We start from the raw sequence: 144,179 nt of genomic DNA on the forward strand, positions 1-144,179 counted from the left end.
CCTCCCAGCACCACCCCCCTTACCGGCCCCTCCCCCACTACACCACCTTGCATATTATTATTATTATCATCATCAGTAGCGGTAGGTAGGCCTATCATCATTACTAGGCTATTGTTATAACTGGAAGTAGCATCAGACTTCTAATGTGAGCTTACAGGCATTATTATTATTACTATTATTATTATGAGTAGTGGTAGGCCTATTATCATTACTAGGCTATAGCTATATAATTATGATTTATAAATATATAATTATAAATTATAAATATATATATATAAATTATATATAAATTATAAATATATAATTATTATTATTATCATCAGTAGCGGTAGGTAGGCCTATCATCATTACTAGGCTATTGTTATAACTGGAAGTAGCATCAGACTTCTAATGTGAGCTTACAGGCATTATTATTATTACTATTATTATTATGAGTAGTGGTAGGCCTATTATAATTACTAGGCTATTGCTATAACTGGGAATTGGCACTAGACCTCTGATATGAATTTATGCTTTATTATTGTTATTATTACTAGCCCTAATAATAGGCATATCATCTGCATGTTTTACAGAAGCTTGCAGGTAGGCGATGTTAATGGGAGACCTGAGCCTGCTTTGCCTTGCAAAGATCCTCAATTCTTGGTGCAATGTCTGATAAACATAGCCTCAAATCATCCTCGATTTGTGCACGATTGCGGTATTTCGTTTTGAGTGCAGTCATTTTTGAGAATCCTGCCTCACACAAATATGTGGACGCGAAAGGGAGGAGAATCTTCAAGACGACGTCACAGAGTTGAGGGTATTCCTGCATCAATGCTGCCCAGAATGATGAAAGAGGGCAGGAGGTAAAAAGTTCCTTCAGCCTACTGTCGCTCTTCAGCTCAATAAGCTGTTCCTGCATATCAATTGACAGCTCGTTTGCTGTATACACAAATGGATCTCGAACCCACGCAAAAGAGCGATAATCCTCTTTAAAGTACGTCGCAAATTCTTTTCCCATTGCAGACAGGTGCTCAGACGCTGATTGAAATAGAGAGGAGAAATCGTGTGATGTGCCTGCATCAGTGATAAAGTCTGCAAGGCTGGGGAACATGTCGCAGTTCCCTCGACTGATGCGGCCATGCCAGAGGTCAATTTTTTGTGTGAAGGCGTCCACTCTGTCTTCGAGGAGCAAAATATGAGTTTCGCGGCCTTGCAGAGACAGGTTGAGGCCATTGAAACGGTCAAATATATCGACCAAATAGGACAGATCTGATTTGATTTCTGTCAAAAAACACTTCACCTCCTCTCGCAGCTCATACAACCGCTGCAACACCTGCACCCTGGAGAGCCAGCGAACTTCAGTGTGCAGAAGCAGCTGTTCATGCCCTGACCCCATCTCCTGGCAGAGGACCCCAAACAAGCGAGAGTTTAGGGTTATTTGATTAGATTTGTCATTTTCATGGATTGGTTCAGCACGGAGTCAAAAAAACCCGGCATTTTTTTAGCAGCTAATGCTTCGCGATGGACCATACAATGTGTCCATTTCACAAGTGGAGCTACTTGCTGAACACAAGCAACTAGGCCACACTCGCGGCCCATCATTGCCCATGCACCATCCGTGCTTAGGCCAACGCATCGGTCCCAAGCCAAACCATTTTCACGGATAAAAATATCAAGGACATTGAAGATGGCTTCTCCTGTAGTGTGCGACTGAAGAGGCCGGCAAAACAGGACATCCTCCTCAATCGCCTTGTCATGCAGATACCTGACATAGGTGAGGAGCTGTGCCTGCCCAGCAATATCAGTGGATTTGTCCAGCTGCAGCACATAGTAAGGACTCTGTTTTATGAACTCTATGAATTGCTCTCTGAGGTCATTAGACATGTCTGAAATCCTCCTAGCGACTGTGTCATTGGACAGTGGTACTGCACCAAGTTTGGCTGCTGCACTATCTCCTATCATTATTCTGCACATGTCTTGTGTGGCCGGCAAAATGAGAGTCTTGGCAATTGTATGCGGTTTACCCAGTTTAGCTATTTTTTTCGGCCACTACATACGATGCCTCCAAACACTGTTTAGACACAGTGCCGTGCACTGAAATGGCTGCCTGTTGCTGATAGAGGCCATCAAGCTTTCTTTTAAATTATTCTGCCAGTTTATCTTTAATAGCAGCATGTTTTGTTTCGAGGTGCCTTTTACGTTTGCAGGGCTTCATGCTGTCGTTTGCTAGCACCTTGGCACACACGACACACTGAGGTCTCAGATCAGCCGTGACTGTAAATCCAAACTACAGGTATGCTTCATCGTACCTTCGAACCTTTTTTGCAGCTGGTGGTGCGTCAGTTGCCTTGTTGGTCCTCACTAGAAATCTCTCCATTTTTGTTAATTATAATTTGGATGTGTGGCTATGTTCAGAGACAAGTATCGGGGACTAATCAGATGGGACTTATGCATGTTCTTTAATGCAAGTGTTTAACAATTTTGCAGGCAATACCAATTTTATTTGAAGACTTAAGTTTGTAGTCCTGAGTGAGTGAGTGAGTGAGTGAGTGAGTGTGTAATTGTCTTAGTCGCGTGTGTTGTATGTGTTGCAACATGGTGAAAAAGGCAGAGGCTTACCTTATTAGCGAAGTGCACGCTTAGCAGTTAAAAAATAGCTAGGGCTGAGATTGGGATAGTCTTTAAAAAGACTGTTTGGGTTTGAAGTAAAGGCCTAAAGTAGATTGATATCAACACTGATAACAGATAGACTAGCGAGAGCTGGCACAAGCGAACTTGGCAAGAGACTAGACTACAGTGAATGAAGCTCAACACGTGTGCAGACGCTTATATAGAGGATGTGCAGTCACGTGACCCACAAGTGTGTACTCTGCCATATTGGACAGCATCAGGATTGTTTACCTTGTGCAAGCGTAATGGATCCAGGGAGTAATCCCCAAGAAAATTCGGAAAATACCCCATCTACATCTCGTGATAACTTGTCTAAGTTTGTTCAGCATCTTGAAGGTGACGTGAGGCAGCGTTACGTGGAAAAGTGTTCCAGGTTGGGGATTGCAGATCCGTACAACTTGCCGCAATCCTTGTTCAGGGAAATTCGGAGCTGCGGTGCCAGCGATTTGCTCGATCTGGCCTACCACGACATTTACAATTTTCTTGTTAATCATGAATTGTGTTACACTGGCAAAGCCCTCAAAGCTTACAAGAGCCTGGAAGCTCATAAATATTTTGTTGCGGGATGGGTATCCCAACTATACCTCTGGAAGGTTCCGAAGAAGAATGTCTACTTGATAACCTCACGGGTAAGTGGCATTAAGACGTTTATCATAAAGAGACTATGCAGGACGTTTTATCGTAAGAATGTTTGAAATCTAAACTCAGTTCCAGATAATGACAGGGTTGTAAATATGTATGTTTTTGTCTGAAAAACAGTAAATCAGAAAGCTGCGCATGTTTGCGCGGAAGCTGCGCAAATGTGCATGGCTTTCTGATTTACTGTTTTCTTCTCATACTTATACTTCCTGTTTCATGGACTGTAACGGCATTTGCTCATTTAGTAATTGTAATACAGAATTTACTTTAATGAAATTATTCAGACACTCCAACGCCCCCCCAAAAAAAAAATCGGATCGGCACTATTCAGCCGTGAAAAAGGCGGCATCCGCCGTTTGCATCCCTGTTTAAACTCATAGGTTAACCGACTTTAACCGGCTAATGAGGCTCGGTGGTCGGTCAAGATTTTTTTTTAGTTTTCGCCATCCCTACTATGGATTGGCCTTTCAAAGGCATATATGAGCCAAAAAGATAAAACATTGTCATAGACTAGGCCAGGGTAGTAGGGCTAGGCATAGCCATTTTAAACATTAGAAACTGTCTAGTTTCTAAGTATGCAGTTATCATTCAATCCGAAAATCAACTTAACAGATGTACTAGGAGTATTGAATTAGAAGATTACACCTACCCCCTCCTAGAACTGCCACCTTATTGTGGTGGAGGGGTTTGTGTGCTTGAATGACCCTAGGAGCTATGTTGTCGGGGGCATTATGCCCCTGTTAGGGTTTCCCAAGGCAGACAGGTCCTAGGTGACAGGCCAGACCAAGAGCAGTTCACCAAAAACCCCCTATGGAGAAAAAATCCAGGACTGTGACGTCGCCCGGTAGGACGCAGCCAGGGCCCCACCCTGGAGCCAGGCCCGGGGTTGGGGCTCGTATGCGAGTGCTTGGTGGCCGGGCCTTTGCCCATGGGGCCCGGCCGGGCTCAGCCCGAAGAGGTGACGTGGGCCCGACCTCCTGTGGGTTCACCACCCACAGAGGTAGCAGTAGGGGTTTGGTGCAGTGTGGATTGGGTGGCAGTCGAAGGCAGGGGCCTTGACGACCTGATCCCCGGACACAGCGGCTGGCTGTTGGGACATGGAATGTCACTTCGCTGGGGGGGAAGGAGCCTGAGCTTGTGCGGGAGGTTGAGAGGTACCGGCTAGAGATAGTCGGGCTCACCTCCACGCACAGCTTGGGCTCTGGAACCCAGCTCCTCGAGAGGGGCTGGACTTTCCACTTCTCTGGAGTCGCCCGTGGTGAGCGGCGGTGGGCTGGTGTGGGCTTGCTTATAGCTCCCCAGCTCAGCCGCCATGTGTTGGAGTTTACCCCAGTGAACGAGAGGGTCACCTCTCTGCGCCTTTGGATTGGGGAGAGGGCTCTTGCTGTTGTTTGTGCCTACGGGCCAAATAGCAGTATAGAGTATCCGGCCTTCTTGGAGTCCCTGGGAGAGGTACTGAGGGGTGCTCAGACTGGGGACTCCATTGTGCTACTGGGGGACTTCAATGCTCACGTGGGAGACGACAGTGATACCTGGAGGGGCGTGGTTGGGAGGAACGGCCTCCCCGATCTGAACCCGAGTGGTGTTTTGTTATTGGACTTCTGTGCTAGTCACGGTTTGTCCATAACGAACACCATGTTCGAGCATAGGGGTGTCCATAAGTGCACGTGGCACCAGGACACCTTAGGTCGGAGGTCGATGATCGACTTCCGTCGTTTCATCTGATCTCCGGCCCTATGTCTTGGACACTCGGGTGAAGAGAGGGGCTGAGCTGTCAACTGATCACCACCTGGTGGTGAGTTGGATCCGCTGGTGGAGGAGGAAGCTGGACAGACCTGGCAGGCCCAAACGTATGGTGAGAGTCTGCTGGGAACGTCTGGCCGAGCACTCTGTTGGGGAGGTCTTTAACTCCCACCTCCGGGAGAGCTTTTCCCAGCTTCCGAGGGAGGTGGGGGACATTGAGTCTGAGTGGACCATGTTCTCTACCTCCATTGTGGACACAGCTGTTCGGAGCTGTGGCCGCAAGGTCTCCGGTGCCTGTCGTGGCGGCAATCCCCGAACCCGGTGGTGGACACCGGAAGTAAGGGATGCTGTCAAGCTGAAGAAGGAGTCCTATCGGGCCATGTTGACCTCCAGGACTCCTGAGGCAGCTGACAGGTATCGGCAGGCCAGGCGTGCTGCAGCTCGGGCAGTTGCAGAGGCAAAAACTCGGAACTGGGAGGAGTTCGGGGAGGCCATGGAGAAGGACTATCGGTCGGCCTCGAAGAAATTCTGGCAAACCGTCCGGCGCCTCAGGAGGGGGAAGCAGTACTCTGCCAACACTGTTTACAGTGCGGGTGGGGAGCTGTTGACCTCGACTGGGGACATTGTCGGGCGGTGGAAGGAATACTTTGAGGATCTCCTCAATCCCACCATCATGTCTTCCACTGAGGAGACTGAGGCTGATGACTCAGAGGTGGACTCGTCCATTACCCAAGCCGAAGTCACTGAGGTGGTTTGCAAGCTCCTCGGTGGCAAGGCACCGGGGGTGGATGAGATCCGCCCTGAGTATCTCAAGTCTCTGGATGTTGTGGGGCTGTCTTGGTTGACACGCCTCTGCAACATCGCGTGGCGGTCGGGGACGGCGCCTCTGGAGTGGCAGACTGGGGTGGTGGTCCCTCTTTTTAAGAAAGGGGACCGGAGAGTGTGCTCCAATTATAGGGGAATCACACTTCTCAGCCTCCCAGGGAAAGTTTACTCCAGGGTACTGGAGAGGAGAATTCGACCAATAGTCGAACCTTGGATCCAGGAGGAACAATGCGGTTTTCGTCCTGGTCGCGGAACACTGGACCAGCTCTATACCCTTCATAGGGTGCTCGAGGGTTCATGGGAGTTTGCCCAACCAGTCCACATGTGCTTTGTGGATCTGGAGAAGGCATTCGACCGTGTCCCCCGTGGTATTCTGTGGGGGGTGCTTCGGGAGTATGGGGTTCGGGGCTCTTTGCTAAGGGCTGTCCGGTCCCTGTACGAATGGAGCAGGAGTCTGGTTCGCATTGCCGGCAGTAAGTCAGACCTGTTCCCAGTGCATGTTGGACTCCGGCAGGGCTGCCCTTTGTCACCGGTTCTGTTCATAATTTTTATGGACAGAATTTCTAGGCGCAGCCAGGGGCCGGAAGGAATCCTGTTTGGGAACCACAGGATTTCATCTCTGCTTTTTGCGGATGATGTTGTTCTGTTGGCTTCTTCAAACCAGGACCTTCAGCATGCACTGGGGCGGTTTGCAGTCGAGTGTGAAGCGGTTGGGATGAGAATCAGCACCTCCAAGTCCGAGGCCATGGTTCTCGACCGGAAAAGGGTGGCTTGCCCTCTCCAGGTTGGTGGAGAAGTCCTGCCTCAAGTGGAGGAGTTTAAGTATCTCGGGATCTTGTTCACGAGTGAGGGAAGGATGGAGCGTGAGATCGACAGGCGGATCGGTGCAGCCTCCGCAGTGATGCGGTCGCTTTACCGGTCCGTCGTGGTGAAGAAGGAGCTGAGCCAAAAGGCGAAGCTCTCAATTTACCGGTCGATCTACGTTCCGACTCTCACCTATGGTCATGAGCTTTGGGTAATGACAGAAAGAACAAGATCGTGGATACAAGCGGCTGAAATGAGTTTCCTTCGCAGGGTGGCTGGGCGCTCCCTTAGAGATAGGGTGAGAAGCACAGTCACTCGGGAGGAGCTCGGAGTAGAGCCGCTGCTCCTCCACATCGAGAGGAACCAGCTGAGGTGGCTCGGGCATCTTTTTCGGATGCCTCCTGGACGCCTCCCTGGGGAGGTGTTCCAGGCATGTCCCCCCGGGAGGAGGCCCCGGGGAAGACCCAGGACACGCTGGAGGGACTATGTCTCTCGGCTGGCCTGGGAACGCCTCGGTGTTCTTCCCGAGTAGCTGGCTGAGGTGTCTGGGGAAAGGGAAGTTTGGGCTTCCATGCTTAGACTGCTGCCTCCGCGACCCGGTCCTGGATAAGTGGAAGAAGACGAGAGAGACGAGAGATTACACCTACCTGATATGAAGTGTTCACTACAAATTCGGCTGGTAGAACTGGGGTTCCAGCTTTCTCTTCGCACAGCGGACACCCATTTTACGCGTCTCTCCTCGTCTGCAGGGAATCTATAAAATGACAGGCCCTCCTTTTGGCCCTGTCTATTGGTACAACCAAATGCTGAACAAGATATTACCATTCTCGAAAGATCTACTCCCACACACTTGATAATTAGAACGGGTTCGTCTAAGTTCTATGCGCGGCCTTGCTGTCCAAGATGGCAGATAAACAAATATCACGTGACCTCGTGACGTCACATGCACGCTCTCTATAGTAGGCTAGCCTAGCAGTTACGTGACATTGCGTCACAGGCTCAAAATACTACCCCCTGTATTGATAAATTTGAAATGACACTGTTTGGTTGATTTGTTTCTGTGTTATAGTAGTCCAACCACTTGCATTTTCGACATGGGAATTTTTGTGATTTTTTAAAATGATTTTTTTCCCTGTTTTTTTCCCCCTTATCCTAGCCTACTCGCCCCCCCCCCCCCCCCCGGGAGAGTGTCCGCGCCCTCCCAGGGGGGCGGGCCCCACCGGTTGAGAACCACTGGCTTAGAAGTTACCCTGCGGTCCTTTGTGACCTCACCGACTATTACACGGCTTGCTCTTGGAGTGATCTTTGTTGGTTGACCACTCCTGGGGAGAGTAACAATGGTCTTGAATTTTCTCCATTTGTACACAATCTGTCTGACTGTGGATTGGTGGAGTCCAAACTCTTTAGAGATGATTTTGTAACCTTTTCCAGCCTGATGAGCATCAACAACGTTTTTTCTGAGGACCTCAGAAATCTCCTTTGTTCATGCCATGATGTACTTCCATAAACGTGTTGTGAAGATCAGACTTTGATAGATCCCTGTTCTTTAAATAAAACAGGGTGCCCACTCACACCTGATTGTCATCCCATTGATTGAAAACACCTGACTCTAATTTCACCTTCAAATTAACTGCTAATCCTAGAGGTTCACATACTTTTGCCACTCACAGATATGTAATATTGGATCATTTTCCTCAATAAATAAATTACCAAGTATAATATTTTTGTCTCATTTGTTTAACTGGGTTCTCTTTATCTACTTTTAGGACTTGTGTGAAAATCTGATGATGTTTTAGGTCATATTTATGCAGAAATATAGGAAATTCTAAAGGGTTCACAAACTTCCAAGCACCACTGTATGCTTTGTAGGAGTACATGGTCTCTGTTAGGTTCTGAAGAATGTCATGTTTCAACTCCTTTGAAACTTTTAGATATGTTCCATCCTTGAGACAAATTTCCTTGACAGAGTCTATATTTGACAACAGATAATTCAGGAATGGAAAACTCATTAGGCCATGACTTTCTTTTCTCCTGTGATGAAGTGGAGATTGAATGAAAAGTTCTGTATCTGCTGTACTTAGACTTCATTCATATTTTTACTCAATGTTGACAGTGAAATCAAATCAAGCACAGGAATGATTTTCACAGTTGGGTTTTCAGGAAGTTCAGACAATCTGTGAGGCTGCAAAGTTTGTTATCAAATTCTGGGTCTCAAAACTGGAAAAAGATCCCCCCATCCTCAACTGTCCAGTTTTGGTGAGTGCATGGCCATGATAGCCTCAGATTCTTGTTCTCAGCTGACAGGAGAGGAACTCAATGTGTAGCCCATTCACCTCAAAGTCCATGTTTTGTGCATGCTGAGATGTTTTCTGCTCACCATGGTTGTAACAAGTGATTGAGTTACTATATACTTCCTGGCAGCTCAAACCAATCTTGAATCTTATTATATCTCATCATAAAATAATCAGTCTTAGCAAAGGTAACTTACTAATGCTATGATGGCAGCATTAATACAGAATAGTACATTGAGATTTTGGAGCAACATATTCTGCCTTCAAGACATCTTTTCCAGGGATATTTCAACAAAACAATGCAAAACCACATTCTGCACCCATTACAAAGGCATGGCTGCAGAAGAAGAGGGCACCTATCCGTGATAGAGAATGAGGCAAAATAACACCTGAAACACTTCATGACTTGGTATCTTCAGTCCCTAAACATCTTTTAAGTGTTGTGAGAAGGAATGGCTGTGTTACAAAATGGTAAATGCTTTACCGTCCCCACTTTTTTAAAAAAAATGTGTTGCAAGAATCAAAATTGAAATATGTTTATTTTGAAACAAACAAACAAAAAAAAACCCCCAAAACCAATAATAAAATTCATGAGGTAAACCATCAAATAATGTGCTGTTGTAATATTTTGAGTGCAATACAGGTCAATGACAACTTACAAATCATCTTTTTTTTTTTTTTGGGCTTTTTTCACCTTTATTGGATAGGACAGTGTAGAGACAGGAAATGAGCGGGAGAGAGAGATAGGGAAGGATCGGGAAATGACCTCGGATCGGAATCGAACCCAGGTCCCTGGATTTATGGCATGGCGCCTTATCCACCTGAGCCACGACACCCCCACAAATCATCATTTTTAATTTTAGTTTCAATTTCAACATACCGCCCCAACTTTTTTCTGTTATTCAAGCATGACATAGGAAAAACATATTATTAATATTTTATTTGTTAAAACACGTTATTTGTTGAAAATAAAATTAGGAAATGCAATTACTAAGTCAGGGGAGACTATTACAGTCCTGGAATATTTATAGTTAGCACTGTATCAGGAGTGTTTGGTCAAAATTGGTGGGAAATTTCTATGCAAATATAATACGCAGGGTCAGAGACAGCAAACGTCATCAAACCCTAGCTTCAGGAATGAACAAAGTCTAACTACATGATGAATGACAGGAGCTGCACCTAATCAGCACTGAGAGAGAAGAGCATAAGTGTGTAAACACAGCAAATAGAAGTGAGTTGTCGTCTAATACTATACGAGTTTTAGCCTTTTTTCCCCTTGCTGAACAGGTTAGAAATGTGTTTGTTCTCTAATTAGTTAGGAGACTAGTGAATGATAGATAATAGTCAGCTGGTTGATCCTAATTGTGGAATTGTAGCCAAATTTAATATTGCCAAGTTACTGCATATTTTTGAATTTCAAACTTGAAAATGAATGGGAGGTGGAATGAAAAAAACTAGACTGATGTAAAGCAGTGTTTCTCAACCACTGGGCCACGAAATGCCATCTAGTGGTCTGCAAATTTTTTTCAAGTGTAAGCTAATTTTTAGTCGTAGTAGGGTACAACTGCTGGGTTGCATCCGATGTCACATTAAGCTACGGTCACATTACAGCTCGCGATGCTTTACGATGAGTTATTGATGAAAATGAGGCATTTTGGTAGCAATATACATGTGAGCTAAAAGTTGTGGTCACACAGCAGGTAAACACTTGACTGTCGCACCTTTGCGCGCTTGAGTCTGGCACAGCTTGAGCGGCCACGCGCACTCACGGAGCGCGTTGTGCATGCGCTTGTGACCCAGTCGTTATGGGAAACACCTGATGCCGATCTGAGCGCAATCAGCACACAGAGATACAGAAACTGTTTTCACAGAGGCTTTGTAAAGTATCATCATTATCACAGTCACATTTGTTTCTAGTAATGTTTATAACGCTGTTTAAATACTCTGCTTCTCTTTTGCTTTTGTAAAACAAACAAACAAAACACTTGTAAGATGGTTCTGGACACTTACAGTAATACATTTCTGTCTTAAGACTACAGTTAACTTGCTACCTTTAGGACTGCAGTTGTCATGAACAGTTTTGCACTCAAGTCTCCATCAGTGAACAGTTTATAACTTCAACAAAACAGACTTCATGTTAAAACTATAATGAATTTCCTGGTTACAAAGTTATATTTTGTGACTCCATAGGAGACAGTTATAGAAGCTAATTATTTATAATCACACTATCTGTCATCACCCAAATGAGGATGGATTCCCTTTTTAGGGCCCGTCCACACGAGTACGCGGCCTCACCCAATACGCTGTCATTTTGAAAAAAATCTCTGTAAACACGGCGTCGTTTCCAGAAATATCTGCGTCCACACGGATTCACTGGAAACGACCCAAAACGCTGTAGTACATATGCCAGGCCTGTATGTGGCGCTGTGACGCCACCACACCAATACACTAAAACCGGAAGAGAAGCCATGGAGCATGCGTATAAAGGTCACACACTGTTTACTAACAAGCTCATAACACGAGAAGAGGATGATCATGGCCAGCGCAACTCTGAGAGGAAGAGGAGAGTCTTTTGTGTGGACCGACAATGAAGTGGAACTTCTACTTTGTGTCACATTGGACGTCTCTGCAGTATGAGCACAAGCCTGTAGTCCGCCATTATTGTTATGACGCATCTAGCGGCGGCGGCTGAGGTTAAAGGTTAGAGAGGCGGGGCTTATACGTCATCGTTTCTGAAAAAATCTGCATTCGCCGTCCAGGCGACTCTGGCGTTTTAGGATTTTCCCACTCTGGGACCTGTTTTCAAAAAATACCGGTTTCACACCTCGAAAAAGCCAGATCCGTCTGGACGCGAGGCCGAAACGATAAAGTATTTATGCAGATTCGACAAAAACGTACTCGTGTGGACGGGCCCTTAGTCTGGTTCCTCTCGAGGTTTCTTCCTCATGTTGTCTGAGGGAGTTTTTCATTACCACCGTTGCCACAGGCTTGCTCATTGGAGATAAATTAGGGATAAAATTAGCTCATGTTTAAAGTCTTTAATTCTCTGTAAACCTGCTTTGCAACAATGCCTGTTGTTAAAAGTGCTGTAAAAATAAACTTGACTTAAATATCACGCCTGCTAATAAACACACTTCCTGCACTTAGATCCATCTACTGCCGTCTACCTTGTAGCGTCCTGATCCCCAGATCTTTAACCCAACCACATATAAAAAGTTGTACGCCTCCATGCTCTTCCAGGTTTTCATCTGTGTCTCCGTGTAGAATGATGTCTGCAGCACCAGGTAGTTCGAGATGTCGGGGAACTCAACAGATGGATAATTTTCCAACTTATAGGAAAAATCCTTCTTCCTAGTGTGTAAGGATCTATCCCATTGGATAGTTTCTATAGCCACTTCTTTTGAGTGTACTTCTTGGTTTTAATAACTTGCTTGTTTGCTGTACACAAACATGGCAATAAGTTCTTGTGTTAATGGACCAGACTCCATTTTTGGATCATTAATCCCTTTTGCCTGAGAATGACCCGCACGCATGGTTTGGCTTCTGGCACATCCATACAGTTTTAAATACAATACCTACAATTAAAAACAGTTTGTTTTTATTGCACTTATTTAATTCCTGGGCTTCCATCTGTAACAGGGAGTGATGTTTCATCCCATTAATATACTTTTTCAATAGATTATTAGATTCTAATAGAATAGATGAGCCAAAATAATTGGGGATCTTTTTCAATGGCCCCCAACTCGTTACAAGTATAAATAGGTGGGCCTCAAAGCAGAAAAGATTGAGAACCCCTGATGCAAGGTAAATATTAAGGGCAGCAGCCAATCAGATTGTTTTAGATAGGGTGGGATTAATCATGAGTCATGCCCATGATCAAACATCACTGTGTGCAGTGCACAAGGGAGGACACAGACAGCAGCAACTACAGCCCAAACTCTTGCATAGGTATCTGCCATCACAATTGCATGTACCATAAGCATGTACACTAGATGGCAGTGTCATACGGACCAGAATAGAAAAGATCCATCCATTATCCATAACTATTTATCCTGTGCAGGGTCATGGGCAAGCTGGAGCCTACCCCAGCTGACTATGGACGAGAGGCGGGATACACCCTGGACAAGTTACCAGATCATCGCAGGGCTGACACACAGAGACAAACAATCATTCACACTCACACCTACAGTCAATTTAGAGCCACCACAATTAGCCTAACCTGTATGTCTTTGGACTGTGGGGGAAACCAGAGCACCTGGAAGAAACCCACACAGACACGGGGAGAACATGCAAACTCTACACAGAAAGACCCCCATCGGCCACTGGGCTCGAACCCAGAACCTTCTTGCTGTGAGGCAACAGTGCTAACCACCACACCACCGTGCCACCCTGTAAGAGAAAATAGTGAATGAAAAAGTGAACCCAGTGAGCAAAAAACAAAGGATAGTTCAGTGTTAAAAATAATAAATTGAAAACAGCAGGGGTGTAGCTTTGTTTTGAAAAGTGCTGGGGAAAATAACATTGCATGTTCAATTATAAAACAAGAACATGCACTGATCAGCCATAACATTATGACCACTGACAGGTGAAGTGAATAACATTGATTTTCTCATTACAATGGCACCTGTCAAGGGTTGGGATATATTAGGCAGTACTCAGGAGCCCATGTGGTCCAATCCCATAGAAGAGCTACTGTCGCACAAACTGCTAAAAAAGATAATGCTGGCTAAAACAGAAAGGTGTCAGGGTTAACTTTTGAAGCAGTTTGTGCTACAGTAGCTCTTCTATGGGACTGGACCATATGAGCTAGCCTTCGTGCCCTATGCGAATCAATGAGCCTTCGACATCCATGACCCTGTTGCTGGTTCACCAGTTGTCCCTTCCTTGGACCACTTTTGGTGGGCACTAACCACTGCATACCAGGAACACCCCACAAGATGTGCCATTTTGGAAATGCTCAGACCCAGTCATCTAGCCATCACAATTTGGCCCTTGTCAAAGTTGCTCAGGTCAGGGAGAACATGCAAACTCCACACAGAAAGGATCCTGTCAACTATGAGTTTCGAACCCCGAACCTTCTTGCTGTGAGGCGACAGCATTAATCCTTGCACCACCATGCTGCCCTTTATGTAATTTAATAATTTGTAACTACATGCCTATCATACAAGTGTGAGATAATACATTTATTTGAAAATGTTATTTGCAGGTCAGACACAGGGTCAGGTCATAGCTAAAGACTGATTTATTCAAATGCTCATGAGCCAAGTATCTCATGATACTCAGGAGTGATTGCAGAAAAAAAAATTACTTCTTTTTTTTCTGCCATGACCAAGAAAATTAATGTTTTTGTTTGTTTATCCTAAGGGGCAAAATTCCCTTTTGACAGTATAAGAGAACAAGCTGGATATTCTCTGCACCTATTCAGCCCATAAGACATTCACAGCTCCAAAAATAATCTTTTTTTTTCTCAATGATCATATGACAATCTTAGAAGACTCTGCTGTAATGCTTGGAGCTGCCCCATTTTACCAGTGTTCTCATCCACACTTGATATTTTAAGATACTTCCAGAATTTGATTAATATCTTCCCATACCATTATTTCACTTCGATTTTGAAACTTTCAATGCTTTCATCCTGAAAATTGTGCAAACTACCTACGAAGAAGAGACAAAACGGATCTTGCGACGTCAGCGTTTTAATTTGCTTGCATTCATTCTGCCACAGAATTAAGAAAAACAACTCCACACCACTACTTAAGGCTTTTAAGTATTTTAATAGCAAATCCTTTAACAAAAATACTTCAAAAGAGAATCCAATTCACATAGCTACGACTGGTAAGACATGAAACTGAGTAGTCTTTACAGATTCAATCGAATCAGTGCACATCAGTTTACTGCAGTGTATGAACAAATGTACCACAAGGCTGTATTTGTGTGAACAGACAAATATGTACATGAACAATATTTGTATTTTGGGTCATTAATAATCTGTGTGACTCCTGATAGGGGATTTATATGGCTTGTGCCATGGAATGTAGCAATCATAGAATGGGCCAAATTAAAAAAAAAAAAAAACAAAAAACACCCAAATAATCAGTGTTGCTGTTGTTGGGACGATGGGGCAGGTACAGTCATTTAGTTCTTCCTTTTGCCCTTGCCAGTGGTTTTTGCAGGAGTTGCTACAGGAGCAGCCACCTGGTAAAGAGCTGCTGACACTTTGTTGATGTAGTACAGAGCAAAGAGCGAGAATATCAAGCTGTAAAAAGAAGTTGAGGAGGAAATTATTAAATGTGTGTGGAATATAACCGTTTTATTTCAAAAACCATGTTGGCAACAGGTGTAACTCATAGTAAAAGTGGCACGTGAGATGCAATGAAATGTCAATTTATGAGGTAGGCATGTAAAGATTCACCCAATTCACGAATTGATTTGATTCACAACATTGGGTTCATGATTTGATTTTCCCAGGATATTTTTTTGGGAAAAAAAAAAGCAATATTTAATTCCTATTTATCATCAACATAAATATGCCTTTTGTTAAATAAAAAAAAAAAACTTTTCATTTTCTTAATAACCAATAATAATTTACCTACAAGGTAAATAATTGGTTGGAGTAAAGGTTGTAGTAAAATAATAGTAAAGGTTGGAGGAAAATAGAATAGTCTATTAATGAAAATAAATAACATTTTTCATAAAAGTTTTAAACAGGCCTTTTCTTAAGAACAACTTATTAACTGAGCGTGAGGTCTTTATGGAAAAATATCAGACTGAGGTCTTGACAGTATGGACTGAGCCGTCGGCAAGATAAGTAAAAGACCGAGGTCTGATATTTTCCCGTAAAGACCAAGTAACTGGGGTTAATAAGGAGTTTATTATATGGCTTTTTTTAATTTCTAAGATTAAAATAGACGGTGATTATAATGAGGCAACACTACTTTCAGTCACGTCATATTTGTAACGTAGTTGAGTCACGCATGCAGAATAAATGGCTAGCGGTTTCAAAACTGAATTTCTGTTAGTGGTTTCTGAACACTCTTCGTTGCTCATTTCTTGAAGAACTCTGGGACTCTTGTTTGTCTTTTGGCCATTTTTGATTCTGTTTTGATTTCCAATTAATCTTTTTTTTTTTGCAACATTGAAAGCACAACAGCTCTTTCCCATTTTAGATCTGTTTTTGCATTATTTGAGCCTTGGAAAAAGTCCGTAATCGCCCATGGGCATTACGGGAAAATACTGCCCGCCAAGGAACCAATCAGAGCACATGATTTTACCAGAAGTAGCTTGTACCATAGAATAATAAACATTTCTAATACCTCCAATTTTGCTTCTTTTTTCTTTAACTTTCAGTAGTCTGTAAAAAAAGTGCTCTGATTTTTTGATAAACCTATTTGTACATTAATTCGCACAACAGCTCTTTCCCATTTTAGATCTGTTTTTGCATTATTTGAGCTGTGTTACTTCCACCAAGGATGAAGTCACATGCATTCCCACTATTGCACCCTCTGCTGTCTAAATAATTAGCTAAAGGCAATTACAGCAAGGAAAAACTAAGAATACACAGCCTCATAATTTTGATTTATTTTTTATTGTGATTCAAATCGTCATGAATTTGTATTGCCATTTATCATTGCACAATTTTATTACTAATCTATTATGAGGGTACTTCAAAAAGTTCTTGGCCTCACCCGGAAACAAGGGGCACAACTCCCATTTTGGGGCATAACTGCATACTGTAAAGCCTTATATCACTGTCCACAAAACCTCAAATGAAAGAAGCAAAGAAAAAAGGAGAGGAAAAGTTCAAGCTGGAGTGTTGTTGCTCCAAGACAATGCGCCCATCCATACAGCACAGGTGGCAGAAGCAGCCAAATGTGGCCTTGAACTGTTGCCCCATGCCCCTTACTCACACGACCTGGCACCATCTGACTTCTATCTGTTCCCCAAACTGAAATCCCACTTGTGCTGTTTCCAATGTGATGCTGCTGAGGAGTATCTGGAGGCTCAAGCTGTGACCTCCTTCTGTGAAGGGATAGAGAAGCTTGAACATCGGTGGACCAAGTGCATTGAAGTGAAAGGAGACCGTCTTGAAAAATAATGCAAGAACAATCTTTCTCCTGTGAAATTTTCTGGGTGAGGTTGAGAACTTTCTGAAGTACCCTCATATTAGTTATACTTATCTAGTAACTAATAGATTATCTCATCTCATTATCTCTAGCCACTTTATCCTGTTCTACAGGGTTGCAGGCAAGCTGGAGCCTATCCCAGCTGACTACGGGCGAAAGGCGGGGTACACCCTGGACAAGTCGCCAGGTCATCACAGGGCTGACACATAGACACAGACAACCATTCACACTCACATTCACACCTACGGTCAATTTAGAGTCACCAGTTAACCTAACCTGCATGTCTTTGGACTGTGGGGGAAACCGGAGCACCCGGAGGAAACCCACGCGGACACGGGGAGAACATGCAAACTCCACACAGAAAGGCCCTCGCCGGCCACGGGGCTTGAACCCGGACCTTCTTGCTGTGAGGCGACGGCGCTAACCACTACACCACCGTGCCGCCCACTAATAGATTATGAACTCTGCAAATCTTTGTTAGCATCAAAATTGGAGAACTATGACTTCTGGATCAAAAGGTCCCTAGTTATTATTAAACATGATTAAAAATCATATAGGTTATTAAACATGATTAAAAATATGAGCAATGTTTATATGGGAAGTATATGGGTAACTGGTCACATTGCCCTAAAGCTGAAAATTAACACATACATGAATGTGTAAATCACCAGGACAACTGTCTGTAAAACCCATCCTAAATTTGATTAAAATATTGAGATATGGCTACATATTAGCTATGATATTGATTTAGATTTTTCAGATTTGGATTACGTTCATTCCTTATACACCCATGTTATTTTATTGCCATCTATAGCTGTTATACTGTATATTCAAAAGAGTTTGTCTAAAATGATGATAGTTCACGAAAAAGATTATTAAATGTGATTAATACAGAACTGCTGTAGGGATGGATTGCCATGCCCGTAACCATAGTAACCAGTTTTGAACACACCAATTCCTGTACTCGATTGTTCTATCTCCGCCCATTCTTCTGACTCCCTGTAACAGTATTGGATACAGAGACGATACCGGATACCAAATACAGTGACGTCACGAGTGCTTTAAGCCAGCGGTGGAACTGAAATATTCTCTCTCTCTCTGACAGTGGATTCCATGCGTGAAAGAGAGAAGCAGATGCATCGGTGCTACAGAAGGACAAGAACAAAGAACGAGCTACTGATACCGGACCTTTCGCCAAAGTTCAATGTATTTGACCTTCGCAGAGTTGTAATAATAACAACTGAACCGGTTAGTTACTGCAGCCCACGCAGTATTTCAAAGAGAAAAGGTGACCGGATCCCTTTTCCCTTTCTCAACGTCGACGAACTATAAACAAGATTCCTTCCAGATCATCGGACGACCGATGGGACCAGTGGTTCCATTAGACTTTTTCATTGTCCGTCATTTTGACGGACAGGGTCGTAAAAATTCCGTCATTGTCCATTATTATCTGTCATTTTATTTTAGCTTTTAAATGACAATGTATATAGGCTATAAATGCTATATATTTAATAACTTGTGTTTTCATGGACTCATTTTCATTTAAAAATTAATTCACAGAACAAGCTTGTATTATTTAATCATTTATTTATGTATTTATGATGCAAAAAGATGAACAGAGATTCTGACTTTCGGTCACTTGTGAACCCATTTTCCCTCTGCTAAAAACATTGCGGCTGTTGTGCCTTAACGGGCATATGAACAAGGTTATTTTACAACGTAGCAAGACAATTGCAGTTAAAATATGAACAGTCCACTACAACGATTTAAGTGACAATCTAATTTGACCTGTTTGCGTGAGCTCAAACCTTCCTTCTGGCCCGCATTGATTTAAATTGGGAGCTCGCTTGTGCATAATCAAAGTCGTCAATGGAGACTGCTGCCGAGGCAATTGTCATTACACTGTGTTCCAAATTATTATGCAAATCATATTTTCTCAGATTTTCCTAAATTATCTATATTAATGGCAGTCATCATGATTTTCCAGTCATCAACCATTAGAGTACAATTCAAATGTTTTTGAACGAACCTCCCAATGATAACAGTAAATTTTTAAGAAATAAAAAACACAAATGCACCCAAAACGCATGTTCCAAATTATTACGCACAATTGAGTTTCCAAACATTTTATTGTCATAAAGAACAAAAAATGGTCATGTGTGAAATTAGAAACATTAGCAGGTCATGACTAACTGAAATGTAACTGAAATCAAACACTATTTAAATCAAAACATTATCACAAGTGAAGTCACATCTGAACATAGGACCCCTTGTTGAAAAGGACCTTCTCAAGTCTTCCATCCATTGAATTTGTCAGTTTTTGGATAGTATCTGCTGGAACTGCCTTGCATGAGGACAGAATAGCCTCCCAGAGCTGTTGTTGAGATGTGAACTGCCTCCCACCATCATAAACACTTCTCTTGATGATGCGCCAAAGGTTCTCAATAGGGTTGAGGTCAGGGGAGGATGGGGGCCACACCATAAGTTTGTCTCCTTTGATGCCCATTGCAGCCAGAGATGCAGATGTATTCTTTGCAGCATGACATGGTGCATTGTCATGCATGAAAATGATCTTGTTTCGAAAAGCACGATTCTTCCTTTTGAACCATGGCAGGAAGTGTTCTTTGAGGAACTCCACATACGTTATGGATGTCATCTTCACACCGTCAGGGATCCTAAAAGGGCCGACAATCTCTCTCCCCATGATTCCAGCCCAAAACATCACTCCACCACCTCCTTGTTGGCGCTGTAGCCTTGTTTGCATGGGGTGGCTGTCAACCAACCATCCACCACTCCATCCATCTGGACCATCGAGGGTTGCACGACATTCATCGGTGAACAGAACAGTTTTGAAGTCAGTCTTCATGTATTGCCTGGCCCACTGGAGCCGTTTCTGCTTGTGTCCAATGGATAGGGGAGGTCGAAACGATGGCTTACGCACCGCTGCAAACCCCTGTAGGACCCTGCATCTTGTTGTTCGGGGCACGTTGGAGGCACCAGCAGCTTCAAAAACTTGTCTGCTGCTATGACAGGGCATTTTTACAGCTGCTCTTTTGATCCAACGTATTTGCCTGTAGGAAAGAGTCCTGGATTTTCCATTATCAGCACGCACACGTGTGTGCTCTGAATCAGCTACATACTTCTTGATAGTGCGATGATCGCAATGAAGTCTCTTGGCAATTTTGATTGTTGCCATGCCTTGACCCAAACATTCAACTATTTGTTGCTTTTCAGCAGCCGACAGGTCCTTTTTCTTGCCCATTTTGGTTGAAAATGGTAGCCTGCTTAATAATGTGGGACAACCTTCTTTAGTAGTTTCCCCTTTAACTGGACTCACCTGCCAAACTAATTAGCACAGGTGTCTTCAATTGGTTTCAGTGATATACAGAGCCCTGATACACATTACCATTCATGAGTTTAACTGACAAACAAAAAATATCTTACCTTACCACTCTTAAACACTTGTTGCATAATAATTTGGAACACAGTGTAAATTTTGGGTCTTTGCCTCGGACAGACGACTTCTCATTGACGTTTTAATTTTATTCTGAAGGCTGAACCCGCGCTCTGCTGCAACACTGGAGACTGGAATAACCAGCGCCACTTCAGCCAAAGTTCTGAAGTCGGGAAACATTTCTCCCAGGGAAGTGATCAGAAGCCGGCAAGAGCCTCGGCTCGGCGGAGCCTGGAACCTGACACGGAAGGTCTTAAATAAAACGAAGTTATGTTTAAATGTTAGTTTGTCTACCCGTGCTCTCATTAAAATGATAGTTTAGCAGATATTCGAGCAGTAATGTTCCTAAGCTTCCTAAGCTTGCTGGGGAAGAATACAATAAATCGACATTTGTTTCATTTTAAAAACAAAAAAACAACTAGCCTAAATGAGCGCTATTGCATTAAGACGTACAGGCAGGGAAACGACACAAACAACCCAATGCATCTTTTTTTAATAGCAAAAATGACGTGTCTTCTGCAGAGAAGGGAAACATTAATACATCTCACTGTGCTAGTGGTTAGAAAAGTCAGAGCGCGGTCAGGAGCGCGATGGGGGGGAACAGCCTTGTGCAGTGGCTACAATGTATACATGAGTAGCCTATGCACTGAACATCAAGACTGCCGCAACGTCGGCTCAGATTGAAAGTGACGGCAGTGAAGATTATGTATACTGTTTGTAAGAAAACTCTGCCACAACTTGCCAATCATTTCAATTGTGTGTTTCATTATGTTTTATTATTAGGCTATTATTGTTACTGGTAATGGTAACGGTAAACATCCGTCAAAATGACCGATGGCCTTCAGATTTTTCCGTCATAGCTAAAAAAAATCCGTCAATGACGGACAATTGTCGTTTAACGCGACCTACGGATGGGACACCGAAGCTCTTCAGCTGACGAGCTAAAAGTGAAAGAAACTACTGTTTTCTCCCAAGATCTGCGCCCCGCGCTGTCTTCGGATACGGAAGGCACACTTTCAATCGCTAACAAGAGCGATCTCAAGTAAGGCTAGCATCTGGGCAATTGTTAGTCTTAGTTGTGACTAGTTAATGTGAAGATTGTTGTTCATTTGAATTCATTTATGGTTTAAATGTACACATTTTGATTCACATGAAAGTCGGTCTCAGACCGTGTGATGTTTGATTTACTTTGTTTATGATCTGTATTTAGTTAGATCGTGCATGCTCCCTCTCTCTTTTTTAACTCCCTCCGTTGACCACCCCCCTCTAGGTGTGGCCTGGCATGCGCATTCCATACACACACACACACACACACACACACACACACACACACACTTTCCCCATCACATTTTAACATCCACTCGCCCCTACACTGTAACACTGGCATATAGTTTATTACTTCTGATCACCATTAGTGCCTTAATTATAATATACACTACTGATTCTTATTTGTATACATTGTATCACCATTTATATTGAATTATTCCTTGGCTGCTATTATTGCTATATCTGATCAGTATTAGTTTGCTAATTCATGTCAGCTATTTTAATAAATGTTATCTTTGGAATAAACCGTGTCCTCTTTATTGCTACAACACCCACTGAATGCCAACCTCTGCCAAGAAAAGTATTCCAATTGCCTTCGCCCATTTGGTTGTTATGTGAATGTTCTAGATCTAGAGTAAATGTATTACATTAGAGCTACAATACTCAAACTATAGCAGGGCAATTCCATGTAAATGTCAACCTCACCATGCAAAAATAAAGCAACATGTAATACATCAAAACCACTCCCAGAGATATCACCTAGGCCTGTATTTTACAGATGTGAATAAGTTGAACCAATTTGTCGCAAGAATTGTTCCCTTCGCCTTCACTACTTTAGCTAATGACACGAATAACTTTGATCATGTACAATTCTATATTATTGCCACAAGCCACAGAAATGTATGCTAAAATCCACAAAACAGCAAAACAATAGCCATCCTAAATATTATTTAAGAACTTTGATAGTTTTAGCTGATATTTAGAGAGTTTTTCAAAGGGTTATGGTGGTTAAATTGCTGATTTTCTAAACATATGCCATGTCTATTTCAGACGCGTCACATCCATAACGGAATTTCGTCACATCCATAACGCTGACTTTTCCTTCCGAAACTCTGCATGAAATACAAAATATTTTAAACAAAGATTTTTTAATATTCACCTTGGACCCCTCTATCAAATGGATATCTCCATTTCGACATTAGGTTTACAATTTCACAGAGTTTGATAAAAATGTACAGTCACCCAAGAAAAGTGATACTTTTTCTGTCACATCCATAACGCATCTTTTATTGGCATTTTCTGGCATGCCCTAGATGTACTATGGGAATTGTTCTTGTTCTATCACTTCTCCAGTATGGTACAGCCTTAAAATATGCAACACCTGTTTAAATACTGGGAGACAATAAAACATGCACTCGGTCATTTGTTGCCATTTTGAGTTCAAGTGTCACGTCCATAACGCTAGAATTGCTCAGCAACAAGTTATTCCAGTGAGTTTAACAGTTCAGTTATAAACTATTAGACACTTGGATTAATGAATTTATGAGACTGATCCCTTGTTACATGAGACTGATTTGATAAGCCTATTGCACCTACATCTTAGGGCCCCCCCATTTCTTTTTCCATACAAACTTTGTTATAGATTTCTATTTTATTACTTCTACATTATCAAGTCAATACAAAAACATTTTAGAGATCCAAATGTTCGTTTTCAAGCACAAAATTAAATGCTACAGAAAAAATGTTTTATATCTGACTAGCATATTATACAGTGGTGCTTGAAAGTTTGTGAACCCTTTAGAATTTTCTATATTTCTGCAAAAATATGACCTAAAACATCATCAGATTTTCACACAAGCCCTAAAAGTAGATAAAGAGAACCCAGTTAAACAAATGAGACAAAAATATTATACTTGGTCATTTATTTATTGAGGGAAATAATCCAATATTACATATCTGTGAGTGGCAAAAGTATGTGAACCTTTGCTTTCAGTATCTGGTGTGACCCTCTTGTGCAGCAATAACTGCAACTAAACGTTTCTGGTAACTGTTGATCAGTCCTGCACACCGGCTTGGAGGAATTTTAGCCCATTCCTCCATACAGAACAGCTTCAACTCTGGGATGTTGGTGGGTTTCCTCACATGAACTGCTCGCTTCAGGTCCTTCCACAACATTTCGATTGGATTAAGGTCAGGACTTTGACTTGGCCATTCAAAAACATTAACTTTATGCTTCTTTAACCATTCTTTGGTAGAACGACTTGTGTGCTTAGGGTTGTTGTCTTGCAGCATGACCCACCTTCTCTTGAGATTCAGTTCATGGACAGATGTCCTGACATTTTCCTTTAGAATTCGCTGGTATAGTTCAGAATTCATTGCTCCATCAATGATGGCAAGCTGTCCTGGCCCAGATGCAGCAAAACAGGCCCAAACCATGATACTACCACCACCATGTTTCACAGACGGGATAAGGTTCTTATGCTGGAATGCAGTGTTTTCCTTTCTCCAAACATAACGCTTCTCATTTAAACCAAAAAGTTCTATTTTGGTCTCATCCATCCACAAAACGTTTTTCCAATAGCCTTCTGGCTTGTCCACATGATCTTTAGCAAACTGCAGATGAGCAGCAATGTTCTTTTTGGAGAGCAGTGGCTTTCTCCTTGCAACCCTGTCAGACACACCATTGTTGTTCAATGTTATCCTGATGGTGGACTCATGAACATTAACATTAGCCAATGTGAGAGAGGCCTTCAGTTGCTTAGAAGTTACCCTGGGGTCCTTTGTGACCTTGCCAACTATTACACGCCTTGCTCTTGGAGTGATCTTTGTTGGTCGACCACTCCTGGGGAGGGTAACAATGGTCTTGAATTGCCTCCATTTGTACACAATCTGTCTGACTGTGGATTGGTGGAGTCCAAACTCTTTAGAGATGGTTTTGTAACATTTTCCAGCCTGATGAGCATCAACAATGCTTTTTCTGAGGTCCTCAGAAATCTCCTTTGTTCGTGCCATGATACACTTCCACAAACATGTGTTGTGAAGATCAGGCTTTGATAGATCCCTGTTCTTTAAATAAAACAGGGTGCCCACTCACACCTGATTGTCATCCCATTGATTGAAAACACCTGACTCTAATTTCACCTTCAAATTAACTGCTAATCCTAGAGTTTCACATACTTTTGCCACTCACAGATATGTAATATTGGATCATTTTCCTCAATAAATTAAGTTCAATATTTTTGTCTCATTTGTTTAACTGGGTTCTCTTTATCTACTTTTAGGACTTGTGTGAAAATCTGATGTTTTAGGTCATATTTATACAGAAATATAGAAAATTCTAAAGGGTTCACAAACTTTCAAGCACCACTGTATAAGAGACCACTTTTCGGATTAAAAAAAAAACAAAAACAAAAAAACAAAAACATAATGAAGGCTACAGGGTCTTGGTGCAAAATTAAGAAGTGTGACAAAGTGTCCAGAAGAATTGTGTCTGGTTCTGCAAGATGCTCAGTAAAACCTACAGCTCATTTCCTTATAAAACTGCACTAATTGTACCTGAGACTACTATTTTTTTTAAAGCAAAGGGTCATCTCACACCAAATACTGACTTTGTTTCATTTATTATGGCTTACTGCTGTTTATAGTATTTTTTTAAATGCTGAAACATTTCATTTCATTATTTTTGGGTCTACAGCATTTCTTTACATATGCCGAAAACTTTTGCATAGTACTGTATGTATTAAAAATAGACCTCTAATTAGATATGTTGGTTTTGTGGACTAAAATGTAAGCAAGATGCACTAAGATTTCTCAGATTAAATATGACTGACTACATTTTAGAAAATGAGTGTTAAAACACTAAAACAAAAGTACACATCATTTCTACATGTCCATCTAGCTACTGTATTTAGCATATGTATTGTCACTCACCATGTGGTGACACACACACGATGCACCAAACCAGACGCAAACAGGGACAGGCACAGGCACAAGAAAACTAGAGTGAGAGAGGGTTTGTTATTCATTCCATATTATCACTAATACTGTGATTAAACCTGTATGCTAATAAGGCATGTAACAATCATGGTGTGGCTGTTGAGGAATAAAAGCAGTGGTTTGCACACTCACTCTCTGGAAAGATCTTCACCTGGAAACCTTTACCAAAGACAAGATTCTCCAGATTGTTAAAGGCCTGAGAATTAGGGTTAAGGAGAAACAGACTCAGACATCATCTTTTAATTAAATGTTACTACTTGAAAATACCAGCAAGTTATACTAAACCATAACTAAACATATTCCTTTAACAAAAATATCTACACGCATTACATGAGCACTGGTCTCAGCACTTCCTCCCTCACTATAAAGGCATCCTTGGAAGTTCTTGAGAGACTCCAACAACTTAGAATTTTCAATGAATTCTTAGAGACTAATCAGTGAAGTGTTGATAAAAAGACATTTTAAAAACGAATTAATGCATTTTTTCATCCCAAGTGACTACCAGTAAAGCAGAATCACGATTCCAGCACAGACTAAAAGGATAAAGACTGTTGTTTAAGATCCCAAAACACAGTAGCTCTCTGGCATTCTCCCAAGCTTCCTATGATACAAGTGCCATATCTGGTACAATGCGATGATATTTCAATGACAAACACTGTACGATCCGGAGATCAGTAGCTGCGTTAGGATACAGTGAGGGAGCAGACGAAGAGCAAGGAGCCCAGGAAACCTCCCAGGATAGTGAGCCACTCAGAGGAAGCCAGCTGCCTGCTGAACATCTGCATGCCAGCGAAGACCAACACGGACAGCAGACTGGACAACACCAGAGATGTCCCTGTATTCACCGCTGAGAGAGAGTTTACAGCAAGCACTAATCAGTAGATCAGTTTATACTATAAAAGAACCCTCATGCTAAACTATTACTGCAACAAGAGTCTTTTTGTTATGTATCAGTTCCTTATATAATTTGTCATGGACTGACTGCAAGTCAGCACTCCAAAATGGCACGTCTTCTGTGACATGGACCAGGTTATTATAACATGAAAAATCATATTCCAATAAGCTTTTCAAAAAGTAACAAAATGTCTGACTTGCGGAACACAGATTTACATGTTTCACTGCCATTATGCAATTCAGTCGCTGCCTAGAATTTAGTACATTGTCATGATCTTATATTGATTTGTGAGCACCCCCCCCACCGAACCAACAGATGATTTCTTGATCATCTCATTACAGTGGCACCTGTCAAGGGGTGGGATATGTTCAGCAGCAAGCGATCAGTCAGTTCTTGAAGTTGATGTGTTGGAAGCAGGAAAAATGGGCCAAGGAAAGATCTGAGTGACTTTTAACAAGGGCCAAATTGTGATGGCTAGATGACTGGGTCTGAGCATCTCCAAAATGGCACATCATCTGGGATGTTCCCAGTATGCAGTGGTTAGTACCGACCAAAAGTGGTCCAAAGAAGGACAACCAGTGAACCGGCGACAGGGTCATGGGTGTCTAAGGCTCACTGATTCACATGGGGCATGATGGCCAGTCCATATGGTCCAATCTCACAGAAGTGCTACTGTAACACAAACTACTGATAAAAGTTAATGATAGCACCCTTCTGTTTTCACTAGTTTGTTCCTTCGACACCCATGACCTTGTCACCAGTCCACTGGGGCGGGGCGGGGGGACCGTTAGTGGCTAAACAGTGAACCCTAGCTGGTAAAACAACCAAACACCGCGTGTCGTTTGTAGGCGGAAACATTTAGGACACAGCGCTTGTACGAGGCCACGTCAGTGTCCGTCCCTCAATAGGTTCCGACTAGAAACAAGAACAGCAGTCTCCACTAAGCTGTGCTTCTTTATCACACACACAAAATCATTGCTATTTTTTTTCTTTTCAACTAGACGTGATTTGCGTTTCCAAAGTGAACACAATTCTTAAAAAAAATGTATTCCTACAGACTTGTATCAATCAGAAACACGCCAAGTTTGGTGTTGAATGCAACCCAAGACTGGTTAGTCTTCACTGACCCAGCAATGATAGAGTACATTATAACAACCTCCACACATACATCTGCACTTCATTTCGCATTTAATTATATCTTCAAAGGCACAGAAACAACAGCATTGCTGTTCACCTTAGTCTTCTGTAGTGGCTGACTTATCTTCATGAATATTTTAAACCCTGTATCACCTGATCTCGCTTTTGATTACCCAAATTAATAAACACATACCCATCGTTTTATTCCGAATATTCAGGACTGTTTAAGGTGGATAAACCAAATGCTCCTTGGATGCTTCAACACTTGGGCGAGCTTCTTCAGCGGCAGAGTGACGTCACACGCCGTCACCGTGAAGGCCGAGTCCCAAATCATTCCACAGTGTACATAGAGGTCACTATAAATGCTATTGTTGTTTATCCCCTAGGTAGTGTACTTAATTCGGAAGTAAGAGTGTATTGGGGAGTTAACCAGAATGAACGCCCCTTTCTTCTTCTTCCTCTTTAGGAACGGCTGCAGACTGCAAATGAGCCGTGAAAATCGCCACCTAGTGGACTACTATTGCTCAACAGGAGAATCAGTCAAGGCAGGGCGGATTTTATTAAAACTGTAAAACAGATAGATACATAGATTCTTCTTCCTTCATAGATAAAACAGACAGATATATAAATTCTACTTCCTGTTGTTGTTACAGTTGTTGTTAACATGATTGCTGTTATAATTGTTGTTATTATCATTACTGTTATCATTAAGAACAACAACAACAACAACTTTATTCATCACTCATACACTTGTGAAATTCCTGTCTGCATTTTACTGTTGTTGTTCTTGTTGTTATCATTACTGTTGTTGTTATCATTACAGTTCTTATCATCATTTTTGTTGTTATTATCATTACTGCTATCATTACTGCTGCTGCAATCGTTACTGTTATTATAATTGTTATAATTACTGTTGTTACTGTCATTATTGTTGTTATTATCATTACTATAGTTTCTGTTCTTATCATTACAGCTGTTATTATTAGTATTGTTGTTCTTATTGTTGTTATCATTATTGCAGTTGCTGTTGTTATAATTACTGGTGTTCTTGTTGCTATCATTACTCTTGTGGTTATTATCATTACTGTTGTTTTTGTTGTTATTATTACTGTTATCGTTGTCATTACTGTTGTTATTATCTTTGCTGTTGTTATCAGTACTGTTGTTATTATCATTACTATTGTTATTATCATCACAAATAGTATTTTATTTATTTTGCACATTTGTCCACATCAGGTGTTGTCTACTGATGTATATCAATTTGTAAAATGACAGATAATGCAAAAAAGAATGAAAAATAACGGTGATAATCGAATTACATAATATTATAAATAAATACAATAAATAGTGCAATAGTTTGTGATTAAAATATATAGCCATACATGCACTAATGACTTTTTTTAATAAGGTTAAGTAATTTAGGAGATATAGTCTTGCAAATCACAATGTAATCTTTTAAATGACACTTTCACACCTGTATTATTATTATTATTATTATTATTATTATTATTAGTCATGGTCATGTGGCACTGCTCATTTCCCTTGTGATGGTCCATGTGACTCAGTGACTGTTTAGTGTTGTTGCCAGGCGTCTCCCTCCACCTGGTGGTCAGGACTGTGAACTACACAAGTTTACTGTTGATCTCATTGGATAATTGTGTGAATAAAATCCCGACAGTGTGATGAACAGATCGGGGCGATATAGAACCAGAATATATGTTACAGGTTTTTTTTTTCCTTGGGATTTTTTTTAGATCTATTTCTGAAGATAGGTAAATTGTATTTTCTTTAAATTTATCGCTATATTTTGGGCTCATACAGAAAACAACAGCACCCCAGCCTATAGTCTGTCCCCCAGCACGCATGCTCCACAGTGAGTGAACTCATTTCATCATCCGTCGTGGACGTGTTTTAGATCTTTTCTCTCATTTTTTTTTTATTATAGAGAGATCATTAAGACCATTTATATATGCAACCATTTTAAAATGGAGAGAATGAAATGGGACTGCACGATTGGTGAATTAGTTCATTATTATGTGTAACAGGCTGCATGTTTATGTGTCATGGCATCTCCAGGTGAAGGCCAGCATCACTCCTGATGCTCTGTGTGTAGCATTAAACCCTGCGGTGGAGTAATTTCCTGCACCTTGGCTCATCCAGAAATCATGGCAGACCCTGAACTGCAGACTTTCACGTCTGTAATGGACGCGCTCGTGCGCATTAGTGTGAGTACACGCTATGCTCTGCTTTTATGTCCCTTTTATTTGCCTGTTACTGATGCGGATGTACTCATTTATCTGTCACCAGCTCGTCATTACTCACGCTAACCCCGACTGAGGACTCTACCTGGCCACCAGGCCGCTGTAGGTTTCAGTCCCTCCGGTGATTTCATCTCATTCATAGCTAATTTTTATCAGGAACATTCCCCGGAGGAAGGCGCGCGCTTGGCCGAGGTGTTACTGATACTCACCGTTAAAACGCTCACCGTGATATTCGGTGAACTAAAACCGCACTGGGATACTCTGTGAATGGCCACAACACGACACACACCTGTTGTGGATATTTTAGACTGAGTAAGGAAACAGTAAATTGAGAATAATCACAAAGTCGATGATTAAAACACCAAGCCGCGCGAGTGACATCATTGCCATGGTGACGGACTGTACGACTGCGCGGGGAGGGTGGGTGTGTTTTAGGGCTCACTCGGAAACACTTCTGGCTAATGGGAGGGGCTACGTTTTCAAAATTACTTTCCCGTAGTAGTAGTAGTCATAATTCTTATGAGACTACTACTGTTACTACTCAATAAGATAAGATAATACTTAATTGTCATTGTAGTTATACAACGAAATTTAATTTGGTAGCACTCAGAGAAAACAGCAGCAGTAATATATATATGTGTGTGTGTGTATGTATATGTATATAAAAGGGTGGCACGGTGGTGTAGTGGTTAGCGCTGTCACCTCACAGCAAGAAGGTCCGGGTTCGAGCCCCGTTGTGGCGAGGGCCTTTCTGTGCGGAGTTTGCATGTTCTCCCCGTGTCCGCGTGGGTTTCCTCCGGGTGCTCCGGTTTCCCCCACAGTCCAAAGACATGCAGGTTAGGTTAACTGGTGACTCTAAATTGACCGTAGGTGTGAATGTGAGTGTGAATGGTTGTCTGTGTCTATGTGTCAGCCCTGTGATGACCTGGCGACTTGTCCAGGGTTGTACCCCGCCTTTCGCCCGTACTCAGCTGGGATAGACTCCAGCTTGCCTGCGACCCTGTAGAACAGGATAAAGCGGCTAGAGATAATGAGATTTTATATATATATATATATATATATATATATATATATATGTAAAATACAAGCGGGGGAATTGCAGTGTAGGCAGATATTGTACAATTGTGCTAAGTGTATGTATCTTCCTGTGTGCAAAGTGATCAAGTCAGTAAAATAAAGTGTACTGTAAGCAGATATTGCACAGATTGTAATAATTGTATTTACAGTCCTGCATATAAAGTGATCAGTGTGTTAGCAGCAACTTGGGGGTGTATAGATGACTTGTAACCACGTGATCAAATTGTGCTACGTCATGAGTGTCCGCCATGATGGTGTATATACAAAGCAACTAGGATGGCAGCCGCTGAAAGCGTGTCTGTAAACTGTGCTGAATTTTCTCAGTATTACCATGATTTGAACAATCAAGCGAAGATAGATATGTGGTTTTGACCCATATTATTTAAAAAAGTCAGACTTTTCTGAAGATAAGACGCATCTACCGACCATCAAGTATGAATACAGGTAATTTCGTCCAATGGTTAAGACATTTCGTCTTTTTCATACGCACTATCAATTATTTTATATTTCAGGTATTTGTTTGTTTGAAAAAAGGAGGAATTCTCAATGGCATTTTACCAAAGCAAAACATATTTTGTAAAGCAAATGAGTACCATAGTACGGGGGCTTCGACAATACTAAGTGGGGTAACTACGTCGGCCCGGGCCACTTGCTGACCCTAGGATGAGTTAACTCCCTTGTCATTGCAGGCTGCTCACTTGCATGTCTATGTTTCCAGCTGGATCTTTAGACACCGAGCAGTGCTCTCACGAGGGCTTCGTTCACGAATCCCGGGCCGAGGCGCAGCCCTACCAACCCGAGACCACGCTCTTCCGAAGGGGGAGGCTTAAAGGGAGGTGCCTGTAAAATTCACTCTCGCGGGGCTTTCGTTCGCGAACACCAGAATACCTGAAATACAAAATAATTGATAGTGCGTATGAAAAAGGCTTTGGACTTAACTATTGGATGAAATGGTCATTGGACGAAGTGTCCTGATCCCCTCGTCTCCTCTCCGCACTAAGCCTCAAGAGTTTCCTCACCCTTTTTCCGAATCATGGACGGAATTCTAAAAAATCATAACGTGCCATGGTCACGTACTGTTGTGACCACAACCCCATACAGCACAAAGATATGGCATAGCTAAAAGAACACTTAAAGTAGTGGAAAAACAAAGAGAGTCATGCATGCATGACTACATTTTGTATGAAAAGTCAAGGATGTGCATGTGTGTGTGGGTGTGTGCGGGTGGGTGGGGGGGATGTAATGGAGGCTACAACTCTGGGGAAGAAGCTGTTCCTCAGTCTATTTGTGTGTGTTCTGATGGTCTTGTATCTTTTGCCTGATGGGAGGGGGACAAACGGTTTATGACCTGGGTGTGTTGAGTCCTTGATAAGCCCTCTTACGTAAACGGCTAGCTATGTCCAGATTTGGTAACTTAGTTCCCACAATCCTCTGTGCAGTCCTAATATTACTTCCAGGGACAGTCCCTGTTTTTGGTGGCCTGTCCCCGGAAATGTCCCCATTTTAACCATAACTGACAAACCACCACCCCCACCACCCCCAAAAAAACAACAAACAAACAAAAAAAAAACCCAGACCGAAACATCTACCAGATTTCAGCAGATGCCTCACGTATTGTTTTGTGGATCACGTTAAGATGGGCTCAGGCTAATAGCAGAGATGTTCTCGAGCACCTCTGGCAATAACCTTTCCAGTATTTTGATTGGTGGAGCTGAGGAACAACTTTTTAGCAGAGCGCTAGAATCTTTGCCTAAACTAAAGTCATTCATTCAGCTTTGACAGATCGTTTCATCCACTCCTGGACAGGTGAACCATAGTCTTTTCTTTTAGGCCGAAGTGACATTGTTTGTCATCTATTTTATTGAGCCTTTAAATGTGTAAGCTAAATTTTGCAATGTTGTATATGACATAACATTGCTTGTCACACTGTATTGAGATGTAGCGGTTGACCTAACAGACCATAGTCTACTGTGGCCAGTGCTAGCAGGAGAAAGCTCAGTGCAGCGCCAATCAGTCAGCTGAAGTTGTTGCTAGATGTAGCATTGCTGGAACAGAAATCCAGCTGAGGTAAAATTGTAACAGTTCAACAGCAGAAGCTAACTTACACACAAATTGGTGTGTTATCCCACAGAGTAGCTGGCTATGTAAAGCTGTAGGCTTATGGTAATGTTACCAAAGTGTCAGTAATTTCTATAATTTGTTGTGATGTGTAGCGGACTACACATTTTGATTAAGGCTACTCATTTAGGCTAGGTCGTCAATTCAGCTATGGCTACAGTTTAGGCTATGGGAGATTGGGAATCATTTGTAGCCTCAAAAATAATAATAATAATAATTCCATCCAGGGCGGCACAGTGGTGTAGTGGTTAGCACCGTTGCCTCACAGCAAGGAGGTCCGGGTTCGAGCCCCGTGGCCGGCGAGGGCCTTTCTGTGCGGAGTTTGCATGTTCTCCCTGTGTCCGTGTGGGTTTCCTCCGGGTGCTCCGGTTTCCCCCACAGTCCAAAGACATGCAGGTTAGGTTAACTGGTGACTCTAAATTGACCATAGGTGTGAATGTGAGTGTGAATGGTTGTCTGTGTCTATGTGTCAGCCCTGTGATGACCTGGCGACTTGTCCAGGGTGTACCCCGCCTCTCGCCCATAGTCAGCTGGGATAGGCTCCAGCTTGCCTGCGACCCTGTAGAAGGATAAAGCGGCTAGAGATAATGAGATGAGATGAATAATTCCATCCCTGCGATGACCTGGTGACTTGTCCAGAGTGTACCCCACCTCTCGCCCATAGTCAGCTGGGATAGGCTCCAGGTTGCCCGCGACCCTGTAGAACAGGATAAAGCGGCTAGAGATAATGAGATGAGATGAATAATTCCATCCCTGCGATGACCTGGTGACTTGTCCAGAGTGTACCCCACCTCTCACCCATAGTCAGCTGGGATAGGCTCCAGGTTGCCCGCGACCCTGTAGAACAGGATAAAGCGGCTAGAGAAAATGAGATGAGATAATAATTCCATCCCTGCGATGACCTGGTGACTTGTCCAGGGTGTACCCCGCCTCTCACCCATAGTCAGCTGGGATAGGCTCCAGGTTGCCTGCGACCCTGTAGAACAGGATAAGCAGCTACAGATAATGGATGGATAGATGGATAATTCCATCCATCCATTATCCATAACTACTTATCTTGTGCAGGGTCACAGACAAGCTGGAGCCTATCCCAGCTGACTAGGATAGGTGGGGTACACCCTGGACAAGTTGGCAGGTCATCACATGGCTGATACATACAGTAGAGACAAACAACCATTCACACTCACATTCACACCTATGGTCAATTTAGAGCCACCAGTTAGCCTAACTGCATGCTTTTGGACTGTAGGGGAAACCGGAGCACCCAGAGAAAACCTATGCAGACACAGGGAGAACATGTAAACTCCACACAGAAAGGCCTCTGTCAGCCACTGGGCTCAAACCTAGAATCTTCTTGCTGTGAGGTGACAGTGCCAACCACTACATCACCATGCCACCCAATAATAATAATAATAATAATAATAATATGTTACCTTACCTTGAAATTGCTTGGATTGAAGTAAACTGTTTATTTACAGGGTGCTGTGTGTTTTGTATATATTTAAATACATTGTCCATTACTAGTGGCATATATGGTAATTAATTTAATATATTTACTTTCATGGGTCTAAAACATCTATTTCAGCTAGCCTACAATTTAAGAGTCTATAAATCTACAACCCCGATTCCAAAAAAGTTGGGACAAAGTACAAATTGTAAATAAAAACGGAATGCAATGATGTGGAAGTTTCAAAATTCCATATTTTATTCAGAATAGAATATAGATGACATATCAAATGTTTAAACTGAGAAAATTTATCATTTAAAGAGAAAAATTAGGTGATTTTAAATTTCATGACAACAACACATCTCAAAAAAATTGAGACAAGGCCATGTTTACCACTGTGAGACATCCCCTTTTCTCTTTACAACAGTCTGTAAACGTCTGGGGACTGAGGAGACAAGTTGCTCAAGTTTAGGGATAGGAATGTTAACCCATTCTTGTCGAATGTAGGATTCTAGTTGCTCAACTGTCTTAGGTCTTTTTTGTCGTATCTTCCGTTTTATGATGCACCAAGCGTTTTCTATGGGTGAAAGATCTGGACTGCAGGCTGGCCAGTTCAGTACCCGGACCCTTCTTCTACGCAGCCATGATGCTGTAATTGATGCAGTATGTGGTTTGGCATTGTCATGTTGGAAAATGCAAGGTCTTCCCTGAAAGAGACTTCGTCTGGATGGGAGCATATGTTGCTCTAGAACCTGGATATTCCTTTCAGCATTGATGGTGTCTTTCCAGATGTGTAAGCTGCCCATGCCATACGCAGTAATGCAAGCCCATACCATCAGAGATGCAGGCTTCTGAACTGAGCACTGATAACAACTTGGGTCGTCCTTCTCCTCTTTAGTCCGAATGACATGTCGTCCCTGATTTCCATAAAGAACTTCAAATTTTGATCCGTCTGACCACAGAACAGTTTTCCACTTTGCCACAGTCCATTTTGAATGAGCCTTGGCCCAGAGAAGACGTCTGCGCTTCTGGATCATGTTTAGATACGGCTTCTTCTTTGAACTATAGAGATTTAGCTGGCAACGGCGGATGGCACGGTAAATTGTGTTCACAGATAATGTTCTCTGGAAATATTTCTGAGCCCATTTTGTGATTTCCAATACAGAAGCATGCCTGTATGTGATGCAGTGCCGTCTAAGGGCCCGAAGATCACGGGCACCCAGTATGGTTTTCCAGCCTTGACCCTTACGCACAGAGATTCTTCCAGATTCTCTGAATCTTTTGATGATATTGTGCACTGTAGATGATGATATGTTCAAACTCTTTGCAATTTTACACTGTCAAACTCCTTTCTGATATTGCTCCACTATTTGTCGACACAGAATTAGGGGGATTGGTGATCCTCTTCCCATCTTTACTTCTGAGAGCCGCTGCCACTCCAAGATGCTCTTTTTATACCCAGTCATGTTAGGCTACATCCACACGACAACGGCAACGAGATGTTATTTAAAAATATATCGCGTCCAAATGGGCAACAATCAGTAAAATATCAGGTCCATATGGCAACGCAACGCTTGCTGAAAACGATGCAATACACATGCCACACCTCTAGGGGCGCTGTAAGACGGTCCCTTCGGAGACACCAGAACAATAGAAGAAGTTAGGACGCATACGCATAAACTATTATGCGCGAGACTTCATATTAGCCACAAAGTCAGGAAAATCTGTTTGTAAAATTACATTATAATGACCAAATACAATGAAAAGTATTTTTCCAGTCTCACCTGTGAAAGGTAATCCCATGTGATCTCGTTTGGACGGCAAACCTGTTGGTACAGGGCGGCACGGTGGTGTAGTGGTTAGCGCCGTCGCCTCACACCAAGAAGGTCCGGGTTCGAGCCCCGTGGCCGGTGAGGGCCTTTCTGTGCGGAGTTTGCATGTTCTCCCCGTGTCCGCGTGGGTTTCCTCCGGGTGCTCCGGTTTCCCCCACAGTCCAAAGACATGCAGGTTAGGTTAACTGGTGACTCTAAATTGACCGTAGGTGTGAATGTGAGTGTGAATGGTTGTCTGTGTCTATGTGTCAGCCCTGTGATGACCTGGCGACTTGTCCAGGGTGTACCCCGCCTTTCGCCCATAGTCAGCTGGGATAGGCTCCAGCTTGCCTGCGACCCTGTAGAAGGATAAAGCGGCTAGAGATAATGAGATGAGACCTGTTGGTACAGTTAAACGCAGCTAATCTTTATTCTCCGCTTTGACCTCTCCAAAATGGCGGCGAGGATGACATGATTCTACGCGGAAGGCGGCGTCTTTAATGGTCCGGAATAAATTGAATGATACACGTTGATGGATTAATTTGTTGTTTCTCACCTGTGAAAGGTAATCCCATATGATCTCGTTTGGATGGTAAACCTGTTGGTACAGTTAAACGCAGCACATGAATCTTTATTCTCCGCTTTGACCTATCCAATATGGCGACGAGGATGACGTATGATACTACGCGGAAGGCGGTGTCTTTAATGATCCGGAATAAATTGAATGATACACGTTGATGGATTAATTTCTTCTACGCCCTTTTTGAGGAATGTATTGTAGGACTTAAACCCACATCTGAAGAGGTGAGATCGCTCCTTTTTTTTCCCCTATTTTTGCTGGCGGGATTGACTCTGCCCTAAGGGCAGAGTCTCTCTCTCTCTCACTTTGCACCATTACACAATAAATATTCACAGTGAAAATATTTTGTAAGCGCGTTTCATGAACCAAGTTATAGGATTTGTTGACAACTCGCATCGAGTTCGTTACACTTCTACCCGGCGTGAAGCACTCACAGTCATGTGGTTGTGACGTCATCGTAAACAAATCCGTTCTACTCATCCAGACGACTTCACAACGCCAACGTTGCCAGATCTTTCCACTCTGGAACCTGTTCTCAAAAAGATTGCGTTTTGGGCACCCAAAACGCCGGTGCCGTGTGGACGCCAGGCCTAAATGATAAGCAATTGTATCGGAGTCACCTGAGGCTACGTTTACATTCCGTCGAATCAGCGGATCATCAGATTAACGTTCTTAAAACAATTCGCGTTTACACTAAAACCGTTAGCCGTGCACACAGCAACACCAATACACGGATACGCTCGGCTCCGCAGGCATCCTGCGCTCCAAATCACTCCACCCTGAACAGCGAGTGCCCTCTGGAGGGTGCGCACTCTGGCCCTGCGCAGCTCACACAGCGCGCGAGTGAAGTGCACAAGCCACGATTCGGGACTGAGCCGCTGTGTGTGTGATCCCAGCGCATATCACTTCCTGCTTGCAAGTGGAAGGATGGCAAGCCTAAAGACAATCATAACTACACAATGGGCAGTATTTGCATCAGTATTTGCAGTATTTTCATACTTTTATACTCTTTAATGAAAGGTGATACAAGGCGGAAGTCTGCGCCGTTTTTCAGCAGTCGCGTCACATGACCAACGCCAGTGAATCAGGAAGGTGGATGTCACAGTGACGTTGTCCAATGAGGACGCCAGCTAGAGCTCAGCACAGCGTATTCGCGTATCTCAATGTTTACACAGCACCGGACCAGATACGATCTAGATTGAATACGTGGACGCTGGCGGATTCCCGTTTCCCGGCTTTTCCAGGTGGTTTAATGTAAACGGACAGTGCATCCGCGAAGAAAACGAGAGATACGGTCTAATGTAAACGTAGCCTGAATCCGTTGCCGTGTGGACAGGGCCTTAATGACCTATTGCCAATTGACCTAATGAGTTGCAATTTGGTCCTCCGACTGTTCCTTTTTTGTACCTTTAACTTTTCCAGCCTCTTATTGCCCCTGTCCCAACTTTTTTGAGATGTGTTGCTGTCATGAAATTTCAAATGAGTCAATATTTGGCATGAAATTTCAAAATGTCTCACTTTCGACATTTGATATGTTGTCTATGTTCTATTGTGAATACAATATCAGTTTTTGAGATTTGTAAATTATTGCATTCCATTTTTATTTACAATTTGTACTTTGTCCCAACTTTTTTGGAATCGGGGTTGTAAACTATGTACCCATTCCAGAGATTTTCATATTGTCTTTAATTCATGTTAACCTAAAGCAGTTGCAGAATCAGCCTACAGTGCTCTCAGTGAGGAAAATCCCACTTTTTATGCAATAAATGATCGAAATACATGAAAACCAGCAATGCCACCCCCCCATTACAAAGATGAAAACATTAGATGTTTTAATTATATTTTCACCGCTGAACCGAAAATGTCCCCAGTTTTCTTCTCAGAAATCTGGTCACCTTATACTACTAGTACTACTACTAGTACTACTCACTACTACTAGTAATTTCCATTATTGTTACTACTACTACTACTACTACTACTAGTACTAATGAATGAATGAACCCTTTATTGTCACTAGTCACAAGTACCAGCGAAATTGACCATCAACCTGTCCTTACATACACACATACACACAATTGACAGAGGGGGAGTAGACAGGACAGGAAGACAGGGATGAAAAGAAAAAAATACAAAGTAACATGAGGAGAGGGGAGGAGAAAAAAGCAACCCCCACACTATGCTCCTGTGAGGAGTACAGTGTGGGAACATTAAAAAAAACACCTCAGCACATAAGCACAAAATAACACAAGTACACTTTACAACATGAAACTCGGGACTTGAGGGGGGGAGGGGGCGATCGGGGGGGTAAGGGGGGGAGGTAGAGGTAACCCAGCGCAAGCAAGCAGCCGTCCATTCCTGCAGCCATGATGGCACTGGTCGCGCACCCGCTTGTCACACTGGGGGTAAAAGCAGCGACCGCAGGAAGTGGGGGAAGGGATGCGAGAGCATCTCCCTGCAGTGATCTTCAGGGGGAGTTGTTGTCCCAACAACGGCCTTGGCCGAGGCCAGTGCTGTCTGAGGGAGCCGAAAGCAGATAAGATTGGGATTGTTTGGTCTTGGGGCGAGTAGACGCATTCTTTTACACGACTACTCTGTTTGTCCATTCTGGTCTCCGAATCAATCCATTTCCTTTGCAAAGCCGAAAGCTTCTCCATGATGTTGTCCATGTTGCGGTTCAAGTTCTAATAGCCACAGTCTGAGTGCCGACAGCTCTGCCCACTGCTTCAATCATGTCGGGCAGCTTTATGGGGCTTTGGACAGCTGTCACCATTTTCTGATTTCCTCGATAAACCAGGGCAATGCCTAATCCAATCAGCAAAAGACCTGTAATCATGGTTCCGAATAAGTAGATGTCTTCAACTGTGTCAATTTCGTTAAGAGACCAGTTTATCAATTCCATGATTTTTTAGTTTGGAGAGCAGTGCGGAGAGTCTCTCAAAAGTATAGACAGACGAGACAAGACAAGAGGAGAATAAGCAGGGAAGATAAGGGAGAGGAGAAAATGCGACCGCCTTCTGTGAGAGCACAGAGAAGAAGAAACTACTCACTACCACTTGTAATTTTCATTATTGTTACTACTACTAGTACTTCTACTACTATTATTACTACTATTAGTAATACTAGTCTGAGCATCTCCAAAATAGCACATCTTGTGGGTGTTCCCAGTATGCAGTGGCTAGTACCTACCAAAAGTGCTCCAAGGAAGGACAACCGGTTGGTGACAGGGTCACGGGTGTCGAATGCTCATTGATTCGCATGGGGCACAAAGGCGAGGCCACATGGCCCAAATCCTCAGAAGAGCTACTGTAGCACAAACTGCTGAAAAAGTTAATGCTGGCTAAAACAGAAAGGTGTCAGCATTAACTTTTTCAACAGTTTGTGCTACAATAACTCTTTTGTGGGATTGGGCCATATGGGCCAGCCTTCATGTCCCATGCATATCAATGAGCCTTCGACACCCATGACCCTGTTGCTGGTCCACCAGTTGTCCACCAGTGCTCCACACAACATCATTTTCATCCTCTGACCATTCTCATTGGCCACTTTCTTATTGAAAGTGAGTAGGTTGGCCTGACAATCCATTGCTTTCTTCAGAACTAGTGGAAGACATCACTTCAGGTAAAAGTCACTTCACTTTTAATATTGTTCTCCACTGAGGATAAGAGTTGTTAAGATACCTAGTACTCTACTGAGGATGAGAATCACTCAAACTCGATACAGAGTACATGTGGTATAATGGAGCAGCAATCAATCAGAAATCTGGTGAAGGAAGATCCATGTCACTCTGCAAATATCTTGCCATGACCATTGGCAGAAATACTGGATTTAGCTACAGTGTGACATGTTTGAACTCCAGTCCCTAACATACAGTGGTGCTTGAAAGTTTGTGAACCCTTTTGAATTTTCTATATTTCTGCATAAATATGATCTAAAACATCATCAGATTTTCACACACGTCCTAAAAGTAGATAAAGAGAACCCAGTTAAACAAATGAGACAAAAATATTATACTTGGTCATTTATTTACTGAGGACAATGATCCAATATTACATATCTGTGAGTGACAAAAGTATGTGAACCTCTAGGATTAGCAGTTAATTTGAGCCTGAAATTAGAGTCAGGTATTTTCAATCAATGGGATGACAATCAGGAGTGAGTGGGCACCCTGTTTCATTTAAAGAACAAGGATCTATCAAAGTCTGATCTTCACAACACATGTTTGTGGAAGTGTATCATGACATGAACAGAGGAGATTTCTGAGGACCTCAGAAAATGCATTGTTGATGCTCATCAGGCTGGAAAAGGTTACAAAACCATCTCTAAAGAGTTTGGACTCCACCAATCCACAGTCAGACAGATTGTGTACAAATGGAGGAAATTCAAGACCATTGTTGCCCACCCCAGGAGTGGTCGACCAACAAAGATCACTCCAAGAGCAAGGCATTTAATAGTCGGTGAGGTCACAAAGGACCCCAGGGTAACTTCTAAGCAACTGAAGGCCTCTCTCACATTGGCTAATGTTCATGAGTCCACCATCGGGAGAACACTGAACAACAATGGTGTGCATGGCAGAGTTGCAAGGAGAAAGCCACTGCTCTCCAAAAAGAACATTGCTGCTTGTCTGCAGTTTCCTAAAGATCATGTGGACAAACCAGAAAGCTATTGGAAAAATGTTTTGTGGACAGATGAGACCAATATAGAAGTTTTTGGTTTAAATGAGAAGCATTATGTTTGGAGAAAGGAAAACACTGCATTTCAGCATAAGAACCTTATCCCATCTGTGAAACATGATGGTGACAGTATCATTGTTTGGGCCTGTTTTGCTGCATCTGGGCCAGGACGGCTTGCCATCATTGATGGAACAATGACTTCTGAATTATATCAGCGAATTCTGAAGGAAAATGTCAGGACATCTGTCCATGAACTGAAACTCAAGAGAATAATGACCTTAAGCACACAAATCGTTCTCCCAAAGAATGGTTAAAGAAGAATAAAGTTACTGTTTTGGAATGGCCAAGTCAAAGTCCTGACCTTAATCCAATCGAAATGTTGTGGAAGGACCTGAAGCAAGCAGTTCATGTGAGGAAACTCACCAACATCCCAGAGTTGAAGCTGTTCTGTATGGAGGAATGGGCTAAAATTCCTCCAAGCCGGTGTGCAGGACTGATCAACAGTTACCGGAAACATTTAGTTGCAGTTATTGCTGCACAAGGGGGTCACGCCAGATACTGAAAGCAAAGGTTCACATACTTTTGCCACTCACAGATATGTAATATTGGATCATTTTCCTCAATAAATAAATTACCAAGTATCATTTTTTTTCTCATTTGTGTAACTGGGTTCTCTTTATCTACTTTTAGTACTTGTGTGAAAATCTGATGATGTTTTAGGTCATATTTATGCAGAAATACAGACAATTCTAAAGGGTTCACAAACTTTCAAGCACCACTGTAGATATGACTCATCTGTCTGTAGTGATGACCAACAAAAAAGTGGTGAGAATTGAAAGAAAGATAGGGGTTCATGCCAGTCTTTTGTACCATACTGATAAAATTTTCACTTGTACACATAATTTAAAGAGTGTCCCTTGCTGTTAAAACAGATCTGCCCTTGATCTGTTACAAAAATCATACATCTGTATATTTGGCCAATCCTGGCCCAAAGTGTTTTCTCTGGCCTGGTTGTGAACCACAGTGCATAGTGGGTTGTCTGTCTGTTCGCAAACAGATCATCTTATTTAATCATTATATCGATTAAATTGTTCTATAGACATTGCTTCGCCTGAATTATGGCCAGTCTTGGCTACTCATTTCATGAATGCATCCAGAACTGAGATTTGTCTTTCATCAAGAAGGCATGCAACTTCATTCTGCTGATCTGTCTGAGCTTTGGTTCATCACCTACCTACTTTGTGAACATCCTGAGTGTCAGAGCTACCTCAAAGCATTACTTCATGCCTCTGATATGAAAATAGAAAAAGTTTCACAGAAATTAGAAAGTGGAAATGTTTGTTCACAGCTCACATTATATTTCATACACATAGCACATTGACAGTTGTTTTAAGAAGGCATCTTAGATCCAGAATGGAGCAGATTTTGAGTGGAGCAGTGGACTGATTCTGGCTCCCTTTTTAATATTTTACAATCAAAACATCTCAAAACAAACTCTGGCTTTCAGTCATGCTCATGTAACATTTCTATTCCTGTTTCTTTTGTTGCAAATCCCAGTGATACACTGCACTTCAGTGCTGTATCTCCTGTTGCTGAGAATGCCTCCTGTAGTATCTCTGTAGCCACTGTGTCTGCAGTCTCTGTCTGCTGTGTCAACACTGCTACATGCTGACATAAACAACAGGCCATGTGTCTGTTCTAACAATACAAATAACCTATGGCAAGAAAAGTAATGTGAAAGCCTAGAATTGCCATCACCCCCACACTCATTTGATGGTACAGATAACAAAATTAGACATATACCAAGAAACAATGGATTAAAGCACTATATTTGATGTTTTTGATTCCTCATTTTCAACCGCTTGGTGAGATGAGAAAGGAAAAGAAGACAAACATGATGTAAAAGCATTGTTTTATAGGCTTCCTGCATGGGGTGGTGGGGTCATGAGGTAAAAACTTTTTGGTTTCTATTCGGCAATGAAACATGCTCACAGGAAAACTTCACAAGATCCAAAGGAAACTGACCTGTCAGAGTGGAACATAAGAAAGTGGAACTTAAAAGCATGAAATTAAAAAAAAAAAGTCACAGAAAATCCACTTTAAAAAGTCAGTATTTTTAGTCATCCTAATACATTGGTGATAGTATTAAATAAATAACCAAGAGTACTTTCTCTCTCTCTCTCTGTCGCTCTCTCTCTCTCTCTCTCTCTCTCTCTCTCAGTCCAATATGAAGAGTATGGAGCGGGAGCTCCGCTGTCCGGTGTGTGAGGAAATGGTGAAGCAGCCGATTGTGTTGCCGTGCCTGCACAGTGTGTGTGTGTTGTGTGCGGCAGAAGTATTGGTGCAGAGAGGTTACCCTCCTCCTGAACTCCCACCAGAGCCCAACACCCCCACGTCAAGCCCCAGCACCCGCTCACCACGACACACTCGCCGACCACCACCCAAAACTGAGCGCCTCGAGCGCGTGCTCAAAACAGGTGTGTGTACAACTTCAGTTCCACTGAAATTACATCAGTTTTTGATGTGACATAATAATGTGTGAAATGAGATCACTGAATGACTTCACCACTGCCTCAGTACTCTCTCTCTCTCCCCCTCTTAGTATGTGGCACCTATCCAGGCCGGAGACGGAAAGACACGATTCTTCTGAACATGTTGTTTCCGTGTCCGACTTGTTGCCGGGATGTAGAGCTGGGAGAGCGAGGCCTTGCTGACTGCCTACGCAATCTCACACTGGAGCGTATCATTGAAAGGTCAGTAAGATGCATAGAGATAAACATCTAACAGGGATCTATTACAGTGGTGCTTGAAAGTTTGTGAACTTTTTAGAATTTTCTATATTTCTGCATACATATGACCTAAAACTTCATCAGATTTTCAAACAAGTCCTAAAAGTAGATAAAGTGAACCCAGTTAAACAAATGAGACAAAAATATTATACTTGGTCATTTATTTATTGAGGAAAATGATCCAATATTACATATCTGTGAGTGGCAAAAGTATGTGAACCTTTGCTTTCAGTATCTGGTGTGACCCCCTTGTGCAGCAATAACTGCAACTAAACATTTCCAGTAACTGTTGATCAGTCCTGCACACTGGCTTGGAGGAATTTTAGCCCATTCCTCCTTACACAACAGCTTCAACTCTGGGATGTTGGTCGGTTTCCTCACATGAACTGCTCGCTTCAGGTTCTTCCTCAACATTTCGATTGGATTAAGGTCAGGACTTTGACTTGGCCATTCCAAAACATTAACTTTATTCTTCTTTAACCATTCTTTGGTAGAACAACTTGTGTGCTTAGGGTCATTGTCTTGCTGCATGACCCACCTTCTCTTGAGAGTCAGTTCATGGACAAATGTCCTGATATTTTCCTTTAGAATTCGCTGGTATAATTTAGAATTTTTTATTCCATCAATGATGGCAAGCCGTCCTGGCCCAGATGCAGCAAAACAGGCCCAAACCATGATACTACCATCACCATGTTTTGCAGATGGGATAAGGTTCTTATACTGAAATGCAGTGTTTTCCTTTCTCCAAACATAACGCTTCTCATTTAAACTAAAAATTTCTGTTTTGGTCTCATCCATCCACAAAACATATTTCCAATAGCCTTTTGGCATGTCCACGTGATCTTTAGCAAACTGCAGACGAGCAGCAATGTTCTTTTTGGAGAGCAGTGGCTTTCTCCTTGCAACCCTGCCATGCACACCATTGTTGTTCAGTGTTCTCTTGATGGTGGACTCATGAACATTAACATTAGCCAATGTGAGAGAGGCCTTCAGTTGCTTAGAAGTTGCTCTGGGGTCCTTTGTGACCTCGCTGACTATTACACGCCTTGCTCTTGGATTGATCTTTGTTGGCCAACCACTCCTGGGGAGGGTCTTGAATTTCCTCCATTTGTACACAATCTGTCTGACTGTAGATTGGTGGAGTCCAAACTCTTTTAAAGATGGTTTTTGTAACCTTTTCCAGCCTGATGAGCATCAACAATGCTTTTTCTGAGGTCCTCAGAAATCTCCTTTGTTCGTGCCATGATTCACTTCCACAAACATGTGTTGTGAAGATCAGACTTTGATAGATCCCTGTTCTTTAAATAAAACAGGGTGCCCACTCATACCTGATTGTCATCCCGTTGATTGAAAACACCTGACTTTAATTTCACTTTCAAATTACCTGCTAATCCTACAGGTTCACATACTTTTGCCACTCACAGATATGTAATTTTCCTCAATAAATGACCAAGTATAATATTTTTGTCTCATTTGTTTAACTGGGTTCTCTTTATCTACTTTTAGGATTTGTGTGAAAATCTGATGTTTTAGGTCATATTTATGCAGAAATATAGAAAATTCTAAAGGGTTCACAAAATTTCAAGCACCACTGTATATTGCCGGTATATTGCTACTACAAAGCCAGTATACAGTGTTACCTGAATATCCCATTAATCAGTGCAAATGTGGTTTAATTTAACAACATGACGTCCATCCTTGTTATTAAACAGCTTACAATATAGCATTTGATCCAGCACCTGCTGTTATTTTGTATTGTATTATTTATATCATGCACCAAAACTTAATGGAAATGAATGTGGCCACATGATACTAAATTGTTAGCATGAAATCCAAGAGTTCAGGATGTAGGCTATACAATTACACTTTTAATTTTCAGTTGTCAAATTAACATAATAATGTCAATGTTTTCATGCCCTTTGGTACTGAGGACCACATTCAGGAAAGGAATATTTTTTCTTGTTCAAAAAGAACACACACACATACATGATTATTTCCTGAATGCATTCAATGTCTTAGGTGTTAATAACACTGTGCTGAACATTTCCCCAAAGCACATTCATTCCACATTAAGGTCTTACCAGATATACAACTATTTCTCGGCAGGGTGCTATTTCTCTTTTTTAATATCATAACATTCTTCAAGGAGCAAAGTGCTACAAACCGGATTTAGTAACAGCAAAGATGGTGAGTGTTAAAAAAAAAAAAAGGATTGATGCAGAATGAGAAAAATGTTCTCAGACAGACGAGGATGCTTTGCTCGCTTTTTCCTGGCAACAGCAGATAGAAGGTCTGAGTAGCCCTCCATTCTTTATACTGACAAATGTGCTTGTCTTGAGATGGGCCAAAAAAGGTTCCTACTGAAGGAAGATCACAGACGCACTTCATTAAAGATAAGCAAAATGAAAGAAAGAAAGAAAGAAAGAAAGAAAGAAAGAAAGAAAGAAAGAAAGAAAGAAAGACGTTTAGTAGTGTGCTGATGTGGTGTTTTGTGCAGCTTTGATACACTGAGCTGTTGCAGTGTGTGAAGATCTGCTGAGGTCATTCATTTGCTACACACTCTCAGATGTTTGCACATGCACACACAGACGCCTGTACTTAGCCATCATTTCAACTTTTTTTGCTTTTAAACGTAAAAGGAATAAAAAACATATTTTACTGTCATATATATATATATGTTATTTACCAGCTGGGAAGTTCGTATCGTGAAATGCCGTGACCGATATCACTGAGGTCACGGTATTTCACGATACGGACCGACCTTAAGCTGGTAAATAATATATTAATTTTTTTCTTTCCCAAATTCTAACAGCAAATGAGAGCGCCCGAAAGGGAAAACCGAGCCGAGGCGAGCCGCCATTTTGAATCCTCATTCACGGCTGTAATGCAAATTGCTTCCTCCTTGGTATACAAGTGCACTTCCATGGCAGGAAAAAAACTACATTTTGCCGCCTATGTAGTCCTCTATTCATACAAAATTGAGTCATTCAGGATTCAGCCATGTTTTTGCTCAGTGTTAGCAACAGTTACAGGTTTTTAGCTTTCTCCTGAAATGAAATTTCTTTTATTTCATCTTCCTCAGGGTACTAAAACTCGCTCTTGCTGTGAAGACTGTCGTTAACGCTATCCATGATGTAAAATTAATGCTATTCTCCTGAGAAATGCGAAAATAAATGTTGACAAAAATTGCTACGATGTTTGTTGTTGTTGTGAATGAGCGAGTCACCAGAGGTCCATAACTGGGGTCCATGACCCACTCGCCAGCCAATCAGAGCACAGGATTTGATGGAAACTGGACCGCGAAAAAAATGTATTATTATTAATTGGATATGAATAACTTCTATAATGATTCTGTAGTTTCTAATTGTGTGTATATGTGTGTGTATAGGTACAGACAGACAGTGATTCTAGGCAGCATGGCAGTGATGTGTCAGTTCTGCAAGCCCCCTCAAGCACTGGAAGCCACTAAAGGCTGCGCTGACTGCCGGGCTAATTTCTGTAACGAGTGTTTTAAGTTGTACCACCCCTGGGGTACTCCACGTGCCCAACATGAGCACATTCTGCCAACACACAGTTTCAGACCCAAGGTAAGCCCAGAAGGGTAAGGAGACTTCTAGCAGTATGTGGTCCACATCAATGGCTTTGTCTCAAATGTTTTTAATGTGTATGTGTGATTAATACATACATTTTACACAGGGAAAAGTAAATGATTATATGTAGACTTAGGTTATGTAGCTGCTCATATGGATTTGTCTGGGCTTGTCAGTCCTTGAAGACAAAGGTTTTCATTAGTGTCTATATGGAATCAATTTTGTGCCAAAATGCTCATACAATACTTTTGAAATATCAAACAAAAACGACAAATCAAAATACAAAAAAGTCAATTTTTTTAGACTGGCAAACAAATTATTCATGTAATCGTGCAAAATATCAGTCTATTACTCTTCAGAAACCTTTTATTTTTGTTCCCCGTCTTTCTCAGTTTTGTTTGACGTAATTTATTTTGGTTGCGGTTCCAGCTTTCTTGTTTGTGCTCCCTGACTTTTTGCTTGCAGTTTTGGCACAAACTTCACGTGTGGGTGGGCTGTCCAGGAATGCATTCCCATTGGGTAACTTGTGTTTGACTTACAGCTACGCTCAGCGATTCCCCCGGAGGCTGTTGCGGCCATTTCCTACTCGGATTTTGGCGGACTGTTTGACGAGTGACCGAGCCATTGACGGTAAACAAGGATCGAGTGGACTTCAGTGGCGACTATGATATTGAATTAATTCAACAAAGTGTAAGTACGGGACAAACGTGTTGTATGTGTTGCAGTAGTACACATTATGCAGGCGTGTTTAACGTTAGCAAGACAGCTATTATATTGGGTAGTGGAGCTAAGTCTAACATTTGACTTGCCACGAAACACCTGCATAATGTGTACTACTGCAACACATACAACACATTTGTCCCGTACTTACACTTTAGCCCTATTCCCACGGGATTAGTATTACCTGTGAACCTCTGGCGATTTGTAATAATTGCAGAGAATGTCTGAGATGTTAGTCCCGTGCGAATGCGCCATGTCTGTAATTTGTAAAGTAATAATTCCGCCGCAAATTACCTACTATATTTTGTCAAACACAGACGTCCAGTGACAATACTAGTCCCGTGCGAATACGCATGTCCGTGTTTGTTATTGTAATTGCGCGCGTTTTATATCTTTTCCGGGTACTGTGAGTAGGCTAATGGAGGCTACGGTTGAAATTTTCATGAGTACTGTTTTAGGGGCAAGTGGTAGTCGTGCCCCATACCACACTACATGGAATCCGCTTCCCAAAAACAGCAAGAAATCCAAGAGGAGAGCTCGAAGATTTTTTACCTGGATGACTTGTGTGGCTGCTTTCAGTAAGGAACATTTTTAATATTTCATAGCTATAGCCAGGCCATATCCTCCATGGACTAGGGATGGCGAAAACTAAAAAAAATCTTGACCGACCACCGAGCCTCATTAGCCGGTTAAAGTCGGTTAACCTATGAGTTTAAACAGGGATGCAAACGGCGCGCCTTTTTCACGGCTCATGCAGATCCGATTTTTTTGGGGGGGGCGTTGGAGTGTCTGAATAATTTCATCAGAGTAAATTCTGTATTAAAATTACTACATAAGCAAATGTCGTTACAGTCCATGAAAAAGCCGTGAAAAAGTCGGCATCTGCGCCTTTAGTTTGTGTGGAGAGATATGATCTGCAATAACATGCATTGTTGGCTACAGACCGAAACATACTTTCAGAATGCACTGGCCAAGGCAGGACTAAACTCGATGTGCCTTCTAATAATAATAATAAAAAAAAAAACAGAATAGTAATTTGTAAGCTAAAAAGCCTGTGTCTACACTTTTTTCTTTCGCTGAGTGGCAGCGGGAGGGCGGGACATGACTGAATGGGTGTTTCTGATTTGTCAGCTGTCTTTAACTGTGGCGGGAGGGCGGGACATGACTGAATGGGTGTTTCTGATTTGTCAGCTGTCTTTAACTGGGGCGGGAGGGCGGGACATGACTGAATGGGTGTTTCTGAAGTACAGGATGTTACAACATATCCGGTCGTGATGTCTGTAATTGAGTAAATTACGGATTTTGCTTATCCCGTGCGAATGCAAGGGATTTAACACAGAGGTTGGGTGGGAATTTACAAATTACTATAGGTTCACAGGTAATACTAATCCCGTGCGAATAGTGCTTTTGTTGAATTAATTCAATATCATAGTCGCCACTGAAGTCCACTTGATCCTTGTTTACCGTCAATGGATCGGTCACTCGTCAAACAATCCGCCAAAATCCGAATAGGAAATGGCCGCAACAGCCTCCGGGGGAATGGCTGAGCGTAGCTGTCAGTCAAACACAAGTTACCCAATGGGAATGCATTCCTGGACAGCCCACCCACATGTGAAGTTTGTGCCAAAACTGCAAGCAAAAAGTCAAGGAGCGCAAACGAGAAAGCTGGAATCGTAACCAAAATAAATTACGTCAAATAAAACTGACAAAGACGCGGAACAAAAATAAAAGGTTTCTGAAGAGTAATAGACTGATATTTTGCACGATTACACAAATAATTTGTTTGCCAGTCTAAAAAAATTGACTTTTTAAATTTTTTTTTTAAATTTTGATTTATCGTTTTTGTTTGATATTTCAAAAGTATTGTATGAACATTTTGGCACAAAATTGATTCCATATGTCTAGACCATCCCTTTAAATACAAGCAGTTGCCTTTAAGCCTGAGAAAAATATCAGGAGATACAGTGGCACGTTTCAAGTATTTACATGTACAATATGGAATGAAATTCTTCCTTGCATGTTCTCCTGCAGCAGTATTATACCAATCGACAGATATAATGAATATTTTAAAATACAGTATCAAGCTGCATTACTATTTAGGGTGGCATGGTGGTGTAGTAGTTAGCACTGTCGCCTCACAGCAAGAAGGTTCTGGGTTCGAGCCCAGCGGCCGACGGGGGCCTTTCTGTGTGGCATTTGCATGTTCTCCCCGTGTCTGCGTGGGATTCCTCCGGGTGCTCCGGTTTCCCCCACAGTTCAAAGACATGCAGTTAGGTTAACATAGGACGGCCTTGGGCTGAAGTGCCCAAGAGTGGCAGCGCGTACGTATGCAGTGGCTTTGCTCTCCTGTGATGAACTAAATTTCGTTGTACATTTGTGCAGTGACAATAAAGGCATTCTATTCTATTCTATTCTATTCTATTCTATTCTATTCTATTCTATTCTATTAAAATCAAGAGATGTTCAGGATTATTAAAATATCATTACATGAATGAAGGGTTTGGGGTTTTTTTACATTCAAGAAGTCTTATAATAAATGTCAGACAGTGCAGAAATGCAATACAATTCAAACAAGTATCCATATCACGATTATATTTTTATTACTATAAGAACAGATGTAAATAGATGGCATGATGTTTAAATATTTCTCCTGTACCACTCTGTCTTTCAGATGCTGGTGTGTGTTGAGCACGAACAGGAGCGGATGCAGTTTTACTGCCGCTCATGTCAGCGTCTGTTGTGCGCGCTCTGTAAGCTACGTCGTGTTCACAATGGGCATAAGGTCATGCCCATTGCACACGCCTACCAGACTTTGAAGGTAGTCCCTTAAAAAAATATACATTCCAGTGTTTTATAAAGCAGTACCTATCATCTGGACACTCAGTGGACACTTTAATAGGAACACCTCTACCCCTGCTTATTCGTGCAATTAGCAATCAGGCTCTGCACATGTTCTGTTAATGTCAATACAGGTTCTGTTAATATTCACATCAGACATCAGAAAGGGGAAAAATTTGTTCTCGGTGTCTTTGATCAGTTTACACAGAATGGTGTGAAAAACAAAAAAAAATATCCAGTGAGCAGTAGTTCTGCAGGTGGAAATGCTTTGTTGTTGATAGATGTCAGTGGAACATAACCAGGTTCAAACTGATTCCTGGATGACAGGAAGTAGAACAAAATTTGGTCTTCTACCACTGTAGCCTGCCCACGTCAAGCTCTCATCATCCTGTACATTCTGAGATGCTTTTCTGTTTACAACCACGGTTGTATTTGAGTTACTATAGCCTTCCTGTCAGCTTCAACCACTCTGGTCTTCCCCCCTGCTGAACTGCCACTCGCTGGATGTGTTTTCCTTTATACACCATTATGTGTAAACTCAAGAGACAGTTGTGCTTGGAAATCCCAGGAGATCAGCCATGTTTGATGAAACACTCAAACTCAAGCCCTTCTGGCACCAACAACCATGCCATGATCAACCTTACTGAGATCATGTTGTTTTTCCCTCATTATGATGTTTGATGTGTTCATGGTAACAATGTGTAAGGTATTAGTAAAGTCAGTGAGTGAATTCTTGTTTTATTGTTTACCATGATGATACTAATCTTTACAGTGACACACCAAAAGTAAACTGAAAACAAAACTGCATTAGTGCCAAAACTACAAAATTGACTAGGCTGCTATATTGGTTTGGCTTGTTTGTAGAAAGTACAGTATGAACCTGGAGTAGAAAGTACAGTATGTACCAGGAGATACAGTGTCTTCTATGGTTATTGGCACGCCTTGTAAAGATTAGTTAAAAAAAAAGGATTAGACAAAATTCCACCTTTATCCTGGTCAGCATGTCACCTGAAACACCGCTCTTATTTATTATTAGTGGACTTTTTCGAAGAAAACTAAGGTGTTTGTACAATTCATTATGACATTGAACTGCATTATGCTGAATAAGTCACATCACATTTGTCAGGTACGAGTAAGGTGGATGTAAGTGCAGAAGTGTAAGTTTAATGATAAAGTACAAACACACACAAAGGCAACCAGTCCAAATCGACAGGCAAAATCCAAAACGTGAAACAAGCAAAGGGTTGGGCGAGGCGCAAATAGGATATCAGAGGCAAAGTGAGAAAGGGAATGAGAAACAGGCACAGGAATCAGGAAACAGGAAATCAGAAACATGGGTAGAAAGGCTCGTTAATGCGTACTGACATATCGTAATACTTCGCAAAGATCATGCATCAGCACAGTCCGTAAATAGGTGCACATAGCTCCTTAATTGAGTTCAGGTGCGCGTCGTTAATGGTGCGCGTGCTAGAGTCCGCTCGATTCACGCGCAGCCCGAGGTACGCCTTCAGGTGCACTCACCACAGCGCGCAGGACTGACAGAACTGCCCCCCCAAAGAGCTCCCTCCAGGAGTGAAAATCCATCATTCTTGGCTCTGGTGGGGGTTTGGGCTCAGGCTCAGGACAAGACTTGGACTCCTGACTAGGAGTGGGCTTGAGCTTGGGACTTGACTTGGGCTCTGGGCTGGAAGCATGTTCAGACTCTGGACTTGACTTGGACCCTGGACTTGGCTCGGATCCAGGACTTACAGTGGACTCAAGTTCCAGGCTGGATTCGGGCTCTGGAGATGACTTGAGCTTTGGGCTGGACTCTGGCTCCAGCTCAGGAGATGACTCAGGCTTGAGGTCTGGGTCTGGTTCAGACTCAGGGCTGGTTGTGTGCTCGAGCTCAGGGCTGGACTCTGGCTCAAGCTCAGGAGATGACTCAGGCTGTGGTTCTGGAACTGGCTTGGACACAAGGCTGGAAGTGAGCTCAAGCTCTGGACTTGACTTGGGCTTTGGACTGGACTCGAGCTCTGGGGATGACTTGGGCTCAAGGCAGGAAGCAAGCTTTGACTCGGGCTCCAGGCTGTACTCAGGCTCAAGTAGAGGACTCAAGCTCTGGGGATGACTCAAGTTCTGGGCTGGACTTTCTGGAACTTACTTGGACTCAGAACTTGGCTCTAGTTCAAACTCAGGATGTGACTTGGACGCAGGACTTGGCTCGAACTCAGGACTTGGCTCTAGTTCGAACTCAGGACGTAACATGGACTCAGAACTTGGCTCTAGTTCAAACTCTGGACTGGACTCAGGCTTGGGCTCAAGATCTGTCAGCACATTCTTTTGGTCCTGGTTAGGACCTGGCGGCGGGACGACGATGACGTCTTCATACCTGGGTGGTGGAGGAACGACGCCTTCATAGCCAGCCGGCGGGACGACACCTTCATAGTTGGGCGGAGGAGGAATGACGATGCCTTCATAGCCAGCTGAGGCAGAGGTCACTCCATTGTCCTCTAAAACAGGTTCTGGAACAGGCTCAGGTTCTGGAACAGGCTCAGGTTCTGACACCGGCCTTGACTCTGCCATAGGCACTGGAGCTGGCACAGGCATCGACTCTGGCATTGGCTCTGATGCTCTAGCTGACATGGGCACTGGCTCTGGAGTAGACACTGGCACAGGCTGGCACTGGTGCTGACTCTGGTGCTGGCACTGGTTCTGGAGCAGACACTGGCGCTGACTCTGGCACTGGTTCTGGAGCTGACACTGGCTCTGACTCTGGCTCTGACGCTGGAGCTGGCACCGGCTCTGACACTGGCACCGGAGCTGGCTCTGATGTTGACTCAGATTCTGGCTCTGACACTGGAGCTGGCACTGGCTCTGACACTGGCACTGGAGCTGTCTCTGGTTCAGGCATGGGTTCTGATGCAGACTCTGGTTCAGGCATTGATTCAGGTGCTGGCTGTGGCTGAGAAACCAGCTCTGGAAGGACAGCCTCTTGGAGGGGCTCAGTAACAACAGCCTCCTCTGCTGTCTCTACATCAGCCACTGGAGGGAGCTTTGGAGCGACAGCCTCCTCCACTGCATCAGCCACTGGAGGGAGCTCTGGAGCGACGGCCTCCTCCACTGCGTCAGTCACTGGAGGGAGCTCTGGAGCGACAGCCTCCTCTGCTGCTGCTGCATTGGCCATTGGAGTGATCGTCCCACCCAAAAAAATTTTCATGGGATTCCTCCTTTTACAAAGATTCAAAAATAAACTGGAGCATGGCTAAGAACGTCTGTGAACTCCGAAGGCATTGGTGCTTAACTTGGATCAGGTAATCCACCCATCTGTGTGCTCATCCAGCAATAAATGTGAGGATAAAGCTTACCCAGATGGGTTCTGGTGGCTTGGGTTCTTAGAGGTCCTCAGAGAAGAAATCACACTGCATGATGAATCCCATAGGGTGATATATTCTGTAAGTAGGTTGCCGGGGGACTCCAGTCAGACTTCAGCCAGAAATACGAGGCGAGGGGCTGAGACAGAGACACCCAGAAGTGGTGTGGAATAGTGTACTGGAAAACTTCTGCTACATCCATTGTAGGCAAAGTATTCTGTCAGGTACAAAGTAGGCAGATGTACGTAAGTGCAGAAGTGTAAGTTTAATGATAAAGTACAAATACACACAAAGGCAACCAGTCCAAATCAACAGGCAAAATCCAAAACGTGAAACAAGCAAAGGGTCAGGCGAGGTGCAAACAGGATATCAGGGGCAAAGTGAGAACGGGAACGAAAAACAGGCACAGGAATCAGGAAACAGGAAATCAGAAACACGGGTAGAAAGGCTCGGTAATGCGTACTGACGTATCGTAATAGTTTGCAAAAATCGTGCATCAGCACAGTCCTTAAATAGGTGCACATAGCTCCTTAATTGAGTTCAGGTGCACGTCCTTAACGGTGCGCGTGCCCGGAGTCTGCTTGACGTGTGCGCAGCCCGGGGCGCACCTTCAAGTGCACGCACCACAGCACGCAGGACTGACAACATTGAAGCAATTATGAATCAAGTGATATTGAATCACTAGCTGCTAACTATAGAGATGTGCATTATATCATCTCAGAAGGACATGCATACAGTACATGCACCCTTAGTAAATATGTGACCAAAGACATTTGTGAAAGCACTGTCATAGTGTTTATTGTGCTTGAGTGACTCCATGTTGTGATTTAACAGGATAAAATTATGAAGCAGATGAACTACATTCTGTCTCATCAAGAGAGAGTGCAGGCCCAAATCACTCAAGTGGAGAGTGCCATCGCTCAGACAGAGGTAAATCTTTATGTATTTGACATTTTATCATCTGAATACAGGTCAATTAACTGATGTGACACTCATGGCTGCAGTGGGGAAAACAGACACACAACCCAGGTTCTCAGTGGAAAGATAAGTGCAGGGAGTGAGAGTGGTGCAGTCAGTGCAGGTGCCGGAGGGCCTGAGCCGGCCTAAGGCGGCATTGCATGTGGGGGCTGGCTACATCTGTGTCTTTCAGCGACCCTCCAGAGGCAAGGAGAGTGGGGGCGATTGCCAGAGAAAGCATAGTGATCTCAGTTGTTCTCTTTTTTGTCATCGGCAAAGTTGCCTGAGCTGAGAGAGGAGGTGGGAATCAGTTGTCATGCACAAAATAAACTCCAATAACCTCTGTTGTGGCTCCTCTTTGTATTCCCCTGGCTGCTCAAGGAGGATAGATTGAGGCACCATTCATGCCGCTCCAACCGTGTGCAATCAGCAGGCCCCACCCTGTGGCCATGCTGCTTTCAGTCATCCAAAACAGTTGTGCTGAAGTGTTGCTGTTTTTTCAGTACCACAGGAGCAGTGGAATGAGGAGCGATGCACTGTAGCATCAGCCACATAAAGTTTTGATTATTAATCAGTACCATAAAATAGTATCTATTGTCTAAGACACTTATTTATATTTCGTATTAAAACGTCTATGTAAATTAATACATAGAAAGCCTGGCCAGGCGCTGAACGTTCTTCTGCCTTCACTTTAAGAGAAATTCAGGGCGAGCATGAGCCTAGGAAGTCTATAGGGTTCTTCTCTGTCACTCACCCTGTCACTGTCACACGCACACACCTTCTCACTCCCTGTCCTATGGCTATAGTCCCTTTAAATCACATGCTCGTTTTTTGAATGGAGAGGTGGAAAGAGGAATGAATGGGGGTAGATGGAAGCCGGCGCGCCAACATTCTGACATCCTCCAGAATTCTTCAATGATCCGAAATAAATTGAATGCTACACGTTGATGGATTACTTTGTTCTTCTTCGCCCTTTTTGAGGAATGTACTGTCGGACTTAAACCAACATCTGAAGAGGTGAGATCGCTCCTTTTTTTTCTTATTTTTGCTGGCGGGATTGCTTTTGTTTTTGGAAAGCGCACGGGCAGTGCACGGTTTTGGTTATAGTGCTTACGCAGTGTTTGGACTAAAGACTCTGCCCTAAGGGCTATTCTCTCACTCTCTCTCTCACTTTGCACCAATACACAATAAAATATTCACTTTGAAAATATTTTGTAAGCGCGCTTCATGAACCAAGTTATAGGATTTGTTGACAACTCGTATCGAGTTCATTACAGCACTGCTTGGGCAGCTGTTTCCTTGAGCTGCCGTCACACTGAAATTTGCTGAACAGGTCAAAATAGCTGATGTTAAACCAAAATATTCTTGCATTAAGTTCTTTAATGAACAGGGAAAGTCACATTTACACTCACCAGTAATTATTATGCAATTATCCAACTGGCCAATCATATAGATACAGGTCAGGAGTTTCAGTTAATGTTCACATCAAGTATCAGAATGTGGAAAAATATGATCTCAGTGACTTGAACAATGGCATGTTTGTTGGTGCCAGACGGGCTGGTTTGATTATTTCAGAAACTGCTGATCTCTTGGGATTTTCACACATGACAGTCTTTAGAGTTTACATAGAATTGTGTGAAACACAAATCACCCAGGGTGTGGCAGTTCTGTAGGTGGAAGGCCTTGTTAAAAGAGGTCAGACAACAATGGCCAGACTAGTTTAAGCTGACAGGAAGGCTACCATAATTCAAATAACTACTCTTTAAAATCACAGTGAGCAGAAAAGCATCTCAGAACACAAAACATTGTACATGTTGAGCTTATTTTCACTTGAGAGCAAAATAAAATAAGGTTTGAAATGACTGATCTTTGGCCATATGATACAAGAAGTGATTTTCATTGTTGTAATATGATCTCTCTTTCATGTTTGTACTTATTGTCAGGAATGGCGAGCTGAGGTGAAGTGAGGACCCAAGAGCAGACTCAGAAAACAGGCAGTGTAAAGAGAAAAAAAACTTATTTAATGAAGTAGATGGCAGAAAGGCAAAAGGTACAGTAGGGCTCAGGCAAAAATCAGTAGTCAAAAAACAGGCCAGGAGGTCAAAAACAGGAGCAGGTAGACACGATCAGGGACAAAAAACAGGACAGAAAAATCTTCATAAAAACTGATGAACACAGGGACAAGGGAAATCCAGGCAGAGGGAGCAAAAGACACAATTCAAAAAAACAGGCAGGCAAAAACAGGGACAAAAAACTGGACAGAAAAACAAGGAAAAATTCAGGCAGGGGGAATCAAGAAGACAGTACCAATGAGCTGTAGCAAGGTGAGGAGAGTCTACAAGAGACAGTTTGGCAAATGGAGTAGCTCCAAACAGTTCTTAAAAAACCCTGGCTGATGGAAGTGGAGTGGTAGCAGGTGTGGGAGTGCTGCTTCAGGAAATGGCCTTCAGCAAGGCAAGACTGAATTCCCGTCCTGGATCCAGCCTGGAGGGGGGGACAGATGGAACGGGCCAACCAGGAGCTGGAAGTGGCTCTAAGGTGCATGGTGTCCAAGGATGCTGCCTCCTGGAGCAAGACCCTTCCTTGGATAGAGTATGCTCACAACTCCTTACCCACCTCTGCTACAGGTCTTTCCCCCTTCCAGTGCTCTCTGGGTTACCAGCCACCAATCTTCCCTGTGCAAGAAGAAGTTGCCAGGCCCTCTGCCCAGATGTTTGTGCACCGCTGGAGGAGAACGTGGGCATTGACCAGGAAAAAGTCCCACAATCTAAGGCATGGATGGACTGGACTGTGACAGTACCCCCCCCCCCCCCCAACGGGTGCCTCCAGGTGCCTCAGAACGTGCCTCAGGGTGTTGTTGGTGGAAGTCCATGATGAGGGTGGGATCCATGATGAACCTGGCAGGAACCCAGCTCCTCTCCTCAGGACTATACCCCTCCCAATCATCCAGGTACTGGAGTCCTCTGCCTTGGCATCGTACCTTCAGCAACCTGACAGTGAAGACCTCATCACCATCTATGAACCTGGGAGGAGGAGGGGGTTTGAAGGGTGGGGACAGGGAACTGGAGACAAGGGGTTTGACTTGGGAGACATGGAAAGTTGGTTGAATACGGTGCATGGTTACAGGCAGAGACAGTCTTACAGAGCAGGGATTAATTACCTTGGAGACGGGGAAAGGTCCTATGAACCTGGGAGACAATTTGCAGGAGACCGTCTTGAGGGGTGAGTGGAGAGCATTACCCACTGCCCCACCCAATAGATGGGAGCTGCCAATCGGTGTTTGTTGGCTTGCTCTTTAAACATCTTGACAGAACGTAGAAGCTTTTTCCTGGTCAACGCCCACATTCTCCTGCAGCGGCGCACAAACATCTAGGCAGAGGGCATGGTGACTTCTTCTTGGATGGGGAAGAGTGGTGGCTGGTAACCCAGAGAGTACTGGAAGGGGGAAAGACCTGTAGCAGAGGTGGGTAAGGAGTTGTGAGTGTACTCTATCCAAGGAAGGGTCTTGTTCCAGGAGGCAGCATCCTTGAACACCATGCACCTGAGAGCCACTTCCAGCTCCTGGTTGGCCCGTTCCGTCTGTCCATTGGTCTGAGGGTGAAAACCTGAAGACAGACTGCGAGAAGCACCAGTGAGTTTACAAAAAGCCTTCCAGAATTGGGCAGAGAACTGGGGTCCATGGTCTGATACGATGTCTGATATGATGTCCACAGTCTGATATGATGTCTGTCCGTGTAGATGGAAAACATGGAGTATCAGCAATTCAGCAGTCTCCTTGGCGGTGGGAAGCTTGGGCAGAGGGATAAAATGAACAGCTTTAGAAAAACAGTGGACAACAGTGAGGATACAAGTATTGCCACCTGAATTAGGGAGTCCTGTGACGAAATCCAGGGCTATGTGTGACCAGGGCCGGTGGGGAACAGGAAGGGGTCTCAGCAGGCCGGCAGGGGGTCTGTTGCCAGTCTTGTTCCTGGCGCAGATGTCGCAAGCTGCCACAAACCTCTGGACGTCCTCCTTGATGGATGGCCACCAAAAATGTTGTCGGATGAGTGCCAGAGTCCGGGCTGCTCCTGGGTGGCATACCATTCTGGAACCATGACCCCACTGCAACACTTGTGCCCACAAAAAATCAAAAAGATGATTAGGAGGTGCATTACTGGGCCCTGGGTCCTGCTCATGGGCCTTCTGAACCAGGGTTTCCACTTCTAACAGAGCGGCCCCCACCAGGCACCGTGGAGGAAGGATGGTCTCAGGGGAGGTTGATTCCTCCTGGAGGGGAGAAAATATTCTGGACAAGGCATCGGGCTTACCATTCTTAGAGCCTGGGCAGAAGGAAAGTGTGAACTTGAAGCGAGAAAAGAGACCATCGGGCCTGACGAGAATTGAGGTGCTTGGCAGTCCTGAGGTATTCGAGGTTCTTGTGATCTGTCCATATGATGAAGGGAAGGTCTGACCCCTCCAACCAATATCTCCATTCTTCCAAGGCCAGTTTAACAGCCAACAGTTCCCTATTGCCAACATCATAGTTTCTCTCAGAGGGGGAAAGCCGATGAGAGAAGAAGGAGCAAGGATGAAGCTTGTTGTCACTAGCCGATCTTTGGGACAATATGGCCCCCACCCCTGACTCCAAGTATCGACCTCAACCACAAACTGCCAGGACGGATCTGGAATGGTGAGCATAGGTGCTGAGGTGAACCTTCGTTTGAGCTCGGAGAATGCATTCTTGGCCCCTTCCTCCTAGCTGAAAGGGACCTTGGTGGAAGTTAGAGCCATGAGGGGCCCAGCCACCGTACTAAAGTTCCTGATGAATCGCCTGTAGAAATTCGCAAACCCAAGATACCACTGGAGTTCTTGCCGAGAGGATGGGGTGGGCCAGTCAGCAACTGCCTTGAGTTTCAGGGGGTCCATCTGAATCTGTGCGGGGAAGATAATGAAACCCAGAAAGGAAACAGAACTTCTATGGAACTCACATTTCTCAGCCTTAACAAAGAGACAAAGAGTTTATTCTCCAGGAGTTGCTGAAGGACCTGCCTAATGTGGATGCAGTGTCCATCAAGAGAGAGGGAAAAAAAAAAAAAAAAAAATATATATATATATATATATATATATATATATATATATATATATATTCCAGATAAACAAAAATGTTAAGGTAGTCCCTCAGGACATCATTATCAAGGGCCTGGAAAACCACGGGAGCGTTAGTCAGGCCGAACGGAACCACGAGATATTCATAGTGGCCTGTGGGGGTGTTAAAACGCCATCTTCCATTCGTCCCCTTCCCTGATCCTCATGAGGTGGTAAGCATTACGCAGGTCTAGCTTGGTGAAAATCTGGGCTCCCTGGAGTAACTCAAACACCGTAGACATGAGAGGTAGGGGGTAACGGTTCTTGATGGTGATGTCATTTAGCCCACGGTAATCAATGCAAGGGCACAAGGATTTGTTCTGCTCCTCAAAAAAGAATCCTGCCCCTGCAGGAGAAGAGGAAGGACGAATAATTCCAGCTGCTAAGGACTCGGTGATGTATTTATCCATGGCTTGCCTTTCAGAAGGAGAGAGAGAGTAAAGTCCCCCCTTAGGTGGTGCAGTCCCAGGGAGAAGGTAAATTCCACAGTCATAGGCCCTATGGGGAGGAAGGGAAACAGCTTGAGATTTGCTGAACACAGGTTTTAAGTCATTATACTCGGGAGGCACATTAGAGAGGTCAGGATATTCACCAGTGGTGGGCTGGAGCAGCTCGGCATGAGGGAGGGCAGATCTCAGGCATGACGATAAACAGAAGTCAGTCCCTGAATCAGAGTGCCTGGAGGTCGTGGGGCTGATTGCCATGGATAATGACCACTGGGAGTAGCGGTCGATCAGTAAGGGGCCGATTCTGGACATTGCCCACCAGGGCCCCTAAACTCACTGGTGGGCTCTTCCTTTTAAAGGGCAAGATTGGCAGAAATGCCCCAGCTGTCTGCAATAAAAACATGCCCTCATATCCCAATGGCGCTGTTGTTCCTCAGGTGAGATGCGGACTCGGTCTACCTGCATTGGCTTGGCGGAAGGAATGGAAGGCTGAGGGGGAGCAAGACTAGTCCGAGTTTCTCTCTTTCACCCGCTGTCTGATCCAGGAGTCAATACAACTGGCAAGGTCCATGAGACCGGGGAGATCAGGTGGCAGTTCTCATGAGACTAGCTCATCCTTGATGGAGTCTGACAGCCTGTTCAAAAATGCGTCAAACAAGGCACTCTCATTCCAGCCACAAGATGCCGCCAAAGTGCGAAACTCAATCGCATAGTCAAAAGCGGACTGGGCACCCTGCCACAGTCCCATGAGTTCTCTTGCTGCCTCTCTGCCAGACAGAGAGCAATCAAAGGTTCGTCTCATGTCCTCTATGAAATCCTTGAAGCTGGCACAGCATGGTGCATTGGCATCCCACATAGCTGTTCCCCACTCCCTAGCTTTGCCAGTGAGGAGAGTGATGGTGTAGGCCACTCGGGAACACTCCGTAGGGAAGGCCAGTGGTTGAAGCTCAAGGGTTAGTGAGCATGGAGATAAAAATGATCTGCAGGTACCTGGTTCTCTGTCGTATGGCTATGGGGTGGGAAGTCTCGGCTCTATGAAGAGGGCTGGAGCAGGAGGAGCGATAGGTGGAGGGGGTTGTGTAGGAGCTGATGTTACTTGAAGCTGTTGTAGCTGAGTGGCAAGAAGATTGAGAGTGTCAGAGATGGCAATAAGGTTATGATTCACCTGTTGGATGTCTTGTTGGTAGGTCCCAAGCAGAGCTCCATGTTTCTGCACCGCTGCTCTTAGCTGGGTGAAATCTGCTGGGTCCATGTTGGCCAGACTGTGCTGTCAAGAATGGCGAGCTGAGGTGAAGTGAGGACCCACGAGCAGAGTCAGAAAACAGGCAGTGTAAAGAGAAAAAAACTTCTTTAATGAAGTAGATGGCAGAAAGGCAAAAGGTACAGTAGGGCTCAGGCAAAAATCGGTAGTCAAAAAACAGGCCAAGAGGTCAAAAATACAGGAGCAGGTAGACACAATCAGGGACAAAAAACAGGACAGAAAAATCTTCACAAAAACTGATGAACACAGGGACAAGGGAAATCCAGGCAGAGGTAGCAAAAGACACAATTCAAAAGAACAGGCAGGCAAAAACAGGGACAAAAAACTGGATAGAAAAACTTGACAAAAAACAAGGAAAAATTCAGGCGGGGGAATCAAGAAGACACAATACCAATGAGCTGTAGCTCAATCAAGGAAAGTCTACAAGAGACAGTCTGGCAAATGGAGTAGGTCCAAACAGTTCTTAAAAAGCCCTGGCTGATGGGAGAGGCGTGGTAGCAGGTGTGGGAGTGCTGCTTCAGGAAATGGCCTTCAGCAAGGCAGGACTGAATTCCTGTCCTGGATCCGGCATGGAAGTCCCACAATCTAAGGCATGGATGGACTGGACCGGACTGTGACACTTATACCTGACACACACCTTCTCTTAAGACAGGGGTGTCCAAACTGATCCATAAAGGGCTGTGTGGCTGCAGGTTTTCATTCCAGCCATGCAGCAGCACACCTAATTTGGCTTATTCAATCAACTGACACACCCACCCTTTAATCAAGGGTGGGTGTGGCTGCAAGTATTTGACTGTGTGAAGACAGTTCAGTTGATTGAATGAGCCAAGTCAGGTGTGCTGCTGCATGGCTGGAATGAAAACCTGCAGCCACATGGCCCTTTATGGATCAGTTTGGACACCCCTGTCTTAAGAGAACCTCCAAGCCAAGCATGTGCTGGGGTTTTGTGTCTGTTTTTACTTATATTGATTATAAAGATTTCTATAGTATTGGTATAAAATCTTAAGAGATAGGATTGTTGAAAGGTGATCTGATCTGATGACAAAAAACTCCGTGTTTTTATGATTGAACCTGTTATGTGTGTTCTATGCTCTTAATGTAAATCATGTATTTGTGCACCTGTGTGTCTAGGTGAACAGTGCTATTGCGAAAGAGCAGCTGAATCAGTATGTGAACAGTATGTGTGAAGAGCTGGCTGAACGGCAGTGTTCTCTGATCAAAACTTTGGAGGAGACTCGTGTTCAAAAATCAGAAGCTCTGAACACACAACTTTCAGAGAAGCAGAGTCTGCTGGACAATGCTGGGCTCATCATGTACACACAGGAGCTGCTGAAAGAAAACGATCAGCCATGCTTCGTGCAGGCCGCCAGAGTCACCCACAACCGGTGCGAGTGTGTCTGTGTGTCTGTGTGTGTCACATGGGAGTCTGTATATGTGAAAATACTGAAATATTTTCAGTATAGTTACCGCACAACCCAAGCATCTGCTTTGTATTCTCAGCTTTCTATGTTTAAAAGAAAATTTCTAAATCACAAGTATTAAATTATTTGGTTAAACTGCTCAGCTTAAGAGAATCATTTCACCTTCAGTCAATGTGAAATGTGTTGGGTTTTTTTTTTCTTCTTTTTTCTGGTGATGCACCATCATACCAGTATATTGCTCACCCCAATCCTACAGTTTATTAATAACCAAATGCCAGATGTTCATTCAGCTGAATAGATTCATGTTGTAATTATTGAGTCTTGATTTCTGTGCTTGTCTTCTCTGGGCCATGCACAGGTTGGTTACAGCTATAGAAAACTTGCAGCGCTTCTCCCTCTCTGCAGATCCCTCATTCCGCCGCTTCCATGTGGACATCTCCAGAGAACTCAAGCTAATCAGCAGCATGAATTTCATTCAAGGTTGTTATCAGATCCACCAAACTAAATGCATTCTCACTATGGAGCTGATACGCCTATTTACATCTGCTTTCACCAGTTTCATAAGACAAAGTTTTGAAACAGAAATAGAAGTTCTAAGTTAATTTCTACCAAGCAGTGTATGTTAGCCATTTCTCAATGAATTTACTTTTATTAAAGACACACTGCATTGTTTAGAATACACATTCATGACTTCCTAATTTAACTTGCTCTGTTTTTCTTCTTCATTGTACTATTTTTGAATTATTACTTTAGCTTTCGGATTAATTGCAAGGTCTAGATAAAATTATTTAGTCTGCTGATCTAGTGCATTGAATGTGTATTTTGCTTCACTGTTATGACTCAGTGTGCTTATTTGGTACTAATTCAGTTATGAATTAAATGTGCTAATTTGGTGTCCTTAATCAGTATTTTGCTTTAATGCAATGCCTCAGTGTGCTGATTTGGGATAACAGATTCAGTGTGCTGATTCAGTATTTTACTTCAGTGTGTTGATAGAGTGTGACGATTTGTAATTGAGAGTCACTTTGCTGATTCAGTATTTTGCTTCAGTGTAATGATAGAATGTGACAATTCCTTATGCTGAGTCACTTTGCTGATTCAGTATTTCGTTTCAGTGTGATGATAGTGATGATTCATTCTGCAGAGTCAGTTTACTGATTCTGACTTTGCTTCAGTGTGATGCCTCAGTGTGATGATTCAGTATACCAATTCAGTGTGCTGATTCAGTATTTTCCTTAAGTGTGATAATCGAGTGTGACGATTCATAATACAGAGTCGTTGTGCTGATTAAGTATTTTGCTTCAGTGTGTTGATAGTGTGATGATTCGTAATTCAGAGTCACTTTGCTGATTCAGTATTTTGCTTCAGTGTGATGATAGAGAATGATGATTCCTTATGTGAATCACTCACTTTGCTGATTCAGTATTTTGCTTCAATGTGATGATAGTGATAATTCATTTTGCAGAATCATTTTCATGATTATGGTTTTGCATCAGTGTGATGCCTCAGTGTGATGATTTGGTATGCTGATTCATTGTGCTGATTCAGTATTTTCCTTCAGTGTGATGATAGAGTGTGATGATTCGGTATGCTGATTCAAAGTGCTGATTTGGTATTTTGCTTCAGTGTAAGGATAGTGTGTGATGATTCAGTATTCCGAATCAGTATGCAGGTTCGTGAGATTGCTAATTTGTTGTAATTAATTAATTGTGCTGATTCAGTATTTTGCTTCAGTGTGATGTTTCTGCATGCTGATTGTGTTGCTGAGTCAATGTGCTGATGCAGTATCTTGCTTCATTGTATTGATTCAGTCTAATAATTCAGTGTGGTGTGTTATTTCATTATAATTAATTGTGCTGATTTAGTGTGTTGATTTTGAGGGCTGATTTATTGTGCTAGTTTGGTGTTCAGCTGTCTGATAGTGTAGTAAGAAAGTCTTTCTTGTTTTCTGCTGCAGCTCCACTGGCTCCTGTAATCGACACCCAAAAGACTTTGGCCTACGATCAGCTGTACCTGTGCTGGCGCCTCCCACAGGACTCTGCTCCTGCCTGGCACTACTCTGTGGAGTATCAGAGAAAAGATGGCAGAGATGGACCTTTGTGGGGCGGGGTCAAATCTGAAGGATCTGGAGGCCCTAACAGTCCGTGGCAGCGCATGGACGAGGTAGGTGGGACTAGTGCAGTGATTGACAGACTGGAGATGGACAGCGTGTATGTGCTGAGAGTCCGAGGCTGCAACAAGGCGGGATTTGGGGAGTACAGTGAGGAAGTGTATCTACACACACCACCTGCACAAGGTAACACACAATATTAGTGACCACACCTTGTTCAATTAAATGATTTTTTTTCTTTGCATACACTATATGCACACTCAACTCATGGGGATATGTCATCTTAAATTAAGTTTTCTTTAATTCTGCATTAATTAATTTCTTTTTTCCACTTATTTTCCACACCTTTACTTTTTCATCCATCGCTCAAATGGTCTGTTTGCCTTCATGCTTCCTCACTTGTTCACTTGTCTTCCCCATCCATCCATCCATCCATCCATCCATCCATCCATCCATCTTTTCTTCAACTCTCTCTCTCTCTCTGTCATGTAAATCAAAGTCGTCACCCACACCATTTTACCATCAGTTTTCCATTTTCCATTTATCCGTATGTTTGATTTATGTTCTCTTGGCTTCTATCCATTTTCTTCTGCTCCTGCTCTGACCTGTATTCCTGTATGATCTGGAATATATCAGCTGTTTGACCTTCTCCAAATCCTACTATATGTACAATGTTCCTACTTTCCTCTTTGCCAATTCTGTTCTTTTCCTTGTGTACTCCCTTTGTCCTTCCTTTACCTTTCTACTTCTCGTACCTACTTTTTATTCATGTCCTTCTTATGGTTGCTGTCCCGGTTCTCTGTTTGTATATGATCCCCACCACTCCGTTCCCTACTACTCCCCTGCCTCTCTCCTTTTCTTTCTTTCTTTCTTTCTTTCTCTCTTTCTTTCTGTCTCTCAGTGCTGTCATTTTGTCTGGACTCTCGCTGGGGGCTCCATGCTGAGCGTGTGGCACTGGGTAAGGGGCAGACATATGCCCGTAGCGTGCCTGGTCTAACTTTGCTACAGGCCGCCGACCATGCCCTCACATCCTTTCATCTGACCTCTGACCTCCTGGTGGCGGACGTGTCAATCACGCAGGGTCGTCACTACTGGGCATGTTCAGTGGAGCCTGGTTCCTACTTAGTCAAGGTGAGCAGCCAACAGACTGGACAGCACAAACTTTATTATTCAAAATATTTGAACAAACTTTAATGATGTTTTGTATGTTTTCACTGATTTATGTGTGCATGTGTGTGTATGTGCAGGTTGGTGTTGGTCTAGAAACAAAGCTTCAAGAATGGTTTCATTTACCACAGGACATGGCAAGTCCCCGGTAAAGCTGAGAAAATCTCTACTGTTCACTATTTAAAGATACATTTGGGTTTTCTTTTCAATTTTACACTTAAAGATACAAAATTGGTAACTTGGTAGTTTAAGTGAAAAATTCTGTCACATTATTTATGTCACTCCACTTCACTATACATTCCTCTCAATATATTTCTAAGAAAGGGGCAAGTAAGAAAGAGTAGTAGGCAGAGGTTAAGCCAGGGATCCCAGCAGTAATTGAAAAAAATAGAGGAATGTAAGAAACTATCAGCATGGGTCAAGGGGGCTGCAAGCCCTTTGCAGGGTGCAGGGGCAGCGCCCCTGCTGGGGGTATAGGGGGCTAAGCCCCCGAAGCTGTTGAGATTTTAACATTTAAAGATGCTATGGACCCTTTTCACGTGACGTCACGACAAACGCGGCTGCCATTTTGGACGTGTACTACCAGTAGTTTACCACAGCCAACAGTGAGGAACGGCAGCAAAGAAAGTTTTTACTTTCAGCAAGACTTCCATCATGCCACTATATTGTTGTGCACCTGGATGTAGTAACCATCAACAAACAAGGCAAGGTTTATCATTTTATCGGATCCCGATGGAGAAGATGGATAGCGGCCATTAACAGATTGGCAGCCCTCGGTATACCAACGCTTGTGTAGTGACCACTTTGTTGGAGGTAAGACGAATAAAATTAGCCAGAAAAGGCATTACATTGCTGTTAACATTCTGTGGCGGTGAGTGTGTAACCAAATAGGCTAAAATAACCCATTGTAACCTCTTTGTTCTTCTGTAGTAGCTATTGTTGACTAGCTAATGTCAACAAGTAGCTGGTATGTTACTGTAGCAATGTTTACGTTCAGTCATTTGGATGACTGTTAAAGCCTTTCAGTCTCAAGTTTTTCCTTTACTGTATTTACTAGTTTACTGTAATTATGATCCGGCAGTTATTTACACCGGATCCAGTATAAATAGCTGCCGGAGCCAACGTCCGAGGTTCTGGAGCGCGCTCTGACTTGCTCTCCCTCAAATTAAGCAGCGTGCGCCGGCTTGCTCCCGGAGTGCTCCGGCCGAGGTTCCCCTCAAATTAAGCAGCGTGCGCCGGCTTGCTCCCGGAGTGCTCCGGCCGAGGTTCCCCTCAAATTAAGCAGCGCGCGCCAGCTTGCTCCTGGAGTGCTCCGGCCGAGGTTCCGGAGCACACTCCGGCTGAGGTTGCCCTCAAATTAAGCAGCGCGCTCCGGCTTGCTCCGGAGCAAGCCGGAGCGCGCTCCGTAACCTCGGCCGGAGCACTCCTGGAGCAAGCCGGAGCGCGCTCCGGAACCTCGGCCGGAGCACTCCTGGAGCAAGCCGGAGCGCGCTCCGGAACCTCGGACGTTGGCGTGTATGTGTATGGCGATGGGTTTTTAACGACATAGGTATACAGATCATGTGGGCCGAAGTCAGGTAAAGACGAGGGCTTCGTGTACTTCCGTACGTCAGTGAACAATCCTGGTGGAAGCAGGTAAACGTCGTTCTCTAAGCCTGCTAACCTCAATTTTTGCAAATATCTCTCCCTCTGCTCGCCCTGTAAATGCCCTATGTCGCTGGATAGTGAAGGTGTTTTCTGCATCTCGCTCCTTTTTCTTTTATGTTTTTCGTTTGTCGCCTTCCTCGCATTCAAACTGATTTGAGCCGAAGTCCACTACATGTCCAAAATGGCGTTCGCATTTACAAAGGTCATGTGACTGAAAAGGGTCTATAGAACACATTTTTTACATAGATTTAACATAGAAAAGCAACAGAATTTAACAATAATGTGTATCTATTTGATGCCATATTTTGTAATCTATAACATAAGTGGCAAAAAAAATTATTTATAAAAATTAGATGAAAATGTAGCTTTGAATAATATACTTGCCTAAATATTCCACTGATTTTGTTATAATATAACAATAGTATCCATAGTTCATCTCATTTGTTTATTTTTTTGTTTCGAGTTAATATCAATACTAGTCTAATATAAGCCACATTCATTTTTCAAAAATCATGAATATGAGCAGAAATCAATGATTCAGTAATATTAGATATATACATATGTACAGCAAATATTGGCGATATTTGATTTAAACCTTTCTCTTTTTGAAAGGTTTCACTGCAGAGGAATTTAATGCTTTTTTTCTGGGGTGCATTCTGTGATCTTTCCTCCAGTTTTCTCTGCTTTTGTTTCTCTGATCTTTCCTTCTGCTTTCTCTGATGTTCCTGCAGTGCTCTTTTGGATAGTTTCTTGGCTACTCTGTTCGCATGAGCTTTTGTTTCAAGTTCTGTATTCACCACATTCATTAATCTCTTCTTGGATTCAACTTCATCTCTGGCTAAGCGCAACTACGCTTTCCACAACATATTGAATTTTGTTCAACGCATTAGAAACAAAAGCACAAACGGAGTTAAAACACGTTTTCTAGCAAATGGGTGCAGCCATATTGTTTTCTCGTTCTCTTGCGTACAGTCTCGCGGTATTTACATCAATTTAACTTCCGAGTGTTCCCGAATGTCAACGAGAACAAACGAAGCCAACGAAAACATCGCTAAACAAGCAAACCAAATCAGAACATATTCTGCTGGTCATTTTACTTAAACATATTTTTAACGGATATACAAGAGATTTAAAAAAACAACAACACTTTGGCTAGAAAAATAGCGGAATTCCACTAAATAGCAGCTGTCTGGGATCCATGTTAAGCGTAAGCTGAGCGGAGGCTGCATTAGCTGGTGCCGTGATGTATAAAAAAAGAGGGGGGTCCGGGGGTGCTCCCCTGGAAAATTTTGAAAATGTAGATGTTAAATGGTGAATTCTGAGTGATCCTGAATGCAAAATTTTATTTTAATTAAGTATAAGTTATGAAGTAAAAACTTATGAATTTCAATTCTTTGAAAAACCACTGTGAGTAGCCGGCAATGGAGCGTTTGTAGGCGGCAAAATCGCCGGTTGCCGGCAGTTATTGAGAGGACTGCTATAAATGAATATACTTATTCATTTATATACTTATGAATATACTTATTCATTTATATACTTATGAATATACTTATTCATATTATGATATAGGTCATCCACCAGGCCACTAAACATCTCATCTCATTATTTCTAGCCGCTTTATCCTGTTCTACAGGGTCGCAGGCAAGCTGGAGCCTATCCCAGCTGACTATGGGCGAAAGGCGGGGTTCACCCTGGACAAGTCGCCAGGTCATCACAGGGCTGACACATAGACACAGACAACCACTCACACTCACACCTATGGTCAATTTAGAGCCACCAGTTAACCTAACCTGCATGTCTTTGGACTGTGGGGGAAACCGGAGCACCCGGAGGAAACCCACGCGGACACGGGGAGAACATGCAAACTCTGCACAGAAAGGCCCTCGCCAGCCACGGGGCTTGAACCCGGACCTTCTTGCTGTGAGGCGACAGCGCTAACCACTACACCACTGTGCCGCCCGCCACTAAACATAACCAAGTTATTTTATCTTTATACCACAGTGCTGCTTAATTCTCAGTTGTGATTGCTCAGTAGCGTGTTGATTGAATTTCTATATGGACAGTAGAGATGGCACTGATCTGATATCCAGGATGGTGGAGAAGGATATCAACTTTGTCTCTGACCTGTTTGGAGTGCTCCTTGGTTTTCATGTTGCTTGCTTAGTAGTGTTGCAGAGTCAGGGTCCATCGAGAACAGGTTGATTTATACAGATATCATGTGACAGATCATGTGACACTTTGATTGCACACAGGTGGATCTTAATCAACTAATTATGTGACTTCTGAAGTGAATTGGCTAGACCAGCTCTTATTTGGGGGCTTCATATGAAATGGGGTGAATACCTATGCACACTCCAGATTTCTGTTTTTTCATCTTAATTATTGTTTGTGTCACAATAAAACAACAATTTTCTCCTTTAAAGTGGTGCTAACCCTAGAACAATCGATTTTAATTCCAGCTTGTAATGTGACAAAACAGGACAAACTCCAAGGGGGATGAATACTTCTGCAAGATACTGTATGTGTCAGCCATGTTTTAGCTATGTACTTTTTCCATGTATTTTTTGACATTAAGTGCTTCAGTTTAAAAAAAAAAAATTTTTAAAGCTTATAAGTTTTTAAAGTAAAAAAATATTGACTAGGTGTTGATATAGGCCAATAAACAAGGTTTCAGTATCGGTATGTGAATCTGAATAGAAAAGGTGGTATCATGCCACATATAATTTATATTCATTCACTCCTTTTAATATGTTATCGTTTCTATAGTTACAACTTATAAAATTTATATTTGTATGTTATATTATGGACCGCCCAGCGGCCGACGAGGGCCTTTCTGTGTGGAGTTTGCCTGTTCTCCCTGTGTAGCCCTGTGATGACCTGGCGACTTGTCCAGGGTGTACCCCGCCTTTCGCCCGTAGTCAGCTGGGATAGGCTCCAGCTTGCCTGCGACCCTGTAGAAGGATAAAGCAGCTAGAGATAATGAGATGAGATGAGATGAGATGAGATATTATGGACCTAACATAAGAGTCCAAATTGTTGAAGCAGAATGAAAAAAACCCCAACTTGTTTAAAAAAATGAAAAACTGAAACATTATAAGTGCATAAGTATTCACCCCTTTTGCTATGAAAAGTCAAGTCAAAGTCCCTCCCGCACCAGAACCTGGTCTTCCCAGGCAGTCTCCCATCCCAGTACTAACCAGTCTTTTGAGGTGCACTGGGTGGCGCCGATCTCCATTTCTCTCACTCTTGGCCTCTCGCCTATTATATAGCTAGGGTTACAGTGGAGGGCTGGTCCTCAGGTAACTGCAAGAGTTTGACTTCCTATTCACATCTGTATTGCAGTGTGCCTTACCAGATGGCAGTAGGTACCATTTTTTATGATGGTGTTTGCATCCGACCATGAGTAGAACTCACAAGCTCCCAGTCAAGAGGCAGCCACACTAACCACTAGGCCAACTCGCGGTACCCTTTGCTATGAAACCCCTAAATAAGATTTGGTCCAACCAATTAACATCAGAAGTTACAGTACAAAATTATCTGATTAAGCTTCACTTGTGCACAATCTAAGTGTCACATAAACTGTCACCTGATGTCAGTATAAATACAGCTGTTCTGAAGGGCCCCAAAGTCTGCAGCACCACTAAGACAGCAACATGAAGATCAAGGAGCACTCCAAACAGGTCAAAATTATGCAGAAGCACAGATCAGGATCATGCTATGAAAAGACATCACACAGAGCAACATTATATAAATAACAAAATGGAAAGAATATGGCATCACTCCAAACCTGACAAGAGAAGGTTACCTACCAAAACTCACAGACCGGTCAAGGAGGGCATTAATCAGAGATTCAACAATGACACATTACATGACAGGCATTCAGCAGACACTCTTATCCAGAGCAACATACAACATACCTAGAGCAGCCTGGGGAGCAGTTGGGGGTGAGGTGCCTTGCTCAAGGGCACTTCATCCATTCAGCTGATCCAAGGAATCGAACCAGTGACCTTTTGGTCCCAAAGCTGCTTCTCTAACCATTAGGCCATGGCTTTTGAAGACACTGTATCTGTCCATAGGACCACTTTAAACCGTACACTCCACATTATGAGGAATTATGTCCTAAAGTGCTCACACATTTTAGTGAAGCTGACAAAATGCTTCAAAGAGAAAAAAGAAAACACATTTGTTGTTGTGTGTTCTGTTAACCAGCAAGTTATTTCTACCACTAAGTTAATATAAGCAATACAGGATGAAAGTGTCAATGTTGTGACCTGTACTGTTTCTGAAGTATAGATTGAGACGAGTTGATCTGATTTTATATTCGCTAGCCACATTGCTTGATGATACATTAATTCTGTCCCAGCCTCTTTTTTATATCATAATACTAAAAATATTTCCACCACATATACATCTCTCAAGGATTAAACGGTGTATTGCCCTCTTTTCTCTCTGCTCTTTGCAGATACGATCCTGACAGTGGGCATGACAGTGGAGCAGAAGATGCCCAGGACTGTCCACCTCCATTCTGCTTCCTCACCATGGGCATGGGTAAGATTCTCATGCCCAAATCAGGGGCCTCTAACGGCATGTCTGGCCCTCTCACTGCCCCTCTGCCTCCACGCCTCGGCGTATGTCTGGACTTTGATAAAGGACGCATTACTTTCTATGATGCCCACTCGCTCCGAGTTCTGTGGGATGGGACTGTCGATTGCTCCGCCCCTGTTTGCCCGGCCTTTTGCTTCATTGGTGGAGGGGCGCTGCAGTTGCAGGAGCTGATAGCCAATCGCAGCATGGAGCAAGCCCCGCCCAGGAGAGTCACCATTCAGTCACATGCTACAAATCTGAGTAATTGAAGCCATAAAACAGTTCTACAGGAAACTTGTAACTGTCAAGCACCTTTAAATGTTGTCTTTTGTTAGTATTTTTTTAAATTGGTTATTTAGCTTTTATGTTCAATTTGTTATTTTGGTTTTTGCCTCACAAACAGGGCTGTATATTAAGATTTTCTCCTGCATTATGCTTAGGAACTGCAGCATGCAGATAATTCTGATTCCATGATGCAACCCTTTATGCTAGAAATAAAAATATATCCAGTCTGGTGCATGAAAAGTATAACTTACCTTGAGGCATAAATCATGAATAATGCATTTTTACTGAAAGGAATGATTATTTATAAGCTATTTTTACATGTTTAGCCTGTGAAGCACCTAAAATGGATATGTTAATAATTTGTACAGGCTTTGACTAATGCCAGTGTGGTTGCTTTTTATAGGACTGTATAGTTGCCACATTTGGGTCTGTCTCCATTTGTGTTGATTGAGTCTAGATCAAGTTTAAGTAGAGTTTCATTTTAGTGTCAAAGTCATGAGAGTCCCATGCCTCTGTTTTATGTGTAATGCAGTAAGATCACCACATACCTGTTGAAAGTTCTGCCCCAGTTTGCCCCATGTTTTGCTTCATTGGTAGACGGCCAATCACAGCAGGCCTAAACCAGAAAATCACCATCCAATCACATGCTACATGTGTCTAACTGAAGCCATTAATGTTTGTAGTATGTTCATATTTTAGATGGAACTTTTATGTCAGAATGTCAGAATCATGTTGGTATACGACAATTTCTGAAAATGATGTCACATTATCGTGTTTTTAAGCTTACATGGCCTAAGTGTTTAATTTCACAACAAAGTTCTTTATACTGTGACAGTATGAACAGTTTAACCATTTTAATGTAACAGATCACAATATAACAGGTGTATCACAATGTCATATCTCAGAAAATATACAATATACATAGAAGAATACAATATTTAATGGCTAAATACAGTACCAGTCAAAAGTTTGGACACCCCTATTCTATTCATTTATAAGTGTCTCGTCTCGTCTTCTTCCGCTTTATCTGGGGCCGGGTCGCAGAGGCAGCAGTCTAAGCATGGAAGCCCAAACTTCCCTTTCCCCAGACACCTCGGCCAGCTCCTCGGGAAGAACACCGAGGCGTTCCCAGGCCAGCCAAGAGACATAGTCTCTCCAGCGTGTCCTGGGTCTTCCCCGGGGCCTCCTCCCGGGGGGACATGCCTGGAACACCTCCCCAGGGAGGCATCCAGGAGGCATCCGAAAAAGATGCCCGAGCCACCTCAGCTGATTCCTCTCGATGTGGAGGAGCAGTGGCTCTACTCCGAGCTCCTCCTGAGTGACTGTGCTTCTCACCCTAAGAGAGCACCCAGCCACCCTGCGAAGGAAACTCATTTCAGCCGCTTGTATCCGCGATCTTGTTCTTTCGGTCATTACCCAAAGCTCATGACCATAGGTGAGAGTCGGAACGTAGATCGACCGGTAAATTGAGAGCTTCGCCTTTTGGCTCAGCTCCTTCTTCACCACGACGGACCGGTAAACCGACCGCATCACTGCAGAGGCTGCACCGGTCCGCCTGTCGATCTCACGCTCCATCCTTCCCTCACTCGTGAACAAGATCCCGAGATACTTAAACTCCTCCACTTGAGGCAGGACTTCTCCACCAACCTGGAGAGGGCAAGCCACCCTTTTCTGGTTGAGAACCATGGCCTCGGACTTGGAGGTGCTGATTCTCATCCCAGCCGCTTCACACTCGACTGCAAACCGCCCCAGTGCATGCTGAAGGTCCTGGTTTGAAGAAGCCAACAGGACAACATCATCCGCAAAAAGCAGAGATGAAATCCTGTGGTTGCCAAACAGGATTCCTTCCGGCCCCTGGTTGCGCCTAGAAATTCTGTCCATAAAAATTATGAACAGAACCGGTGACAAAGGGCAGCCCTGCCGGAGTCCAACATGCACTGGGAACAAGTCTGACTTACTGCCGGCAATGCGAACCAGACTCCTGCTCTGTTCGTACAGGGACCGGACAGCCCTTAGCAAAGAGCCCCGAACCCCATACTCCCGAAGCACCCCCCACAGAATACAGGGCTCTACACTAACTTTTTTTTTTCAGGAGCACACGTGCTCCTAAGTTAAAAATTTTAGGAGCACAGGGAAAAAAAATGGGGGCACAAGCACAAGTAGGTTTACATTTTAAAGGTTTATTGCAGCGCAAACCTTAGACACACCAACACATAAAACGCAAAATTCAATTGAGAATGAATGAATGAATGAACAAACAAATGAATAACGAACAACTGAATGAATGAACAAACAGTAGCTAAACAGACAGCAGAGCTCAGCAGAGCTAACATCATCATCAAGGACAGCTCCCACCCTAGCTCTGAGTTCTTTGACTTGCTGCCCTCAGGCAGGCATTACAGGTGCATCAAAGCAAGGACCCACAGACTCAAAAACAGTTTTTTCCCACAGGCCATAACCACCTTGAACAATTAGCCTTTTTCACATTATATCACTTGCAGGGGAACTCGTATCCGTTTTCAGCCTTTTGAATGGAAGAAGAGGTATACGGCGGCAACATATGTTAACAAAACTGTGTCATTCACAGATAAGATTGATAATAATATTGCGCATTGTTGTTTATCATTACGTATTGTTAGCGACCATTCCAGTCACCTATCTGCCTTGTTTTGGAAAGGAAGTTTACTGACTTTCTATGGTTGCTACTTGTTAGCCAGCAGATTAGCATGCCGCCTCTTCTTCCATTCAAAAGGCTGAAAATGGATGTGAGGTTCTTCTGCAAGTGACGTAATGTGAAAAAGGCTAATTACATGCACTGACTGATGCCACTTCTGGCAGGTGCAACATTGCACCAAGGACCTAAAAGGACAATATTCTCACACTTACCTGATACAGTGCAATACTTATTACAATGCAACCTCACAGAGCAACTTTTTAGTTTTTATAGCTTTTGTATATTTTATATTTATATTTCTACACTTTTACATCCATACCCAATACAATGCAATACCAAATACAGTGCAATATCCTGAGTTTTGTAGCTGAACTGTTTCTATAACTAATGTGCAATTAACATCTGCAACTCAACACGCCCAGTTGTATATATATTCTTTGTTTTTCTGCTGTGTTGTGACATGCACCATTTGTATATACTGTATATTATTTGTTTTTCTGCTGTGTTGTATGTTCCCATCTAAATGTTTGCACTGGGGTGTGTGCTTTCCATCTCATTATATAATTTTCCCACACCTCCCATCGTTCTAGCTTTCTTCACTACACTTTCTTCCTCGTCCATTCTTTTATTCTTGTTTCCACCATCATTGCTTTTAAAAAACGCCGTTATTCTCTGCATAGCGAATATATTTCTCAGCTCAGTCCGAACCAGCTCTCAGTTATCTCTCAGTTGAATGATCTGATGAATCCCTAAAAAGCACTTTTCCCACCTAATGCCACACCCACAACATACAACCGTGGGAAAGAGGGGAAATCACAGAAAGATGAGTAGAAAACGGGAAATGTTACGGGGGATATTTATTGTGATAGTAGGCTATTGTAGCGTCAGCACAAAAGCACCAGACTCAACTTTAACTGAAAGTGTTATTCAGTAGCCTAAACTTATTCAAGCTACAGACCGAGAAGAATAAAAATGCTGAAATCTCATGTCCCGGTAAAATGCACTAGCATGGCAGAACGGCAAAAAAAATGTAACTTTTTCACTCCCCCCCCCCCCCCCCGGTTACTGTGAGAACCACCGCAGTGCAAGACAGAGGCAATGCACGCAACTACAGACAGGGAGCAAGGCGCAGGCAGAACACACGCACGTACACAACACTGAACACACACACTTACAACAATACAGGCCATTACTCGTTACACTGCCATGATGCTACAAGCCTGTGTCTCTCTGAGAGGGAGCAGCCCCTCCCTCATGTGTGTGTGTGTGAGAGCGAGCAGCCCCTCCCCCATCCGCGCACTGAGTGCAGAGACACAGAGTGTCACACAGAAAGTGAAGGATTTTCTCAGAGTGCTCCCTCCAAACAACAAGGATTGACACAAAAACGGAAGGAGATATTCACAAAATTCTTTCACATTGAGCACTACAAGACTCTGATGAACACATCGATGTAATTTTCTTGTCTCTAGTGTAAAAAATATTAGGTAGGCTATCCAGCGCTGGATTTACATACTTTGCAGTTTAAGGTTTGATACATTTTAGAATGTTAAACTCGTCACGTCTGTGCTCAGTGCTTTCCTAAATTGTCGGCCGTAAGAAGCCCTCGCACGAATGCGCGTTTTTTTTTTCGTCGTTCGCATGCCGAAAAATTCGCTCACAACTGAGAGTGAAATGTGCGCACTGTAGAGCCCTGGAATACCACGAGGGACATGGTCAAATGCCTTCTCCAGATCCACAAAGCACATGTGGACTGGTTGGGCAAACTCCCATGAACCCTCGAGCACCCTATGAAGGGTATAGAGCTGGTCCAGTGATCCGCGGCCAGGACAAAAACCGCATTGTTCCTCCTGGATCCGAGGTTTGACTATTGGTCGAATTCTCCTCTCCAGTACCCTGGAGTAAACTTTCCCTGGGAGGCTGAGAAGTGTGATCCCCCTATAATTGGAGCACACTCTTCGGTCCCCTTTCTTAAAAAGAGGGACCACCACCCCAGTCTGCCACTCCAGAGGCACTGTCCCCGACTGCCACACGATGTTGCAGAGGCGTGTCAACCAAGACAGCCCCACAACATCCAGAGACTTGAGATACTCAGGGCGGATCTCATCCACCCCCGGTGCCTTGCCACCGAGGAGCTTGCAAACCACCTCAATGACTTCGGCTTGGGTAATGGACGAGTCCACCTCTGAGTCATCAGCCTCAGTCTCCTCAATGGAAGATATGATGGTGGGATTGAGGAGATCCTCAAAGTATTCCTTCCACTGCCCGACAAAGTCCCCAGTCGAGGTCAACAGCTCCCCACCTGCACTGTAAACAGTATTGGCAGAGTACTGCTTCCCCCTCCTGAGCCGCCGGACGGTTTGCCAGAATTTCTTCGAGGCCGACCGATAGTCCTTCTCCATGGCCTCCCCGAACTCCTCCCAGTTCCAAGTTTTTGCCTCCGCAACTGCCCGAGCTGCAGCACGCCTGGCCTGCTGATACCTGTCAGCTGCCTCAGGAGTCCCGGAGGTCAACATGGCCTGATAGGACTCCTTCTTCAGCTTGACGGCATCCCTTACTTCTAGCGTCCACCACCGGGTTCGGGGATTGCCGCCACAACAGGCACCGGAGACTTTGCGGCCACAGCTCTGAGCAGCTGCGTCCACAATGGAGGTAGAGAACATGGTCCACTCAGACTCAATGTCCCCCACCCCCCTTGGAAGCTGGGAAAAGCTCTCCCGGAGGTGGGAGTTAAAGACCCCCCCTGACAGAGTGCTCAGCCAGATATTCCCAGCAGACCCTCACCATACGTTTGGGCCTGCCAGGTCTGTCCAGCTTCTTCCTCCACCAGCGGATCCAACTCACCACCAGGTGGTGATCAGTTGACAGCTCAGCCCCTCTCTTCACCCGAGTGTCCAAGACATAGGGCCAGAGATCAGATGAAACGACAACAAAGTCTATCATCAACCTCCGACCTAAGGTGTCCTAGTGCCACGTGCACTTATGGACACCCCTATGCTCGAACATGGTGTCTGTTATGGACAAACCGTGACTAGCACAGAAGTCCAATAACAAAACACCACTCGGGTTCAGATCAGGGAGGCCGTACTTCCCAACAACGCCCCTCCAGGTGTCACTGTCATCGCCTATGTGAGCATTGAAATCCTCCAGTAGCACAATGGAGTCCCCAGTCTGAGCACCCCTCAGCACCTCTCCCAGGGACTCCAAGAAGGCCGGATACTCTATACTGCTATTCGGCCCGTAGGCACAAACAACAGCAAGAGCCCTCTCCCCAATCCGAAGGCGCAGAGAGGCGACCCTCTCGTTCACTGGGGTAAACTCCAACACATGGCGGCTGAGCTGGGGAGCTATAAGCAAGCCCACACCAGCCCGCCACCGCTCACCATGGGCAACTCCAGAGAAGTGGAGAGTCCAGCCCCTCTCGAGGAGCTGGGTTCCAGAGCCCAAGCTGTGCATGGAGGTGAGCCCGACTATCTCTAGCCGGTACCTCTCAACCTCCTGCGCAAGCTCAGGCTCTTCCCTCCCCCCAGCGAAGTGACATTCCATGTCCCAACAGCTAGCCGCTGTGTCTGGGGATCAGGTCGTCGAGGCCCCTGCCTTTGACTGCCGCCCAATCCACACTGCACCAGTCCCCTACTGCTGCCTCTGTGGGTGGTGAACCCACAGGAGGTTGGGCCCACGTCACCTCTTCGGGCTGAGCCCGGCCGGGCCCCATGGGCAAAGGCCAGGCCACCAAGCGCTCGCATACGAGCCCCAACCCCGGGCCTGGCTCCAGGGTGGGGCCCCGGCTGCGCCATACTGGGCGACGTCACGGTCCTCGATTGTTTCTCCATAAGGATTTTGGTGAACTGCTCTTGGTCTGGCCTGTCACCTAGGACCTGTCTGCCTTGGGAAACCCTGACAGGGGCATAATGCCCCTGACAACATAGCTTCTAGGATCATTCAAGCACACAAACCCCTCTACCACAATAAGGTGGCAGTTCTAGGAGGGGCATTTATAAGTGTTTCTGTATTTTGACAATTTTCTACATTGTAGAACAATAATGAAGACATCAAAACTGTGAAATAACATCTGGAACATATATGGAATTATGTGGTAAACAAAAAAGTGTTAAAAAATAAAATGTTTCATATTTTAGATTCTTCAAAAGTATCCACCGTTTACTTTGCTTTGCACACTGTTGGCATTATCTTAACCAGTTTCATGAGATAGTCACATGGAATGCTTTTCAGTTAACAGGTGTACATCATCAAAAGTTAATTTATTTAATTTCTTGCCTTCTTAATACATTTGAGATCAAACAGTCAATAGCAAATAATAATAATAATAATAATAATAATAATAATACAGTAAATAGCCCTATTCCACAACTGTAGTAATCCATATTATGTTAAAAATCACTCAACTAAGACATCCATCATTACTTTAAGACATGAAGTGTCTTTTAATTGATAAAAATAAAGAAAAAATATTGAATTAGGTGTGTCTAAATTTTTGACTGGCACTATATGTATGTTTAATATTGGCACAGATTTTAGCAAAGCATGTTTTTAAAAAAAGAAAGGAAAAAAGAAACCTTCCATAAAGTGCAAGATTAATTTTAAGGCAGAACAGAAACCCATCCATGTCTATCCATGTTTAAATCTCAAAAATGATCAGTAACACAGACACGTTTCTGCTTATCAAAATACCCTAAAATGAATAAATCTTACTCAGGCTTTTAAAGTCACAACCAAATGTAAAATTATTGGAAAAAGTTTTTGTTGTTATACTGTACTACGGCGCAGTTGATTTCTTGATTCTGAGCTGGTCAGAAGGTGTTGAACTTTTTTCGGGTCCATTATCTAATATGTTATCATTTCTATAGTCACAGCTCATTTGCAGGGATGTGTCTGGCAGACAATTCAAAAAGTGTGTAATTATTGATATGCTGAAGTTTTCTGTGAGATGTAAAGCTGTAACTTGTTTTTTTTTGACAAGGGGAAATCTTCAGGATGGAAGGCTTTGTGATTTCTCTGTGACATGACAAGCTGCATTTTTTTGTCTTATTAACATCACACGAAAAAATATAGAAGAGAGGCTTGTGAGGGAAGGACTGTTACAACAACTTTGCAGACATTAAACAACATTAAATGTAACTATAAATAAATGAAATGTATGAGGTTCTTTCATTGATACAGATGTTTCGATCGTTGACAAATTGCTGCTGGAGAAGATGGAAAAAACATGTCAGGCAGGACATGTTGTTATAGGAAAATAATCAACTTCAGGGTGGTAATATATCACACCATTCTATCTTTTTTATTCCTTAGCTAACATATACTGTCCACAGACAAACAGTACTGTGTAAATGTCTCAGATACCCATTCATTAATTTTGCCTTTTATGGTATAATAATATCATTATTTATATTTTATATAGCACTTTTCAAGCCAGGTGAAACAAAGTGCTTTACGCACATTTCTTTACACATATTATGTGTATATATATATATATATATATATATATATATATATATATATATATATATATATATATTAGGGCTGTCAATCGATTAAAAAATTAACTAATTAATCGCACAAATTTCTGTAATTAATCACGATTAATCTATCAATAAATTAATCGCATTTTTCTACTTAAGACTGAGTATTTATTTATGTAAAATCATCAAATTAATGTAGAGTAAACACAGAGAAAGTATATTTAAATTCAAAAACCATTTTAATGGCTTAAGGTGCACATATGCACAGTGCAAATACAAAAAAGAATGAGCAAAGATATTGTTGCAAGTTCAGAACATTGAACATTTTTCACTCCATAGATATAATTTACTGAGGCAGACCAGTTTGTTTACATTACGTCGCTCCTCGGTTTTACTCACAGTAAGTGCAAACGACTGCAGAGTCCATTTTGTGCCAAAATGTTCATACAATACTTTTGAAATATCAAACAAAAACGACAAATCAAAATACAAAAAAAAGTCAATTTTTTTAGACTGGCAAACAAATTATTCATGTAATCGTGCAAAATATCAGTCTATTACTCTTCAGAAACCTTTTATTTTTGTTCCGCGTCTTTCTCAGTTTTGTTTGACGTAATTTTTTTTGGTTGCGATTCCAGCTTTCTCGTTTGCGCTCCCTGACTTTTTGCTTGCAGTTTTGGCACAAACTTCACGTGTGGGTGGGCTGTCCAGGAATGCATTCCCATTGGGTAACTTGTGTTTGACTGACAGCTACACTCAGCCATTTCCTACTCGGATTCTGGCGGACTGTTTGACGAGTGACCGATCCATTGACGGTAAACAAGGATCGAGTGGACTTCAGTGGCGACTATGATATTGAATTAATTCAACAAAGTGTAAGTACGGGACAAACGTGTTGTATGTGTTGCAGTAGTACACATTATGCAGGCGTGTTTAACGTTAGCAAGACAGCTATTATATTGGGCAGTGGAGCTAAGTTTAACATTTGACTTGCCACGAAACACCTGCATAATGTGAGTGCAAAATTGACTTTTTTTTTGTATTTTGATTTGTCGTTTTTGTTTGATATTTCAAAAGTATTGTATGAACATTTTGGCACAAAATTGATTCCATAGAGTTTAGTCTTGATCAATGAAATGCGCTGTGACGCCCAAATAATTATCGTTGTTGCTAGACGTCCAGTGGTCACCCGTGAGAGCGATGTGCTTTCCTTGCGCAAGCATGTTCATCCGCTGTGCCCTCTCATCCTCATACAAAGTGTGTATTCTTGACACAAGGGTTCCTGTTGAGGGTAAATTATAAGAGGTATCTCCCGATGCAACACGAATTACTTCTCTCAGTCCATCATCATCTACTGTGCTAACTGGGTGGCAGTTTTTAACTATCCAAGTAACCAAGGAATTGGTTAACTTTTCACTTACAGATTTCGTTATTCGCCCACGAGTGCCACACTCCTGTAGTGTAGACTGGTGAGGTCCAGTGGAGGTAATTTCAGCAGGGTGTTTTGCTTTGAGGTGATACGCAAAAGACGTGTTACTTCTGTGGTAATTAAATTCGGCTTTGCAAACTGTGCAAATTGCCTTAGTTTTGTCCAACGAGCCGTCGGGCAACTTTTTAAAATGAAACTTTCCCCCTAAAAGTTTGCCCTTCCTTATCCATCTTTCCGCCATAGACTCTCCTTTAGTTTGCTTTCCTAATTCTGTCAAAAGAGATTACATATTAAAAGATTTTGAAACAGTAGAAATTAAAAATATTAGAACTAAATATCTCTCCTTTCTAATTCCCTTCAAAGCGAAAGAAATACAGTTCAAAATTTTGAATAGAATTTACCCAACCAAAGAATTTTTTAAGAAGAAATTTAAATTTGAAACTGGTAAATGTGTGTTTTGTGAAACAGAGGAGGAGGATTTGGAACATCTTTTCTTTCTATGTGATTTAATACAAAGATTTTGGATTGATTTTCAGGCTTGGCTACAGTCTAGGGGGATTCAGTTTGCCCCTTTATCCATTAAAGAAATTAAATTTGGAGTGTTTTTAAATAATAACAAAATGGAATATGGTATTAATAATTTACTACTTTTAGGTAAACACTTTATTCACAAATGTCGTTTTTTTTAAAACTAAACCTTATGTTACACACTGGAAGAATGACCTCAAGCTTTTTGCCAAATCTTTAAAGTTAGTTGAAAATAAGGATGCTGGTTATTTTATATCCTTTTTGGATTACTTTGATTTACTCGATTAACATATGTAAAGATAGTTAAGTAGCCCCTTTCTTGTTCATACTTTTTACTTTATTGCTATGTGTGTGTTTTACTTCTTTGATGTTTTTTGGATCTGTATATATGGTGCTCTATTTGTTTGTATTTTGAATGTTTTTGGAAATAAAAAGAAAAAGAAAAAAAACCTCTCCTTTAGTTAGGATAGCTGTTTCTGCCCGGTTTTCCCGCACACGTAACCAAAGGTTATGGGTCAGCCACCACCGGAAGTAAACAAAACCACGTTAATTGCATTAATTTTTTTAATGCATTAAATTTTTAAAATTAATCGCCAAAACGCGTTAACTTTGACAGCACTAATATATATATATATATATATATATATATATATATATATATATATATATATACTGGGTGCGATTTGCTGGGGGAATCCTCGGGGACAACCCCGTCAAAAAGAACAAACAAACCAAAAAAAAAAGTTGACATGACAGGCATGTTGTGACACAGTTTTCTATGGTCTACATTGCACTCACTTTCAAAATGACCCGAAGTGGCAGCTTTGATGTTCACGAACGTCCCCAGCAAATAGATACATTGTAGATAATAACAATATCCAGAGTGTGAACGTGGATTTAGCACCATGAATCACATCCTTACTGATGAGCACAACAGAATGAATGTGTATCCACACTGACAGCCTTCTTTTCCTCGCTGTCAATGGGCCAGACGTGCGTTCCTTCCCTGCTGTGTTGGGGGTGGGGGTAGGGGGGATGTCTGTCCAATAGTGTGATCACTGTCTGTCCAATAGTGTGATCACTGTACTAGGACATTACTGATACTGACCCCTGCTTTCCTGGACTGTGTAGTGGGGACTGTGCAATAGGACCCTGTGCATTGGTCTGGGTAACTATACTGCATTCTGTGACCACAGCTTTGTAATGTAATATGATGACTCACTTGCACCTTATTTATTACTATTACTATTTATACCTCTATTTTTAACTTACCAACTGTGTGTGTGTGTGTGTGTGTGTGTGTGTGTGTGTGTGGGTATGTGTCCCATACCAACATTAATCTACCTCTACTGCGCTGCTAACTTGGTCAGTGAATACCTGAACCCTGCACCTATTTATTATTTATCTTAATTTTTTTCATCACTTCCAACCTTACCAGTACATTTGATTGTATATATTTATTGTGTATCTTATATTTTCTATATATATTTTAAATATTGATGTACAGTACTTATATTGTTTAAACTACTTAATTTACTTATTATTTTTAAGGGCATCTGTGGGCTGTTTCTAAACGACATCTCACTGTACTTGTATGGTGACAATAAAGTACTACTACTACTACTACTACTGAGAAATTCGCAGAAATGTGGATTAAAGAAGGGCAAAACGCGGCGGATAGCGCACCGACGGGAAAGCAGAAAAGGCCACATGAACTGCGCCATCAGAGCAAACTGTTCATTTAGTATTCATGTATTTTAGTGATTTTTGAGTCACTGTCCATTTAATCCGGAGGGAGAGAAACATCACAGCAATGCGACAAGCAATGCGAACTTTGTTGTGTGTTAGTGTTCGTGTATTTAGTCAGAGAGATAGGAAGATGAATTTACTATCTCTGGTTTAGTGTTCGTTTTCATGTAGTGTTATTCATTTGATATCATCGGATGTTATTGAGCTGCTAGCCTATTGTTACCTTAATTTTGTGACATTTCATGATTAAAAAAAAATCCCCCCTTCTGTTTTTTTGACAAATCGCACCCTATATATATATATATATATATATATATATATACACACACACACAGTGGTGCTTGAAAGTTTGTGAACCCTTTAGAATTTTCTATATTTCTGCATAAATATGGCCGAAAACATCATCAGATTTTCACACAAGTCCTAAAAGTAGATAAAGACAACCCAGTTAAACAAACGAGACAAAAATATTATATTTGGTCATTTATTTATTGAGGAAAATTATCCAATATTACATATCTGTGAGTGGCAAAAGTATGTGAACCTCTAGGATTAGCAGTTAATTTGAGCCTGAAATTAGAGTCAGGTGTTTTCAATCAATGGGATGACAATCAGGAGTGAGTGGGCACCCGGTTTGATTTAAGGAACAGGGATCTATCAAAATCTGATCTTCACAACACATGTTTGTAGAAGTGTGTCATGGCATGAAGAAAGGAGATTTCTGAGGACCTCAGAAAAAGTGTTGTTGATGCTCATCAGGCTGGAAAAGGTTACAAAACCATCTCTAAAGAGTTTGGACTCCACCAATCCACAGTCAGACAGCTTGTATACAAATGGAGGATATTCAAGACCATTGTTACCCTCCCCAGAAGTGGTTGACCAACAAAGATCACTCCAAGAGCAAGGTGTGTAATAGTCAGCGAGGTCACAAAGGACCCCAAGGTAACTTCTAAGCAACTGAAGGTCTCTCGCACGTTGGCTAATGTTAATGTTCATGAGTCCATCATCAGGAGAACACTGAACAACAATGGTGTGCATGGCAGAGTTTCAAGGAGAAAGCCACTGCTCTCCAAAAAGAACATTGCTGCTCGTCTGCAGTTTGCTAAAGATCATGTGGACAAGCCAGAAGGCTATTGGAAAAATGTTTTGTGGATGGATGAGACCAAAATAGAAGTTTTTGGTTTAAATGAGAAGCGATATGTTTGGAGAAAGGAAAACACTGCATTCCAGCATAAGAACCTTATCCCATCTATGAAACATGGTGGTGGTAGTATCATGGTTTGGGCCTGTTTTGCTGCATCTGGGCCAGGACGGCTTGCCATCATTGATGGAACAATGAATTCTGAATTATACCAGCAAATTCTAAAGGAAAATGTCAGGACATCTGTCCATGAACTGAATCTCAAGAGAAGGTGGGTCATGCAGCAAGACAACGACCATAAGCATACAAGTTGTTCTACCAAAGAATGGTTCAAGAAGAATAAAGTTATTGTTTTGGAATGGCCAAGTCAAAGTCCTGACCTTAATCCAATCGAAATGTTGTAGAAGGACCTGAAGCAAGCAGTTCATGTGAGGAAAGCCACCAACATCCCAGAGTTGAAGCTGTTCTGTATGGAGGAATGGGCTAAAATTCCTCCAAGCCAGTGTGCAGGACTGATCAACAGTTACCAGAAATGTTTAGTTGCAGTTATTGCTGCACAAGGGGGTCACACCAGATACTGAAAGCAAAGGTTCACATACTTTTGTCACTTACAGATATGTAATATTGGATTATTTTCCTTAATAAATAAATGACCAAGCATAATATTTTTGTCTCGTTTGTTTAACTGGGTTCTCTTTATCTACTTTTAGTACTTGTGTGAAAATCTGATGATGTTTTAGATCATATTTATGCAGACATATAGAAAATTCTAAAGGGTTCACAAACTTTCAAGCAACACTGTGTGTGTGTGTGTGTGTGTGTGTATATATATATATATATATATATATATATATATATATATATATATATATATATATATAATGATATATGTAAAGCACTTTGTTTCACCTGGCTTGAAAAGTGCGATATAAATAACAATATTATTTTATTATTATATCATAAAAGGCTAAATTAATGAATGGGTGTCTGAGACATTTACACAGTACTGTTTGTCTGTGGACAGTACATGTTAGCTAAGGGATAAAAAAAGATAGGATGGTGTGATACATTACCACCCTGAAGTTGATTATTTTCCTATAACAACATGTCCTGCCTGACATGTTTATATAAAGTGCATCTCAAAAAATAGAATATTGTGAAAAAGTTCAATATTTTCCATCAGTTATTTAAGAAAGTGAAAATGTTATATATCATAGACTCATTACACATAAACTAAAATGTTTCAAGCATTTTTCTGTTTTAATTTTAATCAGTATGGCATACAGTACAAAAAACATTAAAAAAAACCCCATCTCAAAATAGAATATTTCATTTCGAGTTTGAGTAAAACAGTATGAACACAGTGTATCTCTCGGTCTAGTTCAGTACACACAACCACAATCATGGGGAAGACTGCTGACTTGACTGTTGTCCAGAAGATGATCACTGACACCCTCCACAAGGAAGGTAAGCCACAAAAGGTCATTGCTGAAAAGGGTGGCTGGAAAAGGTGCACAAGCAACAGGGATGGCCGCAGTCTTGAGAGGCTTGTCAAGAAAAGTTGATTCAAGAACTTGGGAGAGCTTCACAAGGAGTGGACTGAGGCTGGTGTCAGTGACTACGTTTACATGCACGTCCAAATCGAGCTGCTGTTGGTAATCGAGCAAAGGGTCCCAGCAGGGGTGCCAGAGAAATCCAATCCTACATGCACAAGTGAAATCGGGCTATTGTGCAAGGTGCATTGTGCACCCGAGCCACACGTGGCGCTACACGCCCCATCGTGTTGGTACACTTCCGGTTGTCGTCATGAAGAAGAGCATAGTGTTGCCAGATACTATCCCAGCCCAAACCATGTTCAAATCCGCTAAAATGCACTTAATACACCCAATCTGGCAACACTAGCAGTTCCGTGTTCAAGCTGTTAGGCTTGCTCTAACAGACTATGGCTACAAACTGTCCGGCGCAGACCACTGTTTTGTAAGACAACTTATTTTGCACAATAATATTTTTCTAAAGTCCATTTTTTGCTTACAAAAAAATTTTTTTTTTTGCTTACAATTTAACTCATGTCTTAATAAACACACAAAAAGTTCAGTTGTTTTGTTTTTATTGACATTCTTCAGATGTTGGACATATATACACACACAAATACAATGACTTGTTTATGTACACAATTCACAGCTATGCAACAGCTGTACAGATGTATTTGGTGATACAGTAAGTGAGCTAAATTTTAACAGTGCAAACAATGCCACAAAAAGAAAAGATTCATGCCGTTGTCATGATTCGTTGTCATGCCGACCGAGGCTGTTGTGTTTCCCGCTTGTGGTCTCGTCACTCGTCACTTCCGGAAGTAGCTCGACAACTAGCTCGATAGGGTATACATGCGCAAAATAGCTCGGCAGAAATCGCATAAACTAGGTCGTGTAGCTCGATTCCGAGAAATCAAGTTCGGTTCAATTTCAGCCGAATTAAGGTGTATACATGGCATTTTGAACTTCGATTTCAGTCGAGCAACGGCAGAAATTCGATTCTCTCTATGTGCATGTAAACGTAGTGACTGTATCAAGACCAATCACGAACAGACATCTTCAAGAAAGGGGCTACAACTTTCTCATTCCTAATATCAAGCTACTCCTGAGCCAGATACAATATCAGAAGTGTCTTATCTGGGCTAAGGAGAGAAAGAAATGGACTGTTGGTCAGTGGTCCAAAGTCCTCTTTTCAGATGAAAGTACATTTTGCATTTAATTTGGAAATCACGGTTCTAGAGTCTGGAGGAAGAGTGGAGAGGCACAGAATCCAAGGTGTTTGAAGCTCAGTGTGAAGTTTCCACAGTCTGTGATGATTTGGGGTGCCATGTCATCTGCTGGTGTTGGTCCACTGTATTTTATTAAGTCCAAAGTCAACACAGCCATCTACCAGGAGATTTTAGAGCACTTCATGCTTCCATCTGCTGACGAGCTTTTTGGAGATGCTGATTTCCTTTTCCAGCAGGACTTAGCACCTACCCACAGTGCCAAAACTACTACCAAATGGTTTGCTGACCATGATATTACTGTGTTTGATTGGCCAGCCAACTTGCCTGACCTGAACCCCATAGAGAATCTATGGGGTATTGTCAAGAGGAAGATGAGAAACACCCGACCCAAAAATACAGATACGCTGAAGGCTACTATCAAAGCAACCTGGGCTTCAATAACACCTCAGCAGTGCCACAGACTGATCACCTCCATGCCACACCACATTGATACAGTAATTCATGGTAAAGGAGCCCCAACCAAGTATTGAGTGTATAAATGAATATACTTTTCACAAGTTGGACATTTCTGTATTGTAAATCCTTTTTTGATTGATCTTAGGGAATATTCTAATAATTTGAGATACTGGATTTCTGATTTTCATGAGCTATAAGCCATAATCATCAAAATTAAAACAAAAAAGGCTTTAAATATTTCACTTTACATGTAATGAATATTGAATATATGAAAGTTTACCTTTTTGAATTAAATTATGAAAAAAGGAACTTTTTCATGGTATTCTAATTTTTTGAGATGCACTAGTGTGTGTATATATATATATATATATATATATATATATATATATATATATATAAAAGAGAGAGAGAGAGAGACAGACATCTAGGACATGGAGAACCAAAACCGTGACAGCCATCCATCCATTATCTGTAGCTGCTTATCCTGTACAGGGTCTTGTAAAAGTCTCCATCACTTTTCCTCACCTCCAAGTAGAACTTTATATTTCCGCTATTGCTCTCGTTCCAGTTTTTCAGTGTCTGTTGCAGGGGCGATTTCTCAGAGACAACAGGGGAAGCCAAGCTTCCCCTAAAATTCTCTCCCCAAACTGCGGCATCTATGACGTTGAATTCTCATTAAAACAATAACTTGCATAACATAATATATGCCCAAGATTGTATTTACGTTCATAACTATCCTGTAACTTATTTGAGTGATGTCTGACGAACTTGCAGTTCACTACGAGAATCACCTTTGCTGCCAGGCTGTAACCAGCGTTGCCAGATACTGCTGACGTTTTCCAGCCAAAATATGTTCAAAACCCGCCAAAATGCACTTAAAACCACCCAATCTGGCAACACTGGCTGTAACCTTTCTTATTTCAATGGGCTCTATGGCTGGCAGCCGGGTTTCCGTTGCAGTCTATGAGAGGGCTCTGAACAGCCAATTTCAGCTAGTTGTTATTGGTTAAAATCAACAAAATCGTCACTTCCAGGGAAGCCGGGCTTCTCTGGGACTAAACAAGACAGTGGGAGGGAAAAGAAGCCAGGCTGATGAAGGATTATTGGAAGTGGTGTTTGAAAGACATGAGGAGGGCGGGCTCTGTACTTCGGCGTCGGCGAGGAACACGGAAGTATGATCAGTCAGTCCCTAGTGGATGTCGAGAAAGTGTAGTTGTGTGCCAAAGTGCTGCCCGAATTTCTTTTCATATAAACGTTTCTTCTCATTGATGTCTCTGTACATTACTCTGTAAATAAATGTAAATATTCCTCATTGTGCTCCGTTAACCTTCATCCATTCTATCAGTTTGATCATTCGTGAATTCACTCGTTTATTTCATTTGTAGTTCAATCTGGTTGTAGGCTAGCTTGAGCCTTATTGGGATCTGCAGTGCTAGCTGCTAACAGAAATTGGTGAAGTCTCTGGAAAGCACAACCAGCTAGTATGACAGGGTCACAGACCATTTTCTGGAAAAGGAGTGGAGGGCAGAATTTGTGTATAAATAGTGTGCATCATATAATGTTCATGAATCTGAAGTGTGTATATTGTTCAGTAAAGTTAAGAGAATGGTGGGCTCTGTGTTATAGGTTATACCTGGGTATAATATTCAAGGTTCTGTGTGTTGCATAGCCTACCTGGTTATGAATTTCCAGACTGTGTTGCAGAAGATGTTCAAGGATGTGTTGCTCAGCTGGGTGTTGTGTTAAAGACTCTGTGTTGCATATCAGGGTATGATGTTCAAAGCTCTTCGTTGAATAGCCAGTGATTTTTGGATGTTTGATATTTTTGATTAAGGATATGAGGCACTAGCCTGGCAAGCCAGACTATAACATGAAATGTACAAGCAAAAATACTTTCTGCCACTAGGTAGGGTTGTCTAGTTCACTATGGTAATGGGGCACACCTTTCTATGCTTTGATATCCGGCCTACAGGTTTTACGATGAATGCGTAAAATGGGCTTCCCGTTTTAAAAACCAGCAGCCGCCACTGGTCTGTTGGTATGTTTTTCAATTGTAAATTTGCATGACGAATATCTAGTGAAGTTTTTGTAGCCTTTCAGATGTTCAGTGCATCTGACTCTTTAAATCTTCAGCTTTTAATGAAGCAAACCTCACGGCCATTTTTTGAACAAACTATTAGTCACTCGCTCGCGCAGAAGTTTTACATCTCCGACTTATCTCTTTCCAGTTTTTTGATGTCCATTGGTATGTTTTTCTCTTGTAAATATGCGTGAAGAATCTCATCTCATCTCATTATCTCTAGCCGCTTTATCCTTCTACAGGGTCGCAGGCAAGCTGGAGCCTATCCCAGCTGACTATGGGCGAAAGGCGGGGTACACCCTGGACAAGTCGCCAGGTCATCACAGGGCTGACACATAGACACAGACAACCATTCACACCTACGGTCAATTTAGAGTCACCAGTTAATCTAACCTGCATGTCTTTGGACTGTGGGGGAAACCGGAGCACCCGGAGGAAACCCACGCGGACACGGGGAGAACATGCAAACTCCGCACAGAAAGGCCCTCGCCGGCCCCGGGGCTCGAACCCGGACCTTCTTGCTGTGAGGCGACAGCGCTAACCACTACACCACCGTGCCACCCTGCGTGAAGAATATCTAGTGAAATTTTTGTAGCCTTTTGGGTGTTCAGTGTGTCTGTCTCTAAATGGCCCAATCCCAATTCTAATTTCTACCCCTACCCCTCCGCCTTCCCCTCCGCCTTCCCCTTGGCCCTTCCCCTTGAAACTGAGCTACAAGGGATAGGGCTTGAAATTCAACCCTTACGTATTGGGATAGCCCTTCAACGATCGCATACGTCATTGCGTACCTCCGTCAGCGTTTACGTTAGCAAAACGCCACCAAATGCGTCATTGGCTGCGACCAGCCGCTACAGTCAGAGCCAGAGGCAGAAATCTCTGCTGGCAGGGTGTGATTTGTTAACTAACACCACTGAATGGGATATCTTTGGCGCTTCGTGCACCACATCCGACAGAATGAGGTGTCAGAACACTCATGTAAGCAATAAAAGCGAGAATAACAGAACAAAACGTACGCAGTAAAGCAACCGAAAACAATACTCACTCCCAAAGCTTTTTAGCAGCAGCTTGGATTTCAGAAATCGCTGCTCATTCTCAGCTCGAAAGCGAATCAAGCGGCGTGTTTCCTCTGGATAACAACTTAAAACACGTAAATAATGGAGAAAATACATTTATGACAATCTTTCGCCGCGGGAACCGCCATCTTTCTGAAATCCGCATGAAATCTCGCTGAAATCCGCATGGCATTGTGGGAAATCACTCAAACCCCTTCGTTCGGAGTCAGCTCCAGGAAAATCTCCGTTTGGAGGGGTACAGAAGCCCTCCCCCTTCCCCTACCCCTCCGCGTTAACTGGGATTGGGATACCCCTACCCCTTCACGTGAACGCGCAAAATGGAGGGGAAGGGCTAAGGGGTTGGTCCAAGGGGTGAAATGGGATTCGGCCTAAATCTTCAGCTTTTAATGAAGCAAACTTTGTGGCCATTTTTGTGAACAAACTGTCAGTCACTCGCTCGTGTGGAAGTTTTACATCTCCCATGTGTCTCTTTTCCAGTTTTTTGATGTCCATTGGTTTGTTTTTTCTCTTGTAAATATGCATGAAGAGTATTATTAATAATCAGGCAATCCCTTGACAGCAGCACAGTGCATAAAATCATGCAGATACAAATCAAGAGCTTCAATGAATGTTCACTTCAAACATCAGAATGGGAAAAAAATCTGATCTGTGTGACTTTCACTGTGGCATGGGTGTTGGCAGCAGATGGACTGGTTTGAGTATTTCAGAAACCGCTCATCTCTTGGAGTTTTCACACACAACAGTGTTTAGGGTTTACACAGAATGGTGTGAAAAACAAAAAAAAAACATTGTGTGAGCAACAGTTCTGTGGGTGGAAACACCTTGTTGATAAGAGAGGTCAGAGGAAAATGGCCAGATTGGTTTGAGCTGCCAGGAAGGATATAGCAACTCATCGCAACTCTTTACAATCATGGTGAGCAGAAAAGCATCTTAGCATGCAACAGCAGAAGACCACATTGGGTTCCACTCCTGCCAGCCAACAACAGGAATCTTATAATCAAGAACAAGTTCCTATTAAAGTGGCCGGTGAGTGTAGTAGAAGTATAAGGGCAGTAATTGACTCCACTGATTGAAGTGTGCTGGAAGAACCACATGAGCTGCTTTCTGACTCAACAGTTCTAGTGACCTGAGAGGAATTACCCCCAACAATGACATACCTTCAAGACCTTTTTTTTCTGTTTGCTTTTGCAGGGCCAGTAGGAACAATGAAGTGACGTAAGCCGACTTTCAGATTTTAGTCTGAATGCCAAATGATATTTCCATGTCTAGTTTGAGTTATTTTAAGTCATTTTGTTACAAAGTTACTTGGAATCTCATCCTCAAAATTTTGACTCATGTAAGAATAATTGTATTGTTAATTACTATTTTTTTATAGACTTCTTATAAACATAGTATAAAAAATTGTCATTGTTGACATAATGTTTCATGAGTGTTGTTATAGTACCTATGAGGACCAGTAAGTTGTAACCAACTGGAACATCCTTGCTCCCCATACTTTTTTCTAGACATGGAACTGACCTGTGTGTACTACTGTTTTCTTGGGTATAACTTTAAGCATGTTTTTCTTGAATCTTCCAACGTTTTCTTGTAAATTATATTCAATTTGTAGTATAATTAGCAACTAATATCAAGTATAATTTGGCCTTTGAAGATCACAAAAATATGCCTGGAAATAGCTGAGAAGCCATCTCCAGGCATCTAAAGCCCTTCAGCTTCCAGGGCCCAAAGGCAGGCCCTGGAGCCCTGGCAGCATTGTTCATGGCCTTTGGCCCGTCATTTGGACAGGCTGAAATTTGGATGGACAGACAACATTTCAGACTTGTCTGTCCTGTGACAGTCTGCTTAAAAGTCCTTATTTCTCATAATGAAATGTCGCCACATATGGTAACATTCATAATTTTTTAAATGATCCTTTCAACATGCAGGACAGTTAAGGAATAAACACAATATTTTTGAGCATATGGTATACTCAAAAATATAATATTCAATATTATACAGTGCTGGGGCAGCACAGTGTTGTAGTGGTTAGCACTGTCGCCTCACAGCAAGAAGTTCTTGGGTTCGAGCCCAGTGGCCAGACAGTGTGGACTTTGCATGTTCTCCCTGTGTCTGCATGGGTTTCCTCTGGGTACTCTGGTTTCCCCTCCAGTCCAAAGACATGTAGGTCAGGCTAATTGGTGGCTCTAAATTGACTGTAAGTGTGAATGTGAGTGTGAATGGTTGTTTGTCTCTATGTGTTAGCCCTGTGATGACTTGGCAACTTGTCCAGGGTGTACCCTGCCTCTCACCCATAGTCAGCTAGGATAGGCTCCAGATTGCCTGTGACCCTGTACAGGATAAGCGGCTACAGATAATGGATGGATGGATGGATGGATGGATTATACAGTGTCCTCCGTGATTATTGACACCCCATATATGTTATAGGAGAAGACTCAGACTCTTTTACTGGCATAGGGAGGTTGTACAAAGTATTAAATGCAGGGGTGACAATTATGGTGGCACATGCGTTTTTGTTGAAAATAATTTTTTCTTGATGAGGGATTTGTTTTTCTCTTAATAAATTTATTTCCATTAAAGGTTGGATTTTTCTAATTTTTCAGTGTGAGATGAAGCAACTTCACTCAGTTGGATTTTTCTAACCCTTTTTCTAATCTTTACAAGGCATGCCAATAATCTTGGAGGGCACTGTAATTCAATACAATACAAAAATGGTTAGAAGTTTATCTGATGCCAAGAAAACCTAGCAAGAATGCAGGAAGGATGTTATAATGATACTTTCTAAAGGTGTACTTACTGGCAGGTGTGTTTTTTTGAATTCCATAATGTACCTGTATTCCCATGAGCACTTTCTCATAATTTTTGTGTGTCATGACTGTATAGTGCAGTATTATAATTGGGTAATACAGGTTTGCTTTTTTCTAAAATAAATAGACTGTGCAACTGAGAAGCAACTGTGTGTTTGAGAAAATGTATATTGCGTAATGCTAAATTTTGTAAGTTTCAAGAATAAGTTGTAAAGTAATAAATAATGAAACAATAAATGAAAAGAAAATACAAGAATAAGTGTCTTAGTCCATGTGTCATGAAATATACATGGAGTAACCAGTGTTAGGAACACCTGAACAATCATGCAACAAGAACAGTAATGGGCAATTCCATGTAAATGTCAACCTCACCATGCAAAAATAAAGCAACATGTAATACATCAAAACCACTCCCAGAGATATCACCTAGGCCTGTATTTTACAGATGTGAATAAGTTGAACCAATTTGTAACCAACTTAATATATGTCACTGTCAACCCAAGCTAAAATCAACTTTGATCATGTACAATTCTATATTATTGCCACAAGCCACAGAAATGTATGCTAAAATCCACAAAACAGCAAAACAATAGCCATCCTAAATATCATTTAAGAACTTTGATAGTTTTAGCTGATATTTAGAGAGCTTTTCAAAGGGTTATGGTGGTTAAATTGCTGATTTTCTAAACATATGCCATGTCCATTTCAGACGCGTCACATCCATAACGGAATTTCGTCACATCCATAACGCTGACTTTTCCTTCCGAAACTCTGCATGAAATACAAAATATTTTAAACAAAGATTTTTTAATATTCACCTTGGACCCCTCTATCAAATGGATATCTCCATTTCGACATTAGGTTTACAATTTCACAGAGTTTGATAAAATTGTACAGTCACCCAAGAAAAGTGATACTTTTTCTGTCACATCCATAACGCATCTTTTATTGGCATTTTCTGGCATGCCCTAGATGTACTATGGGAATTGTTCTTGTTCTATCACTTCTCCAGTATGGTACAGCCTTAAAATATGCAACACCTGTTTAAATACTGGGAGACAATAAAACATGCACTGGGTCATTTGTTGCCATTTTGAGTTCAAGTGTCACATCCATAACGCTGGAATTGCTCTAATCCAAATATGCCCAATCTTTAACCGTCCAGTTTCTGTGAACCTGTACCTACTGCAAACTTACATTCCTGTTCCTGGCTAACGGGTAGAACCTGATGTGCTCTTTTGCTGTTGGAGCTCATCCACCTCAAAGTTCAACATATCTGAGATGCTTTTCTGCACACCACGATTGTAAAGAGTGGTTATTCTTCTTACCTTGTAGACCTTTCTCACAACAAGGTGCTTCCACACACGCACGACTGCTGCACATTGGATGCTTTTTTTTTGCACCTTTCTCTATAAACTACCTGTGAGTGAAAATGACTGTGACCCAAAAAACACTGAGATAATTTCCCCTCCTTTCTGATGTGAATGTTATCTGATACTCTTGGCCTGTATGATGTTATAAATTGGGCTGCTGCCACATGACTGCCTGATTGGATAATTGTATGAAAGAGCAGAAGTGTTGTTAATGATCAGTGAGTATCTATTGAAATATATAATCATAATCATACAACCTAATATAATGGAATTCATATAACATTTGCTGAAGGTGATTATATTATCAGCTATATGAGTATAGACGTTCTCATCTCTGCAGAAGATCACCACAACCCTACTGTGGCAGTGGGGATGTGGTCGAGCGTCGACTGTGAACAGTGAGGAGTCAGGTGGAACCAGCAGGTAACGTGATGAGGTACACCTGTGTCTAGTTACTAGTTGTCTGTTAGTGTGTGTCTTTGTGTGTCTTTCAGATGGCTGATAACAAGAGAGAGAGCTACATCCTGCTATCTGTGTGTGTGTGCGCGGAGAAATATTGACACTGAAAAGTGAATGTTTAAAATAAAAGTGCAACTTTGATTTTAGTGCCTGTCTCCAGTTCCTAATTTATCCCAGCAAACCTTATCACACTGGTGCCAAAATCCAGGAGTGGGGAACGAATGCCACCATGGAAATTGAACCAGTCAGAGAGCTCCTCCAGGCACTCGCCAATGATCTCCAGTGCCAGTACCAAGCACTCGTTGCACTGTCCTTGGATCAGGGGCAGCACTTTTAGGCTCTGTTTGAGGCCTAGGCAGAGGACCGGCAGGTGAGCTGGAGCTTGGTCCAGTCTGCGGGTGTCCCAGCAGTTGTTCCTGTAGCCAGCTTGCCCATCCATCTGGTCAAGATGGGGCTGCAGGACGATCCAGAAGCTTTTGTTGTGCTGTTTGAGTGCATCATGGGAGCAAGCTCGTGGTCAACCTCACAGTGGGTGGCTCACCTATTGCCACTCCTGTCGGGAGAAGCCCAGCTCATGACTTGGCACCTTCTAGCCACCAAAAGGCTGGAGTACCCCAACCTGAAGCAGGCCATACTGCAGTGGGTCAGCCACAGCCCAGAACAGCAGCACCAGTGCTTCTGTTTGCTGGCATACGGTGAAGTCGGCCAGCCATTTGCGTTCGCACAACAGCTCCGGGACACCTGCTGAAAATGGCTGCTGGTAGGTGAATGCAATGTTGAGACCATCATCGATCAAGTGATACTGGAGCAGTTTGCTACCCAGCTGCTGAGAGACACATCAACATGGACCCAGTGTCACTGAGTGACGTTGCTGGAGGAGGCAGTTTGGCTGGCAGAGGACCATCTGATGGCATTTGCGGGAGTGCCTGCTCCCAGAAACGCCATCAGGTGGTCCTCTGATTTCCCCTCTCTCTCTCTCTCTCTCACTTTCTCTTTCTCCCCCTCCCTCTCCACTTCACTCTCCTTGCCCCTCCCCTCCCCCAGGCCCATGGAAACAGGGGGCAATGCCCCCAAAACCTGCTCCCCACACTCGTGTCTATCCTCATGTTTTGTCTCTTCCTTCTCCTTGTGTGTCTGTGTTGCCATTAACCCCCTCTCTCTCTTCACAGGTGGACTCATCCATGCCCACCAGAGCCGGGAGCGAGCCCGGGCAGGTCTGTCGGTGCAGAGAGAAGGCTGGGACTTCCTGGAATCAGCACTTCCATAAGGAGGTGGGGCTTCTGATTTGCATTCCTGATGCAATGTAGGCTTCCCCTGATCAAGCAGGAATGTACAGAGTCTCTGTGAGTATTCAAGGGGGTACACATCAGGCTTTGGTGGATTCTAGTTGTAATCAGACCTTCATGCATCAATGCCTGATTCAGTGCAAGGCACTGGGAAATGCATGATTGGTGAAGGTCAGATGTGTGCATGGTGAGATCCACAAATATCTGCTAATGCCATCACTATTCAATTCTGGGAAGAAAAGCATAGCATGGAGGCAGTGGTTAGTCTGAGCCTCACCCATCCACTTATCCTGAGAACAGATTGGCCCAGTTTAAAATGTTAATAAAACGGTGAGTAGTGGGTGGGCCATGCAGTAGTACATCATGGGGGCTGTCTGCATTAGCTCCGTGTCATGAAGACACCAAGAGTGGGGAGGGCCAGGAGGGCCCTCCCCTCTCTCTGGGGAATCCCTTAGGGGATTTTCCATTGGAACAAATGTGTGATGAGTGTCTGAGGCATGCTTTTGACCAAGTGAGAGTAATTGATGGCCAACCCCCCAACCTAATGTTACAATCTTCTTTCCATACTTTTGTATTATTAAGGATAGGCTATATTGAGTGATGCAGGACACTCAAAATAAGGAAGAGACAACACAGTTTTTGGTTCCAAAGAGCTGTAGGGAGCAAGAGCTCCCTACATGTGGCTTATCAGAATCCTATGGCTGGGCACTTGGGGCAGGATAAAACACTAAATCGTCTTATGGCTCATTTCTATTGGCCAGGAATTCGTGCCAATGTTTGAAGGTGGTGTATGACTTGGTAAATTCAGTGGCCACACACAAAGCGCCATTGTTGCTATTACCATTAATGGAGATCCCCTTCAAAGGAATTAGCATGGATCTCATTGAGCCATTAGATCAATCTGCACATGGGTATCACTTTGTGTTAGTCATAGTGGATTATGCAACGTAGTACCCGGAAGCAATTCTTCTTCGTAATATCTCAGCACACAGTGTTGCAAAGGCACTCTTCTGCATTATCTCCCAAGTTGGGATTCTGAAAGAAATCCTGACTGATCAAGACACTACTCTTGTTTGTCAAGTATGTTTTATTAGAGGTAGATTGCATAATGTAGGACGGGAAAAACAGTCTGCATTTTCATGATGAAGAAAGAAAAAGAAAAAAGAATACAAAAAATACAACAAATGTATCCCACCTAAATAAACACAAAAGTATGCTGCTAATATATCCTTACTTCCTACCCACCCCCTTCTGCTCCAGGGGAAATTAGGAGTGTGTGTGTGTGTGTGTGTGTGGGGGGGGAATTTCCCCCATTTGAAAATCTCCCCCCCATGGCAAAATTTTGTAAATCTGGGGGGAGTGTTTCCCCCATATATGACTTTGCTCACACTAAAAAGTTGAATATCTTTTTTCTCATATTACTACGATCACATGTACATATAATGTATATGTACATACAGTGGTGCTTGAAAGTTTGTGAACCCTTTAAAATTTTCTATATTTCTGCATAAATATGACCTAAAACATCAGATTTTCACACAAGTACTAAAAGTAGATAAAGAGAACCCAGTTACACAAATGAGAAAAAAAAAATGATACTTGGTAATTTATTTATTGAGGAAAATGATCCAATATTACATATCTGTGAGTGGCAAAAGTATGTGAACCTTTGCTTTCAGTATCTGGTGTGACCCCCTTGTGCAGCAATAACTGCAACTAAACATTTCCAGTAACTGTTGATCAGTCCTGCACACTGGCTTGGAGGAATTTTAGCCCATTCCTCCTTACACAACAGCTTCAACTCTGGGATGTTGGTGAGTTTCCTCACATGAACTGCTCGCTTCAGGTCCTTCCACAACATTTTGATTGGATTAAGGTCAGGACTTTGACTTGACCATTCCAAAACATTAAATTTATTCTTCTTGAACCATTCTTTGGTAGAACGACTTGTGTGCTTAGGGTTGTTGTCTTGCTGCATGACCCACCTTCTATTGAGATTCAGTTCATGGACAGATGTCCTGACATTTTCCTTCAGAATTCACTGGTATAATTCAGAATTCATTGTTCCATCAACGATGGCAAGCCGTCCTGGCCCAGGTGCAGCAAAACAGGCCCAAACCATGATACTACCACCAACATGTTTCACAGATGGGATAAGGTTCTTATGCTGGAATGCAGTGTTTTCCTATCTCCAAACATAAGGCTTCTCATTTAAACCAAAAAGTTCTATTTTGGTCTCACCCGCCCACAAAACATTTTTCTTTTTGGCTTGTCCATGTGATATTTAGCAAACTGCAGATGAGCAGCAATGTTCTTTTTGGAGAAAAGGGGCTTTCTCCTTGGAACCCTGCCATGCACACCATTGTTGTTCAGTGTTCTCCTGATGGTGGACTCATGGACATTAACATTAGCCAATGTGAGAGAGGCCTTCAGTTGCTTAGAAGTTACCCTGGGGTCCTTTGTGACCTCACCGACTATTACACACCTTGCTCTTGTAGTGATCTTTGTTGGTTGACCACTCCTGGAGAGGGTAACAATGGTCTTGAATTTGCTCCATTTGTACACAATCTGTCTGACTGTGGATTAGTGGAGTCCAAACTCTTTAGAAATGGTTGTAACCTTTTCCAGTCTGATGAGCATCAACAACACTTTTTCTGAAGTCCTCAGAAATCTCCTTTGTTTGTGCCATGATACATTTCCACAAACATGTGTTGTGAAGATCAGACTTTGATAGATCCCTGTTCTTTAAATAAAACAGGGTGCCCACTCACACCTGATTGTCATCCAATTGATTGAAAATACCTGACTCTAATTTCACCTTCAATTTAACTGCTAATCCCAGAGGTTCACATACTTTTGCCACTTACAGATATGTAATATTGGATCTCATCTCATCTCATTATCTCTAGCCGCTTTATCCTGTTCTACAGGGTCGCAGGCAAGCTGGAGCCTATCCCAGCTGACTACGGGCGAAAGGCGGGGTACACCCTGGACAAGTCGCCAGGTCATCACAGGGCTGACACATAGACACAGACAACCATTCACACTCACATTCACACCTACAGTCAATTTAGAGTCACCAGTTAACCTAACCTGCATGTCTTTGGATTGTGGGGGAAACCGGAGCACCCAGAGGAAACCCACGCGGACACGGGGAGAACATGCAAACTCTGCACAGAAAGGCCCTCGCCGGCCATGGGGCTCCAACCCGGACCTTCTTGCTGTGAGGCGACAGCGCTAACCACTACACCACCGTGCCGCCCGTAATATTGGATCATTTTCCTCAATAAATAAATGACCATGTATAATTTTTTGTCTCATTTGTTTAACTGGGTTGTCCTTGTCTACTTTTAGGACTTGTGTGAAAATCTGATGTTTTAGGTCATATTTATGCAAAAATATATAAAATTCTAAAGGGTTCACAAACTTTCAAGCAACACTGTATCAAAGTCTGATCTTCACAACACATGTTTGTGGAAATGCCCAAGTATAATACTTTTGCCTTGTTTATTTAACTGGGTTCTCTTTATGTACTTTTAGGACTTGTGTGAAAATCTGATGATGTTTTAGGTCATATTTATGCAGAAATATAGAAAATTCTAAAGGGTTCACAAACTTTCAAGCTTCACTGCATGTAGATGGCAGTAGCGAAAAACTGTAATGTGGCACTTTAATTACAATTTACAACTGAAGGTGGCAGCACTTCTTGTCAGCCATTTTGTTTAGCAGACAGCAAATTAATGGTCCTGTTTTCACCTTATATCTGCCATCATCATTATCTTATTATCTCTAGCTGCTTTATCCTGTTCTACAGGGTCGCAGGCAAGCTGGAGCCTATCCCAGCTGACTACGGGCGAAAGGCGAGGTACACCCTGGACAAGTCGCCAGGTCATCACAGGGCTGACACATAGACACAGACAACCATTCACACTCACATTCACACCTACGGTCAATTTAGAGTCACCAGTTCACCTAACCTGCATGTCTTTGGACTATGGGGGAAACCAGAGCACCCGGAGGAAACTCACGCGGACACAGGAAGAACATGCAAACTCCACACAGAAAGGCCTTCACTGGCCATGGGGCTCAAACCCAGACCTTCTTGCTGTGAGGCGACAGCACTAACCACTACACCACCGTGTCGTCCTATCTGCCATCATGTCATTTAAAAACCAATATTCGTCAAGCTCAAAAAAGAAGAAAGATGTTAATGCTTCAAAGGGACACACAACTTTAGGTAAGTAAAGTTCTTACTGTGTCTAAACAGAACAAAATATATCAAACTGGCTAATGAATGAGACAATTTAAATAATAAGTTTTTGAAAAAAGTTAAAAAAATTTTTTGGCCTCACTGATCTATCAAAGTGTACCTCAACATATATGCAATTGTGTGCTAGTTCAGATTGCTGAGTGAGGTATTATAGCTATGTAATATTTTTTTTTGAAATACTGGTACTGATAAGGGTGCTTTATTTAATTATAGATAACTGGTTTATAACTACTCTGCCCAGCCACCAACCTCATCCCAGCAGCAACCTTTGGCAGGTGATGTTGAGGACTTAGATAGCCTGTGGAATGATCCAGTTGTCACCCTGATGAAAGGCCTGAGGATGAGGAGGCCCCAAGTAAATGAACCAAAGTAACAAAAAGCCATTGAGAGGTGATCTGTCAGGTCACAGAGACATCTGGTGCTCACTTATAGACGGTCTTGTTTTTGAGCCTGGAGTTGGATACTGGTGTCAGATCTGCAAGGAGTTTAGCACTGAAAAGGTTGGTCCTTACATTTCTGAACCAGCTCAAAGTGCTAGAATTGATAAGATCAGAAAAACACTTTGGTGGTAAACTTATGACTGGAAAATCTGGCACCTCCTCAACAGACTACTTTCCAAAGATGTCAAACATCCATTTCAACGCATTGCAACAGAAACAGAGAGCTGAGGAATGTCTTAGCATACCTGAACACGTACAGCGTGTTATAGCAGTGGAAAGAGATGGAAAGTCTGATTCCAGCCTAGATGTATACTTGAAGACCTTGTACACTATGGTCAAGTTAGGATGGGCCCCAACTGATGGACTTGACCACTTGCTCCTGCTACAGCATTCTACTGGAACTGACTTGTCAACTTTTACAATTAAAGATGACCAGAGACGAGATGACCATAAGACTCAGACACACATGTAAAGACCACAAGTGGAGGGCATCTACATCAGATCTGCTTTAATATCAACAGATCTTCGATTAAGGTACGTGAATCTTTTCATCATGGCACACCTTCAGCCTGTTCAGTGTGCTGAGTGCAGGATGTTTAGTCATTCTTCCTCCGTCGCTAGCAATAGCTTTATTTGTGATAAGTGCAGATTAGTTAGTCAAGTCAAGTCACGTTTATTTATAAAGCACTTTAAAAACAACAACAGCTGACCAAAGTGCTGGACAGGCAAAGTAGTACGACTTGATAGACAACAGAAAAGACAACAAAAAGTGAGCATAACGATATACACATACATACAGATAAATAAATAAGACAATCATGCTGTACTGAACGCCAGGGCATAAAAATGGGTTTTTAGATGAGATTTAAAAACAGCCAAGGAAGGAGCCAGGCATATGTGCAGTGGCAGCTCATTCCAGAGCTTAGGTGCAATCACTGCAAAGGCCTGGTCACCTCTGCTTTTTAGCCTAGAGCGAGGAACAAGATGGACTTGGTCGGCTGACCTACATGCCCTAGGTGTTGTCTGAACCTTTAGAAGATCTGATATATAAAGTGGAGCCAGACCATGTAAAGATTTGAAAACAAATAAAAGAATTTTAAAATTTGTTCTATAACAAACAGGGAGCCAGTGAAGGGCTGCAAGCACAGGTGGAATATGCTCCCACCTTCGTGTTCTGGTTAGAAGGTGGGCTGCAGCATTCTGAACTAGTTGAAGATGGGATAAGGAGGAACAGCTAATGCCCACATATAGGGCATTGCAGTAATCTAGGCAGGAAGAGACAAAGGCATGAATAGCCATCTCAAAGTTTTTGAGGGATAAGAAGGGCTTAATCTTGGATAAAAGCCTTAACTGGAAAAAACTAGATTTTATAACTGCATTTATTTGTTTCTCCGATTTAAAATTACAGTCTAAAGTTACACCAAGGTTTTTTGCAGTGTCTTTGACATATGGTTCAAGGGGGCGTAAGTCTCCATGTGTATCACAAGCAGCACTGGGCCAAAAGACTAAGACCTCAGTTTTATTTTCATTAAAGTTTAAAATATTTAGAGTCATCCAGGCTTTGATGTCCTCTAGACAGTCTAATAAATGTTTAAAGGAGTGGGGGTCATTATGTTTTAATGGCATGTTAATCTGCGTATCATCTGCATCGCAATGGAAGGAGATGTTATATTTTCTAAGGATGGATCCCAAGGGAAGCATGTATAAGGAAAACAATATAGGCCCCAGAATGGACCCTTAAGGAACACCACAAGGGAGAGGTGCAGAGGGGGATACCGATCCATCCAGGCAGACAGAAAAACTTCTGTCTGCTAGGTAGGATCTAAACCATTCAAGAGCAGTGCCTCTGATACCAACACAGTGCTCTAGACGGGAGATTAATATATCATGATCTACGGTATCAAATGCAGTGGTGAGATCAAGGAGCTCTCTGATGGAGAAGATTACAGTGCGAGAAGCGCATGTCCAGGCTTTAGAGAAGGCCAGTGAGAATGAGAACAGTGTAGTTTCTGTAGGGGAAAGTCTGGATGCCCTAGGTGGAGTTAGTAATCCCCCAACTCCAGCATTAGAGCCCTTACAGTGGGGCGAATGGGTGACGACTCAGCGGCATAAGCATAGAGCCAAAGCTACTGCTGAGGCTCACCCACGGGAGCACCACTCCCCTACGCGTCACGTGTCAAACAGGTTTGCTCTCCTAAGTGATGCACCCGCTGAGATACCTGAAAGAGCTCTGGTTATAGGGGACTCGATCATATGGCACGTGGAATTAGCTCAGCCTTTAGGGGCACCAGCAGCTTTAGTCAGGTGTATACTGGGAGCCAGGGCACCGGACATAGCAGGTAATCTTAGGGTCCTAGGCAAGCACAGGTTCTCAAAGATAGTTATCCATGCAGGAGCTAATGATATACACCTTCATCAGTCTGAGGTTACTAAGAGTAACTTTGTAGAGGTGTTTAAATTAGCGAAGGCGATGTCCGATGCTGTAGTATGCTCTGGCCCTATCCCAATGTAGCGTGGCGATGTAGCTTACAGCAGGTTATGGTCGTCGAACTGCTGGTTGTCCAGGTGGTGCTCTGGAAACAGTGTGGGCTTTATAGATAATTGGGCTAATTTTGAGGGCACTGCTGGCCTGTTACGGCGGGATGGTATCCATCCCACTCGGGAAGGTGCTGCTCTCATTTCTTGCAGCATAGGTCATAGTCTCAGAACAGGCCTACTTAATTTCTGACAATCCAGAGCCAAGGCCAGGGAGCAGACGAACAGGCTAAAGCAACTGTCTGCTAGCTGCACAGAGTCGTCACTCTGGGTCCACTACATCGAGACTGTGTCTGTTCCCCAAGCTAAACAAAAAGGTAGAAATATTCAGAGAGTTTGTTCCAGTAACCTAATCAATATAAAATTAGATCATACTGACTGTGCAGCTGCTGCCAGCACCTTTGATCTAAAAGGTGGGGCTATTAAATATTAGATCTCTTACACCTAAAGCGCTAATGATTAATGAACTCATTACTGATCAGGAGTTTAATGTACTTTGTTTAACTGAAACATGGATTAAGCCAAATGAATATACAACCCCAATTCCAAAAAAGTTGGGACAAAGTACAAATTGTAAATAAAAACGGAATGCAATGAAGTGGAAGTTTCAAAATTCCATATTTTATTCAGAATAGAACATAGATGACATATCAAATGTTTAAACTGAGAAAATGTATCATTTAAAGAGAAAAATTAGGTGATTTTAAATTTCATGACAACAACACATCTCAAAAAATTTGGGACAAGGCCATGTTTACCACTGTGAGACATCCCCTTTTCTCTTTACAACAGTCTGTAAACGTCTGGGGACTGAGGAGACAAGTTGCTCAAGTTAAGGGATAGGAATGTTAACCCATTCTTGTCTAATGTAGGATTCTAGTTGGTCAACTGTCTTAGGTCTTTTTTGTCGTATCTTTCGTTTTATGATGCACCAAATGTTTTCTATGGGTGAAAGATCTGGACTGCAGGCTGGCCAGTTCAGTACCTGGACCCTTCTTCTACGCAGCCATGATGCTGTAATTGATGCAGTATGTGGTTTGGCATTGTCATGTTGGAGAATGCAAGGTCTTCCCTGAAAGAGACGTCATCTGGATGGGAGCATATGTTGCTCTAGAACCTGGATATACCGTACCTTTCAGCATTGATGGTGTCTTTCCAGATGTGTAAGCTGCCCATGCCACACACACTAATGCAACCCCATACCATCAGAGATGCAGGCTTCTGAACTGAGCGCTGATAACAACTTGGGTTGTCCTTCTCCTCTTTAGTCGGAATGACACGGCGTCCCTGATTTCCATAAAGAACTTCAAATTTTGATTCGTCTGACCACAGAACAGTTTTCCACTTTGCCAAAGTCCATTTAAATGAGCCTTGGCCCAGAGAAGATGTCTGCGCTTCTGGATCATGTTTAGATACGGCTTCTTCTTTGAACTATAGAGTTTTAGCTGGCAACGGCTGATGGCATGGTGAATTGTGTTCACAGATAATGTTCTCTGGAAATATTCCTGAGCCCATCTTGTGATTTCCAATACAGAAGCATGCCTGTATGTGATGCAGTGCCGTCTAATGGGCCCGAAGATCACGGGCACCCAGTATGGTTTTCTGGCGTTGACCCTTACGCACAGAGATTCTTCCAGATTCTCTGAATCTTTTGATGATATTATGCACTGTAGATGATGATATGTTCAAACTCTTTGCAATTTTACACTGTCAAACTCCTTTCTGATATTGCTCCACTATTTGTCGGCGCAGAATTAGGGGGATTGGTGATCCTCTTCCCATCTTTACAGTGGTGCTTGAAAGTTTGTGAACCCTTTAGAATTTTCTATATTTCAGCATAAATATGACCTAAAACATTGTCAGATTTTCACACAAGTCCTAAAAGTAGATAAAGAGAACCCAGTTAAACAAATGAGACAAAAATATTATACTTGGTCATTTATTTATTGAGGAAAATGATCCAATATTACATATCTGTGAGTGGCAAAAGTATGTGAACCTTTGCTTTCAGTATCTGGTGTGACCCCCTTGTGCAGCAATAACTGCAACTAAATGTTTGCGGTAACTGTTGATCAGTCCTGCACACCAGCTTGGAGGAATTTTAGCCCATTCCTCTGTAGAGAACAGCTTCAACTCTGGGATGTTGGTGGGTTTCCTCACATGAACTGCTCACTTCAGGTCCTTCCACAACATTCCCATTGGATTAAGGTCAGGACTTTGACTTGGCCATTCCAAAACATTAACTTTATTCTTATATTTTAAGTTCGTTTCTTAGACAAGGATATTTTTTAAGCTTGTTACCTTGTTAACAGTTTCGGCGAGAATCTCCCGCCTTCTTCAGAAACAGTCACCAGATGTCGAGTGGTGACGTGCCTTATCAGCTGATGTTGCGTGCAGGAGGCGTGAACGTCCCGCCCAATTTGACAGGTAGTCCACGCCTCCTGCTGTCAGGTCGCTCCTCCAGGACGGCGCTCCAGGTGTGCGACAGTGCATATGCTCCCTCGTCCCGGTTCATCGTCCTCTGCGCCCGCTTGCGTATCTCCACTGCCTCTAAAATCCAACGCTGGAATCTATTTTCTTCAGCGCGAATGACTCTGGCCTCTTCCCAATTCATTATGTGATTTTGCTGTTTGCAGTGGTCTGAAACCTAAAATCAGCCATTTCAGACCACTGCAAATGGCAAAATCACATAATGAATTGGGAAGAGGCCAGAGTCATTCGCGCTGAAGAAAATAGATTCCAGCGTTGGATTTTAGAGGCAGTGGAGATACGCAAGCGGGCGCAGAGGACGATGAACCGGGACGAGGGAGCGTATGCACTGTCGCACACCTGGAGCGCCGTCCTGGAGGAGCGACCTGACAGCAGGAGGCGTGGACTACCTGTCAAATTGGGCGGGACGTTCACGCCTCCTGCACGCAACATCAGCTGATAAGGCACGTCACCACTCGACATCTGGTGACTGTTTCTGAAGAAGGCGGGAGATTCTCGCCGAAACTGTTAACAAGGTAACAAGCTTAAAAAATATCCTTGTCTAAGAAACGAACTTAAAATATTTGTAATAGTTAGACATAATGAACATCCACTACGTATTAACTTTATTCTTCTTTAACCATTCTTTGGTAGAACAACTTGTGTGTATCGGGTCGTTGTCTTGCTACATGACCCACCTTCTCTTGAGATTCAGTTCATGGACAGATGTCCTGACATTTTCCTTTAGAATTCGCTGGTATAATTCAGAATTCATTGTTCCATCAATGATGGCAAGCCGTCCTGGCCCAGATGCAGCAAAACAGGCCCAAACCCTGATACTACCACCACCATGTTTCACAGATGGGATAAGGTTCTTATGCTGGAATACACTGTTTTCCTTTCTCCAAACATAACGCTTCTCATTTAAACCAAAAAGTTCTATTTTGGTCTCATCCGTCCACAAACATTTTTCCAATAGCCTTCTGGCTTGTCCACGTGATCTTTAGCAAACTGCAGACGAGCAGCAATGTTCTTTTTGGAGAGCAGTGGCTTTCTCCTTGCAACCCTGCCATGCACACCATTGTTGTTCAGTGTTCTCCTGATGGTGGACTCATGAACATTAACATTAGCCAATGTTAGAGAGGCCTTCAGTTGCTTAGAAGTTACCTTGGGGTCCTTTGTGAACTCGTCGACCATTACACGCCTTGCTCTTGGAGTGATCTTTGTTGGTTGACCACTCCTGGGGAGGGTAACAATAGTCTTGAATTTCATCCATTTGTACACAATCTGTCTGACTGTGGATTGGTGGAGTCCAAACTCTTTAGAGATGGTTTTGTAACCTTTTCCAGCCTGATGAGCATCAACAACGCTTTTTCTGAGGTCCTCAGAAATCTCCTTTGTTCGTGCCATGATACACCCACAAACATGTGTTGTGAAGATCAGACTTTGATAGATTCCTGTTCTTTAAATAAAACAGGGTGCCCACTCACACCTGATTGTCATCCCATTGATTGAAAACACCTGACTCTAATTTCACCTTCAAATTAACTGCTAATCCTAGAGGTTCACATACTTTTGCCACTCACAGATATGTAATATTGGATCATTTTCCTCAATAAATAAATAACCAAGTATAATATTTTTGCCTCATTTGTTTAACTGGGTTCTCTTTATTTACTTTTAGGACTTGTGTGAAAATCTGATGATGTTTTAGGTCATATTTATGCAGAAATATAGAAACTTCCAAAGGGTTCACAAACTTTCAAGCACCACTGTACTTCTGAGAACCGCTGCCACTCCAAGATGCTCTTTTTATATCCAGTCATGTTAATGACCTATTGCCAATTGACCTAATGAGTTGCAATTTGAGGCAGCACGGTGGTGTAGTGGTTAGCGCTGTCGCCTCACAGCAAGAAGGTCCGGGTTGGAGCCCCGTGGCCGGCGGGGGCCTTTCTGTGTGGAGTTTGCATGTTCTCCCCGTGTTCACGTGGGTTTCCTCCGGGTGCTCCGGTTTCCCCCACAGTCCAAAGACATGCAGGTTAGGTTAACTGGTAACTCTAAATTGACCGTAGGTGTGAATGTGAGAGTGAATGGTTGTCTGTGTCTATATGTCAGCCCTGTGATGACCTGGCGACTTGTCCAGGGTGTACCCCGTCTTTTCGCCCGTAGTCAGCTGGGATAGGCTCCAGCTTGCCTGGGACCCTGTAGAACAGGATAAAGTGGCTAGAGATAATGAGATGAGTTGCAATTTGGTCCTCCAGCTGTTCCTTTTTTGTACCTTTAACTTTTCCAGCCTCTTATTGCCCCTGTCCCAACTTTTTTGAGATGTGTTGCTGTCATGAAATTTCAAATGAGCCAATATTTGGCATGAAATTTCAAAATGTCTCACTTTTGACATTTGATATGTTGTCTATGTTCAACTGTAAATACAATATCAGTTTTTGAGATTTGTAAATTGTTGCATTCCGTTTTTATTTACAATTTGTACTTTGTCCCAACTTTTTTGGAATCGGGGTTGTATAGCATTAAATGAAACGAGTCCTCCTGGATACAGTTATATACACCAGCCTCATCTAACTGGCAGAGGAGGAGGCGTCGCGGTTATTTATAATGATTATCTAGGTGTAACACAAAAACCTGGTTATAAATTTAATACATTTGAAGTTCTTCATCTAATGTATGTAGCCTTGAAAAATAAGTCTACCCAGTTAATTCCGTTACTTATTATTTACAGGCCCCCAGGGCCATATTCTGAGTTTCTTTCTGAATTTCCAGATTTTATCTCAGATCTGGTTATTTCCTTAGACAAAGCTTTAGTTGTCGGAGATTTTAATATTCACTTCGATAACCCAGAAGACCCTTTGAAAATAGCATTTGTGTCCATTTTAGATTCTGTAGGGATTAATCAGAATGTCAAAGGACCGACCCATAATTGTGGTCACACCCTCGATTTAATACTAACATTCGGGTTAAATGTCGAAAATATAGTCATACTTCCACAGTCTGAAGTTATCTCAGATCATTATCAAGGTCAAGGTATCTTTATTGTCCCAAAACAGGGAAATGGGTTTGCAGCCAGAAAGATGCACACAAAGATATTCACACACAATACACAACAACAGACAACACGTCATGGGCAGGGTCTGTACAAATTAAACATGAGCACTAGACAATTACAAATATGGAGGTAACTGCCATTCAGCACGTGGATGGCAGTGGGGACAAAGGAAACCTTAAATCTCTTCGTCCGAAGAGCAGGCACCCTCCACCGACGGCCTGAGGGCAACAGTACAAACTCAGACCGAAGGGGATGATCTACACACTCTAAGATCTAAGAAGCCTTCCTGAACACTTGTCTGTTATATAGATCAGTTAACTGGACTTGACTCCTCCCTGTCACCTTACTGGTCGCGTTAACAAGGTTACCAAGCTTGTTTTTATTGGCCAGGGTCAGATTTCCATACCAAGCAACAATGCAGAACATAAAAACTGATTCAATAAAACTTCTATAAAAGAGGGTCATCATCTCTGAGCGAACATTAAAAGAGTACATTTTCCTCAAAAAATAGAGCCGTTGCTGAACTTTTTTTGCTGTGAAGGCAACATGAGCATCAAAGCTTAATTTGTTGTCCACAACCACTCCCAGGTATTTATAGCTGTTTACCAGCTCAATATCTACACCTTTAATGCTGGTTACTACAGGACAAGGACTGGACGTTCTAAAGCTGATCATCATCATTATTATGATTTTTGAATGAGATTCTCTCATCTCATTCAAAATATGTCTAAGTAATAATATATGCACCTCACCACACTACTGTATACCTTCCTCTAGTGTTAGGGTCGGCACCGACCCGTTTTTAGGTTTAGCATGCATAAAAGTACTACATAAATTTGTTTCTTGCATCAAGACTTTTTGACTTTGTCAGGAACTTCTATTTAAACAAAATAAAATCCAAAAAAATAATTTTACTAAATTATAAAATGCTCTGGTGAAAATTGTGACCTTTGTGTTGTTAGGGTCAATTTCGACCCAGTTAAAATATAAGATTATAAAACAATAATAAATGCCAAAACTGAAATCATAAACACACAATCAGCCAACAGCCTACAGCCAGCTCTTCCTTCAACCACTTGAGCTTCAGTCAGGGGCTTTTCTCTTTGCCTGTTTGACAGAACAAACAAAGAGGGACATGTCCAGGCATGTAAGGCCAATTGAGTTTAGAGTTGGTGACTTGCAGAGTACACATCTCCAATTTACAGCATGCAACAATGAGAAGAGGACTGAATGTAAGCCAAGCTCTGCATCATATCTTTGCTGATAATGAGGCAGAGGACACAGAGCAGTATAGCGATAGAGATGAGCAGGTCTCTGAGGAGGAAGATGATGTGGCGTATCAACCGGAAGACACAGACACGTCTGATGAGGAGGTCACCGGTGCTGAAGCTGCTCCTGCTGAAACATTCAGATCCAAAAGTGGCAACATCTGTTGGAGCTCAGTACCCCCTGATGCACATGGCAGGACAGCTGCTGCAAATGTCATCAAAATGACCCCTGGGATCACAAGGTTTGCTGTGACGAGAGTAAGTGACATCAAGTCATGTTTTGATCTGTTTATGCCATTGTCACTAAAAAAAGTCATAATTGCTATGACAAACCTTGAAGGAAAAAAAGTCCATGGCAACATGTGGAATGACATTGATGAGGAATGCCTGGATGCCTACATTGGTGTTCTTCTCCTTGCTGGAGTGTACAGATCCAGCAATGAGGCCACTGATAGTCTCTGGGGCGCATCGACAGGCAGGAATATTTTCCGGGCAACAATGTCACTTCAGACCTTTCGAATGATATCAAGAGTCCTCAGATTTGACAACAGAGACACTAGAGCAAAATCTGACAAGCTTGCTCCCATCAGGGATGTCTGGGAGAGATGGGTGCAACTCCTTCCACTGATGTTCAACCCAGGGCCAGAGGTGACAATAGATGAACGTTTTCTCCCTTTCCGTGGAAAATGCCCATTCCGGCAATACATGCCCAGTAAGCCAGGCAAATATGGCATAAAAATCTGGGCATGCCTGGATGCGTACATTGGTGTTCTTCTCCTTGCTGGAGTGTACAGATCCAGCAATGAGGCCACTGATAGTCAACAGAAAAAAAAAAAGACTTGTTTTTTGCCCTTTTCTTGAAGTAAATATATATGGGTTGAAATTGACCCAAAACACCATAGATGTTACTATAGTTGATAATATTAAAATTAAAATCTTTTTTTTTAACATTTAAGAGATGTGATCTAATACCCCTCAGTAATAGTCAGGTAACAGAACAACCTTTTATTTGTTTACATTATTCTCTTGAGGTTCATTTGACCACTTTTTTATATTGAAAACGAGGGGTATGCTGTTAAAAGAAAGGCCCAGGGGGCCACAACAAAAATATTAAAACCAATATTTTCATGGATAAGGGAGCCTAACAAGGTAACCAAGAGGTAAGAAACAAATTGGATGATAAATAATTGTTTTTAGGGTATTTTATGGCTGATTTAAGACACGGGTCAAAACCGACCCGTTAACATAAGAGATAGTAACAGAAAGCTAACACCAGAGGAAGGTTAAACGTACACTCACATCAACTACTGCACAGAGCTTTATAAATGATCTCCCAGAGTTATCAACTTTGATTGGGTCATTGTCTGCCCCTGCAGAACTTGATCAGGCAACTGAATGCTTAGAGTCAACATTCCGCCATACCTTAGATAATGTAGCTCCTCTTAAAAGGAAAATGGTCAGAGACAAAAAATTAGCACCCTGGTATAATGATGTCACTCGCACATTAAAAAAGACCACTCGAAAATTTGAACGTAAATGGTGTCAAACAAAATTGGTAGTGTTCAAATTAGCATGGAAGGAGAGCTTCCTGAAGTATTGAAAAGCTCTTAGTGCTGCTAGATCAACATATCTCTCCTCCCTAATAGAAGATAACAAAATAATCCTAGATTCCTATTTAATACTGTAGCAAAATTAACCAGGAATAAGTCCACTATAGACACATGCACACCTGTCGTATGTAGTAGCAACAATTTCATGAATTTTTTTAATGAAAAAATTGAGAATATCCGACAAAAAAATTCAAACTACTAATTTAAGGTCAGACAATGTAAGTGACCCTGTAGTTAACAATATAACTGTATCAGATCATCAATTAGAATGTTTTACTCCCCTAAAAGAAACTGAATTACTTTCATTAATCTTGGCATCAAAAACCTCAACTTGTGTACTAGATCCCTTACCTACACATCTATTCAAACAGATAATACCTGAAGTAATTGAACTGCTTCTAAAAATAATAAATTCTTCTCTTACGATTGGCTATGTACCCAAATCCTTTAAACTAGCAGTTATCAAACCCCTGATTAAAAAACCTGACCTTGATCCCTGTCAGCTGTCCAATTATCGGCCAATATCAAATATCCCCTTTATCTCCAAGATCCTTGAAAAAGCTGTGGCACAGCAGTTATGCTCATATTTACATAGGAATAACATCCATGAAATGTATCAGTCAGGATTCAGACCTCATCATAGCGCAGAGACAGCTCTGGTTAAAGTAGTAAATGACCTACTGTTGGCGTCTGATCAGGGCTGTGTCTCGCTACTTGTGTTGCTTGACCTTAATGCAGCATTTGATACCATTGATCATTCCATTCTTCTGGATAGACTAGAAAATGTTGTGGGAGTTAAGGGAACGGCCCTCTCCTGGCTCAGGTCTTATTTAACTGATCGCTATCAGTATGTTGATATAAATGGTGATATTTCTAGATGTACTGAGGTAAAGTTTGGTGTTCTACAAGGTTCTGTCTTGGGTCCACTGCTTTTTTCTTTATATATGTTACCTCTGGGTGATATTATTCATAAACATTGTATTAGTTTCCACTGTTGTGCTGATGACACACAGTTGTATGTTTCTGCAAAACCTGATGAGAGACACCAGCTTAATAGAATTGAGGAATGTTTAAAGGACATTAGACACTGGATTAACTTCCATCTGCTTAACTCTGACAAGACTGAAGTACTTGTATTAGGACCACATGCAGCTAGAAGTAAGTTTTCTGATTACACAGTGACTCTGGATGGCCTTTCTGTTTCTTCTTGTGCAGCAGTAAAAGACCTCGGCGTGATTATTGACCCCAATCTTTCCTTCGAAACTCACATTGATAACATTACCCAGATAGCTTTCTTTCATCTCAGAAATATTGCTAAGATGAGAAATTTAATGTTACTACATGACGTGGAAAAACTAGTTCATGCTTTCATTACCTCCAGGTTGGATTATTGTAATGCCTTACTGTCTGGATGTTCCAATAAGTGCATAAACAAGCTCCAGTTAGTTCAAAATGCAGCAGCAAGAGTCCTTACTAGAAAATATGACCACATCACCCCTGTCTTATCCACACTGCATTGGCTCCCAATCAAATTTCGTATTGATTATAAAAGTAGTACTATTGACCTTTAAAGCACTGAATGGTCTCACACCACAGTACCCGAGTGAACTTCTGCCCCTCTATGACCCGCCACGCCTACTTAGATCTAAAGGTGAAGGCTATCTGCTGGTACCTCATATAGTGAAGGCTACATCGGGGGCAGAGCCTTTTCTTACAAAGCCCCACAGTTATGGAACAGCCTTCCAAGTAGTGTTCGGGAATCAGACACAGTCTCAGCATTTAAGTCTAGGCTGAAAACATATCTGTTTCGTCAAACCTTTTGTTAACGGTGTTTATGAGGTAAAGGTGTAGATCTGGAGGGTCCACAGACAGAGTGTTTTGATAAACTGGGATGTATGGATGCTGTCAGTCCCCACTCGCTTGCTCACTCGAGTTTGTTGATGGTGTAGTGGCTGGCTGCTTTATGTCCCAGGGCTCCCTCATACCTGTGTTACCTTCTGGCTCTCCCCTTTTACAACCCCAATTCCAAAAAAGTTGGGATGCTGTGTAAACTGTAAATAAAAACAAATGCAACAATTTGCAAATCATGGAAACCCTATATTTCACTGCAAATAGTACAAACATACCATATCAAATGTTGAAACAGAAATTTTATAGTTTTTTGAAAAATATATGCACATTTTTTGAATTTGATGTCAGAAACATGTTTCAAAAAAGTTGGGACAGGGGCATGTTTACTACTGTGTTGCATCACCTCTACTTTTAACAAGACTCTAAACATTTGGGAACTGAAGAGACCAATTTCTGTAGTTTTGAAAGAGAAATGTTGTCCCATTTTTGCCTGATATACAATTTCAGTTGCTCAACAATTCTTGACATTGCTTTGTTGTATTTTGCTTTGTCGTATTTTGCTTTGTCATATTTTGCTTTGTCATATTTTGCGTTTTGTAATGCGCCAAATGTTTTAGATGGGAGACAGGTCTGGACTGCAGATAGGCCAGTTTAGCACCCACACTCTTTTACATCGGAGCCATGCAGTTTTAGTATGTGCAGAAAGTAGTTTGGCATTGTCTTACTGAAAGAAGGAAGGCCTTCCATGAAAAAGATTTTGTCTGGATGGCAGCATATTGCTCTGAAACGTGTTTATATCATTCAGCATTAATGATGCTGTCGCAGATGTACAAGCTACCCATGTCATGTGCACTAATGCACCATCATACCATCACAGACATTGGCTTTTGAACTGTGCACTGATAACAAGCCTGATGGTCCCTCTCCTCTTCAGCCTGGAGGACGTGGAGTCCATAATTTCTAAAAAGAATTTCTACTTTTGATTCATCAGACCTCGGGACAATTTTCCACTTTGCCTCAGTCCATCGTAAAAGAGCTTGGGCCCAGAGAAGGTGGCGGTGTTTCTGGATATTGTTTATATCTGGTTTTAACTTGCATTTGTGGATGCAGTAATGAACTGTTTTCACAGACGATGGTTTTCTGAAGTGTTCCTGAGCCCATACAGTGATTTCCACGACAGACATGTCTGCTTTTAATGCAGTGTCGCCTGAGGGCCTGAAGATCACAGGCATCCAATGTCAGTTTTCAGCCTTGTCTCTTGCATACAGAGATTTATCCAGATTCTCTGAATCTTGTAATGATATTATGTACCATAGATGATGTGATCCCGAAATTGTTTGCAATTTTACATTGAGAATGTTTCGTTAATGTGATTCTCTCTGTGCAATACTTTATCATGTACAATGAGCAATACCTCACTCTATAATGTGTAAAACAAAACATACACCTCAGGACTGTGCACCTTACACCCTCCCCCCCTTTCTTATTTTTTCCTTCCTCTCTCTCTCTCTCTACACGCTGTTTGCACTGTTATTGGAGATGCTTTAATCTCATTGTACATGTGTATAGTAACAATAAAGGCATTCTATTCTATTATTCTTAAATTGTTGCACTGTTTGCCCATGCAGTCTTTCACAGAGCAGTAAACCCATCCCCATCTTTATTTCTGAGAGACTCCGCCTCTCTGGGATGCTGTTTTTATACTCAATCATGTTACTAACCTGTTGCTAATTGACCTAATTTTTATTTTTTAGCATTACACAACTTTTTCAGTCTTTTGTTGCCCCTGTCCCAACTTTTCTGAAATGTGTTGCTGATATCATATTCAAAATGAGCATATATTTTTCAAAAAACAAAATTTCTCAGTTTCAACATCTGATATATTGTCTTTGTACTATTTTCACTGAAATATAGGGTTTCCATGATTTGCAAAATTATTGCATTCTGTTTTTATTTATGTTTTACACAGTGTCCCAACTTTTTTGGAATTGGGGTTGTAGTTATTATGCTGTCATAGTTAGTTGCCAGAATCCCTGCTTGTACTCAGTGCAATACTGTTCCTACTCACTGTATTCTGGTCACATTGGGCATACCTAACAACCTGTGTTTCCCCCCCCCAAAAAAAAAAAATCTGTCCCTCTGAGTTACATGTTGGTCCTGGGATCGAGATGCTGACCTCTTCTGCTCCTTGAACCTGCCTGATCCATCCTGGTGCCCTGTGTCTGGCTGGAGTCTCATTGCATTGCTCCTGTGGAGGGTGGCCCCATGTGGACAGTTGGGGGTCATGCCTGGAGGACGCTCTGGACTCTTGCAGTGGTGCTTTTGTGGCTAGAGACTGCAGTTGACTTGCTGACTTTAGGACTGCAGTTGACTTGCTGACTTTAGGACTGCAGTTGTCGTGAACAGTTTTGCACTTGGCTTTCCCTCAGTGGGGGGTTTATTGCATCAACGAAGCGGACTTTGTTAGGACTGTTAATGTTATAGTCATGTTGTCTGTTGTTGCCCCGATAGGGATGAGTTCCCTTTTGAGTCTGTTTCCTCTCGAGGTTTCTTCCTCATGTCATCTGAGGGAGTTTTCCCTTGCCACCATTGCCACAGGCGTGATCATTGGGGATAGATTAGGGATAAAATTAGCTTATATTTTAAGTCGTTCAAATTCTGTAAAGCTGCTTTGCGACAATGTTTATTGTTAAAAGCGCTATACAAATAAAGTTGACTTGACTTGACATGTTCCATTATACTGGAACACCAGAGATAGCAGAAGCTCTGAAATATTTGGCAACTCCACTGAAAGATGAGATGGTATCTGCTGCTAAAAAGAGTCCTGTTGTAACATTAGTTGCAGATGAAACCACTGATGATGGTAATACCAAACAATTTAATATTAATTTGTGCTCTTGTTGGCTGTGAAGCTAAGTGGTATTTTGGTACTTTGAAGGCTCTTGATGATGGCAAAGCAGACACCATGTCAGCTGTTATTCAGGAGTTTGCAGAAAAGGACTTGGGTATTCCCTTTTCAAAGGTTATAGGAGTAGGGCTTGATTGATCTACAGTAAACATGGGAGAAGTGAATGGGGGGAAGTAAAAAATGCTTAACCCTTATATCATAGTCTGGTGGTGTCTTGCCCATCACCTTGCCCTTGCAGTGCGTGACGCTGCCAAGACAGTTAGTCAGGTTGATGTTAAGAAAAAACTAGAGACCAGAGGTTTAAGCTGTGACACATGGAAAGTGGGGTGAATATGTCGCATGGTGAGTGGTAATGCCAGTCTGACAGAACATGGATTGATTACCTTGTTGATGAGGAAGGGTCCTAGGTACCTGGGAGCCAGCTTGTGGGAGACGGTTCTGAGTGGCAGATGGCATGTGGAGAGCATGACTCGCTGCCCCACCCAGTAAGTGGGCACCTTAGAGTGGCGTTTGTCGGCCTGCCTCTTGGATGCTAGGGTGGAGCAAATGAGTTTTCTCTGGGCCAATGCCCACGTTGTCCTGCAGCGGCGTATGAAGGTCTGGGCTGAGGGTATGGTGACCTCCTCCTCTTGGTTGGGGAAGAGTGGTGGTTGGTAATTTAGGGAGCACTGGAAGGGTGAGAGACCTGTGGCAGATGAAGGAAGAGTGTTATGAACATACTCGATCCAGGGTAGGTACTTACTCCAAGAACTGGCATCCCTGGACGCCATACACCTGAGTGCAACCTCCAAAGCCTGGTTTGCCCATTCTGCCTGGCCATTGGTCTGTGGGTGGAAGCCTGAGGTGAGACTACAGGTGCCCCCGATGAGTTTGCAGAAGGCTCTCCAGAATTGCGCAGTGAACTGAGTACCTCAGTCGGAAACAATGTCAGTGGGGAGTCCATGTAGGTGGAAAACGTGAAAGATGAGTAATTCGGTGGTTTCTTTAGCTGTGGGAAGTTTGGGCAGAGGGACAAAATGGACTGTCTTGGAGAACCGGTCAATAACTGTGAGGATGGATGTGTTGCCACCTGAGCTGGGGAGTCCTGTGATGAATTCCAGGGTGATGTGAGACCAGGGTCGATGAGGAATTGGGAGGGGTCTTAGCAGGCTGGCAGGGGGTCGATTGGCTGTCTTGTTCCGGGCACATGTGTCGCAGGCTGCCACGAACTCCTGGATGTCTTCCTTGATGGATGGCCACCAGAAGCGCTGTTGGATGTGTGCCAGGGTTTGAGCAGCTCCCGGATGACAAGCCAACTTGGAGCCATGACCCCACTGCAGCACCTGGGTTTGCACAGAACAGGGAACAAGCAGATGGTTAGGCGGTATGTTGCTTGACTTACCTTCTCCGGGGTCCTGCTTCAGGGCCTTCTGCACCAATGTCTCTACCTCAAGTAGGGCGGCCCCCACCAGACAGCATGGAGGGAGGATGGTTTCAGGCATACTAGACTCCTCCTGGTGGGCAGAGAATATCCTGGACAGGGTGTCGGGTTTGCCATTCTTGGAGCCTGGGCGGTAGGAGAGCATGAATTGAAAACAGGAGAAGAAGAGAGACCATTGGGCTTGCTGTGAGTTAAGGCATTTGGTGGATTTGAGGTATTCCAGATTCTTGTGGTCAGTCCAGACGAGGAAGGGGAGATCCGACCCCTCAAGCCAGTGCCTCCACTCCTCTAAGGCTAGCTTGATGGCTAACAGCTCTCTGTTGCCGATGTCATAATTTTGTTCAGCAGGGGACAGCTGGCGAGAGAAGAAGGAGCAGGGGTGGACTTTGTTATCATTGGCCCTCTGGGAGAGGATGGCTCCAACCCCAGACTCGGAAGCGTCGACCTCCATGATAAGCTGTTTTTTGGGATTGGGTATAGTGAGAATGGGTGCTGTGGTGAACTTGTGCTTGAGCATGGAGAAGGCTCTCTCCACTTCCTCCCCCCACTTGAATGAGGTCTTAGTCGAGGTTAAAGCTGTGAGAGGTCCGGCCACTGTGCTGAAGTTGCGGATAAAGCACCTGTAGAAATTGGCGAATCCCAAGAAATGCTGGAGCTCTCATCATGAGGATGGGGTGGGCCAATCAGCGACTGCCTCAAGCTTGAGGGGGCCCCATCTGGATCTTAGCCGGGGAGATGATGAACCCCAGAAATGAGACAGAGCTTTGGTGAAATTCCCTTTTCTCCACCTTGACATATAGCTTATTTTCTAGCAGGCACTGGAGGACCTGCCGGACGTGGCCCCGATGTTCCTCCAGGGAGCAAGAGAAGATCAGGATGTCATCCAGGTACACGAAAATAAAGATGTTGAGAAAGTCCCTCAGGACATCATTGACGAGTGCCTGGAAGACTGCGGGCGCTTTGGTCAGGCTGAAAGGGACCACGAAGTACTTGTAGTGGCCAGTGGTGGTGTTGAAGGCTGTCTTCGACTCGTCCCCCTCCCTGATCCTGATGAGATGGTAGGCATTGTGTAAGTCCAACTTGGTGAATATCTTGGCTCCCTGGAGTAGTTCAAAGGCTGTAGTCATGAGTGGTAGTGGGTAGCGGTTCTTGACTGTGATTGCATTGAGACCTCGATAATCAATGCATGGGCAGAGCAATTTGTCCTTCTCATCCATGAAGAAGAATCCCGTCCCTGCTGGAGAAGAAGGGTGGATGATCCCAGCTGCCAGAGACTTGGAGATGTACTTCTCCATAACTTGCCTTTTGACGGGAGACAGAGAGTAGAGTTGCCCTTTGGGTGGCGCTGTCCCGGGCAGGAGGTCGATTCTGCAGTCATAGGGTCTGTGAGGAGGGAGGGACACTGCTTGGGTCTTGCTGAAAACAAGTCTTAAGTCCAGGTATTCCAGAGGCACATGAAAGAGGTCAGGAAACTCACTGGCTGGAGGCTGTGGTGGTCTGGTGGGAGGCAGAGTGGAGTTCAGGCAAGAAGCTAGGCAGGAATGGCTCCAGCCTAGGATGGTGTTATTGGCCTAGTTTAGGTGAGGGTTGTGCAGCGTTAACCAGGGTAATCCTAGGATGATGGGTATGTGGGGGTTGTTCATGACATGGAGCTGGATGGTTTCTGAGTGGTTACCAGAAATCCTCAGGGTGAGCGGGACGGTAAGGTGGGTGATGGTGGTCAAGCCGGTGCCATTGAGTGTCAGGACTGTGAGAGGGACGTCGAGGACGAGTATCGGAATTCCCAGACGCTTGGCAGTGGCAGAGCAGATTAGGTTCCTGTCTGCCCCTGAGTTAACGAGGGCCTGGAGATGGTGATGCTGGTTGTCATGGATAATGATAACAGGGAGTAACAGTCAATCAGTGGGGGGCTGGTTCCGAGTGTTGCCTACCAGGGCCCCTTGATTCACTGGTGGGGCTCGTCCTTTTAGCGGGCAGGCTCGGCAGGTGTGCCCTCGCTGACTGCAGTAGAAACAGGACCCTGTGCTCCGCCGGTGTTGTCGTTCCTCCACTGACACCCATACCCGGTCTACCTGCATAGGTTCAACAGACAAGGCAGGAGGTGGAGAGGAGGTGAAGCTAGGGCAGGTCTTCTCTCTCCTTCGTTGCTGGATCTGGGCGTCGATGTGGTTGGCAAGGTCCATGAGACTGGAGAGGTCCGACGGCAGTTCCTGTGATACCAGCTCATCCTTAATGATGTCAGACAAGCCATGCAGGAATGAGTCGACCTGGGTATTCTCGTTTAAACCGCACGATGCCGCCAATGTCCAGAACTCGATGGCATAGTCCGAGGCAGACCGGGACCCCTGCCGCAACTCCATAAGTTTCCTAGCAGCCTCCTGGCCAGACAGAGAGCAGTCGAAAGTTCGCCTCATCTCTTCGGAGAAATCTTTGAAACAGGAGCAGAAGGGTGCATCGGCATCCCAGACCACTGTTCCCCACTCTCTGGCCTTGCTAGTAAGAAGTGTGATGATATATGCCACCCAGGAGCATTCTTTGGGGAAGGTCAGAGGTTGCAGCTCCATGATCAATGAGCATTGAGCCAAGAACAATCTACAAGTACCTGGCTCTCCATCGTAGGGCTGAGGCACTGGGAGTCTTGGCTCACGGGAAAAGGCAGTGGCAGGAGATGAAGTTGGAGACTGCTGAGCAGAGGTAGGCATGGCTTGATAGTGCTGCATTTATGTGGTGAGGAGATTGAGTGAGTTGGACAGGGTGGCGAGGTCCTGTGTAATCTGTTGGAGGTCTTGCTGATGGGTCCCGAGGAGAGTCCCTTGCTGCTGGATGGCTGTTCTCAGACTGGTGAGTTCCGCTGGATCCATGTTGGCCAGAACATACTGTTAGGGGTCGTGGAGGTGTGGTGGGATAAGGATCCACAAGCAGAACACAGACAGTAATAAAATAGAGAGATTTAATCCAGGGAAAAGGGCATGGCACAAGGGTAAACAAATGGGACAAAAACAAATGGCAAAAATAATCCAGATAACAAGAGACAGAAAACTAGACAAAAACATGAAACAGGCAAGGACAAAAATGCGAGGACAAGAAACCAAAAACAAGAAAAAAAACCCTAGAGCAAAAAAAACATGAGCTAAAAATAAACCCTAGTGCAAAAAACATGAACTACAAATAAACCCTTAGTGCAAAAACCATGAAATAGAAAAATGAGCTTGAGCAAACAACCATGAAACATAACAAAGGTGCAGAAATGGCTAGAAGCAAAGCGAGACGTTCTGGCAAAGTCCCTTCTTCTTCTTCTTCTTCGGAGTTTTACGGCAGCCGGCATCCAAATAGTTGCATTGCTGCCATCTACAGGATTGATGCCTACTTAAGGCCCAATTACACTATATCCTACTATATAGCCCAGTGTCCAATAAAAACTTTAAGAAAAATCGTCTTCCCTTTCCACTTGATCCTATTTCTAAAATGCTTTTCAACATCACCTCTTCCAAACCAAGTCCATGCAACTGCGTGAGCAGTTCCTGTCTTTGACGATCATAATTTCTGCAAAAGAGTATGACATGATGAACTGTCTCAGGTTCCTGACAAGAACACAGACCATTCTGATGCTTTCCCAATAAAAACAAAGTGCTATTTAAAAATGTATGCCCAATTCTCAACCTTGCAAAAATAACTTCCTCCTTTCGATTACTCCCTCTTTTACAACCAACTGAGTCAGTTACTCTACTAGAAATTGAGAATAGATGCCTTCCCTTTGTTTCTTGTTGCCAACTCTGTTGCCATTTTAAAATTGTTTCTTGCCACACAATACTTTTGCCCTCTGATTTTGATAACTTTATATTTACATCTATGGACTCTCTTTGACACGCTTTCTTGGCTAATTTATCCACTTTTTCATTAGATGTGACACCTACATGAGCTGGGACCCATATAAACGACACCTCTATCCCTCTTCTTTTCACCTCACTAATTATCAGTAAAATCTCATAAATGAGATCCTGTCTGCTTTTTGACGAGCCTTTTCCAATGCAACTAATAGCTGACACAGAGTCACTACATATCAGTACTTTCTGATTCTGTATCTGTTCAACCCACTGTATTGCCATTAGAATTGCATAGAGCTCCACAGTAAATACACTTAAAAAATCTGAGGTTCTTTTAAAAGCTTGAAAATTAAAACTCTGAACAAAAAAGGCTGACCCTGTAGCTCCTGTTTCTTGGTCTTTTGACCCATCAGTAAAAATTAATATATGGTTCTTATATCTTTCTCTTACATGACACTGAAATTCAAATGCCAAGTCTACCTCAGGATTTTCCATCTTAATTTCAAGCAACTTCAAGTCAATCTCTGGACCCTCCAATTGCCATACAGGAATTAAAGGCCACATTACTACTGAACAAAAGCTCTTATTAAGAATGTTCAATTCCTGTGCTACGATTTGTCCAGACCACCCAAAACTTGAGAGTCTTGCCACCTCCCTCTCCCATGATGGTTCAATTACACATTTTACAGGGTGATCACATCTCTGACCCATCAAATTGACCCAATAGTTAGCTTGAAGCTGCCTTCTTCTTAAACCAAGTGGCATTTCACCTGTTTCCACTTGTAGCGAGCACACTGGAGAAGATCGTACAGCTCCCGTGCATATTCTCAACGCCTTAGCTTGAACTACATCTAATCCAGCTAAAACGGATTTGGCTGCAGAACCATACACTAAACACCCATAGTCAATTCTTGACCTAATTAAATAAACATAAATCTGCTTCAAAGATGCTACATCTGCTCCCCATTCTGTTCCAGCAAGACATCTCATTAAGTTCATGACTCTTTTACTTTTGTCTATTATTTTTGAAATATGATCTCTCCAGGTAAGTCTTACATCAAAAATAACACCAAGAAATTTGAAACTCTTAACCCTTTCCAATGGTCTACCATACAGCTGTAGTTGCATATTTTCAGGTACCTTCTTTCTAGTAAAAAACATTACTTTAGTCTTTTCAATAGAGAATCTAAAACCCCATCTCTTACCCCAGTCTTCTACTAAGGTTAAAGCTTCCTGAACCTTCTTCAGGGTGTACTTCACATTTTTCCCCCTTTTCCACAAGCTACTATCATCAGCAAATAGTGATCTCCCCATCCCTGGCTGAACATTAGAAAAACCATCATTAATCATTATATTAAATAACAATGGACTAATAACACTTCCTTGTGGAGTTCCATTTTCAACCAAACATCTTCTTGACATATCTTTCCCTATTTTCACCTGGATGCTTCTATTAGATAAAAAGTCCATTACCCAATTAAACATGTTTCCCTCAATCCCTAATAAATGCATTTTAATTAAAAGTCCCTCCACCCAAAGCATATCATAGGCCTTTTCTACATCTAAAAACACTGCCACAACAGTTTCTCTCTTTACTTGTGCTTTCCTTATTTCATCCTCAAGACATATAATTGAGTCAACAGTACTTCTCCCCTTCCTAAAACCACTCTGACAGCTCACCATCAAACCCCTTTCTTCAATAAAGTGCATTAACCTACAATTAACCATTCTTTCCATCAATTTACCCAAGTGAGAAGTTAAAGCTATAGGCCTATAATTTGCCGGATTACTAGCATCTTTTCCTGGTTTTCTAATTGGAACAATAACAGCCTCCTTCCATCCTGCAGGAATCTTTCCTTGCTCCCAAACTTTATTAAACATCTTTAAAACAACCTCAATTCCCTTATCACTTAAATGTCTTAACATATTATAGCACACTTCATCTTTACCAGGAGCTGAGTTCTTACATCCATCCAGGGCATTTCTTAACTCTCTTATTGTAAAAGGAACATTATATTTATCCTCTAATTTTCCTTTCTTTTGTATAACCCCAGCATAAATACTCCTTGTTTGTTCCCTTCCCCTTCTTTCTTCTTCAGATAAATTAATAGAACTATGTATCTTACTCAGAGTATTAACCATCATTTCTGCTTTTTCCAGGTTTGATATAGCCAACTGAACTCCATCTGTAAGAACGGGATAATTCCACTCCCTCCTATTACCCTCCATTTTTTTAATCATTCCCCATACATCGTTAATACTAACATTACTTCCAATTGAACTACAGTACTCTCTCCAATATATTCTTTTCCTCTGTCTTATCGTCCTTTTAACTACTGCCTGGGACTTCTTATACTGAATTAGATGCTGAAAGTTATGTGTTCTTTTTAACCTCCTGAAGGCTCTGTTCCTATCCTTCACAACCTCTTCACATTCAGCATTCCACCATGGAACTGCTCTTTTTATAAATTTTCCTGACCTTTTTGGTATTGCAGTCACTGAAGCCATATAAATACTCTGACGCACCTCCATTTCATTCCTTTCTATATCATCTGTTAACTGGACTGAACTAATGTGCAAATCACTAGTTTCCATAAACTTCTTCCAGTTTGCCTTTTTAAAAATCCACCTCCCATGACTGTCATCTGTACTCATCCTTGCATCAATGTCTAGCTTACATATAATTGGGTAGTGATCACTTCCCATAGTACTTCCTCCATGTACTTCCCACTCACATTTTGATGCCAGTCTGCTAGATATAATTGTCAGATCTAGTACTGACTCTTTCCCAGTTCTAATATCAAACCTAGTACCTTTACCATCATTCAGACAAACTAAATTTTTCTCATCCATTAACTCCTCAATCACCTGCCCATTATTATCTATCCTATCTCCCCCCCACAGTGTATTATGAGCATTAAAATCGCCACACCAAATAACATTATCTCTATCCTGCCCTTCTATTTCTTCTAGCTCTTTTAACTGTATTTGCCTACATGGGTTATAGTAATTAATTACTACTATTTTCTTATTATCTGCCCATACTTCAACTACGACATACTCTTGTTCCTTCCCTATACCCAACACCCTATATGGCATACCCTGTTTTACAAAGGTAATACAGCCCCCACCACTCCCTTCCTCTCTATCCCTCCTAATAGCTATATAGTTAGATATACCAAAATCAAACCTAGGTTTTAACCATGTTTCCTGGATACACATTATGTCTGGAACCACACTCCTGTTGTCTATAAACTGTTTAAACTCTTGGCCATTTGCTAACAAACTCCTTGCATTCCATTGAAAGAGTAACATAACCGGTATGATCCCACACTACTTCCCTCCTGGCCTGCTGATGCCACACTAAGGCCATCTCTGATCTCCTCCCATTTTAAACCCAACATACCCAGATGTTGAGTCGCTGCTTTGGCAATAATCTGAATTCTCTCTGTTTTGGACTTAACTTCAGCTGTTGCATTAATCACCCCTGCAATAAAGATAACTAGATCTCTCTTTTCCACCCATTCCTTTTTCTCCTTCTCTTTAACAATTTCTTGTCTCACCAACCATTCTTTATCTGTGGTTAATTCCCCTCTTATGCTTCTTCCATTAGTCCTTGACTGTTCCACCCTTTTAACTGCTTCTGCATAGGTAACTTTGCTTTTCATTTTCACATTCTGAATTTCTGTCTCCCTTCTCATTACTTCACACCCCCAATAAGCTGCACTATGACGTCCTCCACAATTACAACATTTAGGAGTAGTTCCTTCAACACACTCTCCATAATCATGAGCCCCACCACATTTTGCACATCTTTTCTCCCCTTTACACATTTTAGCAACATGACCAAATTTTTGACACTTGAAGCATCTCATTGGCTTGTGGATGAATTCTCTCACATTGTATCTCATGAATCCAAAATAAAGCTCTGTAGGCATCTCTTTAGTACTAAACTGAATTAAAATCGACTCAGTTTCTGCTTTTTCAAATCCCCTAGTTAACCGCTTTGCACTCTGAACAGCGTCACACCTTTCTTTTAGATGCCAAACTAGCTCCTTGATCTCCACTGACAAGGGAATCCCATAAATCACACCTTTACTCCCTTGATCACCAACTCTAGCCACCTTCACTACCTTTGCTTTTCCAATAGCTTGCAACTTTTCAGCCCTCCCAACTTGCTCTTCAGACGTACATCCTATTAATAAATTGCCATCATTTAGAATCCTAGCATATTTAACCTCTCCAACCTGATTCTTAATTATTTTTGTCAGTTTTACTGGATCCATGTTTTTAACTCCACCATCTTCAAACCTCACAACAACATTCCATCTCTCCTCAGAACCTTTAACTCTCAGTCGTTTGGCTTTATGCATTTTCCTTAATTGCCAACTACCACCATCCCCATCTAAATCATCCATGCTCCCGCAATCCTCCTCTTCCTGACTACACGCCATGGTAGAGAATATTGTGCAAGTGTATCGTCTACCGGACCTATACAGGCCGTCGGCCGATACTCCCGCAAAATACCCCCTCCACTCAAACTACTATAATCCTAATAACCAAAAAAAACCCCGATGCTGTGTTATGTAATACCACAAACTTTCCAAGAACTGCAATTAATACCAAGCCTGCCTGCCGCCACAAAAAACTCAGCACCGTCCGAGGCCTGGCAAAGTCCCTGTCTGAGAACGGCGTTTTTATAACAGCAGAGAAAACCAGGAAGTGAATGCAGGCATGAAGGAATTCCCGTTCCGGATTTGGATCGACACTGGCGTGAGAGATTCGTAATCTCCGGAGTGGGTGTCCGGAGTGGAGCATGACACAATTGTACTAATTGTTAGGGCTCAAATAAGACTTTTCAACCCAATGATAGTTCCTGCTTCTATCAATGACCTACAAAACCACCTTCATGATGAGTTTGAAGTGGTTATCAATTTCTGTTGCACTAAGCATGCTAGCTCTGACATGGAGCCATACTTCCAACAAGATGACTTACTGGCTGATAAGGAACATTGGTTGAACCTCCTGTACAGGAAAAGAGACATGAAACTGTCCACCTTCATTCGCTGGTTCCTTGCTGGGTCATGTGAAGAATTCAACAAGAGTTACCTTCCTAGCTGCAACAATTTTGACACTACCACTCACAACAGTTGAGTCAGAGAGACTATTCAGCCAAATGAAAATAGTCAAAACCAAACTAAGATCGAGAATGACCCAGCCTGTACTGAATGCTCATATAAGATTTCAGACAGATGGGCCAGAGCTTAGGGCAGCCCTCTCTGATGTTGTCTTGGATTGGTCTGTTCCTAGACATCTTTGGAAGGGCCTGAAATGCAGGGAGTATGCAGGTTTTGAATATTACCATAAATGTCAGTACATGTACTTGTATATCAAGTGGCAAATCTTGTCATGAGAGAATATAGTTGATACATGTAAGCCTACATGTACATGTTGTATTTTCAATGTTTGTGTGTTTTATGTATTTTTGTTATGAAAATAAGTTCAAAGTTCTAGTTTGTTCAAGTTACTGAATAAATTTGTCATTAAATAATATCACGTTATCTCTCTTTTTTATCTTATGGGACTTATTGAATCCCCCCTCAGTTCCCCTCCATTTTCAAAAATTTCAAATAAGTGTGGGGGAGCCCCCCCCACTTTTAAAACCCCTAATTTTCCCTGCTGCTCAGAACATTATAATATAATAAATAATATAATACATAATTATAATAGGGGCGGCACGGTGGTGTAGTGGTTAGCGCTGTTGCCTCACAGCAAGAAGGTCTGGGTTTGAGCCCCATGGCTGGCGAGGGCCTTTCTGTGTGGAGTTTGCATGTTCTCCCCATGTCCGCGTGGGTTTCCTCCGAGTGCTCCGGTTTCCCCCACAGTCCAAAGACATGCAGGTTAGGTTAACTGATGACTCTAAATTGACTGTACAGTGGTGCTTGAAAGTTTGTGAACCCTTTAGAATTTTCTACATTTCTGCATAAATATGACCTAAAACATCATCAGGTTTTCACACAAGTCCTAAAAGTAGATAAAGAGAACCCAGTTAAACAAATGAGACAAAAATATTATACTTGGTTATGTATTTATTGAGGAAAATGATCCAATATTACATATCTGTGAGTGGTATGTGAACCTTTGCTTTCAGTATCTGGTGTGACCCCCTTGTGCAGCAATAACTGCAACTAAATGTTTGCGGTAACTGTTGATCAGTCCTGCACACCGGCTTGGAGGAATTTTAGCCCATTCCTCCATACCGAACTGCTTCAACTCTGGGATGTTGGTGGGTTTCCTTATATGAACTGCTCGCTTCAGGTCCTTCCACAACATTTCGATTGGATTAAGGTCAGGACTTTGACTTGACCATTCCAAAGCATTAACTTCATTCTTCTTTAACCATTCTTTGGTAGAACAACTTGAGTGCTTAGGGTTGTTGTCTTGCTGCATGACCCACCTTCTCTTGAGATTCAGTTCATGGACAGATGTTCTGACATTTTCCTTTAGAATTTGCTGGTATAATTCAGAATTCATTGTTCCATCAATGATGGCAAGCCGTCCTGGCCCAGATGCAGCAAAACAGGCCCAAACCATGATACTACCACCACCATGTTTCACAGATGGGATAAGGTTCTTATGCTGGAATGCAGTGTTTTCCTTTCTCCAAACATAACGCTTCTCATTTAAACCAAAAATTCTATTTTGGTTTCGTCCGTCCACAAAACATTTTCCAATAGCCTTCTGGCTTGTCCAAGTGATCTTTAGCAAACTGCAGATGAGCAGCAATGTTCTTTTTGGAGAGCAGTGGCTTTCTCCTTGCAACCTTTCCATGCACACCATTGTTGTTCAGTGTTCTCCCGATGGTGGACTCATGAACATTAACATTAGCCAATGTGAGAGAGGCCTTCAGTTGCTTAGAAGTTACCCTGGGGTCCTTTGTGACCTTGCCGACTATTACACGCCTTGCTCTTGGAGTGATCTTTGTTGGTCGACCACTCCTGGGGAGAGTAACAATGGTCTTGAATTTCCTCCATTTGTACACAATTTGTCTGACTGTGGATTGGTGGAGTCCAAATTCTTTAGAGATGGTTTTGTAACCTTTTCCAGCTTGATGAGCATCAACAACGCTTTTTCTGAGGTCCTCAGAAATCTCCTTTGTTCGTGCCATGATAGATTTCCATAAACGTGTGTTGTGAAGATCACTTTGATAGATCCCTGTTCTTTAAATAAAACAGGGTGCCCACTCACACCCGATTGTCATCCCATTGATTGAAAACACCTGACTCTAATTTCACCTTCAAATTAACTGCTAATCCTAGAGGTTCACATACTTTTGCCACTCACAGATATGTAATATTGGATCATTTTCCTCAATAAATAAATGAGCAAGTATAATATTTTTGTCTCATTTGTTTAACTGGGTTCTCTTTATCTACTTTTAGGACTTGTGTGAAAATCTGATGATGTTTTAGGTCATATTTATGCAGAAATATAGAAAATTCTAAAGGGTTCACAAACTTTCAAGCACCACTGTAGGTGTGAATGGTTGTCTGCGTCTATGTGTCAGCCCTGTGATGACCTGGCGACTTGTCCAGGGTGTACCCCGCCTTTCGCCCGTAGTCAGCTGGGATAGGCTCCAGCTTGCCTGCAACCCTGTAGAACAGGATAAAGCGGCTACAGATAATGAAATGAGATGAGATAATTATAATAATAATATAATAAATATAATTATAATATAACATTATTATACATCAATACATGTAGTGATGGAGAATTAAGGAAAAAAGTAAAAAATAAAAAGTGATAGCAGACAATCACTCATGCAAAAAAAGTCAGTTACGGGCTATTTTTAAGGTAATGGATGAAGGGCAGCCAGATTTTGTTAAATTGCAACCCCCTGTTCCTCAGAGCAAACCTTATTTTTTCAAGGTGTAGAGTGTCTGCCATTTCTTTGAGCCACATCTTAAACATGTGAGCCTCCTTCTTCTTTCAGAATGTCAAAATCAGTTTTTTGGCTGTAATTAACCCATAAGAAAGAAGCTGTCTTTGTGCTCTTCTCAGTACTGATGTGCTGTCTGAAGCTCCCAACACAGTTAAGGCAGGGTCAGGATCATTGTGAATCATAAGAACATCAGAAAGTGTTTTGAAATTTTTTGTCCAGAATTTCTCTATCTCAGGACAGAAAGCAAAGCAGTGGAGGAGGTTTGCCTCTGTTACTGTAAATTGCATTTGTCACATTGTGGAAACATTTTGTGGAGCTTTGATTTTGAGTCGTGGAATCTATGGATGACACAAAACTGAGTGAGACAGTGTCTTGAGTTGATAGAGCAAGTATTAACCTCTTTAAGACTCTCTTCCCAGGTCTCATCGGGGATCTCTGTCCCCAGTTCATTTTCCCATGCAGTTTTGATTGCTGACATAGAGAGGGGAGTAATGGAGTGTAATAAGTCATAAAAGTGCGACACTTTTCTGTCAGAAACTGTATTCTGAAGACACCTGTCTAATACAGGTGAGGCACTTTCAAAGGAGGGTAAGTGGGTATGGGCATAGTTTCTGATCTGAAGAAACCTCAAAAAATTACTCCTAAGAAGTTTGTTTCTTGCAACTGAACAAAAGAGGCAAAAGTTCCATTCAAATAAAAGTCATCAATTGTGTAAATGCCCAGCATTCTCCACTGTAAGAATTCACTGTCAAGCTGGGATGATGGAAAGGAAGGATTCCCAGCTAAAGGGAGCAAGAAAGAAAGTGAACTGATCCCGAAATGTGTCTTAATTTGCTTCCAAATTTTAACCATATTATTTATAATAATGTTTCCACCATAGACAGATTTGTTTAAGGCCACCGGAGACAGGATTACTGCACCTAAACTATACCGACGACACTGCTCCAACTCCAGCTGCATTATCTAACAACATTGGAATTATTTTAAAGGGCATATTCTGGACCAATTTCATTTTTTTATATGAAAGTATGTCCCTTTACACACTCATCCATAAGGGTAATTTTGCACAAGGCCATCTGTCTACAGCAGAAAAAAATAAAATAGCAAAACGCGTCTGGAAAAATCCCAAGGGAGTCTGGAGCCAGAATCGTGACGTTATCTGCGGAAGCGCCATCAGGCTGCGCGAGCTTGCACAGTTTCAGTGCACAGCCTGTGTAGACCAAGCACTCCCATTTCTCTCTCATTGTCTGGTCTTTTGGAAAATGATGAGTACTAATCCCATCAAGATTGGTGTTGCTACACCCTCCTACGATACATCTGTTAACCATTTTAATAATTACGTGATAACGTTGAAGAAATTTGCAGAAAACCACCAGGTAATTTTCTCATAAACAAACCAGCGCTGACATAGGATTCAGAGGGAGGTGTCCCGCAGATGACGTCACGAAAATCAATGTTTCCCGGGACCAATTTGCCTCAAATGGCTTGAGTTCAACTGAATTTTTCTGGTATTGTGCAAGGTAAAAAAAAAATTCCAGAGAATGCAGAATGTTACAGATATTTGACCAAAGTTTAAAATAAAATAGGAGAATTACATTGATCTTGCTCCTGAATTTACCCGTGATATGCCCTTTAAGATTAAAAGACCAATAGTAAAGACAAAAATCAGGGTGAGCTAGCCCACCAACTCATTTCGGTTTGCAGAGATGAGCTTTTTTAATTCTATGACTTTTATAGACTCCCAAATAAAGGGGAGGATGGTAGAATCTAAGATCTTAAAAAAAGATTTGGGCAAGAACACTGGGAGACACTGGAAGAGGTATAGTAGTCGGGGAAGGAATATCATTTTGATCGTGTTAACTGTGCCAATCAGTGAGGAAGTGATCTCCAAAACCAAATATTAGCCTGCAGTTTGGCCAAAAGAGGGGGATAATTAGCTTTAAAAAGAGAGGAGAATTCTTTAGTGACCTGAATTCCAAGATAGGTGAATGACTGATTCGAAATTTTAAATGGAAGGTGCTGTATTGGGGAAAGGTCCCTTAACCCCACAGGCACTTTTGGTCCAATTAACCCTGTAACCAGAGAAGGCTCCAAGTAGGTTAATTTTGTCTAGAGTCACAGGGAGACTGAGTTGGGGTTTGGTAATAAACAAAAGAACATCGTCCATATACAGAGAAATTTTCTCAGCTGTGTCTATGATAAATCCATGAATATTAAGATCTGAGCAAATTGACTCAGTGAGGGGTTCAATAGCCAGTGTGAAAAGGAGGGGCAAGAGGGGACAGCCCTGTGTTGTGCCCCTAAACAGGCTGAAGTGGGGGGGACAGCATTACATTTGTTAAAATTTGGGCCTTGGGGTTTCTGTACAGCAGTTTAATCCAGGCTATAAATGTATCTCCCAGATTAAATTTATCCAACACTTTAAAAAAGTAGGACCATTCCACCTGATTGAATGCCTTTTCACCATTAAGAGAGATGACCATGAGATTGCTCAGACTCGAATTGGGGTGATACATTATATTAAAAAAGACATCTAATGTTGGAGACAGAGTTTCTACCTGGAATAAATCCAGACTGATCTGGGTGAACCAGTGTGCCAATACATTTGTTGAGTCTGTTTGCCAGGACTTTGGCTAGTATTTTCTGATCCACATTCAGGAGAAAGATACTGTAGGCCTGTATCCTCCAACCTCCTTCAGGTCCCTGCTCTTTTTTGGAATAAGAGTTATGACAGCCTTGTTAAGCATTTGTGGCAGAGATCCCTTTTCAAGAGTGTGAGAGAACATATTAAGCATATAAGGTGCGAGTGTGTCAGTAAATGTTTTGTACAACTCAGAAGGCAGTTCATCGTGGCTGGGAGTTTTGCCTCCTTTCAGAGTTTTGACTGTATCTTTCAACTCTTGAAGAGTGATGCCTTTTTTTAGGAAAGCATAATCCTCCTGGAGAGGGAGGGAAGATCGATATTTTCAATAGACTTTTCCACATTGTGGGGGTCCTACACTTGTTTTAGAAGAATAAAGGGTTTCAAAGAATTCCTTAAAGCACTTGTTGTATCTTTCCCTGAGGTAAGAGGAGCTCCATATTTGGACTTGATTTTATGAATTGTATGGTCATTTTCTAATTTGAGCAGTTGTCTAGCAAACAGTTTTTGGGGTTTCTCGCCAAATTCAAAGTACTTCTGCTTTAAATAAAGAAATGATTTTGAAATCTTAGCTGAAACAATCTAATTATACTGAAGCCTCAACTCCAATATTTGTTTATATTTGTCCAATGAGGGGTGATATGCATTCTCCTTATCTAACTGATGAATTCATTCTATTAGATCTAGAAGCTTAGCTTTATTCAGTTTGTTCTTATGCCCCGGATAGGAAATAATACAGCCCCTCAGATATGCCTTTAGAGGTTCCCACAGTAAACAAGGAGAAATCTCTGGAGTGTTATTGAATTGAAAAAATATTTTCAATTGCCCATTTAAATATTAACAACCCCAAATTTTGTGAATAAGTTGGGGATCCATCCTCCATAATGGCCGAGAGGAATGTAGACCACTTAAGATAAGGGTAAATGTAAGGGGGCTATGATTTGGAAATCAATATCTCATGGTACAGTACTTAGGGTTATGAATGTGATGCAGTTGCATGGGAGAATGAATTTCCATGGATAAGCAAATGTTTGACCAGCCAGTTAGACATTTTAAGGTAAAGATAACTTAAATCAGAATATAATGGACATTTGAGTGTGAAAATAAACTAGTCTTCTATACCATTTCAGAAACAAACTGTACAACTTCTAAAGTGTTTAGTGAAATTTTGCATGACAGAGAATTTGTTTGATGAGTGTATTTGAATAGTGTGGTAGTGTCTTAGTGCTATTTTGAATTTATGTTTGAAAGTTTTAAGTGAAAGTTTACAAGTGAATTATCTGGAAAGTGCCTCCGGGTGCTCCGGTTTCCCCCACAGTCCAAAGACATGCAGGTTAGGTTAACTGGTGACTCTAAATTGACCATAGGTGTGAATGTGAGTGTGAATGGTTGTCTGTGTCTGTGTCAGCCCTGTGATGACCTGGCGACTTGTCCAGGGTGTACCCCGCCTTTCGCCCGTAGTCAGCTGGGATAGGCTCCAGCTTGCCTGCAACCCTGTAGAAGGATAAAGCGGCTAGAGATGATGAGATGAGATGAGATGAGATGAGATGAGATGAGTATATTTTGGTAGTACTAAAATTTTGCATTCGAGTGAATTTCTTTGTGGAGTATATTTTGATAGTATGGTAGTATTTATAGTGCCATTTTTACATTTTGTTTGAAAACTTTCAGTCAAAGTTTACAACTGAGCAAATTCCTTTGATGCATTCCGATAGGATTTTGATAGTATTTCTAGTGCTTTTTAAAAATTTTGTTGGAAAGTATTTAGTGAGAGAGATGCATTTTAGTAGTACTAAGACAGTGCATTATTTATTTAATTGTTACTATTTTGGTTAAATCTTGTTAAAATTGTATTTAATTTATATATGATATTATAGTTCTCTGTATTTTTATGTGAGCTTACAGAAGGAAAACACATTTGATGCAATCCAATAATACTTTCATTCACTGTGACTATTTTAAGAAATTATAAACATTCTTCTAAAGCATCACTTGTGTTATTTTCTGTGGGTCTCTGTATGTATACAATATCCAGGCATGAGATTTTTCAGCTCAAAATCTAATTTTAGCAGACTTCCCTTTCATTATTATATTAAAATTCAAGACAAGAGTATTATTTCAGATTTTTCACTCTGAGCTATCTCATGCCTGATACTGTACATGAATCCCATAACCTATAGTAATTGATAGAACAATATCAACGATTCAAAAACTCTTTAATTGTATAAATTTCAAATGGTTTGCAATTAATTGGGATCCAATGTTTTTATTGTTTCAACTGCGCATCATACCCTTGTCCAATTGAAAATGTCTTTCACGCACTTTTCTCCCCCATGAGAATTTTGAAAAGTTGGCAAGTATGAACCAGGTCTGAGATAAAATCTGCAAATTCAGGAAGAAACTCAGAATATGGCCCTGGGGGCCTATAAATAATTAGCAACAGAATTAACTGGGTAGACTTATTTTTCGAGGCTACACATATTATATTAGTATGAAGAACTTCAAATGTATTAAATTTATAACCAGGTTTGTGTGTTACACCTAGATAATCATAAATAACTGTGACGCCTCCTCCTCTGCCAGTTAGACAAGACTGGTGCATGTAACTGTATCCAGGAGGACTCGCTTCATTTAATGCTATATACAGTTAGGTCCATAAATATTTGGACAGAGACAACATTTTTCTAATTTTGGTTCTGTACATTACCACAATGAATTTTGAACAAAACAATTCAGATGCAGTTGAAGTTCAGACTTTCAGCTTTAATTCAGTGGGTTGAACAAAATGATTGCATAAAAATGTGAGGAACTAAAGCATTTTTTAAACACAATCCCTTCATTTCAGGAGCTCAAAAGTAATTGGACAAATTAAATAATTGTAAATAAAATGTTCATTTCTAATACTTGGTTGAAAACCCTTTGTTGGCAATGACTGCCTGAAGTCTTGAACTCATGGACATCACCAGACGCTGTGTTTCCTCCTTTTTAATGCTCTGCCAGGCCTTTACTGCAGCGGTTTTCAGTTGCTGTTTGTTTGTGGGCCTTTCTGTCTGAAGTTTAGTCTTTAACAAGTGAAATGCCTGCTCAATTGGGTTGAGATCAGGTGACTGACTTGGCCATTCAAGAATATTCCACTTCTTTGCTTTAATAAACTCCTGGGTTGCTTTGGCTTTATGTTTTGGGTCATTGTCCAACTGTATTATGAAACGCCAACCAATCAGTTTGGCTGCATTTGGCTGGATTTGAGCACACAGTATGTCTCTGAATACCTCAGAATTCATCCGGCTGCTTCTGTCCTGTGTCACATCATCAATAAACACTAGTGACCCAGTGCCACTGGCAGCCATGTATGCCCAAGCCATCACACTGCCTCCACCATGTTTTACAGATGATGTGGTATGCTTTGGATCATGAGCTGTACCACGCCTTTGCCATACTTTTTTCTTTCCATCATTCTGGTAGAGGTTGATCTTGGTTTCATCTGTCCAAAGAATGTTCTTCCAGAACTGTACTGGCTTTTTTAGATGTTTTTTAGCAAAGTCCAATCTAGCCTTTTTATTCTTGAGGCTTATGAGTGGCTTGCACCGTGCAGTGAACCCTCTGTATTTACTTTCATGCAGTCTTCTCTTTATGGTAGATTTGGATATTGATATGCCTACCTCCTGGAGAGTGTTGTTCACTTGGTTGGCTGTTGTGAAGGGGTTTCTCTTCACCATGGAAATTATTCTGCGATCATCCACCACTGTTGTCTTCTGTGGGCATCCAGGTCTTTTTGCATTGATGAGTTCACCAGTGCTTTCTTTCTTTCTCAGGATGTACCAAACTGTAGATTTTGCCACTCCTAATATTGTAGCAATTTCTCGGATGGCTTTTTTCTGTTTTCGCAGCTTAAGGATGGCTTGTTTCACCTGCATGGAGAGCTCCTTTGACCGCATGTTTTCTTCACAGCAAAATCTTCCAAATGCAAGCACCACACCTCAAATCAACTCCAGGCCTTTTATCTGCTTAATTGAGAATGACATAACGAAGGAATTGCCCACACCTGCCCGTGAAATAGCCTTTGAGTCAATTGTCCAATTAATTTTGGTCCCTTTAAAAACAGGGTGGCACATGTTAAGGAGCTGAAACTCCTAAACCCTTCATCCAATTATAATGTGGATACCCTCAAATGAAAGCTGAAAGTCTGGACTTTATGTCCATGTCCATTATATAACTATAACTTGAATAATGTTTCAGTAAACAAGTAAAAAAAGAAAATTTGTGTCAGTGTCCAAATATATATGGACCTAACTGTATTCATTTGGTTTAATCCATGTTTCAGTTAAACACAGTACATTAAACTCCTGATCAGTAATAAGTTCATTAACCATTTGCGCTTTAGATGTCATCTCATCTCATTATCCCTAGCCACTTTATCCTGTCCTACAGGGTCGCAGGCAAGCTGGAGCCTATCCCAGCTGACTACAGTACGAGCAAAAGGCGGGGTACACCCTGGACAAGTTGCCAGGTCATCACAGGGCTGACACATAGACAGAGACAACCATTCACACTCACGCTTTAGATGTAAGAGATCTAATATTTAACAGCCCCACCTTTAGATCAAAGGTGCTGGCAGCGGCTGTACAGTCAGTATGATCTAATTTTATACTGATTAGGTTACTGGAACAAACTCTCTGAATATTTCTACCTTTTTGTTTAGCTCGAGGAACAGACATAGTCTTGATGTAGTGGACCCTGAGTGATGACTCTGTGCAGCTAGCAGACAGTCAGTTTAACCTGTTTGTCTGCTCCCTGGCCTTGGCTCTGGATTATCAGAAATTAACTAGGCCTGTTCTGAGACTATGACCTATGCTGCAAGAAATGAGTACAGCACCTTCCCGAGTGGGATGAATACCGTCCCGCCCTAACAGGCCAGCAGTGCCCTCAAAATTAGCCCAATTATCTATAAAGCCCACACTGTTTTCAGAGCACCACCAGGACAACCAGCAGTTCAGCGACCATAACCTGCTGTAAGCTACATTGCTACACCGCATTGGGATGGGGCCAGAGCATACTACAGCATCAGACATCGCCTTCACTAATTTAAACACCTCTACAAAGTTACTCTTAGTAACCTCAGACTGACGAAGGCATATATCATTAACTCCTGCATGGATAACTATCTTTGAGAACGTGTGCTTGCCTAGGACCCTAAGATTACCTGCTATGTCCGGCGCCCTGGCTCCCGGTATACACCTGACTAAAGCTGCTGGTGCCCCTAAAGGCTGAGCTAATTTCACGTGCCGTAAGATCGAGTCCCCTATAAACAGAGCTCTTTCAGGTTTCTCAGTGGGTGCATCACTAAGGAGAGCAAACCTGTTTGACACGTGAAGCGGAGAGGAGTGGTGCTCCCATGGGCAAGCCTCAGTGGTAGCTTTGGCTCTATGCTTATGCAGCCGAGTTGTCACCCATTCGCCCCACTGTAAGGGCTCTAATGCCAGAGTTTGGGGATTACTAACTCCACCTAGGGCATCCAGACTTTCCCCTACAGGAACTACACTGTTCTCATTCTCACTTACCTTCTCTAAAGCCTGGATATTTGCTTCTAGACCTGCAATCTTCTCCGTCAGAGCGCTAACTAATCTGCACTTATCACAAATAAAGCTGTTGTTAGGTTTTGCTGGGAATTGAACCCAGGTCGCTGGCGTGGTAACCCAGCAAACCCCCACTAGGCCACCAGGGGAATGACTCAAGTGCAGAGGAGTGAGACGAAAGTAAAGTTCAAAACAGTTTAATGCCAAAGCTCAGAAGATCAGGAAAATCCAAACGCAAAAATCCACAAAAGTAAAATCCAAACTTACAGGAGATACAAGGAACAATAAAACATCCAAAAGTACAAAGTCCAAGAATACAAAATGAGAAAAGAAGAGGCAAAAATCCCAATGCTCAGAAGATACAAAATGGCAAATAAACAGTCCAAAAAATCCAAAGAAAGAAGAGGCAAAAATCCCAACACTCAGAAGATACAAAATGGCAAATAAACAATCCAAGAAGTCCCAAGAAAGCAAAATCCCAAAAACACAAGCACACAGGCAAAGGTACACGGAACAGAGGAGACTAGCCATAAACAGAACAAAGACTCAGTAACTAGAGACCAAACTGAGGAAATATATATACCCAGGGTAATTAAGAAACTAGGCAGGGCAGAAAATAAAGAACAGGTGGGGCAAAAGGCACATGAAAACAAAGAAGCACATAGCTGTCAAAATCAAACACAAAACACAGAAACAATAGCAGCCTCTAGCTGTCAAAACAAACATAACAAGACAAAGGTAACATAGCGGCCTCTAGAGGCCCAGATAGTCCCCAGTCCTAACAGGACCCCCCCCAAGGAGCGTCTCCTGACATTCCCAGGGCGATCAGGATGGGCCGAATGGACGTCCCGACAAAGTTCTTTGTCTAAGATATCCCAAGCGGGGACCCAACAGCGCTCCTCAGGGCCATAGCCCTCCCAGTCCACTTGGTATTGGAGACTGCTGTGGACCCGGCGGAAGTCCGGCAGGCGGCGCACAGTGAACACGGTCTGTCCATGGAGGATGCGGGGAGGCGGGGGATTCCTAGGGGCAGGGGCATAAGAGGACGACAGTACAGGCCGCAGCAGGGATACGTGGAATGTGGGGTTGATTCTTAGATACCGGGGCAACTGGAGCCGGTAGGCGACAGGGTTCACCCTGCGCACAACTTTGAAGGGGCTAACATAGCGAGGGGCAAGCTTGCGGTTCTCCACCCATAGACGAAGGTCCTTAGCGGACAGCCAAACCCACTGCCCAGGGCAGAAAATGTGGGCAGGCCTTCTATGGCGGTTGGCCTGAGTCTGGTTGGCCCTGGAAGTCTGGATGAGAGTCCTCCTAACCTTGTTCCAGGTCTTATGACACCATCTCACGTACTGGTTGACCGAGGGCACCCCAGCGTCCTCCTCCTGTTCTGGAAACAGAGGTGGCTGGAACCCGAATTGGCACTGGAATGGTGACAACCTGGTGGCCGATGACTGCAAGGTGTTATGGGCGTACTCCGCCCATGGCAGCCAGGTGCTCCATGACATCGGGTTATCCATCACCAGGCTTCTCAGGGTGGTTTCCAGGTCCTGGTTGAGCCTCTCCGTCTGGCCATTGGACTGGGGGTGGAACCCAGAGGAGAGGCTGGCAGTGGCCCCGATAAGCTTGCAGAACCCCCGCCACACTCGGGAGGAGAACTGGGGCCCCCGGTCTGAGACGATGTCCTGTGCGAGCCCGAAGACTCGGAAGACATGGGTGAATATTAGTTTGGCTGTCTCAAGGGCAGAAGGGAGCTTGCATAGCGGTATGAAGCGGCAGGCAGGCCTTAGAGAACCTGTCGACTATGACCAAAATGACAGTGTTACCTTGAGAATCTGGAAGGCCCGTGATGAAGTCGACCGCCACATGGGACCAGGGACGCCGGGGAATGGGCAGAGGATGCAGGAGGCCCTGGGGATGCTGCCGTGGGTTCTTGCTTCTGGTGCACACTTCACAGGACAGGATGAATGACCTCACTTCCTTCTCCATGCTTGGCCACCAGAAGCATCTTTTCAAGAAGTCCAGGGTCCTCCGAGCTCCCAGGTGGGCAGTGAGAGGGGACGAGTGACCCCACTGGAGAACCTTGGCCCGGGCTTGACGTGGGACGTACAAGAGGCTCAGTGGCCCCGTCCCAGGACCAGGGTCCTGGCGTTGAGCTTGTTGGACGGCTTCCTCAATGCCCCAGCGGACAGGGGCCACAATCCGGGACACAGGGATAATAGGCCCAACTTCACTTTCCCTGTTGGTGGAGGAGAACTGTCTGGAAAGAGCATCCAGCTTGGTGTTCTTAGAGCTGGGGCGGTATGATAAGGTGAAATTGAACCAACTGAAGAACAAGGCCCACCTAGCCTGTCGTGGATTAAGTCTCTTGGCTTGCTGGAGGTACTCCAGGTTCTTGTGGTCCATCCAAACCAGAAATGGATGTTGCGCTCCCTCCAGCCAGTGCCTCCATTCCTCAAGGGCCAGTTTCACCGTGAGCAGTTCTCGATCCCCCACATCATACCGGGACTCCGCAGGACTCAGACGGTGGGAGAAGTATGTGCAGGGGTTCAACCTTCCATCCGAGCGTTGAGAGAGGACCGTGCCGCTGTCCGAAGCATCCACCTCGACGATGAAGGGTTGCGAGGTGTCAGGGAGGACCAGAATGGGTGCCGTGCAGAAGCGATGCTTGAGGTCCTTGAAAGCCTTCTCTGCCTGAGGAGACCAGGCATAAGACCCACCTGTCTTCTTGGTGAGGTCCGATATGGGCGCTGCTACAGAACTGAAGTTCCTGACAAACTTGCGGTAGAAGTTAGCAAATCCTAAGAACCGCTGAACTTCTTTAACGGACTTGGGAGTGGGCCAGTCCCGAACGGCCAGGATCTTGGCTGGATCCATCTGGAGTTGTCCCGTCCATACAATAAAACCCAGAAAGGAGACCTAAGGGACATGAAACTCACATTTCTGGGCCTTAGCAAACAGATTGTTCTGTAGCAGCCTCTGAAGAACCTGACGGACATGGTGGCGGTGCTCCTGCAAGGTCTTGGAAAATATCAGAATGTCGTCAAGGTAGACAAAAGCGTATTGGTTGATCATATCCCTCGAGACGTTGTTGATAAGGGCCTGAAAAACTGCTGGTGCATTGGTGAGTCTGAAGGGCATCACTTGGTACTCATAGTGTCCTGACGGGGTGTTAAAGGCAGTCTTCCACTCGTCTCCCTGTCGGATATGGA

The 144,179-nt window shown here is 42.7% G+C and overlaps 2 protein-coding genes across 2 annotated transcripts; one reads left to right on the forward strand and one right to left on the reverse strand.

Moving 5' to 3' along the window:
* Positions 1–14,708: 14,708 nt before the first annotated feature.
* krtcap2 (keratinocyte associated protein 2) lies at positions 14,709–27,947 on the reverse strand. Its single transcript, XM_060920463.1, has 5 exons — positions 27,800–27,947; positions 26,267–26,421; positions 25,707–25,770; positions 25,509–25,575; positions 14,709–15,210 (listed from the first exon to the last, which is right to left on the reverse strand). Exons 1-5 carry the CDS (start codon positions 27,801–27,803, stop codon positions 15,090–15,092), a joined length of 411 nt encoding a protein of 136 aa, XP_060776446.1. The 5' UTR covers positions 27,804–27,947; the 3' UTR covers positions 14,709–15,089.
* A 1,654-nt stretch (positions 27,948–29,601) lies between these two features.
* trim46a (tripartite motif containing 46a) lies at positions 29,602–73,881 on the forward strand. Its single transcript, XM_060920464.1, has 12 exons — positions 29,602–29,831; positions 43,792–44,047; positions 44,173–44,323; positions 47,748–47,946; positions 51,341–51,487; positions 55,695–55,790; positions 63,783–64,036; positions 64,431–64,552; positions 66,030–66,368; positions 67,084–67,313; positions 67,430–67,497; positions 73,459–73,881. Exons 1-12 carry the CDS (start codon positions 29,772–29,774, stop codon positions 73,847–73,849), a joined length of 2,313 nt encoding a protein of 770 aa, XP_060776447.1. The 5' UTR covers positions 29,602–29,771; the 3' UTR covers positions 73,850–73,881.
* The last annotated feature ends 70,298 nt before the right edge of the window (positions 73,882–144,179 follow it).

Source organism: Neoarius graeffei, chromosome 5, assembly GCF_027579695.1.
Source record: "Neoarius graeffei isolate fNeoGra1 chromosome 5, fNeoGra1.pri, whole genome shotgun sequence".
Taxonomy (NCBI): Eukaryota; Metazoa; Chordata; class Actinopteri; order Siluriformes; family Ariidae; genus Neoarius; species Neoarius graeffei.

Coding starts and splice junctions, on each gene's coding strand:
- trim46a (XM_060920464.1), top strand. CDS start 29,772: ATGGCAGACCCTGAACTGCAGACTTTCACGTCTGTAATGGACGCGCTC. Junction 55,791..63,782: donor GTGCCATCGCTCAGACAGAG/GTAAATCTTTAT, acceptor CTGTGTGTCTAG/GTGAACAGTGCTATTGCGAA. Junction 67,498..73,458: donor CAGGACATGGCAAGTCCCCG/GTAAAGCTGAGA, acceptor TGCTCTTTGCAG/ATACGATCCTGACAGTGGGC.
- krtcap2 (XM_060920463.1), bottom strand. Junction 25,771..26,266: donor TCTTCGTCTGCTCCCTCACT/GTATCCTAACGC, acceptor CCTAATTCTCAG/GCCTTTAACAATCTGGAGAA. Junction 15,211..25,508: donor CGTGTGTGTGTCACCACATG/GTGAGTGACAAT, acceptor TTCTTTTTACAG/CTTGATATTCTCGCTCTTTG.